General features: G+C 33.8%; 1 protein-coding gene and 1 long non-coding RNA gene across 4 annotated transcripts; one reads left to right on the top strand and one right to left on the bottom strand.

The window, feature by feature from the left end:
* Positions 1-425: 425 nt before the first annotated feature.
* LOC143084012 (glycine receptor subunit alpha-2-like) lies at positions 426-55,991 on the bottom strand. Of its 3 annotated transcripts, none has more exons than XM_076260424.1 (9): positions 55,871-55,991; positions 33,719-33,793; positions 22,601-22,665; positions 18,944-19,011; positions 11,425-11,651; positions 9,313-9,395; positions 7,340-7,483; positions 5,981-6,357; positions 426-1,022 (listed from the first exon to the last, which is right to left on the bottom strand). In XM_076260424.1, exons 2-9 carry the CDS (start codon positions 33,784-33,786, stop codon positions 882-884), a joined length of 1,173 nt encoding a protein of 390 aa, XP_076116539.1. In that variant the 5' UTR covers positions 33,787-33,793; positions 55,871-55,991; the 3' UTR covers positions 426-881. The 3 variants fall into 3 exon arrangements, with proteins under 3 accessions (XP_076116539.1, XP_076116540.1, XP_076116541.1); XM_076260425.1 differs by lacking the exon at positions 55,871-55,991 and adding an exon at positions 45,980-46,123; XM_076260426.1 differs by lacking the exon at positions 55,871-55,991 and adding an exon at positions 46,009-46,121.
* Positions 55,992-60,578: 4,587 nt separating this feature from the next.
* On the top strand, positions 60,579-61,034 carry LOC143082065 (uncharacterized). Its single transcript, XR_012980252.1, has 2 exons — positions 60,579-60,746; positions 60,965-61,034. It is a non-coding gene; the product is annotated as an uncharacterized LOC143082065 (long non-coding RNA).
* The last annotated feature ends 60,862 nt before the right edge of the window (positions 61,035-121,896 follow it).

Here is a 121,896-nt window from a genome sequence, read left to right as displayed (position 1 = left end):
TAGCACCCGTCGTGTTGCTTATGTTATTACAAATCCGGTAAATAGTCTCAATCGGTGAGGCACATTGGTGAAAAGAGAAGGGTAATAAAAGTCATAACTGCATTCCACTCCCTTTTTCCCGAATTAGACTTTTTACATATTTCTAAAAACACGAAGAGCAGGATCTGTTTACCTTTCGGTAACACCTGAGATCATCCCCAGTTATTGATGAGGTAGATGTTGCTCAGTCTTTAGTTTTCCATAACACCTCAATAAATGTATTGGAAACATAACTTCAAAATAATTCAGGATTTTCTTGACGCCTAAGATAAAACATGGGAAAAGGTCGAAATGGCCGCTTCGTCAGAAAGGGTCAAAGCACTCAAGTATCTCATAAAACGACGACTGTATAAGTTTTAAAAAGGGTAAATGATCAACCATTGGTGCAAAATAACCAACTGTTTATTATATATAATGACGAGATATAAAAAAGTATATAATATAGTGAAATATAAAAAACAATAATTAGAACGCCCGACCGTTCGGGTCTATAAGTCACTTAAAACATTAATGTAAATGGTACGACGAACACAATGAATAAGTTCTTTTGGAAATTGTCAAAAACTTTCAATCATATCTTAATAATGATGAAAAGGATATTGCATAAAGATTTTAATTTAGGTACTAAGTTATATTAGTACAGATCGCTTTTGCGCTGTCGTGCTGAATGGCCAAAACAATCCGGTTTTTTTTGGCGGGAATTCGACATTATGGTAGGTACAACACTTGTAGATAAAACCAAAAAGAAAAAAAATGCATTCTAGTTCACTACCGATGAACTGTATGAAATCATATAAATGTTAATATACAAATTGTATGATATATTGATTGTTTTCCCGTACTCACATGACGTAGTATACCCAGTACACCACACAAAATAATATAAAAGATATAGGAAATATGACGCGAGAAACATTGTCTATTGTCTTGGCTTTCTTGTGACCAGTCATTGGTTGTCTTGAAACATTCCTTTCCAACTTTTCCTGTGGTAAGAAATAAATGATGAATAATAATTATAAGGGAACAGTGTTTGTGTTAATAGACGAAATCAAACTCCTGCCGTCTATGTTTTAATCGTCAATATGGAATTTACTCACAACATCGATAACACACTATTATATTATATCTATAATCTTACTGACTATCATAACATGATGCATTAAAACTAGGGGCCTATCAAGGAGGGTGGTAAAGGGCTATTTTCGTGCAACGTGATCGCCGTTTTTTATTTCACGTTCAACGTGTTTTTACTTTTTTATTTGACGTTCAGTCGGTCAAGACGGGTGCCTCGTTCAACGTGTTCTGCTTATTTAATTTTACGTGCATCGTGATTTTCAAAGTCTTATTTTGCGTGCTCGGTATTTTTTAAATAAAATTCAAACACTAGGCAGGGATCGTCAAGAAATACTTTTTTTAAAAGCCGTAAACCAACTCTATCATAAATGTGTATACTTAATCAGGAATATCAAGTAAAACAAAGAGTTAATATATACAAGAAGGCAGTGACTCAGTCACCAAAGGTTCAAATTAAAGTTTTTATTTTTCGTGCAACGTTCATTACAGAAATTATTTCACGTTCAACGTGAACTTATGTCTTATTTCACGTTTTCTTCGTGCAAGCACCCCCACCCCCTTTACCACCCTCATCAAGTGATCAAGTTTTCTTTTGCAGAACTTTCATTGATCTTTACAAAATACAAATGCCAACATAAACAACTTGTTAGCTTTATCTGTGATTTGTGATTCATTTCAATCGTTCATCATCAATCTCTTCGTGTGTTGCAACCTTTCAGATTTTTTTCTCAATACGTTGCACAAGGACTCAATTTGCAGATTACAATTTGGACAGTCTATGGTGAATTGTCGTTGTAAGAGGGGGCAAGGGGTTTAACTGTTATGCTGTTATGGGGCAATTTAATTCTTTGTTATCTGTTATTTTGAAAATATAATTGCTGTTAGCTGTTATTGTCTTATTCTTTGTTAGCTGTTATTGGGCTTTTAGTTTTTTTGTTATCTGTTATTGTGATAATGTATTTGCTGTTGACTGTTATTGAAAATTGAAATGTTAGCATTTTTTTTTGACAGTCAATATTCGGTATAAATTGAAGATCATTGGACATTGGGGTCTACCACTACTAATATGTTTGTCCCGTATTCAGAAAAGGATTCCATTAACATATACCCATCACAGAAGTGAGGTCTAGGACAATTCAAGTATATCTTATATTTATCCTTTGTAATAAATTCCATTTTTTTTATGAATGTGTATTTAGAATTATCTTATTTTTTGTATGAGAATAATGTTCCTTGTTTCCCGTACGAACATATTAAATTAAAACAATTCTTAATATGACAAAAAGGAAAACATATGGCCAGGAATATCTGACAAGGATCTCAATTAAGGACTAGGTCCTAACAACCACTTAACCTTTTATATAATATGGTACATAGACTCAGCTCTGTGATTCTTTTCAAAGCAGAACCAAATGCATTGTACAATGAAAGTTCCAACCATGTACTTGGTTCCGAAGCTGCACATAACTCATAACAAATAAAGATTTATTTCGTTTCAAGCCATTGTTTCCCGACTAAACTATGTATTCTAATTACTAGTACACTTGGTAAAATAAAAAACCTCAGCTGATAAAAAATTGTTCAAATAAGGCCTTTGAAAATAGTGGAATAAATTGCTTTTGGGGTGTCAATATTCGTTCGAAGTACTTGATAAATTGCATGCTTATAATTGGTGCTTTTGATTTTTCTACCCTATATACCACTTTGCCTCATAGTCTTATTAAGATAAATTCACACACCTCATTAAATGGCCATTTAAAAAAAGTCAGAATATTCAAACTCTTTTAGGTCATTTTTTTTTATTAGCAACAAAGGGAGCTTCAGTCAATATATATAAACAATACAACAACGTTTCATGAGAACTGCTGAAAGCATTTTTGAGTTATTTTTGAAAACTAGAAAATATCACCTTTTTCTAATGAAAAAAATCCCTTAACTCAATAACATAAAATCTAAAATTAATAAAAATCGAAAGGGAGTTTACAACAATAGATATAAACATTTCAGCAAAGTTTCATGAGAACTGCTGAACACATTTTTGTGTTAATGTCTGAAAACTGGAAAATCCCCCCTTTTTAATTAATAAAACCCGTTAACTCGGAAACGTAAAATCTAAAATTTATAAAAATTGAAAGTTACCTCAAGTTAATAGATATAAACAATTCATCAAAATTCCTTGCTTTGTGAAAGCATTTTTGAGATATTATCAGAAAACTGAAGAAAAAAAAACACCAATTTTATTGAATAAAAACCCATTACCCAGAAACTTAAAATCTAAAATTTATAAAAAAAAAAACAAAAAGGGAGCTCACGTCAATAGATATAAACAATTTCCAAAGTTTAATGCAAATTGGTTAAAGAGTTTTTGAGTTAATGTCCGACATGTTGACAACAGACGGACAACAGTATACCATAATACGTTCCGTAAACGAGCATATAAAAAATATTATAATATATTGAGTAGTAATTTAAACACATTCTAGATACATAAATTAATACTAAAAACATAGTCATAGAAAATGGAATGCATTACAAAGGATTATATCCGTAATAAGAAATACTGATTTGTCAAAGACCGAATTATTTTAATATTTCATTTACTGTTATCTGTTTTTGTCCATTTTAATTTCTTGTTATCTGTTATGAGCCAAATCAATTTGCTGTTTTGCTGTTATTGGGACCCCCTTGCCCCCCCCTCTTGTAATTAACGTATCAACCCGGAAGTTTTCGAATAACAAAGTTGTCTCCCATTTGGTCAATTTGATTGAAAAAAGACACGTTTTTCAGAACTTTACATAGCGATGGCTTTCGCTCGGAAATTTGAATATTTTGACCTGAATGAAATGATATTCGAGTAAGGGTGTCGTTGATTGGAAAATCAATGCATGTTTCTGATAGAATTTTATTAGAAATTGAGTGTGTTCGTAAGGTAAAAAGTTAAATAGAAATATTTTTTTAATTAGGATGGGTAAGCCATTCAAATCGGCGACTTAGATCCCTTGAGGATTTTTCAGTATACGGATGTGGATAATACACTGCACATACTAGAAAACAAAGAAATAGTTATGCCATCGTTTAAACCCCAAATAATGTAATACCAACAGACAGGAGATGGAGTGTTGTCTCATTGGCATTCACACCAGATCTTTTATCTGAGAAATACCAAATTAAATAAAAACATTGATAGACGAAATTTTAATCTGCTAACCGATTCCCTAGGCACGTTTGTTTTAACAAAGGGACATAACAACAATACTAACGTTAATTGAAATAAATCACGCCTACTAATCCCAAATGAAAGATACATTGTCTCCAATGAAATTGCTTTTAACCAATCATATTCCTAGAAATGTAAAGACTAAGAGGGTAAGATAGTTCGAGATATTGCGCCAAAGACCAGGCTGATATCTTCAGATAGTTCCTCTGAATCAGACTTCATACGCCAATAGATTTTAGAAGAGTCCTTAAACAAACAGGGAGCATTCTTCTTAGAATGAAATTCAAAACAGTGTAGCTGTGGCCATTGATTGACACATTAAATTCATCCATTGACTGGGACAATTTACGTGAACGTTTGTCTGTAACGACCACTTTTCACGACGTACCTACGATAGACATTTAAACTGTGGGGTCACCAAAGGTTTCTTAACGCCTTTAATTATAAAATAGTTCGAAAAATTAATAAGGAATAACCTTTATGTTTTGATTTATATAATATATATAAATCAAAACATCGTGTTATTTCTGATTAATTTTTCGAATTACTTTATTTATGTGTTGAGAACCATTGGTGATCCCATAGTTAAAGTGTCTTTAAAAAGTACATAGTGAGCAGTGGTCGTTACATACAAACGTTCACCTAAATTGTCCCAGTCAATGGATGAATTCAATGTGTCAATCAATGGCCACAGCTACACTGTTTTGAATTTCATTCTATTCCAACCAGAAGTGGCAAATGCTTGCTGCGAATTCTAACATCGTGTATGTATATGTTCCACGATAAGGTCAAGAAGGTGTGTATCCAAATTACCCTGACAATGACTAATTATACTTCAAAAGGCAACTTAAAAATAAAGTTTAAAAAAAGCTGTACAGGAAACTAAAAAAGTCATTCTTGCAGTCTTGTCCGAAAACAAAATCTTATTTTCCAAATGTGTATAAAGTATATTCAAATAAGTTAACGTGACGGTACCGAAATTGCACCTATCTTGACAGTTTTTTCAACAACGCCTTTATATGAAAAATTTTCATTTTGTGTTTATTTTGTAGCCGTATCCTTCTTTATTATATAGGTAAACAAATTTGATTTTCAATTCATATGGATTCATAGAAAAAAATAGTGTGAACTGACCTCCAAACCATCAATGATTCTGCAATGAGGAGTACCCACATTGCATCCATGCTTTAATTCGCATCGTCAAAATCCGAATAACAGAGCTTTTGTTTATTTTTTTCTAATATTTTAAACAATTGGATATTTATCCATGCATACTCTTTTTTTTTTAAGAAATGGATACTTGGAACATATTGTATTTGCTTATTTTAAAAAAAATGACGTTTTGGTGACGTCGCATGGCGACGTTTCGATAGATTTTGCATTTTTAGTAAACTCTTCATCTGTTGATAATTTCTGTCAACGTTTTGTGTATATCTAAATATATTTACCAATTTTGAAAGACGTGCAAAATATCAAATCATAAAAATACAAGTTGTTTAGTCTCTGGGAGATCTTGTAAGATTTCTGCTGCTATTTTTTTTTTTTGCTAAATAGGTGCAATTTGGGTACTCGTTCCAATTTGGGTACCGTTACGTTAGACAAACAATATCTCCTTAGTTATATACTGAAATCTCGTCGAAGAATACCTACCAGACAAGGTTTACTTTCTCCATTTCCTTTGAGTCGAACACTTTGAACTCGTCTGATCTGCCGCCGTTCCATTACGTTTACAAACGCAAATTCTAACAGCGCAGCAAATACAAACACTAAACAAGCTCCCATCCAAACGTCTATAGCTTTAATATATGATACTCTCGGAAGTGACGCAGTACCCGCTGATCTCTGTGTCGTCATGGTTAAAACAGTGAGAATACCTAACGAGATTCGTGCCGGAACAGCGTCGATCGTCAACCAGAACGAGACCCAGGAGAGAAGGACAATCATCACGCTAGGTACAAAGAACTGTATCATATAATAACCAATGTTCCTTTTAAAGTGAAGATCCAGTTGTATACAACTAAATGATGCTGTAAAAAACATGGTCCTGGTTAATAAAATGTAATAATGATAGAAAGTCTCAATCTTAACAAGTAAATGATTATGATGCTGTAACAAACATAGTTTTAATTGTTAAAATGTAAGTAATGGTAAAAAGTCTCTATCTTAACATGGAAAATATACATGTTTAACGTTAAGCGGCAAATATAACATGTATAATCCGGACGAGAACATATCATATATGATGGATTGGGACAGTTAAGCAGATGCCATCATGATTTGTTTGACCGTTAAGTTATATCTGTATCACAGATTTCTTTCGAATGTGATATTTTTTTCGAAGCATCAAACCTGTTCTCATTTCTTTGTTAATGACCTTTAGTGAACTTGACATGTCAAGAGTTTTTGGCATTTCACAAAGGACTGGACTGGCTTGACTTGAGGTGTAGGAACAACGTTCATGCCAAAATCGCGAAAGTCAATCAGTTTTTTTTTCTTGTTTCTCAATCTTGTGTTTTAAGTGCGCTGATTTTTTATTATTGTTTTCCACATTTTCGTTTCTATAAATACAATGGATGTATCTGTCCGTTTTCAACGCATAGATTCGTGCAAACATTCAGGGACAGAGAAATATTTTTACATTTATTCTGCGATCAGTTATGGCGTAATTATATTATGGAAGAAGGATTAAAACCTGGAATAACATTAACGGTACCAAATTTCCTGCACCTGCAGAACACTCACAACAAGGAACGCTGGGAACCGGGTTCACTCAGAAACAGGAACAATCTGAATCAGTAACCCCTAGAACCGGGGATATCAGAATCAGATAGTTTGACTGTCCCTATGGCCTCTTGTAAATATACCTCTTTTGTTAGGCTAGATATATTTAATTTGAACCATCAGGATATACGGTTTTGTTCCATACACATTTCTGTGAAATATTGACAATTGTTCATTGCTCAATAAAGATATCTATTTGACACTATATAACATACAAGATACACGTACCATTCCCGTTTGTTCCATAGCTTTCATTACATTCTAATGTATCATTTCCAACCAATCGGAATTGTGGCAATTCAAATCTGTTACTTTTTTGAACCGCCGAATCGTTTTTCCATTTAAATACTATTCCGTTAGTTGTAAATGCAACTGCAAAAATACAATACTAAAAATCAACTACTTTGTGTAAAATTAATTCTTTAAAAAGAAATTATAAATAAAGATTTCATAAAATGAATAATCAAAATCTCAGTATTTTTTTCTTTTCTTAACAATATCAATAAAAAGTGATGGTTAATTAACATATAGTCCTTTGATTTCAAGTTTTATGTCATTACATTCATTCTGCAGTAAATGAGTAAACTACACTTAATATTGTTACATTAATGGGGTTTTTGATTATGTGATTACTTGGCCGTTTTTTTAATGATTATTTGATTATTAAGCCAAATATTTCATGATTATTTGATTACCTAGGACTGTATTTTTAGTTTATGATTATTTGATTACTAAAGATAAGCAAATATCTAATGATTATGTGATTATATTGGCAAAAAAATGGTGATTATGTGATTACTAGGACCCCCCCCCCCATGAGGGGCCTCATTAATGATATGTTTTGTTAAACCTTTGAATGTCTTTTCTAGGGTTTTTTGGTATGTTTCGTATCTGCTTTCATTGTGTGAAAATAAATACTTCCAATGCATTCTAAAAAAAGAAGATGTGGTATGATTGCCAATGAGACAAATCTCCACAAGAGACAAACTCACACAGAAATTAACAGCTATAGGGTCACCAGACGGCCTCTTATAATGAGCAATGCCTATACCGGCTCAAATAGGCTAGTGGATGTCACTTAATTTTCAGCCATTTAATCAACTCTAAACTAGGTATTCCTCAGTGACCCAATCGTGTTTAAGAAGATTTGTATTGGACGTTGTTACGCAATCACCAAGCAATCGCTTGTATGCTTTTAAAATTAAGAAACCATCACAACTGGTTCCAAAAATGTTTGCTTATCATTACTCCTTTGAATCTACGAGTCCAATAGACTTTGAAAACAGACAATACATCAAATTGAATTGGAAATGTAACCCCCTATCCCCGTTCTTTTTTTGTAGTTTATTTTGTTTTTAGTTGAAAAACGTTAATACGTATTATATTTACTAAAGTATTACATAAATATATATGAAGATTGAAGGGAAATAAAATAAACAATTTACTGTAGAGCAATAAAGTCGAACGTTTCTCTTGTTTACTGTAGAGCAATAAAGTCGAACGCTTCTCTTGTTTACTGTAGAGCAATAAAGTCGAACGCTTCTCTTGTTTATTGTAGAGCAATAAAGTCGAACGCTTCTCTTGTTTACTGTAGAGCAATAAAGTCGAACGCTTCTCTTGTTTACTGTAGAGCAATAAAGTCGAACGCTTCTCTTGTTTACTGTAGAGCAATAAAGTCGAACGCTTCTCTTGTTTACTGTAGAGCAATAAAGTCGAACGCTTCTCTTGTTTTGTTGCAACCACAAATGTATATGTTCTGGCAAAGTACATGTATCCCTTTTACGGCCTATAATTTTCATAGATTATTTGTACAAAAGTTATTAGCGGTGGCGTTGTCAGTTTATATCCGACTTATGACTTTAAATGTTCCTTTGGTATCTTTCGCCTGCCTTGGGCTAATAACATGCTTCTAATGTACAGTAGTTGTCGTCTGTTTATGTAGTTCATACATGTTTCTCGTTTTTATATAGATTAGACCGTTAGTTTTCTCGTTTGAATGGTTTTACACTAATAATTTTTGGGGCCCTTCATAGCTTGCTGTTTGGTGTGAACCATGGCTCCGTGTTGAAGGCTGGTTTACTTTTATAAATTGTTATTTGGATGGAGAGTTGTCTCATTGGCACTCATACCACATCTTCCTATATACTATTTACATACATTTAATGGATCATTTACTTATAAATTTTCAGACATATACTTACAGCTTTGAAGATACAACGAACATGTCTGTTCATCCATAGGGTATTTGTACAGATCCATAGGACAAGAAGCTTTCAAGGAAATCCTGGGGAAAAATAACTTATTAGATTGGGCAATAAATTATAATCACAAAAATAACAAATTAGATTGGGCCATAAATAAAAATCACAAAAATAACCTATTAGATTGGGTCATAAATTAAAATCACAAAAATAACCTATTAGATTGGGCAATAAATTAAAATCACAAAAATAAATTAAACCTTACTCTTATATTTACTTAGCTCTAAAGTGTTTATAATTACCGTAACAAACATCCAAACAAGACGACGGATAACAACAGATTAACATACTTTATTGAATTTATTTCCACAGGCACCTCTATTATATCTCATTATATACATACATATTTTTTTTTAGTTTAAATAATTTGGTATTGATTTCAGATCTTCAAACTAGTTCACTAGTCTCATTTTCTCCTCCTTGGACTAATCTGTTTAAGGTACGAAATCAAAAGATCAATGTAAGATAAAAAAAAAAAAAAAAAACTTAATTCAAATAGTTTGGGGTGAGGGTGTTGAACTGCTGCAAGAAGTGGTTATCTGACATTGATTTTTACATATATCTATATGTGTCAATCAATTTTTCCCAAATTAATTTAAGAGGGGGTGGGGTCAGAGAAAAAACTATGCGAATTAAGTTTTTTATCCTTCATTGAACTTTTGATGTCGTCCCTAAGTTTTAAACGTTTATTTGATGTTTAGAGATCTTGAATTGGACACAGATGATTGACATGAAACCAACCAATTTTGAGACGTATACATGAACGAATGAACAATGGTATCCACTAATGTCCCCTCCGCTGTGGCAAGGGCATTTCAAGACGGTATAGTTTATAGTATGTCAATATTGACTTAAAAAATTATGTAAATATCAAAAACTCTTAACCACGACCAGACGACTCTTTCATTATCTTGCAAAAGAGTCAGAATTTTTTTCAAAAGAAATATTCTTTTTTCACCTTGCGCTATTTTAAGTAAAACACATAAGATTTTTTTACACAATTATTATTTTATTTCTTTAGGCAGATTAATCATTTCTATCTTTTTTTAGGGGGAAATGCCATTTATTGTCGGTTCTTACAACACCCCTACTTTTGCATGAGTATTTTTTTGTATAAATTTGAAGTATTGAAAACTTACATAAAGAATGTAGTATTGAGTAGTACTTCAAAATAATTTTATAGTACCATAATTTCCCAGTGTTGGTTTTGTACTTCAGGTAGATAATAGCAGTTTCATACTTTTAAAATAAATGTGTAGTACAGTTTTGGTACAAACTATTTTCGTACTAAATAACTTCATCATAGATACCAGGACTAAATTTGGTATATACGCCAGACGCGCGTTTCGTCTACAAAAGACTCATCAGTTACGCTCGAATAAAAAAAAGTTAAAAAAGCCAAATAAAGTTCGAAGTTGAAGAGCATTGAGGACCAAAATTCCTAAAAAATTAGCCAAATACAGCTAAGGTAATCTATGCCTGAGGTAGAAAAGCCATAGTATTTCAAAAAATTCCAAAATTTGTAAACAGTAAATTTATAAATATAACCATATCAATGACAATTCATGTCGACAGAAAAAGTGCTGACTACTGGGCTTGTGATACCCTCGGGGACATAAATCTTCACCAGCAGTGGCATCGACCCAGTGGTTGTAAATAAACTCATCATATATACCACGATGCTTATTATTTCTTATACTTTTAGCCAAATTGTTTATCATTTTATAGAGAAAAAAACCCGAAGTACTATATATAATATAATATTTATTGCACCTTCATAGTACTACACAAAACGGGTATTTGAAATCTGTAGTACAAATCTAGTACTGTTAAATGATGATAATAAAAAAGTACCGTAACTAGTTTGGAAGTACTACATTACTAGTAAGCTATTTAGGTACACTTTCAGTAATATACAATAATTATACAAGTTCACGCGCAAAAGAAACTGATTATGCCATTTAATTTTCTTTACACCCACCCCCTTTTTTTCCCTCTCCCGAATTTCAAGTTGTCGCCCCTTTACCATCAGTAGTAATTTTGATCGTTTACCTTAATCTGTACACAATTCTGCCGTCGCTGAAGAGATGTAACATTTTATTGGGTACAGTCACATCATGGAAAGATGCAACCTTTTCATTGGTAAAGTAGAGATCTGGTACCCATATTTCTTTGATTAAACCAGCATCCAGTTCAAGATATTCGACGTCAATAAAACCATGGAAATCTAAACGAGGATCTTTCCACTCCTGCTGTACAAATGTGTTCATTGTAAAATCCTTTAAAAAAAGAAAATCCTTTTTGATAAAGTTTAACATGTTTAATTTCAATTTCAATCTTTTAAAACAGTAGTAAATATATCCACCTGTACGCGTTATTTCCTTTATATTTCCACTTGTACGCGTTTTTTCCTTTATACATCAACTTGTACGCGTTTTTTTCTTTATATATCCACTTGTACGCGTTATTTACTTTATAGTTATCCACTTGTACGCGTTATTTCCTTTATATATCCACTTGTACGCGTCATTTCCTTTCGGAGTGGCATACAGTTTCGTCACTGATATAGTGCGAGCGCAAATGGCATACTTATCTATGCTTAAGGTGGAATCTGTATAGATACAAAAAAAAGAGAAGAAGATGTGTTATGATTGAAAATAAGACAACTCTCCACAAGAGACCAAAATTACACAGCAATTAACAACTATAGGTCACCGTACGGCATTCAACAATGAACAAAGCCCTTACCGCATGTATACATGTAATCTATTAGGAGCATAAACGAAATAGCTGTTAAGCGGACAACAAATGTCAACATGTTGAAAAATACAGCATTAGATTTGCCTTTACTTATTAAGGGCACACTCAAAGTTTTCAAAACGAATAAACTATGTACATACGCTACTATAGACCCGATCTATATATAAAGAACTGTGAAATGATTTAAATTGAAATTCATATGCTTGTCTAGATTTTTATGATGAACAAACGTTCTGATATCATATTTAATATTTGAAAGATGATATTCCAGGAACCAAATTTGAAACCTAGTAAAACAGAATTCCTAAAATATAACGAGTTATCATGGTAATGCTAGTATGTTCAAATGCTTATCAGAATGTTCAAGTACTAATAATTACATTAGATGTATGTTTCATTATAATACGTTTTCTGATTGGCCATACTACAAATTCGCGTTATTCCTTAAACAACTTCATTACTCAATAAAATTTATCATTCATAATGACACGTGGTCCCACAATAAAGTGCACAGGTAAATTTAAATAAAAACTTGATAAAAATCGTGTTTAATGTTCCAAGCTAAAAAAAAATGTAATTATAAGTATTGAATGCTTCTTTTTGTACCTTCAAAGGATTGTAAAAGCGTTAAATTGACCGTACGCACATTTTTAGAATGAAGTGCTTCCGCGCTTTATACAAAATGTACTTCGGTCAACGCTTTTACACCTCAATGAAATTACAAAAAGAAGCATTCAATTTTAAATCAAACTCAATACATGCGTGGCAATAGACAGAATTAGTGGTATACAATATTCTAATTTCGTGCAATAGTAGTGCTTTTCTTAATTTTATTTTTATCTGGAACGCTAAAAGCTAACTATTTCAAATCCATCGAAAAAAAATTCCTATTGTCGGTCTTCCACAATTTATTAAATTGGTGCGCTATATAACACTTGACGTGGTTTCTACTACGAGTAATTATAGATTTGATTTTTGATATTCGACGGATGACAATATTCCCAAATAAGCTGTATGACGAGCTTCTTCTAGTATCGGCTTTCATAGAAATTATCATTATGTTAAATCTAAACTAGAATGAATCGTTAATAAACAAAGGAGAAAATCAATTAATGCAGTAACTCTCAATCTTGAAATGTGTACTGGGCAGTGTCCGATAGATTTTACATGTATGTGTACTGCGCAGTGTCCGATAGATTTAACATGTATGTGTACTGGGCAGTGTCCGATAGATTTTACATGAAATGTGTACTGGGCAGTGTCCGATAGATTTTACATGTATGTGTACTGGGCAGTGTCCGATAGATTTTACATGTATATGTACTGGGCAGTGTCCGATAGATTTTACATGTATGTGTACTGGGCAGTGTCCGATAGATTTTACATGTATGTGTACTGGGCAGTGTCCGATATATTTTACATGTATGTGTACTGGGCAGTGTCCGATAGATTTTACATGTATGCGTACTGGGCAGTGTCCGATAGATTTTACATGTATGCGTACTGGGCAGTGTCCGATAGATTTTACATGTATGCGTACTGGGTAGTGTCCGATCGATAGATTTTACATGTACGCGTACTGGGCAGTGTCCGATAGATTTTACATGTACGCGTACTGGGCAGTGTCCGATAGTTTTTACATGTATGCGTACTGGGCAGTGTCCGATAGATTTTACATGTATGCGTACTGGGCAGTGTCCGATAGTTTTTACATGTATGCGTACTGGGCAGTGTCCGATAGATTTTACATGTATGCGTACTGGGCAGTGTCCGATAGTTTTTACATGTATGTGTACTGGGCAGTGTCCGATAGTTTTTACATGTATGCGTACTGGGTAGTGTCCGATCGATAGATTTTACATGTACGCGTACTGGGCAGTGTCCGATAGATTTTACATGTATGTATACTGGACAGTGTCCGATAGATTTTAAATGTATCTGTACTGGGCAGTGTCCGATAGATTTTACATGTATGTGTACTGGGCAGTGTCCGATATATTTTACATGTATGTGTACTGGGCAGTGTCTGATAGATTTTACATGTATGTGTACTGGGCAGTGTCCGATAGATTGTACATATACTTTGAATTCATTTTTTTTCGTTGGATACCAATTTTCATGGATTTCGTGGGTACAGGTAAACCAAATTCAACGAATGACACATTTTCCATAGACTTGTATGCGGGCATCACCAAAACCACGAAATTAAATATCCACGAAAGGGTAAGTTTTCCTCAATCAACGATAATTGGTATTCACGAAAATGAAGGATTTCAGAGTATAACAAAAATGACTAATTAGGGAATTTTATTGGTAGAGTTACTTTAAGAAACGAGCTTTCTCGACCATTCGATGACATCCTTAAGCTTTATCAACCATTCGATGACATCCTTAAGCTTTCTCGACCATTCGATGACATCCTTAAACAGGGTGCCGTTTGTTGCTGAATATCATAGTAGTTTTTTGTTTATTGTTTTGCACATAAATCAAAACGTTATCTTTCACCGTTGAATTGTTTTACATTTGTCATTTTAGGGCTTTTTATAGCTTACTATGAAACCGAGGGTTTGTTCATTGTTGAAGGCCGTCCAATGACCGAAATCTGTGAATTTCTACGTCATTTGGTCTCTGGTGAAGAGTTATTTCATTAGCAATCAAACAATGTACCACACCTTCCTATTTTGATTTCGAGGAAAAACCCGTCAACCCTTCAGTTCTGGTTTATATTACTTCAATCAATGAAGTGTTTGTCAAAAAAAAAAGAGTGTATCGTTACGACAAAACCAGAGAATTTTGAAAGGTTTTATCCACAAAAAGTATACAGGCGTTGCTAGATCTTTGTTTATACATTATTGTGGCGAGCGTCGATGCAGATTCTGCATCTCAATTAGATTGCTTCTATCTATCACTCATGCAAAACTCATAGATACAATGTACCAGGATTGAAATTTTATATTTTAGCCAGACGCGCGTTTCGTCTACAAAAGACTCATCAGTGACGCTCTAATAAAAAAAATGTTAAAGGGTCAAATAAAGTACGAAGTTGAAGAGCACTGAGGACTAAAAAATCCTAAAAGTTTTGCCAAACAACCCACCAAACAATTCAACAAAAACAAAGCAAAAATATGTTCTCACACTAATCGAAGCTAAAACGTAGGTAGCTAGGCTGTGTCTTTTCATTGCGACACAAGTGTATATGATACACCCTGGTTTCAGAGCCAAACAGCTAAAGGAAAGGGAACCAGGCTTAAATGTAAGAGAAACCATTGATATCAAATAACTTAACATTTGAAACACAAGAAAAATTATTCTGGTGTCTTTAATTCGATTTCTGTTTTCGTTTTGTTGGTAATAGATTATTCATTACTTCCCTTTGTTAGTCTGTTATATTTCTTTACACCTTTTCTAGACACAAGCTATTTTACAGCTTGACAATCATACCACAATCATACCACAAACAGTACCAATTTTACTCTACCAGATTAGCATTTCGACTACGAATGATTATTTGTGTGCTGCTCGGGGTAATATTCTAATAAACTTAAGTCCAAATCATAATGCATTGTTGAAAATCTGCGACAAAAAGAAATCAGCCCGAACCCCGACACGGAACGAGGGCGGATTCAGCTGTACTTTGGGTCCTTTTTCGTTTTTTCAAGCTCTGCAACGTATGCATTGGGTATAGATTTTCATTTTTTTTTTGGGGGGGAGGGGGGCGAGAGCATCACGGAAGAGGTATTTATTGTCAAATTACGCATGTGGTGCAATAAAATTGGTACCGTTACGGCTATAAGAACATGATCTGAAATAAATTCCAAAATTTTACAACAGCAGATTCTAATTAAATGATATACGAATTGTGTCAATGCTACTACCAAAGTACTATATGTATAATTATACAAAACTGTTGATATCCTCGAGCCTAACAATCCAGCAGCAGAGTACACGGAGACTTACACAACCCAGCAAAATAGTCATCGGGGATGAACAGTGCTAACAGTCCAGCGGCAGAGGTATCGACACAGCGTATCAGAGATCCACATTTTTCTATGCTTCCCTTAAGACGGACATACATTTTCATTGGCAATGAACATTTAGCGAAAATACCAAATTTATCTGTGATTAAGTTAAATTTTTATTAAACATTTCTAAAAATGCCTATAATATATCACTTTGCTTCAATGAATGATTCTTGTAATGGTAGCCAACCATATAGTCTTGTATAGAACCAGTCTACAATCGGTAAAGGGAAACAACCGGGTAATAAAAAATATAAAATCGGTAAATTGCAAATCGACTGTTGACCTCTTGCTGTATTTGAAAAAAAATGCTTAATATAAGTTCACGTGTTGCTTTTCTTTTTTCTAAGGAAAGCAACTTGTTTTAAAAATGATTAATTAAGCAGAAGAATGACAATTTGGAATAAAAACCCATGTAAAATGTGTCTAATTGAGATTTTAATCTCAAAATGTAATAATAGTTTAAACAAGAAATACAAAAAAAATTGTTGGAGTTTGAAATCAAAGCAAACTTCTGAAAGACACATGATACCACATCAGTCACTATTACGTTTTAATTGAATGAAATAATGTGTTTTGACTCAATGCGTCTACTTAATGCAGATACCTGCAGTCCAAATTCAAAACCATACGGAGTTAACGATCTGATCGAATTGCAAAGTAAGTCCAATTAATCTTTCTCCTTTATTTACTTGTCAAATAACTCAAAACCAGTCATTGATAAAACGCCGATAAAACCTTACAATCCTGGTATAGCTTGATTATGTTGATATAATTGCAACTTTTTCTGTCAGCGTTAAAACCATTTTCCACGGCTGTATGGTTATATAACGATTTGTATCTAAATATCTCTAACATAGCGATGCTTTCAAATTATATTATCAATTCTGCAAAATGTTTTAATGAATGATAAAGTGAACTTGGCGACTAAATATCATATTCAACAACAAATCGAAATTATGAAAGAAGAGTTTGTTATTCAGAAACCTTTTATTAGTTATAGACGATTCACTCGATTTAAGATCACAATAAATACTTCTAAGTGGTGAATGTAGCGTACTTCCGAACACATCTAGAATAGTTAAATTTAATGTAAATGATTTGGAGACACAATTGATGCCCCCACAGACGCAAAGTGTTATTTTGAAATAACTACTAGTATAACATTAAATCACTTATTCCCCAAAAACGACAAAGGTCAACCATCTCCTAAAAGAGGGAAAAAACCTATTACCTGACAACATGCACGCCTACATTTTTCTTCACCTCAGAAGCTAACAAGACCTTTAAATAGACTTATTAAGAAGGGATATAGTTACGATACTGTTGTCAGGTCATTAAAGATTGCATATTTTGGCGTTAATATTGATTCACTTATGGGGTCTTTGCATCGGAACTAACACATTTATTATTAATAAATTGATAAGTTGTTGGCATGACACGGGTTCTGTTCTTCTCATATATGTTATGATGGTATGAAACTAAACCCCTCACGGGGAGGATTGTTCCTGATATTCATATGATGAAGACATAATTTTCAATCAGTTTAATTGAAGTCCGGAGCTGGCATGTCAGTTAACTGCTAGTAGTCTGATGTTATTTATGTATTATTGTCATTTCGTTTATTTTCTTTGGTTACATCTTCTGACATCAGACTCGGACTTCTCGTGAACTGAATTTTAATGTGCGTATTGTTATGCGTTTACTTTTCTGCATTGGCTAGAGGTATAGGGGGAGGGTTGAGATCTCACACACATGTTTAACCCCGCCGCATTTTTGTGCCTGTCCCAAGTCAGGAGCCTCTGGCCTTTGTTAGTCTTGTATTATTTAACTTTTAGTTTCTTGTGTACAATTTGGTGTTTTGTATGGTGTTCATTATCACTGAACCAGTATATATTTGTTTAGGGGCCAGCTGAAGGACGCCTCCGGGTGCGAGAATTTCTCGTTGCATTGAAGACCTGTTGATGAGCTTCTGCTGTTGTCTGCTATATGGTCGGGTTGTTGTCTCTTTGGGACATTCCCCATTTCCATTCTCAATTTTATACAATATATGTACAACCAGCCAGAAAAGTGTAAACTTCCTGTACATGCAGGAGGAGTCAGCTGGAAACGCTTCTCTTAAGCAAGTAAATACTCTAAAAAATGACAAAGTTTAACTATCTCCCCACAAGAGCAAATATTAATAAAAATCGAAACCCTGACGACATGCAAACTTTCAATATATGTACGAACAGACAGCAGAGTGAAAACTGTAGGAGGAGTTATGCGGACAGCTACATTCCCATAATAGGACGGACGGACGAAAGGACAGAAGAACGAACATACGGTAGGAGGAGTTATGCGGACAGCTATATTCCCATAATGGGACGGACGGACGGACGAAAGGACAGAAGAACGAACATACGGTAGGAGGAGTTATGCGGACAACTATATTCCCATAATGGGACGGACGGACGGACGAAAGGACAGAAGAACGAACATACGGAAGGACGAACTAGGGTAAAACAATATGCCCCAAACTTTTAGGTATGTGGAATAACTATGTATCCATAATGTACGTATGGACGGAAGGACGGACGGACGGACAGGGATAAAACAATATGCCCCAAACGTTAATGTGCGGGGGCATAAAAACAACAACAACATAACAATATTCATAATAAAACAAGCAAAGCAAAGCATAACCTGAGGTGCGTCACAATTAAACAACTGAGCTAAGCTTAGAAAAAAAAACAGATAAATTCTGCATATGAAATTTATGCATCTCTGATCTATAGAAATTGTAAATTTACCATAGTCTCTTCACTTATTGAATCAATTGAGTTGATGAATAGACTCACTTCTACCTCTGTTGGAATGTCTGTAAACGAAACAAAATGTAAATTATACAACCGTCTAACTCTGCCGATTCCGTTTCTTCATCTATTAAAGGAATCGAAGAAGACTATCAAATTCACCGATGATTGCCAGATAGTGGATTTTGAAGTAGTACTAAAGAAATAACAACTCTCTTTGGATTAAGCATTAAACTAAAACGACCTGGACTTAAAAGCCACGTGGTACTGATCACCACAAATTGGTTATATTTTCTGCACAGTTTTTGTATAGAGCGAACCCAGATATATTGAAAATTGTTAATCCCACAAAAGCTTCTGGCCCAGACCTAATAAGTCCCAAATTGTTAAAAGAAGCATCTTCTGTTTTGAAGTATCCACTATGTAAGCTATTTAACCTATCGTTAAGTACGTCTACTTTTCCAGATCAATGGAAAAGAGCAAATGTTACCCCAGTTTATAAAAATAGTAAACCGAATGACGTTAAAAACTATAGACCTATTTCCTTGTTGAGTGTAATTTCAAAGTGTATGGAACGATGTGTATATAAACATGTTTACAATCACCTTATGCGTAATAATATTTTAACGAAAAATCAATCAGGCTTTACACGGGGGGATTCAGCGGTTAATCAATTAATTAACATTTCAAATGATTTTGGGAAGGCTTTAGATAGCGGTAAAGAAATAAGGGTAGTATTCTGTGATATAAGTAAAGCGTTTGATCGAGTCTGGCATAAGGGACTGCTATTTAAACTTCAACAAGCGGGCATATCAGGTTCTTTACTAAGGTGGTTTGAAAATTATCTTACAAACAGAGTCCAGCGGGTGGTTATAAACGGTTCATGTTCCGAATGGTTACCTGTTAATGCAGGCGTCCCACAAGGGTCCATTCTAGGCCCTCTCCTTTTTTGATATTTATAAATGATATTGTAGAAGACATTCAAGCTCAAATTAAGCTATTCGCAGATGACACTTCATTATATATTATGGTTGACAATCCAACAGAAACAGCTACAATTTTAAATGACGATCTAGATAAGATTTATAATTGGTCAAAAAAATGGCTTGTGAATTTTAATGCCCAAAAAACTAAAAGTATGATAATTTCAAAAAAAGTAAATAGACCCTTTCATCCTCCATTAAATATGAATACCCAAGAGCTACAAACAGTTAGCAAACACAAACATCTAGGTGTCTTTTTTTCTAACAACGGATCCTGGAACGACCATATTGAATATATAGTTTCTAAAGCTTACAAAAGAATAAATATAATGAGAAAAATGAAAAATGTTCTTGATAGATTTTCACTTGAAAAAGTTTACATATCATTTGTTCGCCCAATTCTCGAATATGCCGATGTCGTTTGGGACTCCCAAAATCAGAATTTGATTGCTAAACTTGAAAATATCCAGCTTGACGCAGCGCGTATCGTCACGGGGGGTACTAAACTTACCGGTATAAACAATTTATATATTGAAACTCGATGGGAAAAATTATCTGAAAGACGACGCAATCATAGACTAATTCATTATCACAAAATTTTGAATAATAAAACTCCAGAGTATTTAAGAGACTTATTGCCTGATTCAGTAGGAAGTAGGCATGATCATAATACAAGACAAAGAAATAATATTACCCAAGTCAACACACGGACCCGCTTATATTCTGAATATTTCATCCCTGCAACAACAAAACTATGGAACACTCTTAACTTAAACATAAGAAAATGTGAATCTCTATCATTATTCAAAAAACAAATTAGTACCCAAAATAGTAAGGTCCCAACGTATTATTATATAGGACATCGTTTTGGTCAAATTCTTCATGCTCGCTTAAGAATGGATTCAAGTTCTTTGAATTCTCACCTTTTCGTTCGTAATTTAGTAGACTCTCCAAATTGTCGTTGTGGTGATGTAGACACAAATACTCACTTTCTGTTATCTTGTCCTATATACATTAATTTAAGACATGAACTATTAGATTCTATTTCAGTTCTTCCTGTCCAAGTAAACACAAAAACTTTGCTTTTTGGATCAACGGTACTCTCAGATGAGCAAAATAGTATTTTATTCAGTTTGGTGCAAAAATATATTATTAAAAGTAAACGTTTTAACCCTTGATGTTAATGCCTCATCGCTCAATAGGAACCCAAGCATTTCACACTGTATAAATTACAATTATTCACGTTCATTTATTATTATTTTTATTTTATTTTTCTCATGAATTTTTTTTTCTTCCTTTTTCACCTTTTTCATATTCATATATTTATTACAGAGCATGCCAGTATTTATATTTATGTATTGTTCAATAAGTGTATTATGTCTGTAAAGGGAGACAGATTTGTAAAAGCAAATTGCTTGTTTCTGAATCCCTAATATTATTTCATTGTATAATATGTTTAATGTTGATTTATCTGAATAAATATTGTTTAAACTAACCTGGGAAATTTATTTTTAGAAGAAGAAGACATTTGCGCAAGGAATAAATAGTTTTAGTATTAAGGTGGTACCCAACACTTTAACTAAAATGAATTTGGCTCATTAAATTTTCATAAAATTTTGACAAAGTATTTACTTTGACCCTTTGACAAAAATATAAAAATTTCAAAAAATTTTAGCGAACCGTTTTATCAGAAAAATTACACTGGTTATATAGCAGTTTGACAAACACTTATTTTGATCATCGAGAAGCTTAATATTCCCTAAACAACACAACGTAATTAAAACATTTAGCTGATTTTACAGAGTTATCTCCCTGTAGTGTTAGGTACCACCTTAATTCAATTTCACTACTCCATGAAGCACAGAAGACGAGTGTTCGTGTAACCAATTAAAAATCTTTAAAACGTTTAAATTTATTCTTTTTCAATTCATTAATCGTTCCGTTTCCTTATTTTTAATTCTATTTTTTTTAGTTTTCCTTCAATATATTAAGACTTCTCTGGACTTTTCCTTAACATTTCATTAAAACGTTTTGTTCATAGTATTTTTTCCCCTCTTTATTTACATATCAAATACAATTCTCTGGTCAAATTTGTTTACTATTTTTCTTTAAAATCTTCATCAAGTTTGACATTTGATTCATCCAACAAATTCCACAAGAAAAATCAAACCCTCTTTACCTTCTAAAGATTCGAACGTTTATACTCTGACAAAAATAGTATGAACATTGTTATAATAAATATTATTGAATTATGAATATAAGTTTTTTATGAAACTTATAAGATGCTTATTGTGAAGAGCATTTTTTGTCGAAAAAGAATCCGATTTCTAATGATCCCTTGCTGAACAAAGGGAATGTCTTCTATTTTTTGTTACATTTATTTTATGAATATGATGCATTGTTGCAATGTTAAAATTGTCTTTCAAACGGGAGAAATAAAAAAAATAAAAATAAACAATAAATAATCTCTTTTCGCTTTCATCTTACTTGACATTTTTTAACATATTTTAATATGTTAAAAAATGTAAAAGAGAAAAGTCTAAATTTCTTAAATTACAATTTCCGTAGTAAAACTCGCCGGACTTTAGCGATCTATTGACCTCAAAATCTCTAACTGTCAATTCTGTTCAATTGTTTCGAATTCTTTCTTATTATTTTACAAAATTCTTACTTTTTTCAAAATTAGGCGTGATTCTGTTGTCATAATCTACTAGTAAGGCTCGTATAAAATCGGTCCTGAAATAAAAAAAGAATGTTTATCTGCATGTATATTACTAGTATATAACCTACTTGTAGAGCTCGTATAAAATCGGTCCTGAAATAAATATGTTTATCAACATGTATATTATGTACAATGAGTTCTCACATAGGATGTTCTGAAATAAAGTGAAAAAATGTAAACCTTGTAAATATTTATCAAAGGTACCAGGATAATCGGTACCAGGATAATTATTTAATACGCCAGACGCGCATTTCGTCTATATTATGCCGGCTTCACACATTGGCATATAGACCGGCATGCACCAGACGTACAGAGAAAATTGGCATAGTCGGTATATGTTAGTTGCATGCACGCCAGAGGAACGCATAAGTTTGAAGTACGTCGAAATTCAAATGTATACGCTTGGTGAACGCTATAACTCCAGAACATTTTTATGCACCATAAGAATTTTCATCCAGCTCAACCGTTTGGCTAGCGTATACCTGTACGCTACACGCACGTAATACACACGCTACAAGCCCGTTGAAAACGCTACAGATAAGTTTTAGACACGTTTAGGACACGTTGTATACACTTCAAGATCGTTCGACTTTAACTGAAACGTATGCGAATGTGTTTGTAACAAAGACTCCCTAATAAAACTTCTCAGACACGCCGACAGCACGGATTATTGTCCCAGATACGACCAGGACGTGTCTCATATGTTCAAGAGATTTTTTTCATTCGTAGGATACATTTCATCTACGTTAGACAAACGCCAGGTACACGCCAATATACGTTACTTGGACGCCCGATAAACGCTTATGCCGGCGTCACACATTGGCGTATAGACCTGCATGCACCAGACGTACAGAGAAAATTGGCAAAGTCTGTATACGTTATTTGCACGCCAGAGGAACGCTAAACAATCGTTAAACGCGCGTTGCATAAGTTTGAAATACGTCGAAATCCAAAGGTACACGCTTGGTGAACGTTATAACTCCAGTATATTTTTATGCACCATAAAAATTTTCGTCCAGCTCAAGCGTTTGTCTAGTGTATACCTGTACGCTACACGCACGTAATACATACGCTACAAGCGCGTTGAAAAGGCTACAGATAAGTGTTAGACACATTTATGTTCACGTTGTGTACGCTTCAAGATCGTTCGACTTTAACTAAAACGTATGCGAGTGTGTCTGTAACAAACACTCCATAATAAAACGTCCCAGACGCGCCGACAGCACGGATTATTGTCCCAGATACGACTAGGACATGTCTAAAATATGTTCAAGAGACTTTTTTTTCATTTGTAGCATGCATTCCATCAACGTAAGACAAACGCCATGCACATGCCAACATACTTTACTTGAACGTTCGATAAACAATTAGGTACGCATCTCGTACGCACAATACACGCTTAAAGCTCACGATACAGATAGGATTGACAGGTTGAATGCATCCAAAATTACTAGCGTATTGGCAGCGTTAATGATTTTTTACCACTCCTGGTGTACGTCGGAGCTATATGCTGATATGTGACGCCGGTATTAGACTCGATCACTGACGCTCAGATCAAAATAATCATAATGCCAAACAAGTTCAAAGTTGAAGAGCATTGAGGACCAAAAATTCCAAAAAGTTGTGCCAAATACATAGATCTAAGGTAATCTATTCCTGGGATAAGAAAATCCTTAGTTTTTCGAAAAATAAAAGTTCTGTAACAGGAAATTGATAAAAATGACAATATAATTGATATTCATGTCAGCACCGAAGTGATGTTGACGTTACGAAATTTTAAAGTTATTTATTGGTTGGAATAATTCTATTGTGATGTGAGATGTAAAATATACTACGTCAACTTGATTGCCTATTGTTTGTTATAATTGTATGCATGGCGACGTAAAGAAATTTTATGTATTATGCGTCTTTTTTAAAGAATTGAATGCTTCTTTTTGTAAATTCATTGGGATGTAAAAGTGTTGACCGAAGTACATTTTGTATGAAGCGCGGAATTCATTCTAAAAATGTGCACACGGTCAACGCTTTTACAACCCTATGAAGTTACAAAAAGAAGCATTCAATACTTATAATTACATTTTTTTAGCTATGATCAAGAAAACACGAATTTTATATTGTTTTTATTTAATTCACCTGTGCACTTTATTGTGGGACCACGTGTTATCATGAATGAAAAGTTTTATTGAGTGATGCAATTGCTTACGGAATAACATGTGATGTGCAGTTAGCCAATCAGAATAAAGTATTATAATGAAACATACATCTAATGTAATTATAGTTATCTACTGTAGTAATTCAATAGTGACGTCAAGAAATTTGATGTGTTATACGTCTTTTTAGTTATCAACTGTTTGTTACTGTTTGGCAACTTCCGAAGCAAGGTTGTCGGCTCTCCGGACATTCCCGAAGTCCTGCGATTGCCGAGTTTATGAGCTTCAGTCCTTGCTTGGAAGTTGACTGTTTGGTAGAAATAATCGTGATGTTAAGAATTTGAATGTTGCGTCATAACAAAGATTAAAATCTATATAAATGAGCTTTATTGTACAGTGTGGTAATTTTCCGACTTTAAGACGCCTTGTAAATGTTAAAGTCATTTCAAAACTTTTTACAAAAGTCTATCGTGACATCATAGTACTTTATCAAACGCACCGACTGTCTATTTATTCAGTTGTTTACTTATCTTGATTTCACATAAATTAACTAAGCTATCATACCACATCTTATTTTTATAATTACTTTTTCCAATTATACTGGTTCAAAAAGATAAACTGGCTACGAATTACGGAGGGCCCAGAAAGGGTTTACACGATAGAGAATTATATACAAAAGGAGTAGAACAAAGGGCAGACAAAACAAAACAAATAGAATAGAGAAAATATACCAGACATATAAAAAAAATAGTGTATATGTACTTAAATATAATGAATAGAGAATATTGGTAAAAATTTATAAAGAATAGAGAAATGGCTTAAAAATTAAAAACACAGAATTGAAGGACCTCCCGTTCAGATTCTCTGATAACGTGTATAAAGAACCTTTGTTAGAAAAGCAAACTCTCCGAAGAATTCTTCTACTTAAGTTAAGTTGTAGAAAATTTCAGTCATCTTGTGATCAACTGTTTGTTCGACGCTTTTGCTTCATGGGGGTCTCAATAGGTTGCCTTCTTAATCTTTTTATACCATTTTTCTCTATAATAATATTCTTCTTTTATTTTGGTTTATTTTGTCCATTATCAACCATTCTTTAAAATTAAGTACTATTCCCTTTTTTCCTACTTTTTTCATATTTATTTTTGTCTGTCCTTTATTCAGTATTTTTGTCCATTATTTTCGTTTCTGTAAACCCCATTAACACTTTCCTTGACAGTGACATATTCAGAAATTTCCATAAGCGAGGGAGGAGCACTGACTAACATACGATGGGCCCGCTCCAGTGAATCACAAATTAATCAACCAAACAGGCAATGGTCATTACCGACTTTGTGCAAATTTTAGAATTATATATAACATACAAAACGTATTTATTCGACAGACTGTCACTGCAAACGCTATAGAAATAAAATTTATCAAAGATACCAGTGGGGCTTATAATTTTGTACACCAGACGGCCGTTTTGTGTACAAAAGACCCAGTAGGAACGAACAAATTAAAAGTTAAAAGGCAATATCAATTAAAGGTTGAAGGAGAACATTAAGGAGCCAAAATTCCGAAAAATTCAAACTTTATTTTACTTATATAGTTTAAGTTATTTTGATTGTGGAAGCAAATGGTTCATATGACTAGCTTTGTATGACTAAGATTGTCAAATATGACTAAGTAAGTACTCAAGAACTGATAAGGAGACGAACGTTTGTTATTCTGGAGGATCTCGACAGTGTGTTCGCGGATGAAAATCATTATTTCAATTATTGCTAGATTGGCTTATTCATATTCTTATCATTTTGGTATCAAAAAAGATTGTATTCCAGTTCATACTAAGCAAGGACTTTTTGCAGATGACTCATGCTCAAATTGTATAATTTAAATAATAATTTTGATGCACAATTACTTCAAAAAGATTATCTAGTTTTGTACAATGGGAAGAGGACTGACAAATGAATTTTATTCCTGAAAAGTGTTACGTAATACATATCTCTACAAAAAAAATAGAAGCAGTAAAAGACAGTAAATATTTAGGCCTTTACAACCAGTATAAGCCATTATGTTGACTGGGGGAACACAAATAATTAATATTTATTACTGTAGGGCAAATGAACGTTAGGGTTTCTTCGTAGAAACTTGAAAAACTGCCCACGTAAGGCTAAAAACCTTACGTACACATCACTTGTCCGTCCAGTCGTCGTATACTATGTCTGTGATCCATACAAAAAGCAACACATTACTCAGGTTGAACAGATTCAGCGTTAGGCGGCCAGATAAGTCTTTAACGATTATAAAGACAGAAAACCTGGAGCAGTCTCCAACTTGATAAATTCTTTAGAATGGGAAAGTTTACAACTTAGAAGAAAAAAGTTTACATTAACTATGCTCTATTAAATTAATTCGGGGTTAGTTGAAGTTTCAACGGACAATTTAACAATATCTGATTGACGTACAAGGGGAAACATACATCAAATAGCAACCAATAAATAAAGAATTCTACAAATTTTCATCCTAATCCTCAAACTATTTCTGAGGGGTGCAATATCTTTTTATGTTAACCTGTTTTTGCCTTTTTCAAGGTGTTGTTAACTGCTATTTGAGATAAAATTAAACTGTTAACTGTTTTCAACCCATTGTCTGTTATCTGTTCTGGTTAAATTTGCAATGTTGTGAACTGTTTTGTTTTTAAATGGGATTCCTGTTATCTGTTACTTGACACTTAAAGTGTTCACTGTTTTTGAAATAATTTGTCTCTGTGTACTCAACTGTTATTTTCAAGAATTTTAAATATTCACTCTAATCACATTAAATGTGCATTCGTCTCAACTCGGCCTATTCCGTACCCTCATCTAACGGACAGAAGGAGAGTAGCGGATTCTATCGAGGATTGCCGAATGATTAAATGGGATGTCCTTCTCTTTCTTTACGGTGTTTCCACAAAGAAGTGACATAAACAGCATATGTGTAACAGCAGTGATATTGTTTGCCTTAAATTACTGGAAAACATTTAGACTTTCCCATGGAGAAGGATCCCAATTAAAAAAAATGGCTTAAAATTATTTCCAAAAGGACAACTTTTTTCCCAAACAGTGCAGTCTCAGTGGTAATTGTGCATGAATATAAAAACACTTATTTAAACATTTTTCTACCTTAAATGACTGTATGCGCAGATTTGAGCGTCAATTTTTTTTATCATCACTGACAATAAATAAGGCAACAGTAGTATACTGCTGTTCAAAACTCATAAATCCATGGACAAAAAACAAAATCGGGATAACAAACTAAAACCGAGGGAAACGCATTAAATATAAGAGGAGAACAACGACATAACACTAAAATGTAACACACATAGACAAAATCCCACGAGAATAATATATATAACATCAAAACCAAATACATGAATTTGGGATAGATAAGTACCGTGACACGTCTTATCGCAATGTGAATTTACACTCAAAAATAAGAGAAAACAAACGACACAACGTTATAATGTAATACACACAGAAACGAACTATAATATAACAATGACCATATTCCTGACTTGGTACAGGGCATTTTTAAAGGAAAAAATGGTGGGTTGAACCTGGTTTTGTGGCATGCCAAACCTCGCACTTTTATGGCCATGTGAAATATACCATCAAAATGACAACACAGGACTACAATATAAATAAATTGGAGAACACAATTGACAAAGAATCACACGAACAACAGCCAAAAAAAGGGGAACAAGTTCAAAATTTTAATACGCCAGAAGGGTATTTGTCCACACAAGACCTATGTGTGACGCACAGATACAAAAGTTTGAAAGCCGAAACGAGTACAAAGTTGAACAGCATCGAGGACCAAAAGATCAAAAAGGTTGTGCCAAAAACGGCAAGGGTTTTCTGTTAAGTTACCAGAAAATCCCTATAATTTAGAGTAATTTATACTTTTGCAAACAGTAAATTTAATAAAATGAATATTCAAAAGATGTACAGGATAAAGCTGAAGTATTAACTAATTACAGGAAACAACTGAAATACATTTACATAACCAGACATTTGAAACACAAAAGTAGACACATCCGAATACGTTTAAACCTCTACGCCAAGTGACGTCCTATTTGAAACTGAAAAATGACGAAAAAATGATGTCATTTGAATTAGTAAAACAGAGCATCAAAAAATGAAAAATGACGTCACATAAGAATGAATAAGATAGAATTAGGATTAATTTAAGATTATATATTTGAACTAAATACTGATATTGCATTTAATAACAAAGCACATTTTAATACTTATTTATATAAAACTGAGGTAGCAATTAACTATATTATAAAACTATTTCCGGTTTGCTATAAATCTAACTTCAAACGTAAAATATCGTACTGATTACTTTGAACGAAATCAAATCTGATAAATGAAGGCGGTGATTAATTTTCTTTACCATAACACATAAATATAATAGAAAAGACGTCAACACATTTGACAAAATCCGATGAGAATTACAAATATAACATTAAACATTTAAACTAAATACATGAATTTGGGATGGATAAGTACCGTACCACGTCTTATAGTAATGCGAGTTCACACTCGGCAAAACAGTCACAATCGGGAATAAGTCACGTTTGGTAATAGAAGTGGGACATTAAAAGACGTATCGTATCCGTATCTGATACGTTGACGTATCTAAACGTATATATGGGTTTTTATTCAAGAAATTATTCACGCGCTTGAATAGTAATCGAGAAAAAGGAAACGAGATTGGGAAAAGAAAAAGGCGATGCAAATTTTTTATCTCTTTTATTTTTAATATATAAATTGTTCGTTTAATAATGTTGAATCATTGTTTAATTTATATATTATTTGTATTTACATACTTGCTTCTTGTATGTCAAAATCTGGACTTTATTATATTTATTGCCCTCAACATGTAGTCTCTACTATATTTACAGTACTAATAATACAATTATGAAAACATTGCATGGACGACAACAGAATCTATTATTTCCACTCATATGACAATCACGTGATTTTCGTGTCAATATGTTTTAAAACTTGATATTTAAATCATTAGAACTACCAGGCATGAAGTTGAATTATAAAACCAATAAATTTCACGTTAACAATATTCATGCACATACTTTAAATTTGCTTATAAAAGGGAATTGAATTATCCACATCATATGATTCGAATTGATTACTGATACCAAAAATAATAAATTTATAAATTAGCAGGTAATTCTTTTTTTCAAATATGTAGCGAAGTATACCTTCTAGGGTGCACTCGACTTAAGTGACTTAAACAAGTTTTGTTTTTGAATATAGTTGTAAATGAATTTTTGTTAACAATAAACGTTATCACAGTAAGAAGTGAGTAAAGTATGTTTTTATAATAAAAATCTCTTTTAAATTATTAAAGTCTGGAAAACTATATTTGCTACAAAGTCTCGATTTTCTGAATGAAGGTCCCCTTGTATATATGCACAATATGGCAAATCTCTATTGTACCATTGCTGTTTTGATTTTATTGCACAATTTCGTAAAACACATGGCTACAGAAGGACTCATTAATCTTAAATTGCCGACGGAGAAGGTGTGATGTTTAAATATCGAGTGTTTAGATATAAATGAGTATTCATAAATTGAAAACTATCATGCAATAAAAAGAGTGGATCAATGGGTATCAACGACAGAAAGATATCTAACAAAGAAAAACACATATTTAAACATGAACATAATCTATTTAGCAATAACATATAGATATTTTCTCAGATACGTCAGCGTATCAGAAACGGTACGATACGTCTTTAAATGTCCCACTTCTAATTAAAAGATTAGACGACATTATGACAAAACACAATCTACCATGTGGTAAAAATGTCCTTAGTTAGTAAGGGGTCTTTTTCCAAACGAGGGTTTAAAAAAGGGGTCTGCAAATTGAAGTTCCAGTCAAATTCAATTTTGGTTTATTATAATTTTCCAATTTGATAAAAAGGGTGAATATTTTCCCAATAAAAAGGGTAGAGGTAGTTTTGAAAAAAGCCAACAATATCACTGAACTGTCTTTGGAGATCTTGAGTATAGTAAATAAATCCTTGGTCGTTTTCTGAACAAAAATGTGTACTAGTTCATATAAAATAAACGTCACAAAAAAACAACCTCCGAAACATATAAATAAACCAAAATTAAAATTAAAAAACACAAGACGATGTCAGAGGTCCTGGACTTGGTACAGACGACCAAAATATAGCGGGGGTTACGTTAAACATGTTTTGTCAGATCTCAACCCTCCCCTAAACCTCTAACCAATGTAGTTCATTTCTGTCTCCTATTTATACCCATGTCAACAGGAATGGTCACTTCTGACCCAACTGAAACCCTGGTCAGTCCAAAGATTAAAATAATAAAGATGATATGGAATGTTACTATGATACTAATACCCTAATGGAGGGTACTTAAATAAACTCATCATATATACCAGGACTAAATTTAGTATATACGCCAGATGCGCGTTTCGTCTACTAAAGACTCATCAGTGACGCTCGAATCCAAAAAAGCTAAAGAGGCCAAATAAAATACGAAGTTGAAGAGCATTGAGAACCAAAATAACTAAAAGTAATTTTCAATTTTAAGGGGCTAGCTGAGAACCACCTCCGGGAGCGATATTTTCTCGCTGCGTCATATATACCAATTGGAGGCATTCAGCTGTCGTCTGCTTTTTAGTCATGTTGTTGTCTCTATGACATTTTCCCCGTTTCCATTCTCAGTTTTTATTTACATTGACCCAGAGCACCAATCTCCGGCGTAGAGTTCATATCCGTTCCACACATGTTCCGCAATACTGCACTTAATATGAGTGTAGCGTTACAAAGTATTGGACAGAACGGATATGTGATCTCTGCGCCGGAGATTGCCAGAACACCTGAATGAAGTTGTGAAAAATAATGTATCGTTTCAATTTGCAGTTCGAAAAAATAATTGAACAGTGTAGCCTGGTAGAAAAGGTCGATAAATGAGGCCTAATGGTTTTCAGATTGATGCCAAATTTGCTAGTCTATACTTCAGAAACGTAAAGATGGGCCAAAGTCTTTTTCTATATCAGCTCAGTTATTGGTACTTTGGAATGGACGTGTTATCTGCTTCATCATGTGACACCTTACAGGGTACTCTGTGATTTATACACTTGTTTTAATGATTTGCAATTTAAATAAGTATTCTATTTCAATTCTTTTTTTATAAAAGCATGTAAGCTATAAATTGTATGATTACATGGAGATGTTACTATGATTTATTAGGGACCATGCTTTTAAGAATAATAGCCAAAAACAGCAAAATTTCCTTACAATTACCAATTCAGGGGCAGCAACCCAACAACCAGTTGTCTGATTCATCTGAAAATTACAGGGCAGATACATCTTGACCTGATAAACACTTTTACTCCAAGTCAGATTTGCTCTAAATGTTTTGGTTTTTGAGTTATAAGCCAAAAACTGCATTTTACCCCTATGTTCTATTTTTAGCCATGGTGGCCATCCTAGTTGGTTGGCCGGGTCACCGGACAGATTTTTAAAACTAGATATTCCATTGATGATTGTGGCTTAGTTTGGTAAAAATTGGCCTAGTAGTTTCAGAGAAGATTTTTGTAAAAGACTACAAAATTTATAAAATATTGGTAAAAAATGACTATAAAGGGCAATAACTCCTTAAGGGGTCAACTGACCATTTTGATCATTTGACTTATTTGTAGATCTTACTTTGCTGAACATTATTGCTTTTTACAGTTTATCTCTATCTATAATAATATTCAAGATAATAACCAAAAACAGCAAAATTTCCTTACACTTACCAATTCAGGGGCAGCAACCCAACAACCAGTTGTCTGATTCATCTGAAAATTTCAGGGCAGATACATCTTGACCTGATAAACACTTTTACTCCACGTCAGATTTGCTCTAAATGCTTTGGTTTTTGAGTTATAAGCCAAAAACTGCATTTTACCCCTATGTTCTATTTTTAGCCATGGCGGATATCTTGGTTGGTTAGCCAGGTCACGCCACACATTTTTAAACTAAATACCCCAAAGATGATTGTGGACAAGTTTGGATTATTTGGCCCAATAGTTTCAGAGGAGAAGATTTTTCTAAAAGATTACTAATCTTTACGAAAAATGGTTAAAAATTGATTATAAAGGTTAATAACTCCTAAAGGGGTCAACTGACCATTTTTGTCATGTTAACTTATTTGTAAATCTTACTTTGCTGAACATTATTGCTGTTTACAGTTTATCTCTATCTATAATAATATTCAAGATAATAACCAAAAAACAGCAAAAATTCCCTAAAATTACCAATTTAGGGGCAGCAACCCAACAACGGGTTGTCGGATTCATCTGAAAATTTGAGGGCAGATAGATCTTGACCTGATAAACAATTTTATCGCTTGTCAGAGTTGCTCTAAATGCTTTGGTTTTTTGAGTTATAAGCCAAAAACTGCATTTTACCCCTATGTTCTATTTTTAGCCATGGCGGCCATCTTGGTTGGTTGGCCGGGTCAAGCCACACATTTTTTAAACTAGATACCCCAAAGATGATTGTGGCCAAGTTAAGTTTAATTTGGCCCAGTAGTTTCAGAGAAGATTTTTGTAAAAGTTAACGACGACGGACGACGGACGACGGACGCCAAGTGGGCCAGGTGAGTTAAAAAATCAACCAGCCCATCACCTCCTTTCCTGAAATAAAATCGCCGCTCCAACATTACCTGTACAAATATCAAAACAATACAGTCATATGTTCATTGAAAGCACAAAGTAATCGGGTTATAATATCAAAAGTAACTAACTTAGTATATGTTTTCCTGTAATATCACTAAAACAATGATTATTGTAAATAGTTGCGAAGGTCAGACAAGCTTTTAGAAAATCTTAATAAATGAAAAGCACTTACCTTGTTTGACAAAATACGTCATTGATGGTAAGTAAGGAAAGTATGGGAAGCAGTAACGTCAACCTCATCTTATGTCTGTAATATAAAAAGGAAAGTATGGGAAGCAGTAACGTCAATCTCATCTTATGTCTGTAATATAAAAAGGAAAGTATTGGAAACAGTAACGTCAATCTCATCTTATGTCTGTAATATAAAAAGGAAAGTATGGGAAGCAGTAACATCAATCTCATCTTATGTCTGTTATATAGATAGGAAAGTATGGAAAGCAGTAACGTCAACCTCATCTTATGTCTGTTATATAAAAAGGAAAGTATTGGAAGCAGTAACGTCAATCTCATCTTATGTCTGTAATATAAAAAGTAAAGTATGGAAAGAAGTAACGTCAATCTCATCTTATGCCTGTAAAATGATTTGGAGTAAAAACTATTAAGTAATTCATTAAATATTTGAAAATAAGAGATTCACCTACATATTCCAAATGAATAATTCGAGTGAGTTATAAACTAAATATTTCGAATAAGGTGTTTGTGATAACTTGATTGTTGTCTTATGAATGTTCAGTTGCAATTAGTTTAAATTTACTTCGGACGAGAACAAATGACAACAACAATTACAATACGTAAATATGTCAGATGGGATGACCTTAATGGAAACTTGAACTGCCACCGTAATATATTGGTGTAAAGTAAAAAAAAAAACTCAAAGATACCAGTCAATATTTTTGTGAACCGGACGTGCTTTTTGTCAACAAAAGACACACTCGAATAAAAAATAAAATAAAAGGCCAAATAAAGGAGGGAGTTGAAGAGCACTGAGGCCAAAAGTTTCCGAAAGGTTTTACAACTATGGTAATCTGTTCTATCAAGTAATTTATATGTTTTGAAATATTGCTTGCAACAGGAAAGCTACGGTCAGCTTAATTAAAGAGTTGTTGTCAGGTTTTTTTTTTTTTAATTGTGCAATGGAACTCAACCTACACCAGATATCGTATTTAACGTCCAAAATTTCGGACGGATGTGGCAGCAAATGTATAAAACACGGAGACTAACTTTAGCAAGGAGCCTACTTCCGGGAGTGCAAGAGGCCTACTTCCGAGAGTGATTTAGTCACCCGTATGTGAATTGCCAAAACATAATTTAAGGAGACACACTATAACCTATTTTATACAGTATTACATAATCGTGTTTAAGAGAGCTAAAATAAAACAAAAAATCCCGCCATCTTTCATATATTGTTATTGGGTTAATGTAGCTCATTCTTCTTTCTATTTTTTATGGATCAAATGTTTTTTGTTTATTTGTGACTTGCAAATCCTTGTTTTATTCCCTTCATGTCTACTTGAGAAAAAAACAACTATTAATCTATAAAGATCCCTCTTTCATAAATCTGCAATATTTCGGTTACATAGTAATTTCGAATAAAATCGTTTCTGCAAGTACAGGAGCACTGACTTATAAAACTTATTTTACATGTACCCATGGGAATATAAAATAACCGAGCTTTCAATTGTAAGGATCGTTTCATTTTGTAGCGGAACAAACAAGTGTATTGCCTCTAATTATTATCTGATTTCCATCGCCAGTAACATGACCCGGTTGTATTAATGGATTTATGTCGTTATCAAAAATCAAAATGACTATTAAGTTACAGAAATCATTTTTGAGGGTCTTATTGTGATTAACAGGCAACGAATAATGAGCAAAACAATAAAGAAAAGATGAAAATGGACAAAAATATAGAGAATCGTGGAATGCTTGAATACAAGGAGTAGAGAATAATGAGGTGAAAAAAAGATAAAAAAAAATGGTGAAAGATTAGAAGAAATAAATTTGCGTATTATTATATTAAAGAAAACATACCCCATATTGACCCTCAATATCTGATTCGAAAACAAAATAATGTTATTTTTATCTGAGCATCACTTAGAACATGTTAAAATAATTATCTGTAGACTAGTTTAAAAAAAAGATTTTTAACAATATTTCCCGAGGATATAATTTGTCACCATATTATACATGTTATAGTCAATACCAAAGGCATTTTTATCTTTTGTGTTCTAAAATGGACCATTAGTGGATCCGTTTTTATTCTGTTAAAAGTATTCCAACATGACAATAATTATAATGCTTTTATATGTGGCAAAATCAGGAAGCGATTACCAAATATAAGTGGATCATAAATATTTTACTCTAGTAAGGAAAAATAATAGCATTGAAATAGTTGAGAATAAATGGTTATAAATAACCCAAAAGGAAATATTGAACAAGACGAACCACTAAGTATGTTTTAGAACTATACGAGTTGTAGGGTCAACGACAATGAAATAAACCAAACCACATCCAAAATACAAGCGTTTGATGAATGGATCCACCTTTTTTAAAATCATTTTAAGTCAAATGTTGATAGTTTTAGATTTTTTTGCCCCTCTTTTTTATGTGTACTTGCTAATTGTTATCAAAATGTTTACGAATAAAATTACTACTAAAAAACAAATAAAAAAAGTTATCAATGAAGGAACTGTCTATTTTAAAGTCCTTAACACAGCACTGGAATGTTAACTCGTTAAGTATTATATATACCACGCTATTTACGAGTTTACATATTTAAACGACGAACCAAACAAATCGAAGTGTTTAACGACCTTGTCTGGCTATACAGCCCTCGCACGGTCGGCTCGGTGCCCGAAGGCGTTTGGTGAGCATTTAAATAATTTTTGCCGGCATCGGTCAGGAACAGGTGGTGGTCGCCATTTTGGAGGTCGCCATCTTGGTTTTGTGAGCTGTTCTGGTTTGGTTTGTTTACTATTTTGATGTTATTCTTCACAACGGCTGCTTTCAGGGCCAGTTTGGTCAGTTTGGTCAGCTTGGCAGCCCGCTAACCTCGATGATGGAGTACTGGTAGATGAGTCGTGGACGTAGTTCTAAAGATGACAGGAAGCGTTATCAGGACCAAAGCCGTGAGGCAGTGAAATGAAGGTCAATCACCCAACACCTAGGATACAGCCCTCGGACGTTAATCGGCATAACACCCCCATGATACAATGGTTTTGGAGTGCATGTTAACGCGGGTACGCCAACTACTACGTCTACTGTACGGCTTGGATTGGTTTCTGTTATCTTAAGTAGTAAGTCGTTGATCATCTAACTGTAAACCCTCATCGAAGATAGCGGGTAAAGGAGAGCTGGCCAAGCACGTTCGTTTAGCTGTAATGACTAAGACGTGACTGGATTGAGTTCGTTTAGATATGTTAATGAGTAAGGCGTGGCGTATAAGTTTTGTAACATCAATTAATAGATGCCTGGTGATTTTTTATCCAATAAAAAAACAGTGGGAGTGTCGTTCTAGTCCATGCATGCACTGCTTAGCGCGCGCACGCGAAAACCGATCTAGTTGGGAATACGGCACATCAGATATGACAAAAAGTTATATTTCTGAATTGAGCGACTCGGGTTCCTCTAAGGCACATACCATTTGATTTTTTGGAGGGCCTGTGAATTTTTAGAACAAATTATTCAGGCTCTGCTTGATTTGTCATAAAAAAAATCTTTAAAACAAAAGATTTTCCCCAACAAAATTGCATTGCATGTATTACATAAAAATATCCCGGCTCAGACAGGGCCCCTCCCCCCCCCCCACCCCGAGTCTTAGGAGGTGTGTCATAAATTTCGTTGAAATTATTAAGTCAGTGACGGAAAGTAGAAATCCTATTTGTAAAACAAACAAAACCCTTGTCCTCGTGCATTTAATAAACTGTCAATCACATGGAGACGTAAATATCGGATTAAACAACGGTCCAAGCTCCGCCTTTCTACATGAAGTTGCAAGGACAAAGTACGCCATGATTGTTTTTAATGGAATAACATATCAATCTTTATATTAAACCATGTTTTTTTTCAAAAATCGAACTTTTAAGCAGATTATCACGGAAAAACTTCAAAGGAAAAATGCCGTACTATGTTACAAATTTCATATATTCCTATCAGTTTTATATAAAAAAAAAAAGTTAACCGGGGGATGATCCAGCCATTTCAAAAAGGGGGTTCCCACTATATGCTCCCATTCATATGCATTGGTCGTAATAAAAGGGGGATTTCAACACCCGGACCCGCCTCCCCTTGATCCGCCACTGAGTAGATTAGAAATACTTTGATATAAATTTAACGCCTACTTTTGCAATTATCACGCAATAATATCAAAGAATGCAAGTAGCTAACAATTCTACAAATAGTTTGAAATTTGCACATCATATATCGTTTCTAAATTGATATAATTGTATTAATGGTTACTTATCGAAGTTACAATTTGACGGTGACAAAGTACTAATCACGCTAGAGGCCAGACACATGCCAGCATTTCTTTCAAATTATACCAGTATGTATCAGCTTTTCCTGATTAGCGGTTTATCAATTTCCTAATTATTTTAAAGTACATATGGATTCAACTCCCGACCAAGGGAAGGTGTTGTATACGAACAAATTGGGGAAAGTAATCATACAAAATATTATGTTGACAATTAATTTCCAGTACATTGTTGATCAAGTGGTGGTGTGCACCTTTTTGGCGTAAGCCCCCCCCCCCCCCCCCCCCCCTTATTCACGTTATAATTGTGTAGTGTAATTCTTTATTGAGACTCGGTTTTTAATGTTGTTAACAAGACTTTTGCTTTATTCTTTTTATTTTTTTAGGGAGTATGAGAAACAGGGGCGGATCCAGGATTTTGGAAAGTGGAGGCGAAGGTTTGATAGATCGGCGAGCGGAGCGATGAGAAAAAAATTTTGGGACCTTTTCGGGGCTAAAAACATAAAATAAGTGTAATATGCACTTTTCAAACGGTTATTGGCGTGGGGCATGTATATTTTGTAGTTGCTGTAAAGTGTAAGGGTTGGATATTTTCTATGCTGTATTTTCTCTTTTAATTGTCTGTCATAAAATGATAGTATGGATATAAAGCTATGAACTGATAAATTTGATGTGGGACTTGTCAATAGAAAATAGACCTGGAAAATTCTGCTGTTTTGTTGTAAGTTAACTTCACAGATTTCTTGTTGTCAACAAGATATACACCGGGGTATTCAATGAAATTTACAATACGGCCGCGGCACAAGTTAATAAAGACAAACAAGCAATTTCTTATCCAAATGTTTGGTTGATATATTTCACCCAACAAAATTAAGGGAAGTGAGGGGTTCCAAATCAATCAAAGGCTAAGAATGAGTCTGAAATGACAACGAATTTATGAATGACGGTCGACAAATGGAGACATAAAGGCCACACCCATTAGGCAGGTTGCAGTATGGTGTTGAAAAAATTTAAAATATCAGTTCGGCGAAACAGACATTCCGTTCAGACATGCAAACCTCTGCCACCAAAAAAATGCCCGTTTTTATTCATCATGTTTATTTCATGCTAAATAATTTTGTTGGAACTTTTTGTTTCAAATAGCAAAAACAGTGGACATGATTATTGTTGTCAATCCAGATACAGCCAGAATTTTTCTTTAAACTATCGATTTTTGATTAGTCTAGATGAGAGGGTGACATTCAAAAAAATTGCAATGTGATAGAGTAAATTAGCACCCTCGTATCAGCCAATCAAAATACATTGTCTTACATTTTAACGTGAAGTATAATAAAATACGTTATAAACTGGTAAATATTGTCTCAGTGTAGGGTGATATTATAAGTTATAAGGTTCGCTACTGATCCCCTACAGATCCATAGAGAGTTAGTAAAATCCATAGGAGGTGAGGCCGGAGTCCGAGTCCCATGTATGGATTTTATTCACCCTCTATGGATCCGTAGGGGGTCAGTAGTTAATCTATCGCACGCTAGACTTTTTCTGCTGCGTTTTGATGATAAATAAACAATGAAACACAACACCATTAATAGATAATGTTACCATTAACGCACATATATTTGCCATATTCATTAACATTATCCATGGCATACATGTATGATTTGTTATTCCACCCTTGTATATTTTGTTTTTGTTTTTTCTAGACCATTTAGAGTTTTAATTAATTGCTTACCATTTCTAATTCAGTTTTGATTTCAATAATAGTTATCAAAAGTACCAGGATTATAATTTTATACGCCAGACAATTAGCCAAAACGAAATTTTGGTTTCTCATATTTTAATATTTAATATAAATATAGAATAAGGAGGTACGATTGTCAATGAGATACTAAGTAACTATCTACAAATTAAATGTATTTCTCTTATAGAATGAAATTCAAAACAGTGTGGCTGTGGCCATTGATTGACACATTAAATTCATCCATTGACTGGGACAATTTACGTTACGTTTGTCTGTAACGACCACTGTTCACGACGTACCTACGATAGACATTTAAACTGTGGGGTCACCAAAGGTTTCTTAACGCCTTTAATTATAAAATAATTCGAAAAATTAATCAGGAATAACCTTTATGTTTTGATTTATATAATTGATATAAATCAAAACATCGTGTTATTTCTGATTAATTTTTCGAATTACTTTATTAGGGGGTTGAGAACCTTTAGTGACCCCATAGTTTACGTGTCTTTAAAAAGTACATAGTGAGCAGTGGTCGTTACATACAAATGTTCACCTAAATTGTCCCAGTCAATGGATGAATTTAATGTGTCAATCAATGGCCACAGCCATACTGTTTTGAATTTCATTCTAATACTTTAACATGTAGTTACACAGTGTGCAATTGTCCTAAAACGAGAATTTGATTGACCCGAAAAATTCCGTATTAAGACAATTGCACACTGTGTAACGAATTTATCCTGATTTTTTTATATAACAAAATATTACATTCAAATCCAATTATCAGAACAATATCAACCAAATATGTTTAGATAGTTTATCATAAACTGTATAAAATTAAAATGAAAAATATAAGACTATAAAGCAACTTTTTTTATAAGGTCAATGACAAGATAAGGGAGATAATTCCAATTGACGTAATAAAAATCGACCTTTCACTGAAGGCAAACCAAAAGTTTCACGTCTTTCAACATTGAACAACCTAACATGCTAGATAGCATAGAGCATTACCGAACGATATTTGATACGGAATAAACTGTGAAAGCTCACATCCTACGAAACGGTTAATACCTTAAATAGTATGCATAGTCAGCATAGATAATGCCATTTCATACATGTACGAATGAAAATTAGGGCTTACATTCTTTAATACGATGCAAAACAATGTCAGCAGTATGTTTGTATATACAATTTGTCAAGAAACGAGAAAGAGGGGGTCCCTGGTCGAATATGGTCTAATAAGTTCATCAGCTTTGATTTCTATAAATCAATCGAGATCGAGAGAGATCGAGATCGATCGAGAGAGAGAGAGAGAGAGAGAGAGAGAGAGAGAGAGAGAGAGAGAGCAATACTTATTACCAGACATATACATGTAACAGGTAAAGACAGACAGTGGCTTTAGGTATTGTTCATCTTTTCTCTCCGTTTTGATTCGTACATGTAGCAATGTCCTATTTGATTTATACTTAATTCTAATAATTTATTTTTTGTATCCTCAAGGTTTCGTATACAAAACTTCACACTTAATTAGACGATCAAAGCTATTTGTCAGCTGTGGAATGAATTATTAATAATCAAGCCTAAGTGTCGCGTTGTTTGAAGACTTTTAATGGAAATGTGTTATATCAATAAATTCTTACATCACCCAATATAACAGAATAGTAGTAGCAAGTAACGAAATGTGACAGTCACATCTCTTTGAGCAGGTTGAATTTTATGACTTGTTATTTCATTTATGAGATACTTATGCTGAGCATGGAAAATGAATTATATATAATTTGATAAACAATTCTACCTTGGAAATCAAACATACGTCTTCAAGGGTTGAATTAAATGTATCAAAGCTTATGAGTGTATTTTATAGCGTATATTTTAATCTTAGCTGAATGCACGAAAAGGTCACAAACCTTTGGATTTAATATACTGATGAATTTTAAAAAACGCAGCACTACTTTATTCGTTATAGAAGGCGATAAAAGCTTATTTTCATGCAACGTGTTTTACCATTTGTATTTAACGTGCAGGCGTGAAAAAGGTTTGTTTTTTTACCGTGTTTTGTAAAATCGGTCAACGTGCAAGAAAATAAATGTTCGTTCATGTAAAATGGCATTTTTCCTTCGCGTTCTTCCGTGTAGGTGGAACCCAGTTGAAATAGGACAAAATAATAGAAGCTCTTTGTTAGAGAAGGCGATAAATGCTTACTGTAATGTTTACTATAGTAACAAAATTTTTAAAAGTTAATAGAAACAAATAAAACGACAATTTTCTTCTCAAGTACGAAGTGTTATTTTAAAAACAACATTTGCATAAGTTTTCAATCTATCTATTACATAGTGATGCATTCGCAGCGCGTCATCCCTACACTGGCTTCCATTTCTACGATTGTGAAAATGAACTGGCGTAATGGGGAGATAATTTTGATGAAGTAGAATCCTGACTGCGTGCAGACACTCCCATGTACGCCCCTGTTTATAATTATTCATCTTCAAATATATAATTCTTGTAAAAAAAATGTATGAGCAAAAATTGTATTCATAAGGGAGCTACCATTTGATTTTTATGGGGGGGGGGGGGGCTAGGATGAAAAATTTTGTCCTGCATTTTTTTTTAGCTGTAATCTCTGTCCTGCCTTTTTATTTTTCACTCTGTTCGGTCCTGCCTTTTTTTTTTCAGGTTATCCTGACTTTTTTTTACCAAAATTGTCGTCCTGACTTTTTTTTTTTGCAAGTGTCTCATCCTGCCTTTTTTTTTTACTCAAAACTCCTGTCCTGCCTATTTTTTTCAAATTTCATCCTAGCCCCCCCATAAAAATCAAATGGTAGCTCCCTAACTGCATGATCTTAAAAAAATGGTTTGCTGTTCGAAAGTTGAATTGATTGCGTCATCTTTAATATTCAAATCTCTTGATTTTCCTCTCTCAACGAATTTGTCACAATCGAAGGTAATGACTCACTGAACGATTGACAGAAAAAGTCAACCAGTTCTGTTGGGCATGTTTTCAGTTCTCAGTGTCTACCTTCTGATTTGACCTTTGTCCCACCCATTACAGTGTGTTTTACCGATTATGCGGGTTAAACTTTAGGGATCAAAATAGTTTTTTCTCCAGTCGATTCTTTGGAATTCAGTAAATTTGAAACAATTATGTGGTGAATTTGTCTGCACTCAATGACTTGATTAGGGAGCTACCATTTGATTTTTATGGGGGGGGGGGGGGGGGGCTAGGATGAAATTTGAAAAAAATAGGCAGGACAGGAGTTTTGAGTAAAAAAAAAAGGCAGGATGAGACACTTTGCAAAAAAAAAGGCAGGATGACAATTTAGGTTAAAAAAAGTCAGGATAAACTAATAAAAAAAATGGCAGGAACGAATAGAGTGAAAAATAAAAAGGCAGGACAGAGATTACAACTAAAAAAAGAATGCAGAACAAAATTTTTCATCCTAGCCCCCCCCCCTAAAAATCAAATGGTAGCTCCCTTAGCAGCTATCACAGAGGGGCTAGTAACATATCTTGCAAATGACCTTACATAATCATCTATCATTTATGGGTTTCAAATATCGCTTTAAGAAATTCGTGCGACCTAACATAACCCGGTATGATAGGTAACATCAGGCAAATCAGCATTGAATGTCTTTAGGCAGAAATAAATGTGGTAAGCATGAATAGATGCTATATATGATCAATCCTGATTTGGTAAAAAAAAATCATCATAATGTGTATTGTGTTTTAAAAGTTCGTCAATATATATAGGGTTAGAGTCTATGGTTGTTTTTTTTTTTGTCTCGCTTTCATAATGCTACTGTTCAACTTAGGGTTGACGTTTGTTTTAACAAATAACGTATGTATGTGACTTTTTAGGTTCGTATAATGATTGCAGTCATCAAGAGTTCTTCTGCATACATTTATATATACAATTATACTATCCTCTTCGAATGCAACTTAATAAATCAATGTTTTTGATTTCAAATTCAATGTCTTTTAATCTATCATCATATTTAAGATTTATTTTGTATAATATAAAACATAATTAAATACAGCTCTACTTCCGTCTAAATCCGAAACGAAGCAATGTCCGGGCTGTTTCGGAGTTTGAATTTTAGTATGTAAACGTATACAAATCACAACTTGTTTTCATACCACTGTCATACATTTCATGCGAACATACATTCTAATTATTTATAGTTGAAATGAAAGTAAACTGACCGGAACAGGTTTTAACTCTATTCGTGGGACTTCAATTGTTTACTCAATCAACACCCTTATGTTATTGGCGGGAATTTGTAAGGTTAAGATTGTTGACACGAACACGTTTTGAACTAAATGCGAATGACTTCTAGTTTGATGATTAGTAATGTCTACTCAATCAAGTGTTTAGGTATACCGTCATTGTCGAGAACTTGTAAGGGGACGACTATTCAAGATTTTCTGGGGTTGGGGACGGAGGGGGGCAGGAAGATTTGTTTTTGATCGGTATTTATTTTTGTAAACTAAGAGGACAGATTATTCATTTTCTGCACTATTGAAGCAAGATCTTTCATTTTCATTATAGCAAGGGACTGATATTCATTTTCACAACTATATTTATGATATTGAAAATCATACAATATTTAAAAGATTTGTTTATTATAAATAATACATGTATAGTCAAGTCATTATGTATCATTTAATCAGAATTAATCATTATCCTCTACAGAAATGAATCTTTTATATTCCAACTGCATATACATGTATTGCATTCATACATAGTCCTACTTTTGGGTACAGGTTACGCGTGCCTGCCCTTCTCAAATTTCATATGAATTCAAAATCGCCGAACAATTTAAATGAAGAATCGTGCATAATCATATGAGGACAATACTTTAACCAAACTTCACAGAAACTATAAATTCAGGATCTTTTGAAATCATAGGCCCGACTATTTACCTTACAGGAAATTCAAAGGCAGAACAAAAAAGAGAGAATCATATTTGCCTCCCCCCCCCCCCCCCCCCCAATACCCAAGTTCCTTTAGAATATAAGAATAAAAATAAAATCTGAATTAAATGTAGAGTTTTTCGGTGTTTTTGGTGTTTTTTTATAAGAATGAGTTTTTTTTCATAAAACGAGGTTAGACAATATATTTTAAAACAACCCGTGCTTCATTCAAAACCTTCAAAACACGATGTTATATCATGATCATTATATATTTGGCCGGACAAATAGCGAAAAACCGTAAAAATGCTATTTGTCCGGCTTGCCGGATGAATAGACATTTTTGACTATTTGTCCGGCTAGCCGGACGAATAGCCACTGCCATTAAAGTTTGGTTGTAACTATCCTCTTATAAAAGTCTTGGAAATTATATTTCGCAGAGCGGAGCGATGAAAATTTTTTTGAAGGGTTTTGGAGTCACTGAAGGCCCAAGAAGCTGTAGAACAATAATATTATTTATACTTTTATTATCAAAAAAATTGAGATGTATTTCCCGATTTTTTTGGGATTCTTTATTTTCATACATTGCAAGTCAAGTAATTTATTTTCAAACTCAGTACCACAGAACAAACCATTTATTTTTGTTATTATCAAGGCTGAGTTATTTATTTTTAAAATCCTCCTGGCCCCCAGAATATCAAATGGTCGTCCCCTAAAATTAAGATGGCTGCAAATTTTTCAGAATTCTGATTTGGTATATTTAAAAAAAAAAGATAGGGTATGATTGCCAATGAGACAACTCTTTGTAAAAAACCGAATGACACCGAAATTAACAATAATAGGTCACAGTACGGCCTTCAACTATGAGCAAAGCCCAATCCACATATATAGCTATCAAAGGCCCCAATTGACAAATGTAAAAATATTCAAACGAGAAAACCAACGGCCTAATAAATGCACAAAAAATGAAAGAAAACAAAATATGTAAAACAACAACAAACACACAACCACTGAATTATAGGCTCATGACTCGTGACAAGCACATACATACAGAATGTTGCGGTGCTAGACATATAAGCGTACGCCCAACCCTCCCCTAACCTTGGACAGGGGTGTAACAGTACAACGAGAACAAACTATAAAAATCAGTTGAAAAAGGCTTAACTCATTTATAATTTTTGTTAATCGACAACCCCGAGTTTGACGAGTACTCTTAATATCATATTGTTTCATTTATTCATTAACTTTTAAACTTTAGTTTCTTGCATTTCTTCAAATTATAAATCAAACACTATAAGGTAATATAAAAAATATCTTACTTGATAAAATGTTTGTATAGACTGTGTACCTGTTCTACTGTTTTTACTGAAAAGCTGACTCTATCACAGTCAAATATCCTATTCGTTTTATACAACTGTATCCCTGTTATCTTTAGCTAACTGTTTCCCTGTCACAGGTGGTACCGTGCTAATGACTGATATTACAGCTCTTTATAGTAAACACATTATAATTGGTATTGAACCAAGGACCAATAAAGCCCGCGGAAATCTCCGTCACGTGGGTTAGGTATTGATATGTACTAACTAAGCTTGCAGAAGTTATCCCAAGTATCGTGCAATTTCTAATCAATAGTTGTGGATATATTATTCGCTTCATAAACCGCTATTTTTTACTACGACAAGTATTATTATATTGCTTTCATCAATGACAATATCTATTATATGAGCTACAAAATTCAACACAGCCTATAGAAATTACGTGAAGCTTTATATATTTTTCAATGAAAGCTACATATTAGATTTCTAGAAAGTATTCATATATAAAATATTATAGGAAAATATCAAGTTCATATGAACGAGAATTCTGTTTTGTAGCTGGTGCAAGTAGATTATATATTTTCGACATTTCAAGTTTATTATTTTATAAGCGTTTATAGCATCGGAAGCAGTTAAAAGTTTTGACAAGCGTTTACAATATCAACAGAAGCATAAAGTAAAGACAAACTTGTACGTTTTCGATGTCAGTTAAAAGTTTTGACAAGCGTTTACAATATCAACAGCAGTATAAAGTTAAGACAAACTTGTACGTTATCGATATCAGTTAAAAGTTTTGACAAGCGTTTACAATATAAACAGAAGTATAAAGTGAAGACAAACTTGTACGTTATCGATATCAGTTAAAAGTTTTGACAAGCGTTTACAATATCAACAGAAGCATAAAGTTAAGACAAACTTGTACGTTTTCGATATCAGTTAAAAGTTTTGACAAGCGTTTACAATATCAACAGAAGCATAAAGTTAAGACAAACTTGTACGTTATCGATATCAGTTAAAAGTTTTGACAAGCGTTTACAATATCAACAGAAGTATAAAGTTAAGACAAACTTGTACGTTATCGATATCAGTTAAAAGTTTTGACAAGCGTTTACAATATCAACAGAAGCATAAAGTTAAGACAAACTTGTACGTTATCGATATCAGTTAAAAGTTTTGACAAGCGTTTACAATATCAACAGAAGTATAAAGTTAAGACAAACTTGTACGTTATCGATATCAGTTAAAAGTTTTGACAAGCGTTTACAATATCAACAGAAGTATAAAGTTAAGACAAACTTGTACGTTATCGATATCAGTAAAAAGTTTTGACAAGCGTTTACAATATCGACAACATTCAAAAGTTCCACCAAGCGTTTATAGTATCGAAAACATTCAAAAGTCTCAACAAGCGTTCACAATATCAACAGAAGTATAAAGTTAAGACAAGATTGCACGTTATCAGTTAAAATTGTCGACAAGCGTTCATAGTATCGACAACAGTAAAAGGATCCGACAAGCGTTTATCGTATCGACAGCAGTATACTACAGTTCTCGCAACACTACACGGTATTGACAGCAGTTGAAAGTTATGACAAACATTTACCGTATAGACAGCAGTAAAAATTTCAGACTTATAGATTATCGTTGATCATCTCAACGAGATAGATGTTTTCGCATGAGCCGGTACGGCGAAAGCGAGAAAAGCAATCAAGTTGAGATGACCAATGATAATCTGTTTATCGCCATTTTACCTACGACGACGTTGTCATCTTCATGTCAATTTCATTAGCCAACGCAACGTGCCTCCTAGTTTTTAGCGATAATTTTCTATTTAAAGCGAGTAGCATGATATGAAAAATCATCACAAAAAAAGATCAAAGAAAAAATGCACAAAATAACGATACAACTGTTTACAATATCAATCGACAGCAGTAAAAAAAATCTGACAAGCGTTTACGATATCGACATCAGTTAAATGTTCTGACACGCGTTTACGATAAATGCTCTGACAAGCGTTTACGATATCGACAAAGTTATTGAAATGCATGCAAATATAAACCTAATACTCGGTATGCATATTTTTATTGTTCTATGTTTTTCTATTGGACACCCGGTCCATTTTATAGCATACAGGACATATTATGCATTATATTGTGCTATGACGTCATAAAATTCAAAGCACCAGCCGGTACATACACGATAGAGCATAATGCAAAAGGCCTTAAATTGTTCTGTGACGTCATGAAATTTAGCAAAGCAACTTTTTGAACAGAACCTTTTTTTCTCTCAGTATAATAAATAAAAAGGGTCCGGTATATTATGCCATCTTGGATATCAGAAAATAATCATTGTAGAACTCAAATAAAATATGCAAATTTAAAGAGCTTACAAATTGTCGCGTTCAATGTACTTTTTTAATTATGTGTTTTTCTGTTTGATTGTTAATTGGATTCTAAGGGAGCTACCATTTGATTTTTATGGGGGGGGGGGGGGGGGCTAGGATGAAATTTGAAAAAAATAGGCAGGACAGAAATTTGAGTAAACAAAAAGGCAGGATGAGCAACTTGGTAAAAAAAAAAAGCAGGATGACAATTTGTGTAAAAAAAGTCAGCATAAACTAGTAAAAAAAAAAGGCAGGACCGAATAGAGTAAAAGTATATAACGCTTTATTCTGGTATCACCTAAGTGGAACAAAGGTATACAGAAAAACATATTAATTTACATTACATTGCATTATACAAACAAGAATTTTGAAGAAAACAATTTCCCCCCCCCCCCCCCCCCATAAAAATCAAATGGTAGCTCCCTAATAGTTTAAGGACAAAATCCAGCACTAAACAATACTTCGGAATATTTTTTGCAAGACTCTGAAGTAATTTTTTCAAATGTAAGATTATGAATTGAGATGACATCATCTTTATCATAGGACATGCCGTTTGCAAAAGATTCTGTTTTGTTTCCCTTAGTTGCACCCGACTGAATTGTCTCTCTATCGAATCAAGGAAGTTGTAGACAAGAAGACGACACAGTTCGGTTCCCTAAAAAATGTCGACTGTCTGTAAGAAAACACTTCTATTATATTTCACAAATAAGTTGTCGCTAGAAAACACAGCATATCGGTGATGCCAGCTTCAGATTTTTCATATCAGTAAAGTATGTTCAAACAAAGAATTCATTTGATTTTTAAAGATATCTTCTTTTTAGTTTTATTCGGTACAGTGTCTGCATGGACAAGATTTTATGGAGGTATGACGGGTTTCTTTGTGGGAAATTGTTTTCTTCAAAATTCTTGTTTGTATAATGCAATGTAATGTAAATTAATATGTTTTTCTGTATACCTTTGTTCCACTTAGGTGATACCAGAATAAAGCGTTATATACTTATACAAAACTTCAACAAAAACACACGTGTCTATTCTATATGTCGAGCCATGTCTATTCTATGTGTCGAGCCGTGTCTATTCTATGTGTCGAGTCGTGTCTATTCTATGTGTCGAGCCGTGTCTATTATATGTGTCGAGCCGTGTCTATTCTATGTGTCAAGCCGTGTCTATTATATGTGTCGAGCCGTGTCTATTATATGTGTCGAGCAGTCAAACCTTCCGGGTAATACTAAAACACGTATGACCTAAACCGTATACCGTGTCCGCGAAATCAGGGCTTTTTATTAATGCACAAATGTTGTTTTTAATTAACAAAGCTACTAAAACTAAATTGATACATTGTTGCTTTTATTAACAATTTTCAGTAGTTTAATTGCAGGTTCTTAAAGTCTATTAGCTTTATTGGAATGATGGCATACAATTGCAATTTGCAAGATTCGATAAATCATTGCAGTCTATATATAAAAGTTAAATTGAAAATACTCATTAATGCGCCACGTCTATATTTAAATGTTATTCTTCTGATGCTCCGACATGCTATTTGAAAAACAATCAACGTAAAATGCATGTTTCGTTTCAGTAATACACATAATCAAGAAGTCGGTCAAATTACAATTCAGTTGACGTTTGAATAGAGAATAACTGAAAATTCTCGTAATATAGTTTTACTTTATCACAGAATATAGTTAATAAAGATGATAACCTCTTTTACTTAATCGTTTGAAGACATCCTTTTGACCTACAATTGTTTACTATTCAAATCATAACTTGGATGTATAGTTGTCTCATTGGCACTCATACCACATCTTCTTATATTTATCCACACAGCTTGTTTAGTTTGAAACTTAAGGTTTTGTTATATTTTAGCAAACTAAATACAGTGGAATTACGGACTAATTGAAACATTTTACGAACAAATTGAAAAGGGATCAACTCATCAGATCAATACATGCTTTAAAAAAGGGGGTCCAACACATGCAGGTAATATAAAGGGGGTTCAAAAATGTTGGACCGTACAAAAGCATGAGTTGTCCAAACTCCGGACCCTTCTTTTACCCACTACATACTCTTGTTAAGTTTAATTTTAAGTTCGTTAAGTTTGAGCAAGATTCTGTGAATCGAGGGAAAATTAAAATTTCAATTAAAATTTGTAGAACCATTTATTTTATTACGTCGTTTGAATATTCTATTCTTTTGCAATGTTTGGAACATATATATATCTATAATAATTAAGGGGGCTCCTGGGTATAAATCAAAATTTTATTCTAATACATGTATAAGATTTCGCTATACTTTATCATATACTTAAAAGAAAAATGAAATAAAAAAATGTGGTCACTGTTCATTTAAGCTCACAATCTGCCTCCGGAAGAAGCATACATTTTTGTTAATGTCCGGATCCTTTTTTTCTGTTGAACTAATAGGAGAAATAGAGGTATTATCGAAATAGAAAAATAACCTAATTACAGAAATAGCTTAAATTTTACAATTATTTAGTTTATGTACAGCTTATATGAAAACAATAATAAAAAAAAATATAGGTTACCGATTAGCTAAAAAAGATATTTCAAATTTAATGCCAAAAAATGGCATTTTTGCACCAAAGGGAGATAATTTGGAGCTTTTTCAATGATATAACATCTTAAAAGTCATCTGGGGCCAAACCGTTTGTTTGGTTGATTTTTTACCATATTATAAAGTAATTAACTAATAGTTTAATAAATAAAATTTGTAATGAAAAAATAAAGGTTCAATTTTTTGCTGAAATTTTTGTACCCACGAGCCACCTAAGTTAATCATACTTTTAATACAAACTCTGTATCACATGAATGTTTTTATTTAACCAAACTTCAACGTTATCAGGAAGTTCGTAAAAGATGGATGATGTTTCAGAACCCTTGGTTTTGTATTCAAATATTATTTTCTCAAAATATTAATTGAAAATTTAAAGTTTAAAAAAAATAAACAAAGAAGCTATATACGGACACCAATATTTATGGGACACAAATTTAATTACATACGACTATGATAATAATCAAAACAGATTTACTGCAATGTTCCATGAAATTGAATCATCGATCATGATACTCTGCTTGCAAAATAAGATATTTAATAATTGAGATTTTCAATTAATTTTGTATATTAAATTCTTTGAAGCCGAAAAACAATTTATTCGTTTGTAAATTTTATGTTTTCTCTAATGAGTTATAATTTTATTACATAAAGTTTAAAAAGCCATATTTCAAATTTTTATAAAATTCTTGTTATTTTTTCATAGTGTTAGAAACAAATAAGGTGCCAATGTTAAATAAAAAAAAAAATCCAGAGAGAATAAATTCCCGCCAAATTTTCAATTGCTTATATCTCTAAAACGAGCACACGGACCCTCCATTTTTTTCTACTTTTTTAGTTTCATTATTTATATACTATCAATTCATAACAGTCTTTTAAAAAGCTTGTTATTTTTTAACAGAGTAGCGAACATCCTTAACATAACTTTTTCTAATTACATTGGAAATATTTTTAAAAAAAATCATACCAAGATAGTACCTAGACTGTTAGTTTTCTCGCTTAAATTGTTTTCATTTGTAATTTCGGTGCCTCTTATAGCTGACTATGCGTCATTGACTTTTCTCATTGTTGAAGGGCATACGGTGACCTATAATTGTTAATTGTTGTGTCATTTGGTTTCATTAATGAAGAGTTGTCTTATTGACAATCAAATCACATCTTCTTATTATACTTAGTGTATTTTGTTGTGGGGAATGTATACATACCCTTCTACGTGAGGGTTATGTTTTATTAGATGTTTTTTTTTAATTAAGCTCTTGTATCGATCTGATGAGTTTAGCCCTTTTCAATTTGTTCGTATAATGTTTTCTTAAGTTTTTTTGTTACACTACTGTCCCAAGTTTGGGTGGGCTAATGGTTTGGCGCAAACAAAGTTCAACCAGGATACATTCTCTACATGTATGTGTCTGTCCAAAGTATGGCGCCAGTAACTCAATTGCCGAATGTTCGTGTCTGTCATATGTGTTTTGCATTCCTTGTTTTGTACATAATTCAGACTGTAGGTTGTCTCGTATATGAATTGTTTAACATTTGTCATTTCGAGGCCTTTTGTAGCTGACTTTGCATTATGGGTTTTGCTCATTGTTGAAGGCCGTACGGTGGCTGACAGTTGGAAACTTCTACGTCATTTGGTCATTGATTTTGAAAAGTAACTTTGAGATGACGAACAGAAATAAAAACGATGTTTGTTGCTGTGATACTCAATATTGTTTCTGTTCTATTGTGTACACCAACTGTTACAGATGAAATTCAATAGTTAATCCGCGCCAACAATATTTTTCTATACCCCTTGCCGAATATGAAATAATTTCCCCCTAAAACAAACTCCACAGAGAAAGTGGTTGTGAACTCATGTTTTTCAGAAGGTAAAACAATTCCCAATGCACAAGTGAGATTGTATGTTTGTATATGTACTATTCCCATGATAAATTATTCATCGATATAATTACGACATATATATATATATATATATTTATATTTATGTAAAACAGTACGTTTGTCACGGTTTGTGGTTTTTGTCCACCACTATGAAAAACCTTCCGGGCAGTGTTACAAATAGATACAGGTCATATGAAGGAAGCCCAAAATAGCTTGCACGTACAAAAGCATGATTGTCAAACAAACAAAGGGGTTCCAATCCCCGGACCCTCCTTTTATCCACCACTGCGTTATACAATCGTCATACTATATATATATATATCTTTACTTTCATATTCAAAACAAAGTACAAGTATTACAAACAAAATACACGAAACCTTAGTAAAAACAACAAAGACTCAACTGTAAAGGCTGGTGAATCAGGTTCTCTGGAAGATCTATCAGAGTCTTATCTTTTTTTAAGTAAATGGTCGAATCATAATGACATTAGGAATTGATCCGATACTAGTAAGTAAAAACACAATAAGAAAGAAAACCCGCACCATTTGAAAAGAAAAAAATAGAGACTTAAATTACCAAGCTCAGTAAATGTTCAAATCGACAGCTAATCCTAGTAACCCTTACCCAAATTTTACCACATTCATTTTGTGTGTACTAAATAAATGTAAGAACCTAGTTGAGAGACTTTCGTTTAGACTAGGGTAGTTTGAAATACACGTAGAACTCTCAATAATCATTGTCCAGATCATAGCCAATGACAGAATGTCAACCTCTTGTGAAGTTTAATTCTAAACTGTTGAAAATTAGTTTACATTGTTTTCAAACGAATGTCATTAAGGAGGAGTGCGACGGGATAAACCTGGCTAGAAATGATTGGCTAGAAGTGGGAGTCAACGGTGGGGAAGAGAGGAGAGGAAACCGCGACAAGAGGTTAGAAATATATAGGGATATTTTGGAATTTCTTAGACTAAATGACGTCTTGGAGTAAAAGGTGAAAATGAGAGTTATGGGACCAATCAAGGTCAAACTCAAACTCCTAATTTGACCTTGTCTGTTTTCACATAGGTCATTATTTTTCAAACATACCAGTCATCAAGGAAAAAACACCTTACAATAAATAATCGATTCTTAAATGCATACAGCATACATTTATAACAGTATATTTTAAATGGAAATCATATGACAAAATTTCGAAATTGGACCGCTAAGAACGCTGTTCTAAAAAATATGTGGACTTGGCTTCCATCTCAGATTATGTAAAACATATCACCAAACGCATAAAAAGTATTTATAACAAGAATGTGTCCCCAGTACACGAATGTCCCATCCGTACTATCGTTTTCTATATTCAGTGGACCGTGAAAATGGGGTAAATTCTCTAATTTGGCATTAGAATTTAAAAGATTATATCATAAAGAACATTTGTACTAAGTTTCAAGTTGATTGGATTTCAACTTCATCAAAAACTACCTGGAACAAAAACTTTAATCTGAAGCGGGACAGACGGACGAACAAACAGACGGATGAACGAACGGACGGACGAACAGACGAACAGACCCGAAAACATAGTGCCCATAAATGGGGCATAATATTCAGCCTGGTTTAACACAAATTCCATAAATGATCCTTCTAACTGTGATTAATTCGTTCCGTTATCAATCTGTTATAATAGTTCTTGCCTTAAAAAGGCATTTGCATGCATATGGCAAAGACTGAATCTTATATTTCTTACTATATAAAACACTAAAAGTCAATTAACTAAAGTGTGTTATATAAACAATTTATTTAAAGTGTCTTTTCATGAGAAGTATTTGGATAGCGTGACAGACGTGATGAAGTACCCACAAGTAAAAAGTTAAGACTGAAAATTTCAATCACTGACCCAGACGGTAGTTGACGATGTATTATTTATAGATCAAAAAGGTTTTTACCGCACAGATGATGCAGACGGTGCAACCGACATGATACTGCAATATGAGAGCAGTTATTTGATTTTAACTTATATATAAAAAAGAAGATGTGGTACAAGAGACCAAAATGACACTGAGATTAACAACTATAGGTTACCGTACGGCCTTCAACAATGAGCAAAGCCCATACCGCATAGTCAACTATTGCGAGGTTAAACATGTTATAGGGGGATCCCAACCCTCCCCTAACTTGGGACAGTGGTGTAACAGTACAACATAAGAACGAACTATAAAAATCAGTTAAAAAGGCTTAACTCATTAGATTAATAAAAATACGAATACTACAAATACAAGTGGACGTGGATATTTCTGTATTCTTTATGCATATGACCCATTCTTTTCTATTCTATTCTACATATTTCAGCTCACTGTTACTCTTTTAGCTCTTTTATTTTTTTTGTTTAAATTTCTCTATATATATGCTACATATGTTTTGCCATTAGTTATTCTGCACTTTGTGTGCATTATTTTTGTATCCTGTATAAAACCCCATTGAAACCCTCATTCCTGTAAGGAAGTATTACTAATGCCTTTTCAAGCTTAATGGATAGAGATAAAAACTAGAATTATAAACGTCAGGAGATGTTCCCGATTTAAAGGTTGTGCAGTTTTGAAATTTAATCAAAGTTCATGCATCTAATACTGCACTTAATGTAGAAGTCCTATAGTTAATTGTAGTTAATCAAATGAAAAAAATCTACATAGGAAAGTTTATCATTAGAACAGACAGTTCGGAACCTCTCTACTTAGGAGCGATGCCACCTCTGTTATGATTTATATAACATGTATAAGTCAATAAGACATCGTGGTTTTGTCTTTCGTAATTGCCTGACTGTATGATACCGGAAGTGTTATGACGTAAAAGAATTACAATTTATAGCTTTGAAAAAGTCGTAAGTGTAGAAACCTTTTTGTTATTTAATTCGAAAATGTTGTTTCTTTATTATTAAAATACTAAATTTCTTAAGTTTTTGATGAATTTTGCTTCTGCGAATGATCGGAGAGATTCGATAAGATGGGATTAACTACTCAAATAATTAAATGGATATTTTGAAAGAAATACATGTTCGAAATAAAGAAAACTTAACAAACCTTTTATTTCTGTTCGTCGTCTCTGTAGTGTACGCGCTCAAGGCACCTTGGAATAAACATACAACTTTATGGTTACATGGTTTAATATAAACTAACTAACATCTACAGCAATACACATGATTATATAACAAGCATTAAAGGTCATAATTTAAGTAGAAATACAGGTCGTGGGAATCTAAAGACAAAGGCACAACGCATGTTACTGCATCCGATGATGCATACAGTTTATAGTACCGACAGCTGATTTAAACGTAAACAAACTTGAACTGATAAATATCAACACTGTAAATTACATTCCTCTTTTCCTTGGATTGATAATTATATTATTGAAATATTAATTTCCAAAATAAACACTTAGCGTAATTAAGAACTTATTTAATCTAAAGAAATTGTCTCTAAAATGTGTGAAAATAATCTAAAGAAACTCTACATGATTATACTATATATACAGTCTATAGCGAACATTAACAGTTTTAGTTCATCACAAAATCTTTAAAACGCTCTGGTAACTTTTGATTACGTTTTGGTCTTGACGGTATTGATGAATCCTCACGAAGGTTAAGTTCTGGATCTGTATGTTCATTTTTATATGTGTCTTCCAATATGAGTGTCAATGTTTTCGTTCACCAAAGTTTCTTCTTCGTTTATTTGTCCGTTAAACTTTTTAACAAATGAACTGTTTCTTTGGGAAATGGTTCCTTCATTGTTCTTTAAAGTAAGACGAGATCCTTCTCCCTTGACAACATAATCGTGTTCGAATGATGTTGACGACAGTTTGTTGGTTTTAGTCTGTTTTTGTAACACTATATCTCCAACGTCAATGTCTGATTCTCGCGTTTTTCTTTTCTAATCGGCATATATTTTTTTCCTTTTCTATCATTTCAAAGTCTTTTCTTCGCGTATTTGAGTCATCTTTTTCATTCTCCGCATTAATCTCGGGTAGTTTTGTACAAATTTTCCTATTGAATAGGAGTTCTGCAGGACTTTTCCCAGTAGTACTAAGCAGAGTACTGCGGTAGGCTAATAGTTTCAGAATCTCTTTTCTCCAGTCTCGATTTTCGGCATTAGCTGTTCGAAATGCTTTTAGTAAAGTTCTGTTTTGTCGTTCAGCTTCACCATTGACTTGAGACCAATATGGTGTGCTTCTGTTATGTTTGACACCGTTTTCGCTCAAATAATTATAAAATTCCTTTGATGTGAATTGGGGTCCATTGTCCGTTTTCAAAGATATTGGAATTCCGTGATGAGAAAACATCATATCAAGCGAACGGATAATTTTATCGGTTGTAACTGACTTAAATATCGCTACCTCTTGCAACCTGTAGTAATAATCCACCAAGACAAACACATATTCACCTGTTGGAAATGGTCCCATAAGATCGGCACACAAGTCTTGCCACGGTCCGTCTGGCAACTGTGTTCTTTTTATAGGTTCTTGTTTCGGCACGGGTCCTACGACTTGGCACGCTCTGCACGATTTTACTAGATTTTCAGCATCTTGATCGATTCCTGGCCATCATACTTTTTCATGTAGTCTTAGGCAGCAACCATTTGATTTTCTGGGGGGGGGGGCTATGGTTTTTTTTTCTGGACAAATTATTTTTTTCGCCTGCGGCGAAAAACAATCTATTTTTTTCGCGACAAGTCGAAAACAATTTTTTTCTTTCAATTTTAGCATTACATATAGTGGCAGCTGAGGGTGAAACAAACAATTTTTTTTTCTCAGAATCAAAAACAAATTATTTTTTTCTCCAAAAACTTGAAACAAACTTTTTTTTCCAAAAAAAACCATAGCCTCCCCAGAAAATCAAATGGTTGCTGCCTTAGTTTTGTTTTAACAATACCTTGATGACCCTCATGTGCTAAATGTAATCTTTGTTTTCTAAGTTTATCAGGTATAACGATTCGTGATCCCTTTAATATTAGACCTTTTCAACATCTCTCGACACCTACAGTTGAGAACGACTACGACAGGTAAATTGTGAGGGGTCGTCTCAAAACTTAAAAAAATGAAATCATTATTGATTTTATTGCTTTCATTGACAATGATACAACTTTCTTACAGAGTCCAAATAACAGGGATTTTTTTTAATTTATTATAACGAAACTGATGGACTTTATGAAACATTTCATCGTTTTAGACGTTGAGCTTCTAGCTGTCCTGGTGGAATTTGGGAAATGAAAAGAACAAAGCATGTTTAATTGTAGTTGCTTTTTAATTAATCAATGTTTTATCATAAATATGTCTTTTGACAAGAGCGGCACATGTTTCCACAATGTCTGTTAGTTTTGGCTTTGGTTGCCTCCATAATGTACTCAATACTTTGTATATTTTCAATTCACCAATTTGGTGTTCCACTTGAATTCTGTATTCATCAATCATGCGATTAAATTTTCTGCTCTTTCTCTCAAATGTTATGGCTTACGACTAATTTGAGGTGTTGTAAATGGTGTAACTAAAGGATGACGATTTGGATAAATTTTGTCTCTAAGGAGAACACAGTCCTCCTGGAAATGCAGCGGATCATTTCTCCCTATTTTGATCCAAAACTTCCCGTATAAAAAAGATCTAAAGTACGAAAAAAAATGAAAAAGGTACAAAACTTTGTTCCGGAAATTGGATATAGAGAAACAAATTCTGACCCGGTGAAAACAAAACAAAATATAGAAATGACAGTGTATAAATAAAATCAACGAAATTTAATTAACTTCTTGTAAGAAACCCAAAGGTCATTTTCAAGGACACAATGACGAAGGGACAAGGTATGTTATTTTCGGGACATCAGCCGATGGTCTCCAAACCACTGATTAGCAATGTCCATTTTGACTTTGCAATGTCAACAAGCTCTTTAGTATTAACTAACAACTTGAAATATAAATTCCATACGCAGGTATGTAAAAAAAATGCACTGCTTAGATGATGTAACATTAAAACGAGAAGTCAATTATATTTTTTTTTCAAAATTCATCATGAAAAACATCAACTGTAGAGAAGTCCGCCGTTGATAAAAAAAATAGATGTGATATTTTCCTAAGAATGTAATTATCCCTCTGGAAATTGAATGTGTACATCAACTAAGATGAAGATCGGTTGAAAAATGCAAATTTGGTCGTGTTCACAAGTGTGGTACGGACAGTCCAGTGAGTATTTTTCATCAATGGAAAATTTCATAAAAGCTTTTACACTAACAAATAAATCGGTATTTACATGCGGCATATATTTGGTAAAAGACTCGCTTAATCATAAAATTTAAGAGAAAACGGATCAGGATGCAGAATGGTTGTTGATTTGTTTGAATCAATTCAACATGAAATGTCGTGTAAATCATACAAAATAAGAATATTATATGACAGAGACATATATTTATTTATTTATTTGGTTGATATTTGTGCTGAATCTATATAGTCAAGACAGTATATAACCGCCAATCCAATATGTTATGTATTGATAATCATGATTGTTTTTGTCTTTGAGACGACCCATCCATTTTACCTGTAAACTGTAGGTGTCATTAGTCGGTGTCGAGAGATGTTGAAAAGGTCTACAGTAGTACACCATCAACAACTGATAATTCTTCTCGGAAACGGAAAAGATTGTTTGACTTTGAAATTTTTCCATTCAAAATCTGTTTAATGTCTTTATCCAAATGTGCGGAATCTTTAATCATTTTAAACGTCATCGCGTTCGGAACTGCATTTTGTGCTACGACATAAGCATACTCCTCTGCAATATTTCTACCTGAAGTCTCATCTTGAATTTGCGACAATCTCGAAAGGCAGTCTACTGCATTTTGCGGTCCTGGTTTGTACTTAACCTTAAACGTAAAAGGCTGTAAACGCATCGCCCATCTTTCAATACGAGCTGGTGGTTTAGATTTCGGGGAATAGATAACCTCTAACGGTTCGTGGTTGGTCACTAAAATAAATTCCTTCCCATATAAGTACAAATGAAAACGTTCACATCCCCATACGACAGCAAGGGCTACGCGCTCGGTTTGAGAATATCGTTGTTCGATATCGGTCAGTGTTCTACTTGCAAATGTAACAGGTCTATCCCATCACTTTGTTTCTGGCTCAAAATAGCTCCAAGTCCTACATGTAGGGCTCGCATCTACTATCACGTGTGTTTCTGCGTTACTATTATAATACGCTAGCGTTTTTGCACTTGCTAACAATCTTTTCAATTCATCAAACGCGTCTTGATGTCTGCTTGACCATATCCATTTAGTTTTTGCTCTCGTTAGCTCTCAGAGAGGTGCTGAAACTGTTGAGAAATCTGGTATATAGCGTCCACAATAATTTACAAGTCCGATGAAACTTCTCACCTCCGATGCGGTTTTCGGATTTCTCGCACTTGTTACGGCTTCGACTTTGGACTTTTCTGGACTGATTCCTTTTGCTAAAAGTACATGTCTCATAAAGTCATTTTGTCCATATTGAACCTATATTTGTCTTTATTAAGTCTTAGTCCCTTTTCGCGCATTCGGTCCAAAACTTTATTCAAACGCTCGTCGTGTTCCTCTTGAGTGCATCCGTATACAATTATATCATCTGATATGTTTCGTTGTCCGACACAACCTTCTAAAGTCATTTTTATGCATTGTTGGTACATTTCTGGTGCACACGATATTCCGAACATAAATCGCTTATAACGAAATAATCCAACATGGGTAGTGAATGTTATTCTGGATCACATTCGCAATTATATTAACTGTATAGTCTCTTGTATTGAATTTTTAGACATCCGTATTTTCCGGAAATAATCTAGACTTGTCCGTATTTTCACTACTGCTTACTATCTCTTCCTCGCCTGTCTATTACAAATGGATGCCACGACAAAACTGCACCTGTGGATATTGTGACAAATCACCGTCAAGTACGTTTCAAATCAATTATAAACTGTTAAATATATATACCGTTAATTCCGTTAACTTGAATTCCACGTTTATTCAACAAATACGAACTGTAATTGTTATTTCTATGAATTGAACTGCAAATTCTACTTTCGTTTTTGACTTGATATTCACGTTGCTTTGAACATTCATATATTTCCTTCGTGCATATTGTAAAATATTGTATTTTTATTTCTTTCAGTTTACCAAACAATACACGCTCTGTAAAACTCCTGTATCATTTCTGGTGGAATTATAATCTACAATCTTCACCCACAAGTTGCTATTCTTTATAATTAGCCGAGATTGCGATACAGTCCCTTGGTTATACTAGCTGAGTCAGGCTCAGCATAGTAAATTGACGACAACCTGTCTTTACATATCCAGACAAGGAACGACAACGTAGCAACGTACATACGTACATACCTTTACACTGACAGTGTAAACTCTTGTGTGAACTCGACAGCAACCTAACAAAGTTGAGTCAATATGGATCCCAGTCATGTGGAACAACAAGAAGAGATTCAGCCCCAAGAAGGAGATGTCCTTGAAGTATTAGAAAATCCGTCTAATACATCACAGTCAGATGAAACTCCCGAGGCTAGGCGAGTACGTGACCTCACGGAAAAAGGACAAGGAGCTTTCACTGAAAAAACGTGACAAGTTCTGTCAGGAACTAGAGGCTCTCTGGGCAGACATTGAATCCCAGTTATTGGAAGTAACAACGCCTCCTAACGATCTCCAGCAACTCCTAACAGTCCAGGACAAACTTGTTAAAGCCTTAATAATTATCCTAGGCTCACAGATGAATACCTAGACTTTCTGAAAAGGACCCGAACATTTGGAGAGTCAAAAAGAAATTGATGCATGTAAACTCTCTTTGGATTTACGTCTGTCCAAAGTGGAGCTAGTTATGGAAAAACTACACGAGCATCGCCTCGCTCTTACAAAGGCTAAATCTACAAAAAACAAAGACATCTAGAGGCAAGAAATCCTCACACAGTGGGAGCTCCCACGTCTCTGACATTTCAAGTCTTGCACGGAAGAAGCGTGCTAAAGCAGAGGCTGCCAGAACTCAGATAGCCTTTGCTGAAAAACAGGCCTTGCTCCTAAAGCAGGAGGCAATGATAGAAGTACAGACTCTTTTCAAGCAAAATGAAATAAAGGTCGAGGCAGAACAAGAAGCCATCAGAGCAGATCAAGAAGCCACAAGCAGAAAAGCCGAGGCGGAGCAAGAGGCTATACGTAGAAATGCTGAGGCTGCACACCAGAGAGCTGAAATGAAACGCGAGGCCATACGCAGGAAAACTTTAATGGAACAGGAGGCTGCACGTGCAACACGGGAAAAGACCGAAATTAAAGCTGCTATGAACATTCTAGAAGCACAAAGAGAAGCTGCAGCCGCAGAAGCTGAGGCTCGTGTTCTAGAATACGACGGCAGCCAAGCATTTAGCGATCTTCCTGATGAAAAGGAAGACCCGCTCCAGCGTGTGCAAGATTTCGTCAATAAACTTCCTGTATCAACTGTTGTAAAGGAAGTAACAGGACCTCAAAAGAAAAAACAAATTCAAGTTAAGATCGAGCTGAGTCACGAAGCACCAGCGTTCGTGCCATCCGTGGCACTGAACTTACTGTCACGGACATCTGCTGTCTTGCCTTCCGATACTAAGTCACCGGAAGTTACCTCTATCCCAGATCTGGGATTAGTAACCGGCATACAAAAACTAGGCCTTTCAGATGAGATCCCTGCTGAACACCAAAAACAGGGTGTTAAAGAAGCGATCCCTGTCTTACGCACAAAACAAGACGTTATAGAAGAGATCCCTGTTTCACACCAAAAACAAGGCGTAATAGAAGAGATCCCTGTTGCACACCAGCAACAAATCAACCCAACATCGGAGATTACTAGATTTCTCTTGCGCAAGGACCTGCTTTTCTCCCGATTAACAAGCTTTAACGATCGGGCAGAATCCTTCCATACATGGAAAGCAAGCTTTAAAAACGTGACAGACGAGTTACAAGTATCTGACTCGGAACAGATTGATTTATTGATCAAGTGGCTCGGTCCTGAGTCTGCTAAACATGCCATAAGTATAAGAGCGTCGAACGCCAATAATCCTACAATAGGTATACAAAGATTATGGAAGAGGCTTGACGAGCGGTATGGTGCTCCAGAAATGTTGGAAGCCTCTCTCAGGAGTAAACTTGACAAATTCCCAACCTTGACGAATAAGGACAACGCACGTCTTTATGAACTGTCTGACATTCTATCAGAAATAGAATACCACAAGGAAAATCCCAAGCTGGGATGTCTGGCTTTTTGTCTGCTAGCTTATTTTGATTCACCGACCGGAATAAACCCTGTCATTGAAAAACTACCATATGGACTTCAGAAAAAGTGGATTACAAGGGCGTCTAGATACAAATCTAATCACGGCGTTGCCTTTCCTCCTTTTACAGAGTTATCTGCATTCATCAGTGAAATCAGTAGAATTAAAAACGATCCTGGATTAATCTTTGGGTCAAAAGTCACACCAAATACAAAAGGTGCTGCGCCAAGGTTCACGTCTTACCCCAAGACTAAAGTTGGTACTCATAAAACAGCGGTTGAGCAACAATCCGGAGACGCCAGCAAACAAGGTCTTTGTATTCTGCACAATACAAAGCATTCCTTAAATGAATGTCGAGCGTTCCGAGCCAAATCAATAGAGGAACGCAAAGGTCTTTTGAAAGAAAACAATGTCTGTTACAAGTGTTGTGATTCTACCAAACACAAGCCGGGAATGCAACGCACGCATAAGTTGTAAAGAATGTGGAAGTAAACAACACACTACCGCACTTCACATCACTAGACCACAGCAACCTGCAAGTTCTCAGTCTAGCTCGCCTAAGCAAGCCTACGGCGGGGAGCCTTTAGAATCGGCTGAAACTAAGGCAACCTCAGTTAACTCTACCTGTACTGAGATCTGCAAAGATACATATAGCGGGAAATCTTGTGCTAAAATACTGCCTGTGAATGTTTATCACAAAGATAACCAGGACAAAGTTATTCGCGTGTACGCCATCATTGATGACCAAAGCAACCGGTCACTAGCATCGCCCGAATTCTTTAATCTTTTCGACGTCAAAGATAAACCGGAGAACTATACTTTATCAACATGCTCCGGCAAAGTAGTCACCTCCGGGAAAAGAGGAAGAGGTTTCATCATGGAATCAATCAACTGTAATGACAAGTTTGACCTTCCTGTACTGATTGAATGTGATCATATTCCAAATAATAGGGACGAAATTCCTACTCCGGAAGTCACAATGCATCACCCTCATCTAAAAGAACTCAGAGGAAGCATTCCACCATTAGACGAAAATTGCCAAATTCTTCTCCTAATTGGCAGAGACCTTATAGAGGCACACCACGTCCTTGACCAGCGCATAGGACCACCAAGAACTCCATATGCACAACAATTGAAACTTGGTTGGGTAGTGATAGGAGAAACCTGCATTAACAAGCAGCACGTACCCTTTGAATTAAATGTTAAAATAACCAACATTTTACCTACAGGACAACCTTCAACCTTTCAACCATGCACAAGCAAGTTTGACATCCGAGAAAATTACACAGACCCTGTAACGAAAGATTTACAATCGCCACTCTTTGAAAAAACAAAGGACGATGATAAGCCTGGACAGTTATATGAGGACAAAATGTTCATGAAGCAGATGGACAACGAATTTGTGAGAGACTCGGAAGGAAGTTGGGTAGCACCGTTACCGTTCCGAGTGCCAAGACAGCCATTGCCAAGCAACAGACCACAGGCTCTTCACCGTGCTAACATGTTAGACGCCAGTCTGAATAGAAACCCAGTGAAGCGGGAACATTTTCTTACATTTATGAGTAAAATCTTAGATAATAATCATGCAGAGCTCGCTCCACCATTGCACGAACATGAGGAGTGCTGGTATTTGCCATTGTTTGGTGTTTATCATCCGAAGAAACCCGATCAGATAAGAGGTGTGTTTGATTCTTCCGCCAAATGTAACGGAGTTTCACTTAACAGCGTCCTGCTTACAGGTCCAGACTTGACCAATGATCTCTTGGGAGTATTGCTGCGTTTCAGGAAAGAAATGGTCGCAGTTACTGCAGACGTTCAACATATGTTTCACTGCTTTGTTGTCAGAAAAGACCACCGAAATTATCTGAGATTTTTATGGCATAAAGACAATGACCTACAGAAGAACCTTGTCGAATACCGCATGAGAGTTCATGTTTTCGGAAATAGTCCGTCACCTGCCGTTGCTACGCTTGGACTCAGAAAAGCAGCGCAAGCATCAGAACAAGAGTTTGGCAGTCACGTGACTAGCTTTGTTACAAGAGACTTCTATGTCGACGACGGTCTAACGTCATGTCCTACTAAAGAGGAAGCTGTTAAGCTCATGAAGGACACACAGCAAGCACTAGCAAAATATGGAAACTTACGCCTTCACAAGTTTGCCTCTAATTGTGCGGAAGTTATGTCTGCATTTCATGTCGGTGATTTGGCTTGAAATCTTAAAGATCTAGACTTAGAATGCGATAGCAAACCCCTACAACGTAGTCTTGGTCTCAGCTGGGACGTAAACACTGATAACTTCTTATTTCAATTATCATCAGAAAACAAACCGATCACTCGGAGAGGAATTTTATCAACGATAAACAGTCTCTACGATCCTCTAGGATTTTTGGCTCCGGTGATTATACAAGGGAAACTCCTATTACGGAAAATAGTATCAGAAACCGTCGATTGGGACCAACCTCTCTCTGATGAGACAGCAGATGAGTGGAAATCTTGGAGAGACACTCTAATTGCTATCGAAACATTGCGCATTCCACGTACTTACGTGCCGTATCTCAGCAAAACCGCCACAAAGGAGTTACATGTATTCTCTGATGCATCAGAAAAAGCCATAGCAGCTGTTGCATATCTACGCACCACCGACAGTAGTGGCGAACTAAACACAGGTTTCATTCTTGGGAAAGCTAAAGTTGCACCAACAAGTGGTCATACTATTCCACGCCTTGAACTATCTGCTGCAGTATTAGCAGTCGAGATAACACAGACCATCATGGATAATTTAGATTTACATATAGACACCGTAAAATTCTACACAGACAGTAGAGTAGTCATAGGCTACATCAGTAACGAGACAAGAAGGTTCTTTATCTATGTCGCCAATCGAGTAGAGAAAATAAGGAAATGTAGCTTTCCAAGTCAATGGAATTATGTACCAACTAACCGTAATCCCGCAGACTCGGGAACAAGGTCCGTACCAGCCCATGAAATTCACAGCAGTGAATGGTTATTGGGACCAAAACAACTTCTTTCCTCAGAACAGAAGAATTCTGAGGACATATACCAACTTATAGATCCAGAAGAAGATGGAGAAATCCGTGCTACTGTTAACGTTGCAAAAACATTTTCCACACCTGGGCATAAAGGTATCAGAACTGATAGATTTAATCGATTCTCCAACTGGACAGGACTTGTCCGAGCGATAGCCTTCTTGGAACGTTTTTCCCGTTTACACGGGTCAAAACAGGCATCATCAGTAACTACTCTGGATAGTTTTTCGAACGCCGAAAATTTCATCTTAATATCTGCACAACATGAAATTTATGGAGATGAAATAGATTGTATAAAACGTCAGACACAAATTAATAAGCGGAGCCCGATAGCTAACCTCAATCCGTTTTTGGACGAACGAGGACTATTACGAGTAGGAGGCCGTATTGCCAAATCTGACTTAGACCTCCGTGAAAAGAAACCATTGATCGTCCCTGGACGCCATCATATAGCGACATTATTAGTTCGACACTACCACAACAAGATAAAACATCAAGGTCGCCATTTCACAGATGGAGCGATTCGATCCGCAGGATATTGGATCGTAGGAGCAAAACGCTTGATCTCATCTATTATTCACAAATGTGTGACATGCCGCAAACTCAGAGGAAAAACCGAGTATCAAATCATGTCTGATTTGCCTGAGGACCGTCTTGAACCTTCACCTCCGTTTACTAACGTTGGAATAGACACCTTTGGACCCTGGACAATTGTTTCACGTAAAACACGTGGTGGATACGCCAACTCAAAACGTTGGGCAATTTTATTCACATGCTTAGTGACAAGAGCTATTCACATCGAATTAATCGAGGAAATGAGTTCTTCAGCCTTCATAAACGCTGTCAGGAGATTCGCCGCTATAAGAGGCCAAGTTAAGATTTTCCGATCTGACCGTGGAACGAACTTTATCGGCGCAATCGACGATTTAAAGATTGACTCAATCAACGTTGAAGATGGACCCTTCAAGAACTTTCTATACAATTCTGGTACAACTTGGATCTTCAATCCGCCGCATTCGTCCCACATGGGTGGAGCCTGGGAAAGAATGATTGGTATCACAAGGAGAATTCTTGATTCTATGCTTCTTAACGCAGCCGGAAGAAGCCTAACACATGACGTGCTCAACACACTAATGGCAGAAGTTTCAGCAATAGTGAACTCTAGACCTCTGGTACCGGTATCAACAGATCCAGAGAATCCGTTGATATTAACTCCGGCTATGTTATTGACACAGAAAACCGACTACATATTCACCTCAGATCATCTTGGAGAATTCGATAAACGAGATCTATGTCTTGCCGAATGGAGACGAGTACAGGCTCTTGCCAGTGTTTTCTGGTCCCGTTGGAGGAAGGAATACCTGCCGTTACTACAACAACGACGAAAATGGACCGAAGATCGCCGTGATCTCATCGAAGGAGACGTCATTCTTCTAAAGGACAAAAACATTTGCCGTACCCAATGGCCCGTTGGAATTATAGTGAACTCATTTAAAAGTTCAGACGAACATGTCCGAAAAGCAGAAGTGCGAGTAATCGTTAATGGAAAAGCCGCAATCTACACACGCCCTATCGTGGACATGATTCTTCTCATAGAGAACAACCCTGCGTAACTATATGTATATCTTTTGGATTTATATAGTGACATTCATATGTGTTATATCTTATGGTATATTTTGGATTTATATAGTGACATTCATATGTGTTATATCTTATGGAATAGTGATATCAGGTAGATTTCAGACGGGGAGTATTCTGGATCACATTCGCAATTATATTAACTGTATAGTCTCTTGGATTGAATTTTAAGACATCCGTATTTTCCGGAAATAATCTAGACTTGTCCGTATTTTCACTACTGCTTACTATCTCTTCCTCGCCTGTCTATTACAAATGGATGCCACGACAAAACTGCACCTGTGGATATTGTGACAAATCACCGTCAAGTACGTTTCAAATCAATTATAAACTGTTAAATATATATACCGTTAATTCCGTTAACTTGAATTCCACGTTTATTCAACAAATACGAACTGTAATTGTTATTTCTATGAATTGAACTGCAAATTCTACTTTCGTTTTTGACTTGATATTCACGTTGCTTTGAACATTCATATATTTCCTTCGTGCATATTGTAAAATATTGTATTTTTATTTCTTTCAGTTTACCAAACAATACACGCTCTGTAAAACTCCTGTATCATTTCTGGTGGAATTGTAATCTACAATCTTCACCCACAAGTTGTTATTCTTTATAATTAGCCGAGATTGCGATACAGTCCCTTGGTTATACTAGCTGAGTCAGGCTCAGCATAATGTGGTTATATTTCTGGATTCAGGTTCCAGTTCTACTTGATGAAAACCCATCCCTAAATCAATTTTAGAATATACCTTAGCTCCATTTAGCTCTTGTAAAATTTCATCCACTGGAATTGGGTGTCTCGAACGTTTTACGGCTTCATTAGCTCGCCTCATTTCAACACAAATTCTAATTTCCGAGTTACGTTTCGGAACTACTACTAATGGGGACACCCATTCTGTCGAACCTTTAACACGCTCAATTACATCCATTTCTTCTAACTCACATAATTTCTCTTCCACAGATTTTCTAGTTGGTTGTGCAATTGGTTTAACATTTTTATCTATATAAATTTTCAATTGGTAATCCTTCAATTTACCTAATCCACAAAATAAATCAGAATACTGTGACCTTATATCACCTTGCGTATTGATCATATTTACAGATTGACCGATCAATAAAATGCCTAATTCACTTGCTGTACTACGACCCAGCATGTGTGTATGATTACCACCAATTACCATGAAATCGGCTTTAACACACTTTCTCGATTCCTCACATGTTATATCAGATCTAATCTTGCTATTGACCATTAAAGGATTAATAGCTCCGTATGCATATAACTGCTTCTGAATCGGAATTTTATTGACACCACATTTAGCATTACAATGAACTTTAACTGTGACACCTGTTAACCGTTAAATAGTAATATTTTCTTAGCATCTGAACAAGCTCTCTAGAACTGTCGCATTTAATTAGTGCTATTTATCTATGGCCATAAAGTTGCCACTGAAGAACATTTAAAATTTCTGGTTATTCTAATGTGTTTAACATTGATAAAGACAGAGTTAATGTATTTTTTGGTCAGTTTTAAGGTTGTTGCTCGATGTGAAAAGTTGGTTACATGTTTGCAATATATAAATATTGTATAAGAACTCGATGTTGTCTTTTTAATTCATATTGAGGTGTAACAGTGCCCCGTACAGCCACATCGATGACACTCGATATCTTTTCTTTAAGAGCGATTATTATAGTCATGTCTCTGATGTCTCGCTGCTGGATTAAAGTCGCGTTTTACTTGAACTCTGTTTGAACTGATAAATATCAACAATGTCAGTACTACAGTCTCAAAGATCTTTACTTAGTTAAAGGGACATAATTATCTAAAGTGGTTCGCACTTTTGTATCAAGTAACTATATACTATCATAGTACGAATATTGTATAATTTAAAATAATTGTACCAATATTTCTGCACCATTTCGACAATGAACGTCACGTTAGTGGTGCGCTTGGCCAAACTATTTAGAATCCATAACTTTATATAATAGATAAGATCGTTAATAGCCTATATCAAATGCAAATTATTTGACTCTTTTTTCAAATGCAAATTATTTGATTTTTTTTCAAATGAAATCTTGTTTTTACAATGTGATGTTAAATCTTACTGTTATAACATGCTTTACTTCTTACAAATTTCCGATACTTTACAGCATCTATACATGTTTGTCATATTTATCGGGACCTTTTATAGCTGACCATACAGTATGGTTTTTTTCATTGTTGAAGGCCGTACAATTCCCTATAATTGCTAACATCCATTTGAAGTTCGGTGAAAGGCAAGCATACCTCATCTCCTAATTTTTATATTTATGTATTCTAAATCACAGCTGTTTCATTTTTGTGTCACGGACTTCTTTTTTAAAGACATTAAATACATAACTTATAGAAGTTAAAATGGTCTCATATGCAGAGTAAACTGTTAGTGAGTGTTCGCGGAATCGAAAACTCTGACTTTCATATTTTCGTATATGTATTTGCGAGTTTAGAACACTATTGAACAATCTATGCCCTTGTATTTTTATATCAATACACATTTATTTTATCAACTGTTTCAACATTTTATACAAAAAGGGACCGAACGTACTTTTAAGGGACTATTTAAAGGGAAAAAGAGTTGCAATGCACACACACAATAGTACGTGAAATACCGATACAGAGGTAATTTAAAAGCAATTATCGATATAAAAGTTTTCAGATGATTATATATTAAAGCATGTTCACATTCCAATCAATACATCGGAATAAACTTGAAATAAATAGTATTATTATGCAATCTTCTGAAGCTTATCGAAATTACTAATTATCTGACAAATCGCTTCAATTTATAGTCCGTTTGATCTGAGAATACTATAACATGTGTTATAGTAGGATAACTTAAAAAAAAACAAAACAATTCCAAGCGTTCAATATAAAATTAAGAAGATGTGATACGAGAGATAATTTCCCACAGGAGACCCAATGACAAAGAAGTTAATATTTACAAACCACCGTACTGCTTCAATAGTGAGAAAAACTCATATCGCATAATCAGCTATAAAAAGCCCCGATATAATGAAAACAAATCAAACGAGAAACAAAAAGGCCTGCTTTATAAATCATTCGTCAGAACTCGGCCAATTCCGTACCTTCATCTAAGATTGACGGAGAATAACGGATGCACCCGAGTATTGTCGATTCGTAAGGATGCGTCCGTCACAACTCGGCCGATTCCGTACCTTCATCATAGATAGAAGGAGAATAACGGATGCACCCGAGTATTGTCGATTCGTAAGGATGCGTCCGTCACAACTCGGCCAATTCCGTACCTTCATCATAGATAGAAGGAGAATAACAGATGCACCCGAGGATTGTCGATTCGTAAGGATGCGTCCGTCACAACTCGGCCGATTCCGTACCTTCATCATAGATAGATAGATAGATAGATACTTTATTCTCTAAAAACTAGATACAAGTTTACAGAGAAACATACAATATAAATAAAGACACAATAGATAGAAGGAGAATAACGGATGCACCCGAGGATTGTCGATTCGTAAGGATGCGTCCGTCACAACTCGGCCGATTCCGTACCTTCATCTTAGATAGACGGAGAATAACGGATGCACCCGAGGATTGTCGATTCGTAAGGATGCGTCCGTCACAACTCGGCCGATTCCGTACCTTCATCTTAGATAGAAGGAGAATAACGGATGCACCCGAGGATTGTCGATCCGTAAGGATGCGTCCGTCACAACTCGGCCGATTCCGTACCTTCATCTTAGATAGAAGGAGAATAACGGATGCACCCGAGTATTGTCGATTCGTAAGGATGCGTCCGTCACAACTCGGCCGATTCCGTACCTTCATCTTAGATAGAAGGAGAATAACGGATGCACCCGAGGATTGTCGATTCGTAAGGATGCGTCCGTCACAACTCGGCCGATTCCGTACCTTCATCATAGATAGAAGGAGAATAACGGATGCACCCGAGTATTGTCGATTCGTAAGGATGCGTCCGTCACAACTCGGCCGATTCCGTACCTTCATCTTAGATAGAAGGAGAATAACAGATGCACCCGAGGATTGTCGATTCGTAAGGATGCGTCCGTCACAACTCGGCCGATTCCGTACTTTCATCATAGATAGAAGGAGAATAACGGATGCACCCGAGTATTGTCGATTCGTAAGGATGCGTCCGTCACAACTCGGCCGATTCCGTACCTTCATCATAGATAGAAGGAGAATAACGGATGCACCCGAGTATTGTCGATTCGTAAGGATGCGTCCGTCACAACTCGGCCGATTCCGTACCTTCATCATAGATAGAAGGAGAATAACGGATGCACCCGAGTATTGTCGATTCGTAAGGATGCGTCCGTCACAACTCGGCCGATTCCGTACCTTCATCATAGATAGAAGGAGAATAACGGATGCACCCGAGTATTGTCGATTCGTAAGGATGCGTCCGTCACAACTCGGCCAATTCCGTACCTTCATCATAGATAGAAGGAGAATAACAGATGTACCCGAGGATTGTCGATTCGTAAGGATGCGTCCGTCACAACTCGGCCAATTCCGTACCTTCATCTAAGATTGACGGAGAATAACGGATGCACCCGAGTATTGTCGATTCGTAAGGATGCGTCCGTCACAACTCGGCCGATTCCGTACCTGTATCATAGATAGAAGGAGAATAACGGATGCACCCGAGTATTGTCGATTCGTAAGGATGCGTCCGTCACAACTCGGCCGATTCCGTACCTTCATCTTAGATAGAAGGAGAATAACAGATGCACCCGAGGATTGTCGATTCGTAAGGATGCGTCCGTCACAACTCGGCCGATTCCGTACCTTCATCATAGATAGAAGGAGAATAACAGATGCACCCGAGGATTGTCGATTCGTAAGGATGCGTCCGTCACAACTCGGCCGATTCCGTACCTTCATCATAGATAGAAGGAGAATAACGGATGCACCCGAGGATTGTCGATTCGTAAGGATGCGTCCGTCACAACTCGGCCGATTCCGTACCTTCATCATAGATAGAAGGAGAATAACAGATGCACCCGAGAATTGTCGATTCGTAAGGATGCGTCCGTCACAACTCGGCCGATTCCGTACCTTCATCTAATAAAAGGAGAGTGGCGGAATCACCCGATGATTGCCGATTAAAATAAAATGATGAATGAGAACGACAAGCGACAACACCACTTTCCGGATTTTTTCTTTATCAGTGTACAACACCAAAGCCAAAATATAAGGAAGCCAAGGATGTTTTAGAACTGTAATCAGTTGATGAGCTATATGAACAGAAAGGAAAAACAGTTAATAGTAAAATCCATCTAACTAACGGTGTGGAAACCTTTGTTTCTTAATAACAATTTCAAGTTTTTGACGGGACGTATTATGGTAAACCAAGGTCCGGCGTTCGTCTGTCCGTCCGTCTGTTTTCTGTCTGTCCGGCGTAAAAACATGTCGCACCGTAACTTAAGAACAGCTTTTCCAAATTTTAGGAAACTTTATCCAATTGATTCTTATGATGGTTAAACGAACTGTAGACTTTCTTGTGAAAATAAGATTAAACCTTAAAACTATTTGAGTTACGGGACCCTGTAACTAAAACATGGGGGGGGGGGGGGGGGTTTCACATGTCGCACCGTATCTCAAAAACGATTCATGTTTTTTGTTTTTGCTTAAAAATTTACACACTTCTTAATATTAATCTAAAGATCTGTAAACTTTTTGGTGATGATGTAATGACATACATAGAATTGTCTTATAACTTGTTGTTACATGCATCTTTATTTCATTTATATGTTGTTTTAATATTATAATTATCTGTATTTGGATCACGCCTCTATTGTGCTCTTTCCAATAAAATATTGGATTGAATTGAATTGAAAAATATTATTTTAGAGTCAATGAGTTTGTAAAATAAAAAAGGTTTTTTATTCACATGTCGCGCATGAAACTCAGAAACTATTTATGATTATTGCATAAAACTTCACACACAACACGACGGGCGTATCATGCACTCGTGTCACAGCTATTTATTCTTTTCTTGCCATGGCATTGTTTATGTAGTTTTTTTTCGACTTATGAGTTGCAATATTCTTTTAATATCTTTCACCTCTCTGTTCCATGCTATAATACTAATCCAACCAAAATTTATCGGTATACTTTTTGACCCCTATAAACTTACGAAAAGAATAAATGTCAGCTAGTGATATTGATCTAGAAAGAAAACAGATATACAATGTAGTTAGGACAAATATGTTTTCCGAGTAAGTATATTTTGTCATTTCAATGAGAATATTTAGACAATCACTTCCTTAGCATGACTACTGTTCGTTTAAGGACAAACGCTCAGACATATTTATAATGCATATAAAGTAGTTCAAAGTAAACAAGGAATAGGATCGAAGAAGTAAACAAAATGTGTCCCTTCTAGACAGCGCTTAAAATGGCCATTTAGTATAAATAAATATTTATAAGGTATTTTACTTGATACATTCTAAGTTCTTTTATATAAGGCAAAATATGTCAATCCAAATGAATGTTCTGTATAATACAATAAACAAAGTCTTATTAATCGTGAATATAGTTACATTTATTAGGGAAAATGTGGCGATATTATACATTGGTAACACTAGGAGTAGCATATACTAGATGGTCATCACTTAGAATTTGTGCTAGATTTATAGCCTTGCTATTTTTAGGGTATATCTTTTTTAGTTGTAATCTCTGTATTCAGTACTGTCTTTTTATTACTTTATCCTGACTTTGTTTTACATAAATTCTCATACTGCCTTCTTTATTTTGTAAAGTTGCTCAACATGCTGTTATTTTGCTAAAAAAATGCTGTCCTGCCTATTTAGCAAATTTCATCCTAGCCCCGCCTCTAAAAATCAAATGGTAGCACCAAAAAGGACTGTTTGTTTTTGATACTGACTTCATCATGGTGAAATATCAGCTATTTATTCAAGTCAGGATAGCTTAACAAAGCCAGACTCCCTTAGCCAAGTCCGGCTATCTAAACCGAGTAATGCTATCTAATGAAAGTCCGGGTGTCTTAACCAAGTCAGGCGATCTAAACCAAGTTAGGCTATATAAACAAAGTCAGGCTATATAAACAAAGTCAGACAATATAAACCAAGTCAGGCTATATAATCCAAGTCAGGCTAACTAAACCAAGTTAGGCTATATAAACAAAGTCAGGCTATATAAACCAAGTCAGACAATATAAACCAAGTCAGGCTATCTAATCCAAGTCAGGCTATCTTAACCAAGTCAGGCTATCTTAACCAAGTCATGATATCTTAACCAAGTCAGGCTATTTTAACCAAGACAGGCTATCTAATCTAAGTCAGGCTATCTAATCTAAGTCCGACTATTTAACCAAGTCAGACAATATAAACCAAGTCAGACTATCCAAACCAAGTCAGGCTATCTAAACCAAGCCAGGCTATATAAACCAAGTCAGGCTATCTTAACCAAGTCAGGTTATCTAATCTAAGTCAGGCCATCTAATCTAAGTCAGGCTATTTAACCAAGTCAGACAATATAAACCAAGTCAGGCTATCAAAACCAAGTCAGGCTATATAAACCAAGTCAGACTATATAAACACAGTTAGGCTATCTAGATCAAGTAAGGCTATTTAGAGCACGTCGGGCTATCATAACCAAGTCAGATAAGACCAAAAGCAAAATATTGGTTAGCTTTTGGTTGTTTTGATTAATATTGAGTTAAATATTGGTAAGCATTCTTGATCTTTCCAAGTATAGGCAATACCTGGTTCAACCAAATTATATTGCCGCCTTAAGGTGGTACCCAACACTTTCACTAAAATTAATTTTGCTGGTTTAATTTTCATAAAATTTTGACAAAGTATTTACTTTGACCCTTTAACAAAAATATAAAAATTTCAAAATTTTTGAACCAAACATTTTATCAGAAAAATTACACTAGTTATATAGCAGTTTGACAAACATCAATTTTGATCATTGAGAAGCTTAATATTCCCTTTAGAACACAACGTGATTAAAACTTTTAGCTGATTTTACAGAGTTTCTTTGTAGTATTAGGTACCACCTTAATAAATATATTAACACTTGCTTTCTGATGTATTGAATCAACAATATGGACATTTTCTTTTGGTCATGGGTAATCTCGTCAAAACATGATATACATAGAGATATGTTTAATGTCTAGTCTTTAAATGAATGTAAATATGTCATTGGTTAAGTACTTGGTCACATGATTGTACCATCACACTGACACAACGTTACATCATTCCGTATAGAGTCATTATCGATAAACAATTTGGACGTCTGATAGCATTGACCTCACATTGTGATTAACTGCTAAAACTATCTATGAATTATATCAACTTTCCGATAGAGTGCATATTCCATAATGTACTATACCCATAAATTAAAATCACATAGAGAATATAACAAGGGAGACAATCAAAACTTTGAGTCATCTTGAAATCGTTTAGTAGAACCCAAGTCTAATGTCAGTTTAATTTGATTGTGAGCGGAACCTTGTTTAAGTTCATAGCAGTAAATGTGTTTGGTTCCCGTAAAACCTGGTTACAACTGTTTGTAAGAAACAGCGTTTTAACAATCAATCTGGCCACGTAAGTTTATACATGTAAGGTATTCCAATAATAAGCGAATTACCATTTGATTTTAAGGGACCGCGTTAGGGTGAACAAATTTGTCCTGCATTTTTATCGATTGTAATCTTGCAAAAGTTGCTAAGTTGCTCATACTGCCTTTTTTATACGAAAAACTACTGCCCCTTAAAAATCAAATGTTAGCTCCCTAAATACATTCTTCTGTACTCTCGTGAGTTATATATGTTACAGTGAATTTGTATCATCAGGGATTATGTGCTAAAATGCTCCATCTATTTTGAACATATGTAAATAACTGAGCACATCCAGAATAAGACGGTCTTAAGGGTATTCTTAAACGATGTTAAACTCTTTGTACTATCGTTAACTATGCCTTACGAGAACTTTAAGATATGTTTCTTGTTACTGGCCCCAGGAATGAAAACTGCATATTTACTTAAACTTTCAAGGAATAAGAAAAAAATGATAATTTGCCTATGTTAATTTGTTTCATCATCTTTGAAGCTTTTAATTATTGACAATCCCTGAAATCATATAAGGGAATTTGTAGAATACTAATTAAAATTATCAGTGATTATGTAAAATCTCTGGTCATTTTCAGGGAATCTGTATAATCACTTATGATTTTATAGTGATTCTACATAATCCCTGAAAAATCAGTGACTCTAATAATTATATTGTTCTTGAAAAACTTTGTAGATTTATAAAAATTATAAATGTGAGGGTCACTCCTCCTGGTAAGTTTGTAATTTAATGTTTATGTTTGTATTGTTCACATGTGCTTCAATATTTAATGTAATTGTTTATATATTCTCTGTAACTATGTAATTTGTAGTTTATGAGAAATAAAATTCAATTTAAGAATTGAATGCTTCTTTTTGCAACTTCATTTGGGGTGTAAAATCGTTAACCGAAGTACATTTTGTATGCTTTCGCGCTTCAATCTAAAAATGTGCGCACGGTCAACGCTTTTAAAACCCTATGAAGTTACAAATACAAGCATTCAATACTTATAGTTACATTTTTTAGCTATGATCACGGAAACACGAATTGTATATATATTTTTAATTTAATTCACCTGTGCACTTTATTGTGTGACCACGTGTTATCATGGATGATAAATTATAAGTTTTATTGAGTGATACAATTGCTGAAGGAATAACATGTGATGTGCAAATTAACCAATCAGAATAAAGTATTATTATGAAATATACATCTAATGTAATTATATTCACATAATCCCTGATTATACAAATTCATTGTAACATAAACACCTTATTTCTTTACTTTGGATACTTTAGTAAATAAAAATTGTAATATGTTCGCTTATGTCGTGTCGACCACGTGGCAACCTAAAAAACCTTGTCATTAGATACAAAATACTATTTTCACTGTCAATCATATTTTCATTGTTTCTAATTTAACACCACCGTAATGAGTAAACCACTAGAATTATCAATACAACATATTTCAGAAAGAAATTATCTTTCGGGATTTATAATATTTTAAATTCCAGGGCCGTAACTACATTGAGGCAAATGAGGCAAATGCCTCATGTAAAAAATTTCAAAAAAAAATTTCAAAAAAAAAAATGTAACAAAAGGTTGTTTTCATATCAAATTGTTTTCACGGAAAGTGTCTTGCAAGAAGCAAGTTCTCTTCACTCTCTTGTGTATCCCTTGGATGTTTTTCGTTATCCATGTTTCTATTTTCCTTTTAGTTTTCAGAGTTGGTGGTCTATTGTTTTTACTTCTGTGTTCCGGGTTTGTCTTTTGTTCATTTATTGTCCGACTTTATGACCAAGTCTGAGCGTTGATTTTCATTTGTAAACGTGGTTTTAAGAACATGCGATGCTACTCAGTGGACACAAAAAAATTGTCCTTTCTGTATGGATAATTGAAATTGATATCAAAGAACACAAAACAGTTTGTTTTATTGTAAATAAAACTAGATAGCTGACATGGTTTGAATTAAAGTAAGGTCACATATTTCCCGGTATCAAATAATTTGAAGAAAAAAAAATCAAGGTATTGCTATATATGACCTTTTACATTGAAAGGTTAGACTTGTATTAAGTCGTGTTGATACCCTTAAACAGATGATAAAGGAGTATGGGGACATAATCGTACACAAAGTCAATGAATAGAAAAAATACAAATGATCAATGGTCAAAGTTTGTGTTCCTGCTCTTCATCTTGATAGTTGCCGGATGGTCTTCAACAATACTTTTAAAGAATCATTAAAACCGACCACCGTAATGAGTAAACTACTAGAATTATCAATACAACATATTTCAGAAAGAAATTATCTTTCGGGATTTATAATATTTTATATTCACTTGCATTAGGCTAAATATGCTAAATGCTTGTTACAGCTATGATAAAGCTTTTAATAAAATATCGAAATGAATTATATTTATTATTAAATATGGCATCAAAGCTGTAATAAAAATAGGATAAACCTGCTTTGACACTATTTTAGCAGTAATGACACAATATGTAGAAAAAGAGATAAGATATTGGCACTTGACAATAAATATCCATATTGAAAGTTTTTATTGTAATACACTACGCCATGTTACTTGACTTTGATAAAATGAAATTTCAATACATTTACACAATAATGCATTTTTTTATTTTCTGTCCTCAAATGAGCTTTCATTAATTTCTTGAAATTGGTTAAATTTGTTATAAATTTCCCGTCAATCAATTGCAATAATGTCAGCAATAAAGAAAATCATTAGAATGGTCGTACACGAATACAACAATTGTCTTTTCATCTTTAAATAAGTATTTTCAACGGTACATTGTAGCGTAGTGTATTGCAATTGAACATCAGATTCCTGACTAAGTACAGGTGCAAACAATTGCAGCGGATTTCAACGTTTTAATAGTACCAAACCTTTACCCATCTGAAGCAATAATGTAGCATCACAACATAAAAATACACTTGTTTCATGTGTTACATACGTCTTGTCATGTGTGTATATTATGTTGCATTTTAATCAGTCAGGGTTTCACTTTTTGTGATAAAGATAATTTTCATATAAATTTCTGTTTGGTTGATATAAAATAAGCAAGCAAGGGTCATCGACTTTGTTTCGAAGTATTGGACTATCGTTTTCGTGTAGATAGTGAAACTACGAGAATGACGTTGTTTGGCATTATACAGATTATTTCGACATTTTGGACATGTTTTACTACTGTAATTGTTGTTAAAGGATCTAATGCATCCTGGGTAATATTTTCAAAAGTGTACACCACAACGTCCTGATTGGTTAAAAATGTCATAAACAATGGAAATTTAACCAATGACGTGGTGTTATTTTCATTTTGGGGTACGAACAATGAAATTACCCATGATTCTTTAGATTCTGAAACGGCTAATTGTTGTTAAAGGAATCATGACTGTAATATTATTTGCTGTCTATGAAGAAATAACATAAAAATATGTAGCGCACACTGAATAACCCTCTTAGCGAGTTATTTTAAAATGTGCACCACATTTTTTTATGCACTTTCGAATCGACATATAAATATTGCAGTCATTTTTTATAATATAATTCTAAATTCCATTTTTAAACAGGAGAAAATCATGGAAAACATTGATGACATCACAGTCACATGACAAAATTAAGCCTATAGACAAAACTTGTCAGCCATTCAGAAGACGCGTTTCATTTAAAATTGAATAAAATGTACTCGTACAACCAACAAACAAGAAATAAAAGGGCGTATTGCATTTCCGCTAATTTTTCAAAGTCCCTATACTATGTTTCCGCAAATTTAAAGTATACGTTTCCGCAATTTGTAGTTATTACTTTTCCAGAAATTTACCTGGTAAATTATAAATATTTGAATATATTATATTAAATAAATTATTTATTTTATTGTTTTGATAAAGAAAAGGTTCTAATCATATATATCTACTGTAACCATGTACTAGACTCTGGTTAGGATTTCCAACAACCATTTGGGCATCACCTCCAGACTCCGAGAAAAAGAGAACAACAAATGGTACCAAGTCTTTATATGCCCACCTGCACGAGCAGTTTAACGCTAGCCATCCTGACATTTTTATTTCAAGTTTGTCGATGTGTTATTGAAACTGCAAACAACATCTTACATATGATAAAGATTAGAACTCTAACTGTCAAAGCAGTCGTTCGCAAATATGAAAAGGAGAAGAACAAAATACAAAACTTGTAAACTGTGAATGTACTATTATTGACCTTGTACGACGTGTTGGCATCAAATATTCTGCCAGAACTGACTTATGAACTCATACATGTATCAAGATATATCTGATTACTGCTGACTTTTGAACATACGTTTTCATACATTTTAATGATGAATTTTACGTGCATGCTATGATGACCTTTAACTTAATAAATATTTATTTTTTATTATGGCTTTGCTTTCGATCAACAGGTTAGTTAATTATTTGCGGAAAAGTAATAATTGATTTTTTCTGGAAAAGTAAGATATTTATTTGCGGAAAAGCAAACTTTTTTTTCCGGAAACGTCATTTTTATCCCGGAAAAGTAATGCCAATTTTCGGAAACGTAAAACACCAAAATAAAAAACTAATAATCGAAGTTGGTGACCCTATAAAGATTTAACATATTTTAAACGGAAATATATCTGGCCTAAGAATTTCAATAATTAACATAACCTAACTTTAACTACAAAAAAAACCTAAGTCGGTTGCCCTTCAATTATTTTATATCATTGAAACGTAGAAATAAACCTGAAAAATTCATATAGATTTTTAAGAACTATAAAGACACAGGTTTCTATAGCTAGGGAAAATATTTGTATAGATAGTAGTGTCGAAGTTTAAGATATATTTTACGTTCATTCAAATGTAGATCAATGCTGAATATATAGTTGATTGCATAACGAGAATAACAACGGGGATCTGTTTTAATGGGGACATAAAATTGAGAATTGAAATGGGGAATGTGTCAAAGAGACAACAACCCGACCATAGAAAAAACAACAGCAGAAGGTCACCAATAGGTCTTCAATGTAGCGAGACATTCCCGCACCCGGAGGCGTCCTTCAGCTGGCCCCTAAACAAATATATACTAGTTCAGTGATAATGAACGCCATACTAATTTCTGAATTGTACACAAGAAACTAAAATTAAAAAAATACAAGACTAACAAAGGCCAGAGGCTCCTGACTTGGGACAGGCGCAGAAATGCGGCGGGGTTAAACATGTTTATGAGATCTCAGCCCTCCCCCTATACCTCTAGCCAATGTAGAAAAGTAAATGTATAGTTATGGTCAGGTAGTGCAAACGAAATAACTTTTGATTTTATGAAAATGAAATAAGAAATATTGTTTTTGACTCTTTTTGAGTAGATTGCATGAAATGCAATCATCCCTATGTTACTGACTTGATATCTTAATCTCACAAGACTTAACACTATATATATACCTTTTTGATACACACAATATAGTGCACTGAAAATATTTAGTTTTTCTTCCACTGATAAATCAAAGCAATCTTTACCCTTCATTGCTTAATCTGTCAGCTTTGAATTTGGAATTGTTTTTAAAATCGATTAAAAAAATCTCTCTCAGCTAGGACTCACTGATACAGTTATTTATCTTTAAAGAAAATACTTTTTCACCTAAGTTTTGTAGCGATATGATTCAAACATAATACATATAATCGTATTTCAATTGTTAATATTTTCTTCATGATTGCTTTTTAATATAATAAATAATTATTGAAAAAACGAAAACGACATGTCATTGACTTCTTTTAATGTTTTGATGCATCAAACAAAATGAAATCGACGTCACATAAAAGTTTGAATAATCATGGTATCTCAGATGCTTAATTATAAAGGAAGCATTATAGAAAAGCAACACGTACGTGTATTTTCCGTTCAACATTTTAAAGTATCAGATTTTCTTTGGAAACTTGACTAATTATTGTTAGTTTGTGCATATTTCTATTTATAGGTAAATGGTACATTCCAGACAAATACTAATTCTCAATACAATTTAATTTGGGAATACAAGCCGACCATAGAGCAGAAAACAGCCGATGACCACTAATAGATCTTCAACACAGCAAAAAAATCCCCCAACCGGGGGCGTGCTTCAGTTTTTCGATATTCAGATGTTAACGTTTTAAAATTCTATATTTTTTATTAATCTGACTATCCAACTCCCATCGTAGAGCAGTGGAAATTAACGACTGGATTATTCGGGTTAACATTTCAAATTGAAAACAAATCTTAAACCGCTCTCTAAGCACATATAAATAACAGTCATCAATTGAATAGGGTCCAGTCCAACATTTAGATGAAAGTATGGCCCCTATCAGGCATATTGTTACCAATCTATTTAGTATTATAATACTTCAATAACGAGGTTTAGTTTTGTTTAATATGTTGACAAAATTGGATAAGCAACCCAAACAGACAATCAGACGATCAGTTTACAAGACAATAATTGGGACCCAGCAGCCGCAACTGTGAAAACATACATCATCGTGACGCATCATGCACATAGAACTCTTAAAAATTCTAGCAAACATACATCATAGGCATGCGCACCAAACTCTTAAAAATTCAATCAAACATACATCATAGGCATGCGCACAAAACTCTTAAAAATTCAATCAAACATACATCATAGGCATGCGCACAAAACTCTTAAAAATTCAATCAAACATACAAGTTTAACATTAAACACAGAACTGACTTCAAACAACAAAGAAAAACACATATAGATTTTGTTATCTCAGTAAAATACATATGCACATTCATGGAACTACAATCTGTCGATACCTGTATTGACATTGCACAAGGTCATATTTTTCCTGACTGTTTATGAGGTCTTTTCTAAATCTATTGGATGTTGGATGTGCAATGATTGATAATTCAGTCTTTGTAGATGCATGATTTCTTAATTAGTTGTTATTTGCTTTGAACTAGCTGTCAATAACTGCGAGTACTCTCAGATCTGTACTTAGAGTTTTTTGTTTGTTGTTGGTATGTACAAGTACCCGGCCACGTCCACTCAGTATTTTTGTTAGATGTACTTCTATGTATATCTATCTGATGAGTTCAGCTTCTTTCAACTGATTTTCTTAGTTCGTTATTATGTTGTATTGTTACACTACTGTACCAGGTAAGAGGAGGGACCCAGCAGCCGCAACTGTGAAAACATACATCATCGTGACGCATCATGCACATAGAACTCTTAAAAATTCTAGCAAACATACATCATAGGCATGCGCACCAAACTCTTAAAAATTCAATCAAACATACATCATAGGCATGCGCACAAAACTCTTAAAAATTCAATCAAACATACATCATAGGCATGCGCACAAAACTCTTAAAAATTCAATCAAACATACAAGTTTAACATTAAACACAGAACTTCTGAATGTATGTGCCTGTACCAAGTCAGAAGCCTATAATTCAGTGGTTGTCGTTTGTTGCTGTTGTTGGTTTTTCGTTCATTCTTTTGTACATTTTTGTACCTACATGTAAATTGGGCATTTGGTGTCCACGTTTGAATTGTTTTATTTGTCATTTCAGAGCCCTTTATAACTGACTGTGCGGTATTGGCTTTGCTTATTGTTGAAGGCCGTACGGTGACCTATAGTTGTTAACTTCTGAGTCATTTTGTCTCTTGTGAAGAGTTTTCTCATTGGAAATCGTACCACATTTTCTATTTTATTAAGACTCCAATAAAAAAAAAGTTTTTTTTTTGTATTTGATAGTACATTCATCAGAATAATAAAACAATATTATGGGGACGAAGTCCCCAATTACGGTAGAAAAATCAATGAAAAAAAAAAAAAAAAAAAAATCTGGGAAAATTTCCCGAATTTTTCATTGTACTAATGAACTCAAAATCGTTAACTTTTTTTTTCAGATCTAGTTCCTGTTCCGGTTTTCCCGCATTTGCGCAGAAATCTGTCTTGTTTGCATGAGACTTTATTTTTTTTTATATTTATCAGTCTAGTAAAACATAAGATTGGATCTCAATACAAATTCAATTTTAATAATTGTTTGATATGAAAAAAAACGTTACGTTACCTGATGAAAGCGTTTCTTTTGTTTACATCGAATATGACGTCATAACTTAAAGAACGTCACAGCTAATTCCCTAACAACAGAACCAAAATCAGGAACGTTACGTACGGTATTTCGGTTTCTTTTATCAACATGATTGAATTAAGAAAATAATACATACAGACTTCGTCCCCATTCACAGGTTATGCCTGCCTCATATTATCGGACCACAGATGAATTATCACGTTGTGATTGGTTAAATGCCGTCACGTGGTGACCCCCTATGAGACCGTATGGGGTTAGTAAGTTTCATATGGGGTTCATGACGCGTTAATGGCGACGTCATCTATTAATGTTGTTGAGTTTCATTGTTTATTTTTCAACAAAACGCCGTTGAAAAAGTCCAGCGTCCGATAAATTCGTTATACGGTTAACTACCGTAACTGACCCCCTACGGATCCATAGAGGGTGAATAAAACTCGGCCTCCGGCCTCACCCCCTATGGATTTTACTAACCCTCTATGGATCCGTATGGGGTCAGTAGCGAACCATATAACTTATGATAGATTAATAGATTCGTGTTTTGTTTAACGCCAAGTGGGGTATATTTCATGTAACTATGTTCAGGACGAGAACAAATGACCAATAAATTCATTCCAAACGAGAAAACTAAAGGTCTGATGAACTTAAATCAAATATAATGTACAGCAACAAACGTCAATAATTATAATTAACTTGTGACAGGCATATACATGTAGAGTGTTGCAGTTGCTGGCACCAAACTTGACATCGTTATTTAATTTTGGGCTCGGTAATCAACATCTCCGTAAAAGTTAGGATGTGGTATCCTGTGTGAAATGAGTTTTCTACAGGTATAGACAAAAGTCCAGGTACGATAAGGCCCGTTTTTTGCCCCCCCCCCCCCCCCCCGCCCTATTTCCTCATTTTACAAATTTTGTTTTAGAAAATATTCCCTTGGGGTTGAATTTTTTTTGGATGAACTTCAAAACCATAAATTTCAGAAAATGAGTGAGGTGAAAGGGGTAAAAGTGCATCTAAAACGCCAAAAGAAGGAAGAATTACGATTTTGGACCACTGCTTTTTTTAAATTTAAAGTTATAAGAAACCTCAAATTGAAAAAAATAATGCATATGTTTTTTTATAACTCAATGGATAGTTTTCATTATAACACTGATGTACATAAACTTTTTCCTGAAGAAAATTCCTTAAAGGGAAATTCCGCGATTTTTTACTTATCATCTAATTATGTTCATCTTAACATAAAAAACACATTTGCAAAGTTTTGAATTTTTATTCCTTCTAATAACGGAGAAAATCAAGTATTTGTAACTTTTTTGGTTGAATTCTCGAGTGGGTCGTGACGTATTAGCCCGATTTATTGAATTCTGGGAAAAAATAAAATCTGTTTAACTCTTATAGCTTATCGACAATATACGTAATTAAAAGCGCACAGCTGACGAATGGTCGAAGTTATTAACCACAATGTAAGAATGAACGAAAATGAATATGCATATACCGTTTTGTATTGATTGAATTAGACTCCTATAAAATTATCTCTAGTAAATGTTTTTGAATAAATTTAATTAATTATTGTTGAGATTTTTTTCATAAAATATTTATTGAACATTTTTACTGATATTGAACTGAAAATATTTCAGTTCTATTTGCCGTTATTGTTTTGATAATCATTTCAATGCAACTAATGTGTGAGCAGAGTGTGTATATTATTTTGTAAAGGTCACTGTATATTTCTCGGCTTGAGGTCAATTCGTTTACCTTGTAGCTATTTAGCCGCAGGTGTGAGTTCCAGCGTACACAGGTATAAATGTTGTTATTTGGAAAGGATAAACAGAAAGGATTAGAAAGAGTATGCTGTCACGATGTTAATACACTAAGATTTAATACACGATGAGAATAAAGATACAATAATTAAATTGTGTAAATTAATTGAAAATAAAATTCAGATTCGTAATTCCGAAAGTGTATAAAAATAAAAGGAAACAATTTTTGATTACTTTCTTAGCGGCAATTGGCGTAAAGATTCAAATATGAAGCAAAAAATAGTAGTTTTAATCTTTTATAAAAAACTAAATGCAATATTACCCAATTTGATATACCATTGTACATCTGTTTGATATCATTGACTTTACCGGAATTTCTTAACTTGTATTCAAATCTGGCTGTGTTTAAATGCTAATAAAACTATTGCAATTTTAAAGTTTTTAATTGACAAAAAAATACAACATACAACATGCATGATTTTTTTTTTAGTTTCTTTTTAACATTTTATTCTTACATAATTAAATTCATTTGACAATCATTTACACGAACTTTTTGTGAAAAGAATATCAATTATCTAAGCTAAGGCATTATTTCTTCTGAGGATTTTTGAGAATTTTTTTAAAAATTCTATGATAATATTTGTGCAATGTTGAACATGATAGCCGTCATTAATCCAAATAAGTAATACAGTAGTTGTAATAAAAGTTATATTTTAGTCATGCATAACTGATATTGACGAATTTATAATAGTTCGTCCATACATCGTTGTTCTTGAAACAATCATTATTAGTATGAAACAATCATTATTAGTATACATGTAAGTTTCCTGACGTATAAGAGCCATTGAGTATGAGCTCCAGAGAAATCAGACTAGTGGCGTTTCGTTCGTTTGTTTGTTGGGAAAGGAGAGGAAATGCAACCGCTTGTACAGATAAACGACAGAATTACCATACAAGCATTTATAGTCAACACAATCAGAAAGAGTTCCCATCGTTAGACGGGGAATATGAAGGCTTCCAAGAATGAACAAGTGACATGTCTAACTCGGAACAGTTAGAAAACAGACTCGACATCGACCGCTTGTTCTTAATTGCATATATATACGTATACGTTTATGATATATATAGTGATGAGTTCTTGCGTCTGACAAAAACTAAATTCCTTCATGGTTATATCTTGCCATACGTTTATATTGGTTTGTAAGGTGATTACTCACAATCGTTATTTGAAAATCCTGTTTGTGAGATGTAGATTCATTTCAATACAGAAATTTCGTCTATATATTTCACAAGTGTATAACACGGAGAAGCTCTGAAGGTCCATTACTCCCATTTTGTTTGGGTGTGAACCATCGATGTTTACAGCAATATCACAGAATAAGATGATGATGGTAGAAAGAACTATGGGCGTCATGTGGCAAATATTACATGCATATATCGGACAATGAGTTGTCAATCTGTATGAAAAGATTTCCAATACAACCATATTATTGAGAAGGAATGTTTACATGCTATACTCTCGTACTAGTATTACAGGGTTCTTGTGGCGTTCACCTTAGACACACATCTTTTTAACGATGTTTAAAAAAAAAGACAGAACCAATTTAATGTCATATTTCCCTATTTTTTAAATATAACTAAAAGTCTTTTATCTGACAAGAATACCCCTATTTAGCGAACAAGTAATTTATTCTTTTTTCTGTTATTGAATACCAAGAAAGAAAATAAATCCCGAAATTAATTTGAAACTTTGATACTCAAAAGTTTCCCAGCAAAATATTCACATTCCCTGGGGATAATTAGTGTTCGTCCAGTGGCATATATAACAATTGTGATGACGAATTACTTCCTTTGTTCGAGAACAATCTTATTGAAATATAAATCTGTGATTTTACTAGGTCCACAGCTTCAATGAACCAAAGCAAAAGTTATACATCGACCTGTATTTAAATCAAATTGGTTCTCTTCTTCTTCTGGTATACAATAGTCTATCGACATTCGATGATTACATACTGTTGGCATACGTGGACTAGTCTATTTACAACACTTTTACCCCTATTTATTCAAAATATATGTTTTTTTCTTATGTTCAATGTATACATGTATATATTTTAAATTGCGCTATAGTTCCGTAACTTTCTATCCAGTCGTATAAACGAATCGTCGGCAAGTGCGTACATTTTTTTTAAATCAATATTTCTGGTCTGTTCCAATCTGTCCTTCACTATTGACAATGGCTATATATTACATTTTCCCAAATTCACCCTTGGAAAAAATATTTAAATAGATTTTAATTTCATCAAATCTTATTTTTTGGGTATTATTTATATGTTTATGAATTATATTCTTTACACCAGAAATGTTATTTATAAACAAGCGTATGAGTTTAGTAATGACAAGTAAGACAGAGTTGTATATTATTCATCTGATAGTTCAAAATGGAAAGTTATAAGTTATAAGTTATCAGCCGTGTACACTGATCAATACCTGCAGAAGTGAAACGATGCATGAACTTGCAAGCCCGACAGGAAATCGCTTGAATACCTGGACGTGTCACCTCACACCCCTCGCAATACCTTTGGAAGTAATACCTTTAGCCATGATGGTGATCAGATGAGGGAAGATCAAAATATATTTGTTTATTACTTTAAAGAATTATGAACAAATTAGATTTTCGAAAACAATTTTCACGGAACACTTATTTATGATTTCAACTTTGACTTTTCACCTAATTCCAATATCAACAGTTTAAAAACAACAGACCATGGTAATTTAAAAAAAGTAAGAATATTTTTCGTATCAAGTTAGTTAGTCGGATAAAACAACCGTACGATTGACAAGATATCGACACGCAATTACGACTACATCGGTTACTGTTGTTTTGTTTCTTTGTGGTTTATAGACATATCGTTTTTATTAATCGGGAAAGAAGACAAAATGGCGGATCGCAGAGAATTGATACTCTAAATTTAAAATCGATGGTGATCGCTTATCTAGCGGAATAAAACTTTAATATCTATGAATTTGAGCATTTTTATACAGAATGAACATAATATCAATTTTTGATTTTTTTGCGAAGTTTCCCTTTAATTTATTCATATTTAAAAGAAGTTTACTTTATTTTAATTGCTTCCTTCCAGGAGGCAAATTGAATTACCCCAACAAATTTTCCGTAAAAAAAATTCCTGGATCACGTTGGCACAGGCACTAAAAAAATAATAAAAATTCGTTGTACGGAAAACCTGCAAAGTGAATAATAATTACAATATTTGAATAACAACAGAAATTTTACCCCCTCACCTAACCCAGTTGATAAAGTTAGTGGTTTTGAAGTTCATCCAATAAAACTTCAAACATCAGGGAATATTTTAACATAGTTAGCAGCTTTCTAAACCTGAATTTGAAAAATGAGAAAATGGGGGGGGGGGGGGGCAAAAAAATCCTTATAGTACCTTGTCCTTTCTAAACCAAATCGTTGTATGAGTAGAAGAATTATGAAGGTAACTTGTGGTGAGGAAATATCTGTCTTTATAATTTACCAGTTATGCATAGATTGCCCTCGGTCTACGCACTTAACTGAGTTACTGCGCATGTGCGACATCTATAACCAATGAGTCGGATTCATTATCGACTCCTAGGAGTGGATATTAGGAATTGAACGATGGACAGTTAGTGTGTGAATTTTTCTTGCTACCTGATTGGAAGATATTACGAGACGTGAATAATCAAAGTTTATTGATTGGTTAGGACAATCCAAACCTAGTAAATGTCCTTCAATCCCGTAGATAATCGGATTTGTCCTCTCTATTTTGGAAATTAGATTTTGCCTGGTCATTAATCATGCATATTCATGATATTGGTACACAGGTAACTTTTATCTATAAATAGTCGAATCTTCTGGAGTTTCGTAAACAACAACGTTAAACGATATATACTACTTCATAACGTGTGACCTCACGTGTTGTAAAATTTGTTGATTGATGCACGTGGCTATTCTAGTAAATGAATTAATCTACAAAGCGAGAGCACTTTCCATTTTCATCAGCTAAGAGTCGACTAGCCCTTTTCGAAATGCTAATGCTTGTGGTGTTTAATAATCAATCGTGTTTGAATGTTCATTGCTACATGTATAATATTTTTAGGGATTTGTATCTTTATGAATTTGAAGTTAGAATTCGTAGCATTATGATTATTTTCCGCCTTGTGTCAAAAAAACAAAACAAACTGCATTACACGTAACTGTATTTGAATACTAATAGCATAGTTTGAAAACTCATAACAAGTCAAAATTTCGAGATTAAAAAAGTCAATTTGTAGTCGAAAAATCTATTTTAGAGTCGAAATCTAAATATTTTGAAAAATCATAATTTCGACTTGAAACAAATGCAATTTTATATTTACGTATAATCTATGTCTTTAAAACGTTCTTGCTATCCCATGAGTGGAAATTAATATTATTGCGTCATAATACTCCAATACTACATGACAAAAAAAGCCCCAAAAAACATACGAAATTTCGAAGCTATCAAATGAAATATTTAAGGAGCAACTATTTAACTCCAAGAAGGGGTAATACGCACGTAATTTGTCTAAGTCAGAAACTTTTTGTCTTTTAAAGTGCGATATTCGGAACATGTTTTTTTTTAATTGTCGATTCCATAGATGGGTATTACATCTGCTTGACCATAATATTTTTTCTTCATCAAATTGGGGATCCATTTTTTTTTAAATAATACCAATACCTTCCTTCCCCTTAGAAATTAAATGGTCGTTCCCTCAGCATTGGGATTCTAACTTCATTCTAAATTGAATCTTTATTTTCTTCCTTTTTATAGTATCTGTATGAAACTTGGGTCTATTTTGATTGTCATTGACTTCTCAAGGACGTTTGTAATATGTTATCAAGTAAAAAGCAAGTCATCTTAATTTGTTTAAAATTGCCGTATCATATACGTTCATTAAAAAGTTGTTCAGTTTCAATTAGACAACGCATATTTCAAAACAGTTTTCCAATTTTCAGAATAAATAAATTGAAAAAGAAATGTCAGAGTCATTTAATATCTTTACTTCTCAATCAATTAAGTTTAGCTCAGTTGTCATTTTGTGGAAATAATTTCAAAAAAATTCTTAATAATAAAATATTTCATAAATTTAAATTGCTCGGAAATATTGTATAAATGAACACATGAACAATATGTTTGTCAAGTTTAATTAATCAATGACCGAAAGGACATGATGTGTATACGTCATTAATCAATGACCGAAAGGACATGATGTGAATACGTCATTGAGACAGAAACCAAACAATGAAAGTAACAAAAAACATCCAGCGGTCAACATCAGAGAATCTTAACAATATTATTCGTTGGATACTAATTTTCTTGGGTTTCGTGGGAACTTATAAACCACGACTTCAAATGTTTAACGAATAACATATGAGCCAGTCCATGCGAAAAGATACAAAAACGAAATTTTAAAAAGTGTGCATAATTATTGGTAGTAGACTTGTGATTTATAAAACACATTTACTTTTCCTCATATCCTAAAGCTGTGAGCTACACGCACCTGCAAGTGTTTAGACCCACCTTTAGTTTTGTCAAGATTTTTAATTACTTATTTCATATATTTCAATCATTTTCAAAGTACAGCTTGATTTGCCAATTGATAATGTTAAACCCGGTAGCAGTGGGGATAAGGCTCTGGCTTACGATGCTGATATCAATGCAATCAGACCGGGCGACGGATCGAATCCCGTGCAACGACGGTTGATTTATATATTAAAACATGTTCTTGGATTAATTTGCACTTCTCATAAGTGCAAATTGGAACCACACTTTTTTTTTGTCGTAGAATCATCAAATTTGGCAATAATGTACCTCTGGGGATAAATAACACAATACAAAAAAAAAATTGGTGTGGCTCGCCCGGTTCGGCAACTGGAGTGAAAATAGTGACAAAATCCTGTAGGATATTTTTTTCTCCCATAGGATTTTTAAAAATCCTACAGGATTTTGAGAAATCCTATAGGATAAAGTCATAATCCCATAGGATGTTTTTTATATCCTACAGGATATTTAAATCCTAAGGGATTTATAATCCCTTAGGAGAATAAAAATATCCTATAGGATATAGTTTCGCCCTTAGGATTAAAAAAATCCCTTAGGAAAAATAAAAGCATTTCCTATAGGATATTTTTTATCCTACAGGATATTAGTCTAATAAAATAATCCCATGGGATTAAAAATATCCGATAGGATTAATAAATATCCTAAGGGATTTCATAACAGAAAAAATATCCTGTGGGATAAAAAAAGAATCCTAAGGGTAATAAATAAATCCTAAGGGTAATAAATAAATCCTAAGGGAGATTAAAAATCCTAAGGGAGATTAAAAATCCTATGGGAGATCAAAGCAACTCATAAGAGAGAAAAAAATCCTATGGGAGAAAGAAATATCCTATAGGAGAAATAAATATCCTATAGGAGAAACAAATATCCTATGGGAGAATGAAATATCTTAGAGAAAAATCTATTTGTGAACTCAACCAAAGAACAGAGAATAGTTGTATATGTTTTTGTAGTAGGTAAGGATATTATTTTATTGGAGCAGACCAAATATTCCCAGATATTATTGTTTAACAATTGTTAATTTTTCTACCAATGACACAAATTACCGATAAGTGTACTTCAAACATGGAGCTTGCATTGAGTTACTGCTACTGGTCCGTTTGTTATTTTATGTTTATTATTGCCATTTGCGTAGTTTCTTCTGTTACCTATTTCTACATTTGACTCTGGCTTCTTTTAAATCGAGTTTTCTCTTGTTTAATGCATTGTGGTTGTTTATTCCTCATTTGCTAAAGGAATAGGGGCCGGTTGAGATATCAAAAGTCATGAGTATACATCCATCGCCTGTCTCAAAGCAGAAACCTTTATCCTTTGGTAATCTCATGTGCTTTTTTTTCAATTTAAGTTCAAAAGTGCATTTTAGTGTTTAGTGTAGCAACCATTTCTCTGAACTATTATTCATTATTGTTTAGTGACCAAAAGAGGCCCGCCTCTATGTGCGGAATTTTCTTTCTGCATAGAGGACTCATCATTTTGAACTCATCAGGGTTCCTGTACTCAACCGACTTGTTGGGTACTGAGACATGACTGTGACACCATCTTAACAAAAACTGTGAATAAAATCAGAAGCAATTTTAAAACAACACATGGTGTTGGGGCTAAGAATACCACCAGCTTTTCATTGAAAGTAATGACAAGACAGAAACATGCGTCCAACGGGTATATCCAATACACTACAATTACTTAAACAACTTTGAAAATCGTACATAAGTGTTTTTGATTTTTTTATTTAGTATAGCTTGCTTTCCGTGAAGATATTTTTATTGTGGAGATGCCTGGATAGATTTGCCAGTAACCATACTTCTTCTATTGTGTCCTCAATATGCATGTAGTATTTGCAACTGAACATTTACATTAACTTTCACCAATAAATTCTTCAACAAAATTTGATAATAACTGAAATTTTATGGAACTAAACACTAGATGTAACTAAAGACAGTATTGTTCACCTAGGTCTATGTGCATCTCTGACAACAGACACATCAACACGTTAGGCTAGAATATCACGGTACGTCTAAACACTGCTAAGGACTCCTTAGTGATCCTTAGTGCACTAAGGACTATACAATGCCACTAAGGACTAGAAGGAGTGCTGTTGTGTGTATTATTTTTACATATTATGTTAGAGATTGATATTTCATGCATAAATTTCAAATTTTATAGAAAAATAATCATAAATAAACAAGGTATTCAACATTATTTAGGCACGTGCCCGTTTTTCTTTGATATGCCGAAAATCAATGAACCGTTTGACACGTGCCAAATGACAAAACAATTCATTAAACAATCATAATCTTTTTATTTTAGGTAATAAACAATTGTATCTAAAAAAATGTATGCTTAATATTTATAATTAAATGTGTTGTTCTTATGAAAAATGATTACAGAACAAATAATTTTGTTTTTGTTTTACTTCTTTCCCGACAAAGTTATTTGCCACAGGTGCACGACTTTGATGTGCGCCTACTAAATGACTAATAAGTTAGAGTGTGGTCAGCTTGTTATGTAAGAGATATGAAGACAAAATAAATATATATATTGACAAGTGTTTTGTTTTTATTTTAATTTCGACAAAGATGCGTGTATATATACAAATGGTTTCACTAAAACAATACGATGGAATTGAGAGAGAGAAAATTATGTGTCGTTCTTGGGGTTTATCCAACACCACTAGTTTTCAACCAGCTTGATATTTGTTTACAAAGGCTCCATACGGCACTTATTTGTTTGTATATTTCGACATTTTATTATTCTTCTAAAAGTAAAAGAAGTTAAATAAATCATTTCCCGATTTTAAGTCAGATTAAGTTTCATTTTCAAATATATAAAAGAGACAAATGTTTTAAAAATGTTCCACAGTTTTTAGTACAGTATTCACGAATTTTTTTTCAGTATGTGTAAATTTAGAGCTAAAGATATAATTCTGACAGAGAAAGAGAATGCTTCGTATGAATGCCTTGAAAATATGCCTTTACCACATGATGTGTAAATAATTATTTTTTGTAATGCAATATAATCAGAATATTTAAACCTAAATATATCACGCGAAAACAAGAAAAAGCCGACAGAAATATTTTCAACTATAATTTCTTTAAATCTACTTTTCTTAAAGAAGAACAAGTATCACAGGCACTTGTCTCAGAAAAGGTATATAGGAATTTTTTTTCTGAGACAAATGCCTGTGGCAAGTATGTCAGAAGGAAATCCGATTTGTATTGTTTTTAACAAATTGTCTGCTTAACATATCGTACGAAATAATTTATGAAATAATGACTATGTGCTATGCGCTTTACTCACTGTTGAAGGCCCGAAATATATTACTCAAACGGGTCATATATGAACTTAGTGTGTTGCATGTAGTAAAAATGCATTATCTTATTGGTTTCGTTTTGTCCAGTTATACATTTCTTAAAATGTCTTCATATATGAAAATAAATTTTGAACAGTGCACCATAAGAAAGAAACTAAAGTGTTCCAGTTCCAAACCAGTCTATTGTTCAAACGCATGTACGTCGTCGCCTGTCACCACATTAAAGCACGCTTGCAAGAAAAAATAAACAGAATAGAGATACGGGTACAAAACACATTATAGATAATGTGTCCGACCACCTGAAAAATAAAATTGGTTCAAGAGACAAAGAACGCTACGAAATATTAGATTAATTTTTCGGTACTACCGGGCTTATCACAGCCCAATAACAAGATGTATTTAATGAAAACGCAACAAGCATCTGCCGGTTATCCATACTTCAACACGTACTTTAAAAAAATATATATATAAATGTGAATTAAATATCTATAAAAATTTGTATTTCAGTCACTTATTAATATGAACATCAAATAAAAATCCGACATTAGATATATTTCTCTGGTGACAAATTTATTATTTACAAGAAATATACACTTGAGAAAATACTTCTTCATTCAGATTTTTTTGTTAATAAAATTTCAACAACAATTCATTTATTAGTATCCAACTTTACCAAAAGGATTCCCGTGTAATCAATTAATATGTAATTTGACACGTGTCAAACGGTTCATGGATTTTCGGCATATCAAAGAAAAACAGGCACGTGTCTAAATAATGTTGAATATCTCCTTAATTTATTATTATTTTTCTATAAAATTTGAAATTTATGCATTAAATATCAATTTCTACCGTAATATGAAAAGAAATTGCATGTAACAGCTCTCCATCTAGTTCTTAGTGGCATGTTATCAGTCCTTAGTGCACTAAGGACTCCTTAGCAGTGTTTAGACACACCCAGAATATCATTCGTAACTAAAACTTAAAAAAAAAATCATTATTGCTGATAATTTCAGAGATTAAAAGGACAAATCATTTTGCTTTTGTTTTATTTCTCTTCCTATAAATATTTTCGTGTGCATGGCTTTGATGGGCGCCAACTCTTAAATTAGAATATGGTGAGCTTGTTAAAATGTTTATAAATGTATTAAAAAGTTTTATCAAGAAAATGTAATAGAAATGTCGACAATAACAAACTGAGATATTCTATGCTGAAAATAGATATAAATATAATAAGTGGTATGAGTGCTAATATTATGGTTGATTTGGCAATGGAGAAAAATGTTCGTATCCATCAAAAATTTTAAAACTTTACACACTCTGTGTTCTCTTTGATTTTTTTTTTTTTATAAAAACCTATCTCCATTTCCAAGTTGTGGTCCCTTACGCGGAATTTTGATGAAATTTGAAGACTATTAAAAATTTAATAGGTCAAAGAATAGCCTTCAACATTTGAGGCTTTTTATAGCCAAGGCTGCGTTTAGTTTAAACATATTTTATTTAAAAATTGAATAGGTCAAAGAACAGCCTTCAACACGGATCCTTGGAAATTAGAAAATTTGCAATTAGAGGCCGCAAGAATAGTAACAGGTCTACTAATATTTACAAAACCTGAAACTTTATATTCTGAGGTTGCCTGGGAATCTCTTTTTGAAAGAATAAGGATGTAGTAGTAATTGCGTGTCGATATCTTGTCAATCGTACTGTTGTTTTATTCGACTAACTAACTTTATACGGAAAATTTTTGCATTTTTTTTAAATTACCATGGTCTGTTGTTTTTAAACTGTTAATATTGGAATTAAGTAAAGAGTCAAAGTTGAAATCATGAATAAGTGTTCCGTGAAAATTGTTTTCGAAAATATAATTTGTTCATAATTCTTTAAAGTAATAAACTTTTTTCAAATAAATTCTGATCTTCCCTCATCTGATCACCAGCATGGCTTAAGGTATTACTTCCAAAGGTATTGTAAGGGGTGTGAGGTGACACTTCCAGGTATTCAAGCGATTTCATGTCGGACTTGCAAGTTCATGCATCGTTTCACTTCTGCAGGTAATATTCAGTGTACACGGCCGATAACTTATAACTTTCCATTTTGAACTATCAGATGTATAATATACAACTCTGTCTTACTTGTCATAACTAAACTCATACGCTTGTTTATAAATAACATTTCTGGTGTAAAATAAAAATATAAATAATACCCAAAAAATAAGATTTGATGAAATTACAATCTATTTAAATATTTTTTCCAAGGTTGACTTTGGGAAAATGTAATATATACTCGATGTCAATAGTGAAGGACAGATTGGAACATACCAGAAATATTGATTTAAAAAAATGTACGCACTTGTCGATGATTCGTCTATACGACTGGGTAGAAAGTTACGGAACTATAGCGCAATTTAAAATATATACATGTATACATTAAACATAAGAAAAAAACATATATTTTGAATAAATTGGGGTAAAAGTTTTGTAAATAGACTAGTCCACGTATGCCAACAGTATGTAATCATCGAATGTCGATAGACTATTGTATACCAAAAGAAGAAGACGAAGAAGAAAAAGAGAACCAATTTGATTTAGATACAGGTCGATGTTTAACTTGCTTTGGTTCATCGAAGTTGTGGACATAGTAAAATCACAGATTTATATTGACGTTACGCACGGTATTGGTGCCACTTAGCGTTACACGACGTTCCTAATAAAACAACGATTTTGACGTTGTTCCAAAAAATGTACGCACTTGTCGACGATTCGTTTATACGACTGGGTAGAAAGTTACGGAACAAGACGGAACAAGACTTAAAGTTATGGAACAAGACGGAACAAGACTGAAAAAGTTTCAAACGTTGACCTTATATTTTACTCATGTGAAAATGCCGCTTAAAGTACAGAGAATTTCGATGTTGCTTCTTTATATGTTTTTATTTTTTTCAAGCGGGTGCAAATGCAAAATTCCATTTAATTAAAATAATTTTTAATATTTGAAAAGAATTGTCTGCAACAGTAACACAAAATAACAATTTGATGTCTTGTAAAATGATTTAAATATATAAAAAAGATGTGGTATGATTGCCAATGAGACCACATTTCACAAGAGACCAAATTGTCACAAAAATAAACAACTATAGGTCACTGTACGGCCTTCAACAATGAGCAAAGTCCATACCGCATAGTCTGTTTTACAAGGCCCCGAAATGACAATGTAAAACAATTCAGTCAAGAAAACTAACTGCCTCATTCATGTTACAAAATGAACGAAAAAGACTGTTTTGTATATTTTTTTACTTTTTTTTTTTATCTTCGAAATGTTTTAAAACTTTCAAATGTGAGGCTCTTATTTTATCAACACTTTAATTCTTGGACTATTATACTAACGTTAATATAATATTCCCAGAATTTTATTTTTTATTTTTCTTAAACAGTGACTTATATATTGTAGGCAAATAATTAAGAAAATTCAGGTTATCAAGGATTTTTCACATTTTGTACATAAATCAGGCCGTTAGTTTTCTCGTTTGAATTGTTTTTACATTATCATTTCGGGTCTTTTATAAATGACTACAAGGTTAGGGTTTTGCTCATTGTTGATTGCATATAGAAATAAGATTGTTATGTATGCCACTGGACGAACACTAATTGTGAATATTTTGATGGGAAACTATTGAGTATCAAAGTTCCAAATTAATTTCGGGATTTATTTTCTTTCTCGATATTCAATAACAGAAAAAAAAAATTGCTTGTCCGCTAAATAGGGATTTTCTTGTTAAACATCGTTAAAAAGATGTGTGTCTAAGGTGAACGCCACAAGAACCCTGTAATACTAGTACGAGAGTATAGCATGTAAACATTCCTTCTTAATGATATGGTTGTTTTGGAAATCTTTTCTTACAACTCATGTCGGCGCTAACATGTCCTTTAGGGCGCACTACGTTTGCGCGCATTTGGGGATTAAAATGTTTTACGTTTGCGCGCAGCTTTTGATTACATTTGCGCGCATTCATGTTACAGGTAAACTCAGGTAAAAATATAAATAAAAATTAAATTAAATTATAATTGACTATATATTTTTTTATTTTCATAATAAATATGACTATCAATTTTTAATTTTGAAAATATTTCTTAATTCAAACTATATATTGTTCATATTGAATTATAAAACCAATTATAAAGTGATCATTATAAACTCCGTAGTATAGCTTAATACATGTAACTTCATTGCGAATATTTCAGAGTGAAAAGGATTTAAACGAATAGTGATCGTTTTTAAAATAAGTAAATAATTTAAGTTAGTTTGTAAAGTTACACCAAGGTACAAACATGGAGTTTCGACACGTACCTACATGTAAAGTAATGTAATTATCAATACTTTTACCTTTATGATTAGCTATGTTTTAGCATTTTAACATTTTTATCTGTACATATTTCTAGGATTTAGTGCTTGTGCATAATAAAACGGACTTATCTTGCTCGAAATCCCACTTCCACCTCATCGTTGGTGAGTAGGGGACCAAGACTAACGGAATGAGTACTTATACCTGTAAATAATTGAACTAATTATAAATAAATAAGTATTATTACCTGTATTTTACATGAGTTTACCTGTCAAAAAAATGCGCGCAATTGTAATCAAAAGCTGCGCGCAAACGTAATGATTTTAGCGCGCAAATGTAATGGTAATGCGCGCAAACGTAATGCACCGGTCCTTTAGTAGTTATTTTTTTTTTTCAAAAGTCCAATTTCACGTTTCCGCATTTTCGTGCATTACTTTTCCGAAATAAGTAGCGGCGTTTTTACGTTTCCGCAAATTGGTATTACTTTTCCAGAAAAAGAAATTACTATTCCGGAAAAAAATTAATTAAGGTATACCTGTTGATTGAATAATAAAAAATAAATATTTATTAAGTTAAAGGTCATCATAACAAAGTCTACAGTAGTACATATACATTCACCGTTTACTAGTTTTGTATTTTGGTCAAGAAAGAAGTCCATCTTTTCTTTTTCATATTTCTGAACGTTTTTTTTTTAAGTTAGAGTTATCATCTTTATGCAAAATTGAATGATTTCGTATACTAGTAGTATTACGTTTTCTGTGTCTCTTAGATTTTTTAAGAATACATTTTCGCATGCTTAAACATGATAAAGAAAGCACGTCAACTGTTGGACTCGTGAAAATATTTTTCAACTTCTTAAAGCTTCATCTGTGTGATCGAAATTGTCGAAAGATTCTTATGACAATTTTAATAAAAAGTGATGCAAGTACAAGGGACCAGACGATATGATATAATTGGCACTAGGGAATGAATTATAGAAGTAAACTATTTCAAAATAAATAATTCAATATTTTATATTAATAACATCTTTAAGAATTACAAAATTTAATGTTTTATCGACACTTGCCACGTTCAATATTGATTGCAATCTGTGTAATCGATTGAAATTCATGATCATTCAACCATGGACCGATAATCACGCACGTGTGTACAAACAGTTTGACTATGAATATGTTTTTTTCGGCGACTGTTTTTTCGTCATGTGTTTGGTATTTCAATTGGTTTATAAAACAAATTATGGATATCAATAGGTCAATCGGGAAAAAAAAATATTCCATTTATCATAAAAAGCTTCACAAGTTCCAAGAAATGGTTTGACACGAAATAAAGATATGTATCTGCTTTTAAGCTATTCTATAAAATATATATATTATAACGTTACTTAAAACTGCGAGAAAAAAAAAAACTGAACCATTTGTCGATAAAATACGGACGAACGAAATTGTAAAAAATATATATTATCTTTAAAATTTTTTAGTATATTTATTCTAGTTTATAAATCAAAGGTTGATCACCAGCAGTATGTGTGCCTTACTAGTTTATAATGTCGTGGACTGTGATGTATGCTGCCACCTTCGAGACGTATTTGCTAACGGTTCATTAAAAAAGAGGGTCAGGATGGGGTCGATGAATAGTGAATAATGGGTTAAAAGTGCCGAATAAAGGAAAATAAATAATGACTACAGAAACATAGAGAAAAAGATAAGGAATAGAGAATGACGAAGTGCTTATATATATAAAGAACACAGAAAAAGACTGAACAATTATAGAATTAAGGACCCCCGTACAGGTCCTCATACAATTGACACATCTTATTTTCACACCTAGCAGTTTCTTGGTATATACACATAGTGGTCAGCGTACATCTGCAATGTTCAATTAGGTGTGAAATTTTAATCTGGTAATTGAGATTAAATATAAAAGATGAATATAATGATTATTTCATTATAGTGTCGCACATTGGTCTTACAGTTAAAACAAAGATCGATAGCCAGCCTTCATAAAATTACGAGACACTAAATTTACAATAAAATTAATTAAAATATATACAATTATGAATTAGTTACAACAAGGATTTGTATAGTTACACACACATCTTTATCAATGAAATCCAGGATTTGTTTAGTAAATCTTTGATGAAATTAAAATAATATCCACATTTGATATAAGCAGAGACATATAATACATATGTATTATATGTCCCTGATATAAGTAACAAAATAAACGAATAAAATCTTTATTAAAATGCTAATATTCTGATGATGGATATTATAATAAAATTGTCAATTGAAATTATCTTTGCAAAAGAAAATAAAGGTATATAAACTTGGGATTTTATTTGAAACACATCACAGTAACCTTTATGTAAGAAACAAATATGCACAAAGAAAGACAAAAATAATACTGAAGATATATTGTTTGTAAATCATAATTTCATAAAAACTTTTTTCTTCTAATAAAATAACTATTTATTGTACGAGCTAAAAACTTTTGTTTGTATTTACAGTTCATATGAGCAATACATCTTTTCTCTGTGTTCATTCTGTCAAAGCATGGAAGTTAATATGTTCACGTGATGTTTTAAAAAGTTCATATCGGAAGTCTGTATATAAAAGACAGACCATTAAAACATGTATTTCGTTTTCCACACAGTTCGAACTACAAAATTTACAAAGTCTATCATTAAATGGTATCTGCGGTATGGAATATCGTTCCGTCTTAACGGCTAGCAAAGTTATGATTTCGCAGAAACAAATATGAAGATGTTAAATAAAATTATTTAAACCTTTCTCACAGACTTTTTCCCAACGTGTACACTTTGATTACATTTTTGCGACTTTCGTCCTACTTATAAAAACATGTGCGACTTTTCCCTCAGCATACATGTAAATCATGGGATTCGTAGAAATACTACAAAGGACCTCCTTAGTGCACTAAGAACAAAATTGTACACTAATGACCTGATGGAAAGATACTATCACAACGGATATGGCATCTAGAAAAAGACTTTGTAAAAAATCATAAAATCAAATTTTATAATTATGTCATTTTTAATTAGAAAGTTATCTAATATTTTCTCGACACGTGCTTCAATCGGTTGATTGCCACCTTTAGTGTAATCAGTAGAAATTCATGTTCGCTCAACCCTGTCCCGTTTATAATCCGCTTGTATATACCGATTTTAACATGTATATGGTATTTCAAATTGTTCTCTTGGTTTTTTTCGTTTGTTTGTTTCTGCCGTGTTTATTCTGTCTGGTAAATTTTTTACTTCTAAGGTAATAGCGTCTTCTCAAATATTTTCAGTTTTCAGGGGCGTAGCTAGGCCAAAAGGATGTGTACGCAATGCCGGGGAAAGAAGTCATATGGCGAGGGGTCTGGGGGCCGCTCAAGGCCCCCAGAAGCTCTAGAGTAAATGGTGCAAAATCCTGAATTCTCGCGATTTCCTGGGACTGAAAATGACCTCACAGAAATCTTATTTTCATGAGTAACAAGTCAACTTTTGAAAATAATTAAATTTGAAAAAAAATTAGAGAAAAAAAAACTTCTAATGTGTAGTGGGTAGAGCTTATTTTTATATTAGGTAATAATTAAAATATATAGAGCCACCACCATATATTTTAATTGCTACCTAATCAGTCTCAACCCACTATACATTCACTGAGAAAATCCAAATTTCTAAGCCTTAAAGGGTATTTTTTTATTGAGAGATTACATAAATAAATCGAATCACATTTCTCTGTTTTATCTTATAAGAGAACAAGCCTTTCTTTTAGCTTATAATTCTCAAAGTTAGTTCTGAAAGTCAATGATCATTTCCTTTCCAGTTATCCAAAACCGTGTCTGTTGAAATTTGTTTTTCGTGTTATATGTTCAATAGAACAAGCCCAGATAAACGAATGGATTTCATTGTATTTCTTTAGTCGTCTCATGGTACTGAAAGAGTGTTCTTTCGTTGTCGTCCAGACCGACATACATGCATATTAAGTATTTTAAAGATTCCCGGGTATAAATCCTTGTTTATAACATCATGGTTTGGAAACCTTTAGCTATACATTTGTATATAAATACTTTTGAAGTCCCAAAATCTACAAGGAAAAGCTTCAAAACTAAATCTGAGTTCTTTTTATCAACTTCCAAAAACGAGTCTTTTATTTTTACAAAGCAAGGAAAACAAGCACTTTAAATTTTGCACATGGAGAATAAGCACTTTTAATCTCGAGACACGTATAATTAAATGAACGAGGCAACCATCTTGCACGACCGAACGTAAAATAAAAAAGTAAAAAGCACGTTGATCGTAAAAAAAAACGGCGAATAGGTTGCAAAAATATTACCCTTATATTAATAGAACATCACGTTTTGTTTCATCAGTCATTTTGAAATCTTCAGAAAAGATGTCAGGGTAAGGAGGCATAGTAGACACACTTATTGTATTCTGAAACCCCGAGGACTCAGCTATTTTAATTGTTTGCATCAGCAGCACAATCACGATGCTGGTCCCGAAAATGTAAAGAGAAAACTAGTTTCCGGAACGGAATATAGTTACAAAGTGACTATTAACATATTTTTATAACACTTTATCATTAATTCTATTACTTAAGTTTTATTCTAACTAGATTTACCATATTTTTATTTTTGCCAAATTTTCGATGTGTACGCAACTGCGTTTTTGCGTACGGGTTACTACGCGCCTGGTTTTTGGAAATGTTTTTCCTTTTTTTTTTTTTTTATTTTAAAAATACAAATAATTGTAAACACTTCACGGAAAGGTGAGGTTTAATACTTGGTTGCTTAACGTCCAGTGGCCTATACTTCACTTTTTTTTTCTGATGTCAGAAACCATGCCTCACCGCAAGGTTTTTAAAAGGATAGAACACAGGCAAATGCAAAAAGATTCTAATGACTATCTTTGCTGCCTAGGTCTCTATATAATGATTTATGTTTTATGGGATACTAAACTCCTGTTCTACAAAAACAAATATATTCAGTTTAAGTGAGGTTTTAGTCTGATTTAAGTTCTGATGTGATTTACTGAGAATGTTTCACTTATTTATAAGAGGCAGTACCAAACATGTTTATCTTTAACATGTGGTCAGGTTAAATACATATAGGGTTAAACACTTTCCTCGACATGTTTAGGAGAGGAACATATTTAGGGTACGAACTTGTTTACAAATGCATTACGAGTATAGATATGTGTAATTGGATGTTCAGGCCCCGGCTAAACACATTTTTAGACTGTAAATATGACTTATTTATTTCTTACAGCTACTTCAATTTCAACGTTTGTGGATAGGTGTTTCATTGACAGCCATACCACATCTCCTTTTGCTTATTTTTGTTGTATATATTTTTTTTTCATTTTCCTTGTCTTTTAAAAAATATTCCATTATAAATTTTATTTGATGCCGAAAATAAGAATACGAAGAGTTATTTGTTAAATGCTATAACTAAGCGAAGTAAAACAACCATTAATAATTGTGTATAAGAGCATCATATATATTTATAAAAAAAAATCAAATACAAGCAGACATACCATTTGTGACACCAATTTCATTTATTTCCAAATCTTAAAATCTTATATTTCCACAGTTGTCCAGTTCTTTAGCGTCTCTTAATAATGACAGAACGGGCTTTAGAGTCATATGATTAAGTTAACTAAATTATTTAGTTCTCCCATGCACATTGTGAATTATATTTCTTACATCACTGCTTATTACATTATACAATAAAATGGTATTCATCTTCAATTGTTGAATAAAGATGAATTGTTAAAAAAAAAAGCATTGACATCAGTTTTAAAGTTATCGTTCATAGAAGACAGTTATGATTTATATTCTCTTTTAAAAACGTAATATAGTATTTACCCCTTGGAGTTTTTCTATATTACTTCTGTAATCGAATTTGAAGAACCCCACGGACGCCACATACTCTCATATGTCTCTCAAGGTATAATGATAGTCTGTAAACTCTAGTGTTGTAAATAAGGAAATGAAATCGCAAAAGCTTTGTTTCTCACTTTGTATCTCAAAATTGGCTTCTTTAAATAAACAAAGAAGCTTACATAGCAATTTCCTTAGAAACAAAATAAAACAAAGGCAAAGTAAACACAAAAATTTTGATTTGTGGTTCCATTTTGCAGGCTTTCCCTGAATCGTTTATTCCTTCTATAGTTCCTGAGTGGAATAAACCTGATACAAAACATTGCAGTGTCAACTCTATATCTAAATTTGAGAAAGAATTGAAAACAAAAACCAATATCTTTTGGTAGGAAATTAAATATTAATTTTTAACGCAATTGCGATGCTCCGCTTTATTCTAAAACTGTAGCGGGTCGAGGGTTGGTAGCGTTTCTTTATTGTCTGTTGCCTGGTATATCAGATACTGTGACTGCTATGCGGAGGACAATATATACTATTGGACTGCTGGTAAACAGTTGTCTCACTAATCGATTAATATTCAGCTCAACTGCCGCCGTGGTCTTGTTTGTATAGGTAACGATAGCAGAACGGGGGTGGGGTGGGTAGCCTAACTAGCTGTATAAATAGCGGGTTGGCGTTTCAATAAATACCAAGTCGTATCTTGAACTTAATATGTATAATTTAATAAGTTAGACTGACGAGTTATTCAGCATTACATATTTATATGATTTATATAATCAATAAGTTTAACAAATAACTATATTATAACAAGACTCTGTTATAGCTACAACTTTATACAGGAACGAAATATATAGTCAATAACAACTGGTTACTTCTCTGGTACCTGTGATAGTTACAAAAAGGGGGGAGTGGGGTTGGGGCTGGGGTAGCTCTGGTTCAAAATGGGTAAGTGGACTGGTAATAACCAAAAGTACTTAATAAATAATCAAAGCATATAATCCTTACAGATCCTTACACATTTTAGCATAAATTGAACACTTAAGTTAAATATATTTAAGGAATATTGTAGAAGATATTTAACAGTTTATAGTTAAATATGACGGTTTCCGCGGTGTTCCGCAATCGGCGGTACTGTATAAATATTCACAATGAACTTTCTTATTTAGCTAGCGTGATCCTAATAAGCCTTTATAATAAAAAGATCTAGAATAAATATTAGCAATAATCCTCAAAATCCTAAATTATTAGAACCTAACCTTAACGAAATAACTGGATATATATAAATTCTCTATTTCTGCTAGTTTGTTTATAATTTAACAATATGGCTGCCCAGGAGGAACAAGACTGAATAAGAGAGAATGTCGCGCATGAATTTATAGTACACGACACACTTTGGACACGATTTGGACACACTTTTGACGTTTCTAACGTCAAATGACGTCACGACACAAACTGCACTGTAAACATACGGGGACTTTTATAAGGACTTTGTAAATAAACAATGGCGGCCCCCAGGGTTGAAGTGACCCGTTAATAAAAAGGGATAAAAGCTACATGTCTCGGAGACTTATGATCGTTGATACCGGTATAACTACAACAAGGAACCAGAGAATCACGTTAGTTTTACTTGACTGTAAGTTAAATGTACAACTCGTACATTAAAATGGTAAATTCTACACTTGTCACATACATCATACAATTAAAAAAATATATAGTCTTTGGATTTGTCCCCATTTCCCGTATCATTTGCCTTTCCATCTATAATAGTATTTACATTTCATTACACAATATAAAGAACGTGACCCACAAAAGACATGATCAAACATGAATAAGTTAGAATTACAAATCCGTAACATTACCCCCACCTTTGAAAAAAACTGTTCGTCCTCGAACATGAATACTTTATCTTTATCTAAGAAATTTCATCTATATGTTTCATGTCTTTTAAAATACCCTATATATTAACAATAAAATTATATTACAAACTAAAAATAATTTCCTTAATACAATTATTATAATCTAAAAAGAAGTTCTTGTAATATGTTGCACTGTGTACTGGTGTCTTCTGTGATGACTGTCGCCTGGACCCCATTGTCTCTGATTTCTCTGTTCTCTATTACTGTTTCATGTTCGTTGGTATCTTCTTCTGTCTGAGTTGCTGTATTTCGTCTTCTTGTTACTGACGGGTCGGGTATCCATGTACTTTTAAGTATATATACGGTGCCATCTGGAAGCAAGGCCTTCTCTTCCTTCAGTAATCCAAGGTATCCGTCAGGTACGACACGGGCATCAATCTCTGCTGTCCTAGCCCTTGATCGAATTCTCCTTATCAATTCAGCATCTTCGCCCGACAGGTAGCTTGATGGGGGGCAGCATAACTGGAACCTTGGGTCATTTAATGTCTCTTGAGTGGGGACTCCCAGGTGGCTCCAGTCATACAGCCTCCCTCTACCTGTGGCTGTCATCTGAATTCTTCTAGGAGGGTAGAAATCAATTTCTTCGCGAAATTCCACCCGTCTCTTGTCCCCATCCATCCACGGCCTCTCTGGATCATACCCCTCGACATTGGGAGGAGGGCTGGATGGTGCTTCTAGAACTCTTGAATGGTCCGAAGTTGGTATGTCGTCCTTCTCCATGGTACTTGGATTGATTGGCACTGGTACTTGCTGCGCTAACTGTGATGTTGACTGTAAAACCGTTGATTGCGGAGCTACAGTCTCTGTTAAGTATGGCTGCCAAAGAGAACTTGGACTGATGGTCACCGGCAATGGCTGAGTTTTCTGTGAACTGGGAAGTACCAAAGAGTTTGGGGTGCTGATCACCGGCAATGGCTGAGTTGACTGTGAAGTGGCCTGTACTACAGCTGGTTGTGAATTCCCTGTTAAATATGGCTGCGTGACATAACTTGGGGTGATGGTCACTGGCAACGGCTGAAGTGACAATGACTGTGAATTGGGCTGTACCATAGAACTTAAGGTGCTGGTCACTGGCAATGGCTGATTTGAGTGTGAAGTGGCCTGTACTGCAGCTGGTTGCGGAGTCGCTGTGAAATATGCCTGCATCAGAGAACTTGGGGTGATGGTCACTGGCAATGGCTGAGTTGTCTGTGAAGTGGCCTGCACTGTAGCTGGTTGCGGAGTCGCTGTGAAATATGCCTGCATCAGAGAACTTGGGGTGATGGTCACTGGCAATGGCTGAGTTGTTTGTGAAGTGGTCCGCTTTATTCTAAAACTATGAAATTTTTCCAGCTTATATTACAAATGACCTGTTTTGCAAATGTGTGTCAGATATTGTGGATCGGTACGTCTAAATAACAACACAGGACTTCCTGTACGAATAGGGACATAAAAAGTATACCCAAGGCAAGTTATAGATATAGGAAGATGTGGTGTGAGTGTGAGATATAGGAAGATGTGGTATAGATATGCATTCGGCACTTTATTTATTTCAAAAAATATTCGTGTATTGAAAAATTTGTGTAAATTAATTAGAAATATCAATATAGACGTATGTTCTCCAGGTTGATCCCCAATCTCTCATTCTTGTTGCTCGTTTTGTGCAAACTTGTCATGCGCAAAATCTGTATGTTATTATATGTAAAAATATCGTTCCTTGTACCATTAAACTTGGTTTTATAAGAAATAAAGAATCTTGATAGAAAATTTAATTTTTGATCTTATACTTTTTGTTTTGATAAAATCAATTCAATATTTGAGAAGCTATTTACAAAAAACGTTAAATACACTTTTCGTTTTGTTTCAACTTTATAATGAAACTCGTCCTCAATTTCACCTAATTTTACATAAAGTATATATAATAAATAAAATGTTCTCTTTAACTATTTTGCCATCTACCAATTTCAATAGACATTTTTTTAATTGTGTTCAAAGTTCTAAATCTACAAAAGAATAACTATTTTTGTAACATTGAATACCAAAGAAAGCTTCGCAAGTTAAACTGTTTTTTGGCATAATTGTTTTTATTCCCCCTTTTCTGTAACTCCTGATAGAATAGAACATCACAAAACAGCTTACACATGCACATTTGTTTAAAAAATATTTTTCGCCATTAAAACTCATTCTTGTCCCGTATGACATTTCCTGAACGAGTGAAAATCTGAAATAATTATTTTATTAAGCTTATATCTTTATTGCGGTAGCCTATTATTGAAAAAGGGTATAATTTTAAATTTCATGAAGTAAGATTCATACCACCAGAGACATTCAATATACTAGTAAACAAAAGAAACGACACAAGGCAATACATTAATCATATAAAATAAAATTAGATACAAAAGCTTTGCTCATTGTGGGAAGCCGTAAGGTGAACTACATGTATAGTTGTTAATTTCTATGTCATTCGTCTCTTTGGCAATCATACCACATCTTCTTTTTTTTATATAAATTTGCGTTCATCAGCTTCATGTGGACCTTGGTGGAAAGCAATAGTTTGAAGTTGTCTCATTCACAATCGAACCACATCTACTTTTTATTCTGTCCAAAACCGGGAATGATAGCTGCAATAGGCAGCGATTAAAAAACAACAGCATAAAGCATCGTAGTCGCCATCTTAGTCTGTTAACTAATTTTCACGTTGGTAGGAATAGGGGGGGGGGGCTTTACTTTTTCAGCAAGGTTAAGTCGAAAGTCGAGCTGATGAAGTAAAGAGTGGACAATATTTCTGTGCTCAAGTCTACCCTTTGGGTTCGAAAAAAGGGATTAAGAGTAAATATCGATGAGACAACAACCCAAGAACACAGACAATCAAGATATTGAAAGTTTTTTTTACAGTCTTTTGGTTTTTTTTTTATTATAGAGAGATCCCTATACACCTTATCAAGCCAAACAAAAACGTTCCATGTATAAATAAAGTAAGGAGCTAATTTCATATTACCTGCCATTAAAAATATCACAAAAGGCACATACATATTTTGTGAAAAGTTTAACCATACCATTTTTATAATATCAATTCGTGGAAATCAAACCAAGTACATGAAATAAAAATCAGTACAAGGAAAATACTTCTCTATTTATTAACGATTTAGTAGATATATAATGAACGTTAAATATGCCTTATATCCAGACCTGTCCAGAGACAAATTCAAGTTCCAAATGTTATACTGAATATGAACCCTGTTCTAGACTGATAGTGTCGAGAAAGATTTTTAACGTGCTAGTTCACAAGGTAACACTCCGCATTTGGACATCATTTAGCCACTCGAGCATACCAGTCTTTTTTTTACAGATATATCATGTAATGGAGGAGAGGTGTAATTAAATTATTAATTCCACTTGCTTAGCGGAGGAACAGCAATTTTAAATGTTGACGTATTTGGATTGACCAGGCCGGGATTTGAACCCACGATTTCCCGCACTAAGTGCAAAAACATAACCAAGAGAAATCTGAAATATAGTATCATACCAAAAAAACTAAAGTGCTATAAATAATCCAATCTAAAAGAACTCTCCCTTTTATTTAAGCCATCAAAATGCATTTAACCAGTTGATATTATTAAAAACTGTACTTGAAAAACGATGGTCGATTTAAGCATAGATTTCATGCACGGAAGACTTCTGCACATTTGGTACTCTTGCACAATTAATTGAGGCAGCTCTGTTTTTTATTCAATATATCCTCATTTTGCATTACCATTCCAAGTTCCATGTCCATTCTCTCAGTCGACCTTTTATATTTGCTATGAAAAGCCTACCTATTGTGTTCTCGTTATGAACATACATGTAATATTTGCCACAGGACGTAAAACAAACAACATTTATTAAACAGACTCATTAATAATTAATATCATGAAAACCATATACGAAGGCAAGATTTGCACAATCCTATAAAGTAATATTTCCATGTATCCGTTTCGATAATTATTGAAACTATAACGACCCTTTTCAGGATTGCGTTCAATATCGTAGCAGCTACGTAGTGCGACGTAAATTTATGACTATTGAACGAGAAGCTAGCTTAGCTGCTATTAATATCTATGTAGCAGCTAGGCTAGCCACCCGTTCAAAAGTCATAAATCTACATAGCCCTATATAGCCGATAAGATATTGAACACAACCCAAGGTCGTGTTCAATATCGTAGCGGTTACGTAGATGGGTCGAGTTCAATATCGTAGCAGCTACGAAGTGCTACGTAGATTTTGACTATTGAATGTGTAGCTATAGACTAGTTGTTACATAAATATTGATAGCAGCTACGTAGCCGCTACGTAGCTGCTACGATATTGAACCAACCCTGGGGCGCGTTCAATATCGTAGCAGCTACGTAGTGCTACGTAGATATTGACTATTGAACGTGTAGCTATAGACTAGTTATTACTTAGATTTTGATAGCAGCTACATAGTCGCTACGTAGCTGCTACGATATTGAACTGATCCCTGGTATCAATATCTATGTAGCAGCTAGGCTAAATACAAAGGTTGAGTTCAATATCGTAGCTACGTAGTGATCAATATCTATGTAGCAACAATTGTTAACGTTTGTAAGATACCAACAAAACTGACGAATCCATCTTAGATGACAAAACGTATCAAAATTTAATCCTATGGGAGAAAAAATAATCCTATAGGACAAAGTTAATCCTAAGGGAAAACAAAATATCTTACAGGACAAAATTTATCCTAAGGGAGAGAAAAAAATCCGGTAGGAGAAAAAAATATCCCATGGGAGAAAAAACATCCCACCGGACAAAATAAATCCCTTAGGAGAAAAAAATATCCTAAGGGACATTAGTTTCTGTCAAAAAGTCTTTCATGATAATCCTATAGGATAAAAAAATCCTATCGGATTTAACACTTTTTTTGAAAATCCTACAGGATTTTAAATCCCATAGGATATTAATTTAATCCCATAGGAGATAAATTTTCCTATAGGATAAATAAATCCGATAGGATTTATATATCCCATAGGATATTTAAAATATCCTACGGGATTATGACTTTATCCTATAGGATTTCTCAAAATCCTGTAGGATTTTTAAAAATCCTATGGGAGAAAAAAATATCCTACAGGATTTTGTCACTGTTTTCGCTCCTAACTTAACTTAACTTTATAATATTAAATAACTTAACTGAACTAAACTGTTCGAATCCCGTGCAACGACGGTTGATTAATATAATATGAAATAACTTAACTTAACTTAACTTTATAATATTAAATAACTTAACTTAACTTAACTGTTCGAATCCCGTGCAACGACGGTTGATTTATATAATATTAAATAACTTAACTTAACTTAACTTTATAATATTAAATAACTTAACTTAACTTAACTTTATAATATTAAATAACTTAACTTAACTAACTTAACTTTAATTTCAATTTCTAAAACACAAGATGTCATAGTTTTTGTATTTTCCCTCATGTTTTAATGTTGTCTTACTTTCTTTAAACCTGTAGAACTGACGGAAATTATTGACTTTTGTCTCTATAGTGTCGTAATTTTTTTAATTTCTGGTCGGTATAGCATTAGTCCGGGGAAGAAATGATTTTACACTTGCTCAAAAACCACAAATTCAGATATTTCTACGCCTTTATGGCATGGTATTGGTTGCAAAAATTCGATATTTTTCATTTAAATGCAATATTTTATATTTAATTGATATATTTCTTCATTCAAATGCAATATTTTTTCATTTGGATGGTACATTTTTTCATTTGAATGGTATATTTTTTCATTTAGATGCCATTTTTTTTTATTTAAATGGTAAAATTTTTCATTTCAATGGTTTTATTTTTCATTTAGATGCAATATTTTTTATTCAACTGGTATAATTTTCGTTCAAATGGTATAATTTTTCATTCAAATGGTATAATTTTCATTCAAATGCAAAATTATATTTTTTATTCAATTGGTATAAAAAAATCATTTGCATGCAATATTTTTTATTCAATTGGTATAACAGTTTTTTTTTATTTATATGCAATAATTGCATCATGGGAAATTCTTTGACGCGTTAAGGTCAAATTTGCAACAACGTTTGTGATTGGTCGGTATTTATTTGGATTTTCTCCCCTTTCTTTCCAAACTTGAGTGACCAAGAATTAAAAAAAAACGCGTCAGCCTCAGAATATCGCCCATCTAACTAAAATTTGGCGTTCGTGCGAGTTCGTGCACTGACAATTAATGCCAAGAATGGCCAGGCAGAGCAAAAAATGCGAGTGACAAGTAATAATAATTAATTTGACACACAACTTCTTCATGGATAGAAACAGATGCCTGCGTGCATTGCAAAAACATCTCCAATAAAACTCTTTCTGAAGAAACTCCCCTACAGTCTTCAGATTGAAATAAAAAAAAATATATATACATAGCAAGTCCCCATCCCTGTCTAAGTCCAGATACATGTTATCATGACGTTCTGTTGTGCTACATGTATGATTCGATGTATATAATTTTTGTTTTTACTTTTCTTGATCCTCAGAGACGTTGCAGGTGAGCAAACATGAACAAAGACTAAAAAGCCTTCCAGGACGCTATAATTATTTGAACTAAGTCACCTCTTTTTTGCTACATGAAGAAAAAAAAATCACCCAATTACAACAGCAGAACTGCCAGAGACCCCGTGACAAGGAGAGACATAAGATGTTATACTCCGGAACAATTCAGGATAAATTGGAACCAGTTGCTAACCCATGTTACAACAATAGTCCTGTGACATAGGACTTCACTGTATGAGGCGTGAACTTCATATTTAATACTATCTATAATATGTGCTCTCATGTATTATGCCGCAAATCATTTTACATTTATGATTCGTTGCTGAGCTTTTTTTACTGTTCTCATCTCCGAATCCCTTAAATAGACTTTTTTCAAGCCCCACAGAAGTTCAATATTTACTATATGTCATTGCTTAAATAATTATGCAGAGCATATTTCAAAACATATTTTATCTTCAGGACTTTTAAATGATTAACTTTTCAATACTGCATTTGGAAATGAAGGGGGTATACAAGTTTATTTTGTGATACAGTATATTATTATAACATAATTATAGGTATCCAACAAATTATATGATTGTACGTTTAGCTATTATCTAGACCCGTACAAAATGTATATATTAAGACACACATAACAGGGGCGGATAAAAAACCTCGGTGTCTTAGTGAGGGGGGGTCAAATTTAGATATTTGTATAGAGATGTATATATGCGAATATTGGCAGCAATGGTTGTGGTGTGTGTGTAGGGAGGGTTTCAGATCAAAGATCGTTCTATAATTCTATATCTTTTAGATTTTACCATTTCACTCTATTCTTTATCCTTTGATCCCTATTACATTTGTCCTAAACATGCGTGACATATTTGCCACTGGACATAAGGCAACCAAAAATCAATCGATCTGTATATCATTTCTTTATTATGTTATCTATAGGTTTGGTCCCGCCCCTTATTTTTTTGTTTATATATTTGATAATGCCATTTTTTGGAAAAAAGGTAGGGGCAAGTCGTTTTTAAAAACATATTAATGGGTCGCGTTTTTTTTTTTTTTTGTTCTTCGGAAGTGAGCCAGAAGAAGTCTAGTTCTGTTTTTTTTTTTTTTGCATTTGGAAGATCTTATGGCTCTCTTTTACCTCTTCTTTTTTAAAAGGTTATTAAGACGGTAGAGGCACATAACAAACATGGCGTCGTTTAGTCTAAATGAAATTATTAATTTATGAATGCAGATATATAAGAATGTGAGCTGTTAATAAACGTTTTTTTATGGCATGACGATAAGCTGGATAAATATAAGAACTACACGGACAATAACTGTGTAAAGGGACAATTATTTGATATTCTAGGGAAGGGTTTTTGATTGATTAGTGTTTAATGTACTATCAACACTATTGGGCTATTCCGTGGTGGTCAGTTTAAATTTATAAATGAAGGATGGGGAACGGAAGGGAGAGCATTATTACTCATTTCAATCTGTCTCTAATCATGTATATTTTTCAGCTCTTACCAGGCAACAATATTCATATATGAAATCCTTCTGTCCACCACCCGAACAAATAAATAAATATAAAATGGCTCTTATTTAACACAAGTTTAAATTGATTGATTGTATGTTGCCAATTTTAACACCCAGTGACAAATATTTCATGCTTGTTCATAAAACACGAGTTTAGAAGTCAGGTATATAATATAAAAACGAAGAGATGGAATGTGATTGCAAATAAGGCAACTATCCACCGGAGTTCAAACATGAAGTGGATGTAAGCAATTATAGACAATCGTAAGGCCTTCAACAATTACAAAAACCTGATACTATAAAGTCGTCTATAAAAGGCCCGACATGAAAATGTAAACAATTCAAACGAAAAAAACTAACAGTCTAATTATACATAACAAAACAATTTACAAAATATCAAATATGAGTCGAGACATGAACCAACGACAACCACTTAACAACAGGCTCCTGACCTTGGGCAGGTAAATAAAGAATATGGCTTGGTTGATATAAAAACGAAGATGTGGTATGATTGCAAATGAGACAACTCTCCACAAGAGACAAAAAATGACACAGAAATCAACAGCTATAAGTCACAGTACGGCCTTCAACAATAAGCTAAGCATACATCGTATAGTCAGCTATAAAAGGCACAGAAAAGGCGCACAAAAAACTAATTTTAAGACAATAGACACAAAGCACCGACATAAGAGTAATTTTTTGCAATTACTGGAAATTTGCTCAAAGCTAATGCATGTAACAACTAGAACTGAAATAGATCTTGTTCTTCCTGATTGAGTTATCAAACAGTACACAACATGCGGCAAAGGATTTAAAAAAAAAACAGTCTGAGAAATGTCTAGTTTACGTTGTATATAGATATAAGAAGATGTGGTATGAGTGCCTGTGAGACAACTCTTCATCCAAGTCAAACTTTGTAAATGTAAACCATTATAGGTTAGAGTACGGTCTTCGACAAAGAGCCTTGGCTCAAACAGAACAGAAAGCCATAAAGGGCCCCGATTAGTGACTAGTGTAAAACCATTTAAAGTCTAACCTATTTTTAAAAAAAAGGTATACAATGTACTTGCATATATATCTATATTTATACTGCAATCAGCTATTTTACTATACAGATAAAGCTATACGTATAAACGTTAGCTTTATACGTCAATGACCTCAACTCACCTATATAAGCCCCGCCTACTTACAACGTCACGTTACAACCATGACAACGTGTAGTAACAATGGTCAAACTTTTATGAATTTAAACCTGTTATGTCTTCAAATTGGTAATTTATATACCATGTTTATCATTTGTTATTAATTAAATTCATTTTCCCTTTCTAATTCCTTAAATTGTCAATGCTTACCGCCCAGACTACGCTCATAGGGAAATACCCCAAAATGGTACCCCAAGGGGGAAATTCCAAATACTTTTTTTTAATAATATTTGTTTCATATTTTTATTATTTTTTTTATCGATTTCAGTATAAAAACAATATACGTATAGTGTCTTGAAATATTCGGCACGAAACGGGAAAATGCTCGGTAGAACCTCGCACTTTCCCGTTTCTAAGCCTCATACAAATAAATTTCATATTTCAAGACACTATACGTATATTGTCTAACTACAAAAATGTATATACAATGGAAGTTTTTGAAAAGTGGCCCGAACGTTGTGACCATCGAAATTTTGCAATAGAAATACTAGTCAGGACCACAAAATTTTAATAAAACAGCCATGGCAGCAGTGGCGGATGCAGGAATTTTCGAAAGGGGGGGTGCTAGCCCAGGGCAAAGGGGGGGTGCAGGGGGGTGCAAACATATGTCCCGATTCAAATGCATTGATCGGCCAAAATAAAGGGGGGTGCGGACCCCCGGAACCCCCCCTCTGGATCCGCCACTGGGCAGTGCAGGACTCGCACGAACGCCAGATTTAGTTACAGGGGCGATATTCTGAAGTGTTTTTTTTAATTATTGGTCACTCAAGTTTAGAAAGAAAGGGGAGAAAATCCAAATTAATACCGACCAATCACAAACGTTGTTGCAAATTTGACCTGACGGCGTCAAAGAATTTCCCATGATGCAATTATTGCATATAAATATAAAACTATTATACCAATTGAATAAAAAATATTGCATGCAAATGATTTTTTATACCATTTGAATGAAAAATTATACTATTTGAATGGAAAATTATACCATTTGAATAAAAACTATTGCATTTAAATGAAAAAATATACCATTTAAATGAAAAATTTTACCATTTAAATAAAAAAATATTTCATCTAAATGAAAAAATATACCATTCAAATGAAAAAAATATTGCACTTAAATGAAACATATCGAATTTTTGCAACCAATACCATGCCATACGCCTTTTCCTGTTTTGATTGACAAATTCGGGATAGAATTGACAATTCTATGAATGTTTACATTTATGTAATTTTTTTCCGGATAAAATCGTTTTTCAAAAATATTTTAACAAACTTTGATAACGTGTCCTGTAAAGTTAATCAAAAGGACTGTTTGTACCTTTTCGCATGGCTTGGCTCATATTTCAATAGGCTTTGTATACAGAGATTGGCAAAACAAGAAATCACATATCCACGAATATGCAAGTTTTCAGCTATCCACGAAAATTGATACTCACGAAAATAAATGAATCCACAGTATCAATTCCAATAGTACAACCTGCGCGAAAGAGCGGCGGATGTTTTTTTGTCGTAAGGTTGTATCAATATTGTTATAATGGGAACTTTAAATTCCTGGGTGAGAGTCATGACCTCTACATCTTAAGAAAACGTTTTTAAAGGTCTTTTGTGCGCCCATAGGTATCCTGTTGTAATGTCATTTGTATTCCCCTATCATACACATCCCACTTGTTCAGGCATTATACTTGACAATTGCCTATTGCTGTCACTACGTTAAGCAAGCGGTATTTAAGGATAAGAGCTAATAATGTGCTCTTGGAGAATGACAAGTCAGTTGACTATTACTTTGTGACTTTCATGTCTACGATCCTGTTTCGCGTATCGGTCTAGTAGCCAGGTTCAAAATCATATCACTGTAGCATTTTTCCTTCCTTGTATTCATGAAAATTAATACCGGTATATGTTATCCATCCATCCATCTATCCATATATTCAGTAATTAATCTATCCATTTATCCAATCACTCCTCCCTCCCCTCCACTCTCCCTCTCTCTTTTCGTCCATAATCCAACCATTCATGCAGTCGTAATCGGACCTTTCAGGACAAGGCTGCATGGTGATTGGTCTTTTCACCATTTAAACCATATAACAGCTATTTGAGCGTCATTATGATTAATTTCCTTATTCAATGTAAAATTTCCAAAATATCACCTTTTTTGCAGTGGTAGTCCTTCAAGACGGCATTAACACTTCACCAAACCTTCTTCGTTTATTAATTGGGCAATCTGTCATTTAGTTGAAGATGCACGAACATATACCGCTTGACGTTAAGCAATCAATAATCAATCATATTTCCATTCGTTGTAACTTTTAATAAAAGGCTTATAGATTTGCAGCTTAATATTCGCCTGAAATACACATTTTAAATAAAATCAAAATCTGGTACATATTTTTGTTTATAAAGTACAAATGCGTGTCAACAAAATGACTAGTGAATAAAATGTTGATGTACATGCGAACAAATTATTTACTTTTTTTCTCCCAGAGATCGATTTGTCTTATTTATCACTTTAATTATAATCACAATAGCATCTGTTTGATCTTGGCGCCTGATTCAGTCAGACGACTATTAACGGATGGTAAATATGAAGGGAAACTGATAATTGGTCATCAATGTGAAAAAGGTAAGTGTTTTACAAATCAACAATACAATCTAGGGGGCGACCACGAGTATCGAGAAAGGGGGCGAAATTGTCATCCGTAGTGGTAAAAAGAAAAAGACGCGAGCGTCGTAGAGAAGAGAACATTTTATTGACGAATTAATAAAAAAAAAACTATGTTTCGATCAATTTAGTTCAGTTAATTATATATTTTGAAAGAATGTACTGACCGAAAAAAAACCGTTACACATAATGTCTGGGATTTAATGAGAGACCCATGGTAACCTGCCGTTTTCATTTATTAAAACCTATTCGTTTGTTATCTGATAAATGAATGTAAATCAAATGAGTCCTACCATATAATTTTCCAAATCAAAATTTTTAAGGTTACTTAGAAACATATTCCCTAACAGCGTAAAAACTTTTTTTTTTCATTTCAACAGTATAATGTCGCCAAAATTCAGTTTCGACATAACCCCATTCTAAACCTGAATTTCTGATAAATATATTATATAATATATACTCAAAAAGATATGTACATTTTTACATGTATACTATGTTTATATGGCTTCGCTCAATTCTGATTCACGGCAATATGAGCTAATATCTGCTTTGGAGCTCTAAAAGAGGGACGAAAGATACCAAAGGAACAGTCAAACTCATAAATCTAAAACAAACTGACAACGCCATGGCTAAAAATGAAAAAGACAAACAGAAAAACAATAGTACACATGACACAACATAGAAAACTAAAGAATAAACAACACGAACCCCACCAAAAACTAGGGGTGATCTCAGGTGCTCCGGAAGGGTAAACAGATCCTGCTCCACATGTGGCACCCGTCGTGTTGCTTATGTGATTACAAATCCGGTAAATAGTCTAATTCGGTAGGTCACATTCATGAAAGGGAAGGGGATTGTAGTTACGACGTAAGGAACATATCCAATATCTAAAGTGCAGAGAGCATGATAAAACAATGAAATACGAACACACAAACACATACAACCCTAAAAAACAAAATAACATTAGTTGACATGCCAAGAAATCCTCGCTATAAATTCCGGTCGACCCCCTACGGCAGTCATTAGTAGCTAAAGATTTGATTTCATTCAAGAAATTAATGTATGACCTTCATGTACGTGTCACTTAGAACACGGCCATATACCAAATGGTCAAAATTACTCATCCATGTAATTTGCTCTATGGGGTGTTTGCAGAATTTCAACGGAGGCAATTTCTTGGCATGGAAAGCTTAAAACCATAAATATTTTAACCGCATTTTTAAGACAAAAAGTTAGATATCACAATGCAGTATCTAGGACATAAACAGATATATTATTATTTTATTTTTCCAAAACAATTATAACACGGACATCTTTTAATCAAAAATTATTTCAAAGACTAAACATGAACCACAAACAGTAAAGTTTCTCTTTCACAATATCATTAATCTGTGGGAAATAAATATTGTTTTATTGAAAGCTAATCTATCTATTAATGAGTGTCATCAATCTTACGCTAGAGAACCAATATGTTTTCCATCTTTATTTTCCGTCGACAATTAATCTAAATATTATTTACGAGTTATCTTGGAAGACAGAGTTGATTGCAAGATAAATTTCTGTTGGATATTGATAAGGTGATTGTTATAAAGTGATTAAGTCGACACTTTCTTTAGAAAAGGTCAACGACCATTGAAGACACAGTTAAGCAAACATCGTCCGATAGTTACCAAACTGGTTCCCTGTCCTTTATCTGGATGGCGTTGACAGATATAAGATGTCCGTATGCTGCAAAGGACCAGCCTAGACAGTTACCAGATAATTGAACAATGGTGACCGTGTTATGGAAATATTTGATTTGTATTAATCCCATCTGTAATGTAAATGATCGTCATGATTGACAGACAATCCCAATAAGGACATACCAATAGAAAGAGTTACACTAACACGTAGTGAAACAAATATTTTTTTATTTACATTTATTTAGTTTTTAACGAATATACTTTATGGTGAACTGTAAGTCCTTGAAGGTTTTTTATATACTTAGAAAACGGTGCTTCATAATCAGAAATGTCATTCAAAAGAATTAAATTGTTATCTCTGCTTATCATACTCTTTAAATAATACTCTCTAAATAAATTATACTCTCTAAATAAATCATATTCTCGGAATTTTTCATCCACGCTCATCTCTCTTGAACTTTTTTTTTTGCAAATCATAACATAATCAGTTATTGCGATTGGGTTGTAAAGTTTTTTATTCCAACCATCTTCTAATATCTTGGACATATTCCTCGGTAGTGCATACACGAATTCTTAAAAGCACCTTTTAAAAATAATACTCATTTTAAATTCAGTTAATTTAAAAACTCCAGGGACGCTCTCTCGGTAAAGACAACTAGTGTAACAAATTTTGATCTTTAAATAGGGCTCTTCACGGTTAGTTCGGCCATATTGGATAGGGGGCAGATTTTTTGGAAGGAGGTGGAAATGGTATGAAAGTGTGGGAAATCCTATGTGTGTTTCCAAGCAACAGCTCTGTTTTAATGATGTTTTCCCGTATTTTTCACACCATTTTTACCTCTATTATGAAAATCTGCCCCCTATCCAATATGGCCGGACTAACCGTGAAGAGCCCTATTCAATGCTGAACATATACTTTATTTTGTCTTCATTTATCCGTATTTCCAGGCACCAACATTTCTGTATGGAGACAAATCTG

Source organism: Mytilus galloprovincialis, chromosome 7 (assembly GCF_965363235.1).
Source record: "Mytilus galloprovincialis chromosome 7, xbMytGall1.hap1.1, whole genome shotgun sequence".
Classification (NCBI taxonomy): Eukaryota; Metazoa; Mollusca; class Bivalvia; order Mytilida; family Mytilidae; genus Mytilus; species Mytilus galloprovincialis.
Note: the sequence above shows the minus strand (reverse complement) of the source record. Positions and strands in the feature narration are given on the sequence as shown.

Coding starts and splice junctions, on each gene's coding strand:
- LOC143084012 (XM_076260424.1), bottom strand. CDS start 33,786: ATGAGGTTGACGTTACTGCTTCCCATACTTTCCTTACTTACCATCAAT. Junction 22,666..33,718: donor GACGTATTTTGTCAAACAAG/GTAAGTGCTTTT, acceptor TTTTTATTTCAG/GACCGATTTTATACGAGCCT. Junction 9,396..11,424: donor AGAATTGTGTACAGATTAAG/GTAAACGATCAA, acceptor ATTTTTCCCCAG/GATTTCCTTGAAAGCTTCTT.